At 36.1% G+C, this 143374-nt stretch overlaps 2 protein-coding genes across 3 annotated transcripts; both read left to right on the top strand.

The window, feature by feature from the left end:
* The first annotated feature begins 5280 nt into the window (after positions 1-5280).
* LOC106871909 (alpha-aminoadipic semialdehyde dehydrogenase) lies at positions 5281-35940 on the top strand. The gene is made up of 19 exons (XM_014918666.3): positions 5281-5550; positions 11850-11903; positions 12866-12931; positions 14001-14081; positions 14198-14321; positions 15130-15262; positions 17967-18011; positions 20770-20847; positions 23821-23878; positions 25480-25519; positions 25618-25659; positions 26834-26928; positions 27707-27791; positions 28425-28531; positions 29238-29354; positions 30448-30545; positions 32272-32345; positions 33849-33924; positions 35516-35940. The coding sequence occupies exons 1-19, from the start codon at positions 5326-5328 to the stop codon at positions 35568-35570; spliced, it is 1653 nt and encodes a 550-aa protein (XP_014774152.1). The 5' UTR covers positions 5281-5325; the 3' UTR covers positions 35571-35940.
* Positions 35941-56879: 20939 nt separating this feature from the next.
* On the top strand, positions 56880-139807 carry LOC106871911 (tumor protein p63-regulated gene 1-like protein). Of its 2 annotated transcripts, none has more exons than XM_014918668.3 (5): positions 56880-57165; positions 57917-58410; positions 105186-105277; positions 117152-117328; positions 138092-139807. In XM_014918668.3, the coding sequence occupies exons 2-5, from the start codon at positions 58042-58044 to the stop codon at positions 138435-138437; spliced, it is 984 nt and encodes a 327-aa protein (XP_014774154.1). In that variant the 5' UTR covers positions 56880-57165; positions 57917-58041; the 3' UTR covers positions 138438-139807. The 2 variants fall into 2 exon arrangements, with proteins under 2 accessions (XP_014774154.1, XP_014774155.1); XM_014918669.3 differs by having other exon boundaries at positions 56977-57440.
* Positions 139808-143374: the final 3567 nt, after the last annotated feature.

The raw sequence follows: 143374 nt of genomic DNA, 5'->3' as shown, positions 1-143374 counted from the left end.
AGGCACAGACGAGGGCAGCGGAATCAAACTCCCTTATACACCAAATGGACCAATAGCTGGGACAAAAGCACATACAGGAGTGGTGATGTGAAACACCCACACTGAGGAAGTCAGAAAGACCATGGTGGTGCTCCAGCATGACCATGGCTGAAATGAATAAAAGAGTAATATATACATACATATATATATATATATATATATATATATATATATATATATATATATATATAATAATATTAGGGACAAAATCCAAAATTACAGGTAAAAACTCAAATAAAATCAATTTATAAAAAATTAAAATTAAATTGAGTTTTTATAGATAAAATATATAGTTTTAGCGAAAATAACCAAGTTTCAAGAACTCATCGATGAAAATCCACTATCACATATAGAAAAATTAACAATTAAAAGCACAATAAATGAGTATAATATAAAGCAAAGTAAATATCATAAGATAAATATAATATATAATATTATATAATATTTTAATTGTTAATTTTTCTATATGTGATAGTGGATTTTCATCGATGAGTTCTTGAAACTTGGTTATTTTCCCTAAAACTATATATATATATATATATATATATATATATATATATATATATATATATATATATATATATATATATAAGGTTAGCTGAGTTAGAGGTTAAAATAACCGTCTAAGGGATAAAAATATTCAATATACTACCTATATTTAAACATAGGCAAACACATTATGCTCATAAATTGTAGGTAAAGACAAGGATTAACAGAAGTTTATCAGGAATCAAAATTTATAGAAAACAGAAAATGGAAATAAATTTGATGAACAACAATTGATGCAAGATAATAAATAATAATTGATGCAAATTAATTGTTATTCATCAATATTATATCCATTTTCTGTTTTCTGAAAAGTTCTTGGCTTTGGGTAAAAAGAAATATAGGTGGATCAGTTACTTAGGATTTTATTCAGTTTATTCTCTTCTCAGATTCACACACTTATTGCAGTGGCCCTTCAATTTTTCTAATCCCTGTAAAAGAATTTGGAAGGCTGGGACACCAACCACACTTTTCATGATACCCTTCAAGCCAGGAATTTTTCAGTATCCCTTGTGTATATATATGTGTATTCGTTTATTCTTTTATTTGTTTCAGTCATTTGACTGTGGCCATGCTGGAGTACTGCTTTTTAGTCAAACAAATCAACCCCAGGACTTATTTTTTGTAAGCCTAGTACATATTCTATCAGTTTCTTTTGCTGAACCACTAAGTTACGGCAAACGTAAACACACCAACATCAGTTATTAAGTGATGGTGGGGTGACAAATAGACACACAAACATATATATATATATATATATATATATATATATATATATATATATATATATATATATATATATATAATCATAAATATACAGGGATTAGCATTGAGTTGTTTCTCCAACATACTGAAAATTTAGAAATAGCAGTCAAAGAACTACTGATTCTAAACTACAAATTTTTCTCTAAATGGATGGCGATATTTATGGCACACATAGAACAAAAAACTAAAGACTTGTTTTGTTTATGCTTTCCCCTCCGGTTTGTTCTATGTGTGCCATAAATATCGCCATCCATTTAGAGAAAAATTTGTAGTTTAGAATCAGTAGTTCTTTGACTGCTATTTCTAAATTTTCAGTATGTTGGAGAAGCAACTTAATGCTAATCCCTGTATATTTATGATGATAAATGGTTTTACCGATAAAGGTTTTTTCATACTGAACTACTTGGCAAAATTGTTAATTATTAATTGACGATTCCCTGCCCTTATTCTTGTATATATATATATATATATATAAGGAACGACCGTGCGAACTCATAAAAGGAGAAATGGTGACGAATGGAAGAACAGAGGACTCCTTTTATTTAAACGTGTCACACGGTCGAACACATAATTATATATCAAAGATGATATACATAATATGTTATACGACGATAACATATGTGACCAGTAATGAAAGACCACAACCGTATTAGATGAATAACAGAGATATTTATTGTAGCGTTAAAGATGTATGTCTGTGTGAGAGTGTGAATGCAACATATAAGAACATAATCAAAGACAGGCCGTCATACAAAGAAAAGTGTGTATGTGAGTGATACATGTATGTGTATTATTACAGCAGATGGAAAGAGAGTCAATAACACGTGAGCAATTATACCAGTTCTTTAGTACACTATAGGAAAAGTTCTGTATGTGAAAGTGAGGAGGCTGAGTGTGGCAGAGCTGATCACTAGTTGTGATGTCGTGGCATCGATGCCGGGCCGTGATTCTTGTTATACAGATGTTCGTCGTTCGTCGTTTGGCAGAGCTGAAGTACTGACAAAATCGCGCGAATTCCACCCTTCCCCCATAAGACGGGCTTATTTCAGTTTCCGTCGACCAAATCCACTCACAAGGTTTGGGCCGTCTTGGGGCTATAGTAAAAGACACTTGACCAAGGTGTCACGCAGTGGGATTGAACCCAGAAGCAAACTTCTGACCATACAACCATACTTGGGCTTATAGCCACTCTTGTGCCTACCGGCAAAGAAATTTATAGAAACACGCTCAAACCAACTTCAATGTCCATGATTAGCGTAACTCAAACATGAAATTAATAGCAGTGATAATAATTTCTGCCGCAAAGAAACTGATCTGATCAATAATAATCCTACTTATCTACTATAATAATACTCTTGTGTTTTTCTCTATCACAACATATGAATGAGAAAGGGAGGGTTGATAGATGAATAAGGAAGGAAGAGGTGACGGCAAACTCGGTAGCGAGATGATGGAAGTTCTATGGTGAGAAAAATATCAAACAGCGTTTCAACTCTGCGTGAGTATATATGTGTGTATGTAAAAGGGAGTTATTTGAATGTTTGTATGTGTGTGCGCACTGGAAGTGGGATGGTGAACATTCAACGCTGAAAAGAAAAGTCAGACAGCGTTTCAACTCTGAGTATACGTATGTGCGTGCGTGTACAAGGGCAGTACGTGAATGTTTGTATGTATGATTATTATGTATCTTATTTATATATAATATACTACAATTAGCCGTCATTTTTGACGGCGCGTGGCCAGCTAGTATATGATTAATCCTATTTCTGTATCTCGCTTCTCTACTATTTCACTATAGTGAAAGGTAGATAATTATGGATTTACTGTCGAAGTTGGAAAATATAGTTATTTCCCTTTAACTACAAAAGCTTTTATTCCGTCTCTACTTTCATAAATACACACACACACACACACAATCCTCCCTCTTTTTCTCTCTCTCTCTCCTCTTCACTCTTCATGAATATGTTTTGTTTTTCTTATCTGAATGCTCCATGTATTTGAATAGATAACGCCTAAAAATAGTCCCATGGCAAGATAGAGTTAAAATGTTTATATTATGCGGAGGCTATCCGAATGCTCATGTGGCTAATAAATTCGCTTTGTAACCATGAGATTTCGGGTTCAGTCACACTACGCGGCATCTTGTGTGTGAATTCGATGGATGGAAACTGTGCGGAAGCCCATCATTGTGTGTTTCCTTTCCACTATTACTTGATAACCAGTGTTGGTCTGTTTACGTTCTCGTAACTGGGCGGGTAATAACGTCAACATTGACCGTATTTTATTTTTATTGCCCTCAGAAACATAGAAATATAAAGTAAAGTGTGTTAACACTGCTAACCCTTTCATGACTTCATTTCTGATAGGTAATCTGTTTCAATTAATCTTTAGTGCCACTTTAGCATACAGTATACGTGGCCATTTATACTTTAGCATGCTATCTAACCCTAATTCTAAACCATAGCTCTAACCCTAACCTAACCCATAACGAAATACAGGATATTGTCAATCTCGGTGAAAAATGAATCCCGAAATTAACACAGGTAAGTAAACAAAAATTGGTAAAAATAAATCACGAAATTAACGCAAGCAAGTAAACAAAAATAACATAGAACAGAGTGGTGAAAATAATAACAGGCGGTAAATAAAAATATCCAAATGCATTTAGTAGAGATAACCCGGAAGTTGTTGCTCTTCCGCAAACAGCAGCACATTTCTTCAGCTAAATATAATTGATTGGTTAAAATTACCCAAATATAACTTTAACACGAAATAACTTCTAAAATATGAAGTTTTGTCAAAAACGTACAGAGTAAACCGTGTTCTACGTGAGAAATTCTACCAGTATTCGAAGTTTCAAAGTGTTTAGTTAAAAAGAATTAATTTTAAAATCTGTGATTGAGATGGAATAGGATTAAAAAAGTATGAACTGTATTTTCTTAAAAAAATGAATCAAATTTAAAAAAAGAATATTCATCAGTATATATATACCAGCTAAAGGTCTAAACGTTTCTAACAGAAAGACATTGAATAGAATAATTCCCCGTTTGAACTTTTTTAATTACATATATGTATGTGTGTGTGCGTGAGAGAGAGAGGGGGAGGGAGAGAGAGAGACAGGGGGGGGGGGAGAACTAGAAATCTACAGGTGCACAAAATGGAGAAAATGAAACAAATATGGACGACTTGTTCCGAAACACCCCCGAGTGAGAAAGGGTCCTCAAAAGTAACCCCCAATTGTTTTCTTCCAAATTCTTATGTTCTCAGAATCTACATAATCCGTATTAGACTAATTTTTAAAAATTTTTGAGCTCGGGTCAAACGCTTTAGTTTGACCGAATGTTTCTGGTCTCTGACTTTAGTTTCATAAGGAAGACAGTGAACAAGGGTATTGAGTCGCTTGGACTGGATGTAAGCAACTAGATGAGGAAAATATTTTTGCTTTAAACCTAACTGGCATCACCACTTTTTTTTTTCCTTCCTTAGTCTCAGACTAAAAACAAATTCCCATTGCAAATAAATTAATTGAATGTAGTGAAATACTTTTAACTTTGAACGAAATTAGATATTGAAAGCACCGTACAGCATTTAGTCCTCTATTACTTTTGTCACTTTATCATCACAGAATAATTAAGAAAATATTGGATAGTTAAAGGTGCCCGTTTCATTGCCACCAAATACATTTGGAAGGTAGTGTATCTAGAATAGTCTCCCTTGTTGGTCATCTCTTTCATCAATTAATTAATTTGATTTTAATTAATAATAAATTACAAATTTGAATGCAATAAATTATAAAATATATATTTGTACTGATTCAGAAATGAGCTTATCCCAGTTTTGGGAAGTGTATTTAGTTTAGATCAGTCGACCAATGAATGATATTGTAATTGTTCTCTGTGTATATATTAACCGACCTCTGTCGGAGAAGACATAAAAACGAAGGTTGGCAGCAAGTTGTTACATCGCCTTCCCCAGATGGCTGCTACTATCACACGTGTGTCTCGACTGATCTGTGTTCCTCTCTTACACAGATCTATTAACCCGGCTTTCAGGAACTCCTCTCGTTTGCTGTCGTTGTCAGTTACTAGCATGGACAAATTTCTAATCAACGATTCCAAATATTCTTGGTTAAAAGAATTAGGACTTTCATCCCATAATCATGGTGTTTATTTTGGCAAATCTTGGTGTGGCAGTGGCGAGGTAAGATATTTTAAAACTTATTTCCTGCAGCAGAAAGGACATTATTTCTATCAAACAAAAGCCTCCCTCCACTATTGTTCTTTTCCTGTTCACAATTTCATGCATTTAATTCCCGCTTTCCGTTTCCATTAAATTTCAACGTATTAAATATAAATAAATGAAAACTTTATAATGTTATTTTAAAATTATTTTAAATTATAATTCTACGGATAAGTTAGGCATTCGAAAAATATCTAATATGCATGCGTGCGTGTTATGTTTGCTAAAAAAACAAAACAAAAACAACTTAGAATATTTACGTGTCAGCTAGAGAATTAGGTAAAGCATGGAGTTATTGTTTTAATAGAGTAATGAATGACAAAGAATTACCTAAATGAAAATCAAAACCAACTTTTTCCCCCAATCATTGAACTAAATAATATTTAATTTCAATATTAACAACAACAAAAAATTCTTGTCTCTGAATACAATAGATCAATTTGAATATTACAATGCGAAATTAATTAATATAAGAAATCAGTGTTAAAATCCTCTGAAGTAAAGAACTTGGTTCTTCGACGTTGCATATTTCCTTATACGTTACATATATTCCAAATAATTAGTGGTTAGCTTTCGTTATTATTATTTTATGTTGATTAATTTCAAACATATTGTAACGTTGTTAAATTCTGTTCGTGGGGAAAGGGTGTTTAAAAAAATTTTTTTTCATAATCGTATAAATTTCCGTGTGTCGAACACAAATTCGCAAAAAATTTCTGAAAATTAAAAAAAAATAATAATAAAGTTACGAGTGTGCTAAAACAAGTGGTAGAATTCTGGTTTAAACACTCCGCATAAACTCTTGATAACCTTTGTATTTTTTTTTTTTTTTTTTTTTTTTTTTTGCTTCTGATTTTCAGAAAATTTTCTTTTTTACACCCCCACTCCATAATTCCTTAAATTTCTACTCTTTTTCGATGTGTTTTAAAATCAGAGTTCAAAATACAGACAGTTATTAGCATTTCTATTATAAATTAATACATTGGTCTTTAATGTGTTAATAGTTTGGGGCCTTTGGATTCAAGCCTACGCTTCTAGTCCCTGTTGTTACAATTCTTTGACATACTCTAATAAGAGCTTAGTTGTTAACATATTCTCAATGATAACCTTTATTGCTATCTATTCTTGTTACCTCCAAGAACATCTCACATAGTTACTGTGATAGAAGGATAAAAACAGATCCTCAATAAGCACCTACGTATTTACTATAATTCATCCCTGGATTCATTGCCAGTCATAAACTTGAAGCATGATTTGAATGAATCTCACAAGCCCTTTCTCTCTATCTAGTGTTTTTCTTCTCTCTATTAGACAAATGAATGCAAAGTAGACTAGTTTATGCTAAGCCAAGAACTTATACCAAAAATATAGCCTCTGTAATTCCATGTCCTTGTACAAACTCCAAATACATGTCATCCAAGCTATACTACGTTGCATTAACTTTACCAACATTTTGAATTCTTTTTAATATTTGTTTCCATTTCAAGTCTTTATGGTTGATCCTCTTTAACTCTTTAGCATTCAGATCACTCTGTCAAATGTAAGGCTTATTTATTCAAATTGTTTGGAATTAATCATGTATTGTCTTATAGCTTTGAGATGTCGATGATGGGATTGTTTATTTTTAGGATTGTAGGGTAGGTGTGAGAGGCCAGATCTGGTTTGAGTATAAAACAGAATATCTGGGCTGGATATAGCCAGTTTAAATGCTAAAGGGTTAAAGCTCTTTGCCTTTGTGTTATATGATAATAGTGATACACCAGTAATCATTGTTCTGCTCCATCTTACTAAAATAATCTTTTCTACTCTAGGCACAAGGCCTGAAATTTCTGGGGAGGGGGCCAGTCGATTAGATCGACTCCACTATGCAACTGGTGCTTAATTTATTGACCCCGAAAGGATGAAAGGCAACCTCAGCAGAATGTAAAGACAGTCAAAATGCCACTATGCATTTTGCCTGCCCAGCATGCTAGTGTTTCTGCCAGCTTTCTGCCTTATCTTACTGACATAATATCTATGTAACTTGATAGCTTGAAACCTTCACTTTAGTAATTGTTTTTTGACAGTGTCCTTGCTGTCATTTTTTTAATTCCTTTAATGGTGCTTGTATTGACTCTACTTTAGGTAGCTTGTCACTATTCAACACAAATTCTTGCTTCTCCTCAAGAATATGTTCATTGCTTTCATTGCCACTTTTACTAAGGCAAGGTTTACTGTTGTCTAACCATTTGTTCCGTACAAACGACAGTGTAATTATGTTTATTAATAGTTAAAATTGATTTAGAACTAATACAAATATGGTTTGAACAAAATTATATTTTAATAAAATAACTACTTGAAGTATAGTAGTTGTGGCCTTATGGTCAGCTTAATAAATAAAGCTACTAATTTTTATTCTGATAGTGAAGATATGTGGAAGCAATCTATAATAGAAGACACTTAAAATGTCACAGTGGGACCTGTACTATGAAACTATTACATGGTGATGAAACAAATTTTGTAACCACAGCTGAGGCTTCTTTTTGTTTCTACTCAGTTTCTTGTTTCCATTTTTCACAGAGAAAAAGATAATTAGTAGTCAAAAGTAATATTTATCACCTTAAAAGTGGATGTTGTGTAAGAACACAGAATGCTGTAACAGTTACCATAAGAGAACCTCTCATATGGACTAGTGGTGCACTCTTGTTTATACTGCTAGTGGGAGATAATCAGCCACCACCAGGACTACCAGATCATGTCATTTTGGCCTTCCTTGGCCTTGTCAATGATAGATGCCCAACAACTGGAAATGGCACTGATTTCTCTGCTAGCAATATACATGAAATCTCAGTGCCAAATTAGGCATTGGTCTTGGTGGCATGCAATAAGCACTATTCATGCATGGGTCGTTGTCAGTGCCACCTGACTGGCTCCCTGTGCCAGTGACATGTAAAAAAACACCATCCGAACGTGGTCAATGATGAAGATGAAAAGCACTTTTAATACCAAAAGTTATATATTTATCACCATTTACGTTTATGCTTTATGTTTGGTGATCAAAGGTATAAAGAATTGGGGCACTAGTTTTGATGTTTAGGTCACTCTGTCAGGTGAGATGAGGTCTTCTATCTTGCGCACTCTTGTGTGTGTGTATCATCATCATCATCCAATGTTTTAAATCTGGGTTTCATCCCCGTTAACGAGGGTGGCTGGATCTACCTCAGTGCCATGGCAACAGAGGCAGGCAGGTGCAGCCCACCCCAACCTTTGGGCTTGCTGGTGCCCATTCTCCCTTGCTATCAAGAGGCTTTTTTGGGGGCTGGATTTTCTATGGAGAGCATGCCCTTGCTTACCCCCAACCTTAGATTGTAGAAATGAGTGATCCCAAGACTAAGGCCTCTACCATAATTTTTAAGAAATGTGGTGGGACACTACTCCCTGAGACCCCTTTTGTAGCCCCCCCCTACACACACACACGCACACGCAGACACACACACACACACATTGAAGTATAGGCAGCTTTTTAAATACATATATTCCCATTTGATAGTTTCTGATGCCCACATAATTAATCCTCTCCCATATATTATATTTCTTGATAATATATTGTGTGCAAGAGAGACGACTGCACTGGTATGGTCATGTGGCGAGAATGGATGAGGATAGCTGTGTGAAAAAGTGCCACACCCTAGCGGTTGAAGAGGTAGACCCAGCAAGACCTGGGATGAGGTGGTGAAGCACGACCTTCGAACATTAGGCCTCGCCGAGGCAATGACTAGTGACCGAGACCTTTGGAAATATGCAGCCAAATGAGACCATAACCCATGGCCTATGCCAGTGGGGTAACCAGCCCACTTATGTGTACCTTTCCTTCATTGGACACTAAATTCTGCTTGCGAAGACCTGTTGAGGCAAGTGAAATTAAAATTAAATTCGCAAATTCGATGACTGGCACCTGTGCCAGCGGAGTGCTAAGAGCACCATCCGAGTGTGATTGCTGCCAGAGCAGCTGACTGGCTTCCATGCTGGTGGCACATAAAAAGTACCATTTGAGCGTGATCGTTACCAGCATCGCCTTACTGCCACTTGTGCCGGTGGCACGTGAAAAAACATTTGAGTGAGGTTGTTGCCACTGCCGCTGCAGGTGGCACGTAAAAACACCACTTGAGCGTGGCTGTTGCTAGTACCGCCTGACTGGCCCTCGTGCCGGTGGTACGTGAAAGTACCCGCTACACTCTCAGTGTGGTTGGCGTTAAGGTCATCCAGCTGTAGAAACTCTGCCAGATCAGATTGGAGCCTGGTGCAGCCATCTGCTTTGCCAGTCCTCAGTCACATCGTCCAACCCATGCTAGCATGGAAAGCGGACATTAAACAATGATGATGATGATGATATTCTTGATATATTTTTATCTCTGTAACGTGAAACTTAAGTTCATCATTATTGTTAATATATTATAATTTATTACCAGTTGGTTTGCAGGTCACTCCTTCTCCTGCCCCTCTCACTCACCTTCAGTTCTTATCTAATTTCCTTCTGCACTGCTGTTTGTCCTTGATCTATTTAAGAAGCTGAAAAAGAAAATGGCAGTGAAAATGTGTATGTGGTTGCTTAATCTGCTAGGAATAACAGCTAGATCTTCCTCAAATCACACACTCCTGTCTGGAGAAAACAAAAAAAATAACACACTGAGGATTATACCACACCTGAAAAATAAGACAAGACAGTCATGGCTTGATTGTCTTTCATGCTCGGTTTGCCTATTTAGAATAACGCACTTTTATTCTCTGACCAGTTTCAGCCTGAGAGCTATGGTCATGCTGGATTGGCAGAATTGCTTGAAAAGACTTTATGGTATTTAGTTTATAAGTTTTGAGTTCAAATCCTGTTCAAGTCAGCCATACCTTTTTCATGCTTCTGGGGTTGATAAAAATAAAGTATACTAGCCGGGTCTTGGGGTCAGTTTAATCAACTCTAACCCTTCTGCAAAATACTGATCTCATTGAATCAGTCTTGAATCATCTCAAAGGTGATGGGTTATCTTTTACTTATCTCAGTCATTGGACCTTGGCCATGCTGGGGCACCACCTTGAAGGGATCAGTCATACAAATCGACCCCAGTACTTATTTTTTAAAAATCTGGTACTTATTCAATCAATCTCTTTTGCCAAACTGCTAAGTTACAGTGACTTAAATAAAGCTAACATTGGTTGTCAAGTGGTTGAGAAGGAGACAAACACAAAGACAATAACATGCTTTGTGAATAAGTTTGATAGGTTTCCATACAATTTCTGCCTACCAAATTCACCAAGTCTTTGGTCAGCCTGGGATTACAATAGAAGCCATGGTGTCACACAGTGGAATTGAGCTTAAAATTGCTTGGTTGCATAGAGATCCTCTTATCCACAGAGCCATGTCTGTTTTAAATTTTGTCAACGTTTTCATGTTTGCATTTTATAGTTTTAGTGACTAAGTTCAAGGCTGGCAAATCTTTTTGAAGGCAAGCCAGACTGGAAATGTTTTTTTTTTTTTTTTTTTTTTTGTTTTTTTGCCTCTTGCTAGCTGATGCAAATAAAAGTCAAATTTTGATCACACAAGGCTATAGAAACCCTTGTCTCTTTAACCCTTTAACATTTAAGATTACTTCAAATTTATGTGTATTTATTCATTCTTTTAAATTAATCATGCATTATGATGGTGAGATGAGTAACAGGAATGAATGTGGAAGGACGAAGCAGAAGATTGAGGAAGTAAGACTAGAACATCGATTCCTTTGAGGCTGTGATACTGAATTTTATTGTCCTAACAAGAGGTAGATAGAAAGAAAAGGACAATTTTAGTATGAAACACCTTACAGTCTAAAAATCCAGTGAGCCAGATAAATACAGGCTTTAAGTTACTGACCCCTGACTTAGATGACTCTAAATAATTGCTAATCTCCATTTAATCTTTGAAGATAGTGTTTGAAATCTAGAAGCGTTGATTAACATTAAAACTGGCTTACATATAAATGTTGGAGTCAGATTTCAGTTATAAATCACACTGTCATTTTATTCAGCCTTATTGACAGATCATAGGGTGGTGGCAGGAAACCAGCCACCATTGATTCGTGTGGTGGCAGGGAAATGATTTTGTTCTAAATATTTTGTATGACAATAACTTCACTTCCACTGCCATCAGTGTCATCACCTTTGCTGTCACCACTGTCATCACCATCAACCACCACCATCATCATCATCATAACATTTGAACTGAATATTATTTTTGTAATTTTCCATTTCAGGTTGTGACTTCTATGTGCCCAGCCAATAACTTACCTATTGCTCAAGTTACACAGGTATGTTTCCTTTATTTTTATGTTTTTGTTTAAGCACGATTTGTGTGTCGGTCGTTGTTGGTGGCATGCAATAAGCACCATTCATGCGTGGGTCATCGCCAGTGCCGCCTGACTGGCTACCCATGCCAGTGACACGTAAAAATCCCCATCTGAACATGATCAATGCCAGTGGCATGTAAAAAGCACCATCTGAATGTGGCCGATGCCTGTGCCACCTGACTGGCTCCTGTGCCGTTGGCACATAAAAAGTACCCACTACACTGAGTGGTTGGCGTTAGGAAGAGCATTCAGCTGTAGAAACATTGCCTGATCAGATTGGAGGCTGGTGCAGCCTCCTGGCTTGCCACATATTTCTGAAATATAGGATAGAAGAGACTTTCGTCCTATAAGAGATGACTCTATAGTGTCAGTGATAGAATGGATGTGCCTAGTCCACACCTAAGAAAGTTGGTGTTAGGAAGGCTATCCATGTCTGAAATCCATTCCATGAAAAGGAATGAAAGAACAAAAGAAGACCTGGACTGCACATGCCATGGTCCAGGAAAGCCACTTAGATCAGTTACTCTATAAAAACCGATACAGGAGAGATGAGACTTTGGACAGAATGGAACTTTGGACGAGGTGAGACTTTGGACTGTGATAAGATATGAATTAGTAAACTGCTATGTCAGCATTAATATGCAATCAGCTGTGGTTGTTGTCAGTGAGTTAAAATATAAGTTATTTTGCTGCTGGACAACTTCATTAACTTATCAGTAACTAAACTTAAACACTGTCTAAAGATCTAAGTACTCAAGGTTTTTTTTTTTTTTGGACTCGTTCTTAGATAAGATTCTGCTCACTTTTGACCATTCATTTCTTCTTTACTAAAATATTTATCTTCTGTAGGTACCCTTGAGAAGCAAGGTTATTTGTGGAACTGTAAGAAATTTCATTACCTTCAATTTTTTGGTTCTTTGTAGGGTAACCCAGCTGATTATGAACATGCTATTGCTGCAACAAAAGAGGCTTGGAATGTTTGGGTTGAGGTAAGCACTTAATCGAATTTTCTTTCTTTTTCTGTAGACTTATCAAGCATTTGTGGGTAGCTCAGTCTGTGTTATATTTCTCAATAATATGTGTAGTCTGATCAATAAGTATCCTGTAACAAAGCTGAAGCAAGGAGAGTGAAGCTGCTTGGCACAGATTGACTTTGAACACGGCTGTGCATGTGCACTAAGTTTTAATGTTCTAAATTCACTTCCGCTGTTTATAGCAGTGCTTGGAAGAAAGGTGTGTAGCGCATGATCATTGCATTGACAGTGACAGAGAAAGTTGAGCAGAGAATCTGCATCAAATTTTGTCAAAATCTTGGCGAAACCTGCTCAGAGACCTATGCAAAGTTTTCAAAAAGTTTTCATTGTTCTTGTCACAATTGAGATTTTGTGCAACTGAACCCCAAGTGTCTTTTTGGTCAACTGAAAGCAGTTTTGGGACAAACTTGGCCGACACATGTCTCATACCCAAATTTTCAGGGATAATGACTGGACTGAATCGGAACTGTAACTAATCTGCACATCTGATAACTTTGTGTAGGCCTCGGAGCAGGTATCGTCATGACAACCTTTTCTGTCATGGTCAATGCGACGATCACATGCGACACACCTTCCTTCCAAGCAGTGCTGTGGACAGCAGAAGTGAGCTAGAACGTTGAAACTTAATGTGCATGCAAGTTCAATCTGTGCCAAGCGGCTTCCTCTGCATGCTTTAGCTTTGTTACTATGGCAACAGTCCGGATACTTATTGATCAGACCGTATATATATATATATATATATATATATATTTATATAGATGCCCTCATACACACACTTTATTTGTTGGTTAACAAGGCTACCATTTGTTTCATGCTTAGAGAAATCTCTCAACAATTATCAAGCTCTCCACATGAAATCAATGGTCGCCTTGTTAACTCACAATGTTTAATCCACCAATGCAGTGTTGAGCACTTATTCTCATTGTTTGATATTAGTGTACAGAAAGGTTTAAATTAGAAAAGATAGAAAAATATGATGGAATAACTATCAACAAATATCTTTCTTCTTGTTGGTTTTTATTAGATACCAGGACCGCAGAGGGGTGAAATAGTAAGGCAGATTGGTGAAGCCCTAAGACACAAAAAACATCTCCTTGGAAAACTGGTAGGTTTGTCATTGTTGTTTTGGATTTCATTTCAATTCAGTTTTTTAAAATTCTTATTGGGAATCAGCATTCTGATTGGAATTGGATAAAATTTCATTTGTTTTTTATATTTTAGGAGTCTTTGGAAATGGGAAAAATCTTACCTGAAGGTGAAGGCGAGGTGCAGGAATTCATAGATATTGCTGACTATGCTGTGGGATTGTCTAGGATGTTTGCAGGACATGTTTTCCCTTCAGAACGTAAGTTAATATAAGTGAATAGATGTTTTTATAATCACTGCTTTCTTCCGAAATTATTACAGTTTAAGAGAGCTTCAATTTTTATCCATAAATTTATGAGGTATCCTTTGCCAGGTTACCCTAGCTAGAAATAGCAGCGGAATCTCCTGCAAATTACATGCCACTGTCTTAAAAAAAAAAAGAAAGGTTCCATTGGATAACAATATAGTCCTTGGAGAAAAATAGGGATGGTTATGGCTAGACTGCCTTTAATCTCATTTGCTCCATCAAAATTTAGTCCTATATTAATAACTAAAAGATATTGCAGCTTACTGAAACTATACTCATTATTTTTTAGCATTAAAGAATATTTCCTCCATGGACAGACAGAATACTAGTCTTTTTCCAAGAAATTCAGATTGGCTTCAAATATTTGCAAAACATTTGTGAAGTTGTAATGCCAGCTTCTTTATACATCAGTTAAACATTAAGATTGTGCAAGATGGTTTATATAACATCAGGCCAGTTATTTTTTATTCAACCTCTGTTCACATTGAGATTAACTGCTTCACATTTAAACTTCAAGTACATTTTGTGTTAAGCCTGCTATATAAGAAGTACTACAACACTGCCCCACATATCACTCCCTCCATCTCTTGATTCAGTTAATATGGTTATCTTTTCACTTCACACATTTTATTTTCTCTCACTATTTCTCTTTACTCCTTTCTTATTATCTTATACGTGTGTGTGTGTGTAAAATATTGCTGCATTTTTTTGCTTTTTTGGACTTGAGCCAAAATGTTTTATTGTCTGCTGTTTTACTCAGGTAAAGGTCATGCCTTACTCGAGCAATGGAATCCAGTAGGAACTGTTGGTATTATTACTGCCTTTAACTTTCCTGTAGCTGTCTATGGATGGAATGCTTGTATTGCTATGGTAACTGGCAACACTCTATTATGGTAAGCCAACCCTTTCTAGCAAATAAATTGTAAATTGGAATTATTTTCTGAGAATTTGTGTTGTGCTTTAGAATATCATTCTGATTTGTTACTGTCTTAATTACCACAACTGATTTTGTGTTACATAAGGAGTCAGGATGAGCTGACATCCATCAGTTGGAAAGTAAAGAGGAAGAGCAAAATTAATCTTTGTGGCATTTGTTTCTCTGGTTGGTGTCTACTGTGGTGTTAGACTAACACTGATCTCTCATACTAGCACTAGGCCCCATTGGCTAGAAATTGAGTATAACTGATTGAATTTATCTTGGTGGTATATTATTAGTATTTTGTTTATTAGTGTTAGAAAGATGAAAGGTAGTGCTCCATAACCTTTTTCCACTTGCAGTACACTTATGAAGTAGTTGTATACTGTCAACTTAACGCGACAGTTCCAATAAGGGAATTTACTACTGCTATTTAGCCCTAGGAAGCTGGACCGCTTCCTGTCGGCCTTGACACATTTCCTGTGTCCTTATGTTTGCGAGGGGGAGACAAACTCCTCCACCCAGCCTAGCCAAAATTCGGTGGCACATCTGAACTAAGAATATAACTAAAAGTATAGGGAAAAAAATTAAATTGAGGTTACACTGCAGCATATCTAACATCGTCTTGTAGCACACCAGTGTGCTGTGGCATACCAGTTGCGGTGTACTCGTTTATGGTAGGATTCAAACATAAGCAGACAGAACTAAACCGTGTGGGCTATTTAATCGAGTTCTAAACCATTCTTAACTGAGGCAACACTTACAGGGATTAATACAGATTTCTTATAGTTTACACAGTGTTACAAATTTTATGAGGATCACAATTAATTCACTCTTTAGCATTCAAATTACTCTGTTGAATGTAATGCTTGTTTATTCACATTGCTTTAAATTATGCATTATCTTGTGGCTTTGAGATTTTGATGAATTTTGATGATGTGATTGTCTGTTTTTAGAATGACATTAAAGCCCAGATCTGGTTAGTTTGAACATAAAACGGGTAGAATTTTTTGGCCTGATATTGTTGGTTTAAATGCTTAAGGTTTATGTCAATTTTGGTATTTTATTAGTACTAATTTATGGAACTGGTAAAAATGGGAGACCATGTGGACTACGATGACATTGGAACTGTAAAGACACTTTATCCAGCACTCTACTTATTCTGCTACTTCACTATTTTAGAGAAGGAGTAATATTGGTTTCAAACTTTCAAATTTGGCACAAAGCCAGCAATTTTAGGGGACAAGTAAGTTGATGACATCGACCCCATTGTTCAACAGATGCTTATTTTATTGACCCTGAAAGGATCAAAGGCCAAGTCGACCTTGGTGAAATTTGAACTCTGAACATAATTGGATGAAATGCTGCTAAGCATTTTGCCCGTTGTGCTAACGATTCTGCCAGTTCATCAACTTAAGAGCAAGATTAATATTAGCTTCAAATTTTGGCACAAGGCCAGTAATTTCTGGGTAGCAGGGAAAGTCAATTATATTGACCCCAGTTTTCAACTGCTACTTATTTTACCGATACTGAAAGGATGAAAGTAAAGTCAACATTAGCAGAATTTGAACTCAGAATGTGAAGACGGATGAAATACTGCTCAGCATTTTGCCTGGCATGCTAACAATTCTGCCAGCTTGCTACCTTAAGAGAAAAAGATTAATATTAAATGCAGTTTATAATTTACCAGAGAGTTTTAAAAGAAAACAAACTTTGATTTCAAATTTATATTTTTGTTTGTATATTGGGAGATGTATAATATCTGTCTTTAAGAGTTTTGTTCCCTCTCTATACAGAATATAAGATTTTAACATAGTTTCAGAACTGCATATAGCTAAAAGATGTTTTCTTTTTTTTTTTTTTATTTAAAGCCTAATTGTAATAAGATATAACTCAAATATGTCTCATTATTGACTAGTTCTTCTCTGGTCTGCTAGAGTGTACCTATGTTAAAAAAGAATTAAAGAAGTAGCATTGTTATTCCAAAGTATTGTATTTGTCAAATTCTTCATTTGATTAGTGTTCTCATCAAGACCATCCCGTCCCTGTTGCTATTGTAATATTTAAGATTTTAAAATACCTCCATTTTAAAGTTGAAGAGTTGTTTGCTGTAGATTTGATTTAACTTCATTGAATAGATTGATTGTGGAACATCTGCCACTGGTTCATCAGATATGACTTAATATTGGGGGGGGGGGGTCTATCAAAATGCTCTTGGAAGATAATATCAAGAAATTACGAAACTGTAACACATGTAGTGGACATGGTTGGAGAACATTTAACCAATAGTAAACTATTGCCTTGGTTTTAGCAAAAAATAGAAAATTGTTTTTCTTTTGTACTCAGCCAATAAAACTACTAAAGCAGCAAAACCTGATTGATCTTCATTTTAATAAAAAGTGTGATTATTATAGAAAATTAACATTAGTTGACTTCAGATGGGTGGAGGATTGTTTTTGTTTTTTTCTACTTCCAGTGTAAAACAATTAAAATTCATTGATTTACTGGAATTTAGTTAATATATCTCTTTTAGAAAAAATATCTGGTGTCTAACTGAAAGAAATTCGGTGACATTTGTTTTAGGTGTAATTTCCCTATAAAAGGATTAAAATTCCTAGAGTGAACTCTGTAAAGCAATAATGCATATTCTTACTCATTTAAATGTTCCTATTTATTTTCAGGAAAGGAGCTCCAAGTACTCCTCTGACCAGTATAGCTACAACAAAGTAAGTAACAATGGCTTTCCAGCTCAACTGGATCAGACAAAATATAACCCATTGCTATCTTCATTGATCATTTGGTTTATGCCATGGTCTGTGAGTATTTCATTAGAGTTCATGCTTTGTCTTAACCTTGTGCAGAAAATATATTTGTATAATCATCCTCATTTGTTCTAGGTCAATTTTTTTTTCCCATGCTGGCATGGCTTGGAGGCTGAGATTTGTTGATGCAATAGTCATTAACTGGATGTCCTTTTTATTATCAATATTTATCTGTTCTTAAACTAATGTATTTTTAGTTCCACTGGTTTTTCACATATTGGAACTGGTGAAACTACTGTGTTTTATGGGAGGTGTAAACATAACCTTACTGTTACCTTATCAGTGTCAGTGTGAGGACATGAAGAATATATGTATACACAAATGCAAACACACATTTTTGATGGGATTCTATGCAGTTTCTGCATACTAATTTCACTTGCAAGGCATTGGTCAGTTTGATGCTATTAAAGAAGGTGCTAGGCTCAATGTAATACAGTCAGGATGGTACCCAAAACCATATAGTTTGAAGCACACTCATGAAGATGTCTTGGGATCATCTTTCGTCACTTAAGTCATCCAAATGAAATTGATTATTCATTCTACTGTTTCTCAGTGTCTTTTCATTTGGTGAGAAACTCTGAAGAACAATAGAGGGAATCGTTGATGTAGGAACTCCTAAACTGAACGCCATGAGCTGTATTGAGTATATTTCTCTCATTTGTTGTGTGTGTGTGTGTGTGTGCACGTGCATATCTCGATCATCATTATCATTTAGTGTCTGTTTTTTATACTGCCATGGTTTGGATGGTTTGACTGGAGCTGGTAAGGCCAGGGGTTGCACCAATCTCCATTGTCTGTTCTGACATGGTTTCTACAACTAGATGCTATTCCCAATGCCAACCACTTTGCAGAGTTTACTGGGTGTTTTTTATGTGGCACCTTCCAGTTTGGTTAAGGAGTTTGCTTCCCAACCACATGGTTTTGGGGGGGGGGGGTTCAGTTCTATTACAGAACATCTCAGACAAGTGTCTTCTACTATAGCTGAAATCCAGGTCAATCAATGCCTTATGAGTGGATTTGGCTGAAAGAAGCCTGTTGTGGGTATATAAGAGGTGTCTCCTTGTCTTGACATCAAATGATTGTTGTTTCACCATGATACAAGTAGTGTCATTCTTTACAGCTTTCCATGAAAACTTGTCTGGTCAAAGGGCAATATTACCTTACTTGGAATTGGGTATGGGTTAACATCAGGAAGAGCATCTGACCAGTGAATTCCATTTGACCCATGCAAGCATGGAAAAATGGACATTAAAACAATGATGAGGGTGTGTGTACATGCACACACACACACACAAGCATCCATTGTTCTGAATTTTGCTCCCCATCTGTATTTCTGTTTTTTACCTTCCCTACATCTCTCAGTATTTTGTCCACACTGTCTGTTTTCCTATCCTATGTCTCAATCTCTTGTTCCTTGCCTCCCAGTTTCTCACTCTCTAGTCCACTTTCTTAGCTTGTTTGGTCTCTCTTTATTTAATTTTATTTGATCAATCAAAATCAAATTCGCTGATGTGGCCGGTGACAGCACTGCCTGAATGGCTCCCATGCCTGTGGAACGTTAAAAGCACCATCCGAGTGTGATTATTGCCAGGGCCGCTGACTGGCTCCTGTGCCGGTGTCTCATAAAAAGCACCATTCGAGCGTGATCGTTACCAGCATCACCTTACTGGCACTTATATATATGCTGATGGCATGTAAAAAGCAGTCGGTACACTCTGTAAAGTGATTGGTGTGTGATTTGTTGATGAATAGTGAAAATAAAAACCAAATTTCTAATATAGTAGTTGTGAGAATGTAATGTTTCTATTTACTGACTCCATCCTTCTCTGTGTTGCTATGTATTTAAAAATGAATTCATCCAAGTCATAGGCTAGGGGACCCAGTCACTACTTCTTCAGAGGGGAGACTGAGAGAAAACTAGTGATTGTCTATGGGGGAAAATAGTAAGAAAAAGCTCATGAAGTGACGTGATAGTTTGAAAGTAGATGGAAGGGGAGATCTACTTGATATTTCTGATCAAAATGTCAGATCTTGCTTTCCTTCTTCATAGTGAACTGATTTATGTCACTTGTGACCTTTTTGGAGCAATGCTAGTTTCAAGTTGCCTGGATTTACAAAACAGATTAACAGACCGGGATATGAATGGTGACCAAGTTGATGGAAGCTATTACTCCAATAATTTTCTGTTGCATCAAATGCAAAATGACTGCAAGCCTCAAAGGGCATTTGCAAGGAGATATTATGAATAAAAATCCTTCAGCAGAAGTGAAATAAATTTGCTTGCTGGTGGTGGTGGTGGAGGAGTCTAATGTTTATTGTTCTGCTCAACAGATAGTTATTACGATTTTAAACTGTTTACATAATATTTTCCAATAAAGATAATCCTAGTTTCCTTAGACCCTACTCTGTATAGTGATACTGATATTTCTCAATGATTTGAAAAATAAAACTAGATTTTTTAAAAATTTACTTTTTTTCATGTATTAAAAATAGATTAAAAAAATTAAATTAAAGAAAAATTATCTACATGATACAATATATATACATATATATATATATATATATATATATATTGAATTCTCTTTATGAAATATTAAAAAAAATGTACATTTGTTTCTGTAATATAGAGTTGATGTGGTTTTTTTCAAAATTTCTTTTCCAGAATTGTTCAATCTGTATTAGAAGCCAACAGTTTACCTGGTGCTATCAGTTCATTGGTCTGTGGTGGTGCCGATGTTGGGTAAATATTTTCACAGAATTTTTTTTTTTAAACGTGAAACAGTAGAGTTGCAAATTATTTGTTCAAAAAATGAGAATATTTTCTTCAATGAGAGTTTTATTGTATAATTATATTTGCTAGAATTATGGAATAAAAAAAAAAAATTTTGTTTGATTCTGTTAACTATACAAGATATAGATTATGACCTTGGTTTGGCATGAGTCATAAAACACCTTCAGTACCATAAGAAAATAATTTTATTTTCTACTCTGTTGTTGCTCAGCTTCAGATCAACAGAGATTGAGCTGATATATAGTTAAAAGCATTCCAACCATGACCTACCTGTCTTTTTAGGGATATAAATAGGAATGCATTTTAGTGGTTTTTCTTTTTCAAGTTAGTAGGAGGGTGTGACCGAGAGATTTGATTTCTATTTTCAGTAGTAATTCTCATCTAATTCATGCCAGTATGGAAAAGGTGGACATAAAACATAAATAGCTCATTGTTGTCATGTCTGTGTGGTTAAGAAGTTCAGTTTACAACCACAGGGTTTCAGGTTCAATCACACTGTGGCACTTTGGGCAAGTGTCTTCTGTAATAGCCTTGGGCTGCTAAATGCCATGTGAGTGAAATTTGGTTGATGGAATCTCTGGCAGCCTCTGTTTTTGTGTTTGTATCCAATTCTTCTCCTTGCCATTACTTTTGTACTAGTGATGTGTCTTTTGTAAACAAAATGTATGGCAGCAGTTCAATGTATGAAATCATTGAATAAAACTCTTTCTTTCTTAAAAAAACAAGTGTTGACATCTAGAAAGATATCCAGTTGTAGAACACTGCATTAAGAAGTCTCACCCAGGATGCAAAATGTGGATAAATAAAGTAAAAATAAAAACAAACCTTAGTAAGAGGTGTTGGCATCCATGTAAGCCTCCTCAGGTTGATGTTGATGTCACTATTCAGCTTGAATCTCTTTTAGTTGTTTTAGGTTTTCTTAGCTGTCTGTCATTGCCAAAAATAATCTTCTCATTGCTGTCATTTATGAATGAGTGAAAATGTTCATAGCCAATCCTATTTATGATCTACATGTGAAGCACTGTTACATGGTGGTTATGGAAGTTGCTGGTTTTTGGTTGCATGGACCAGTTTCTGCCTGTTCATTTCTTGTAGTTGTGTTTATGTGGTTGGTGAATATTGGGGAAATATGGGCAATGGGGTACCAGATGGTTGCAATTTTGAGGAGAAAAAATTGAATAAAATGTTTGAGAGACAGACAGTAGCGATAAGAGGAAGAAAGATATGTGTATTGGGACCCTTGGGTTATCAACAGCTTTCACAAGCAAGAGGAGTTGAAGCCATTGTACTTTGAGTTGGAGAGACAAGCAGGAAAAGTGTCCCTGGGTCAGTGGTTGTAATATTGGTTTCAAACTTTGATGCAAGGCCAGCAAGTTTGGGTTGGTGGTAAGTCAATTACATTGACCCTAGTGTTCAACTGGCACTTATTTTACCAATCCTGAAAGGATGAAGGACAAAGTCGACCTTGATAGAATTTGAGCTCAATGTAAAGACGAGTGGGTTGCCGCTAAGTATTTCATCTGATATGCAAGTGATTCTGCTAGCTTGCTGCCTTAAAAGTTTATTGTTTGCATCAGCTGGGAAACCAGTGGGTGTAATGTTGAAAACTGAATATTTGCCAGTCAGTCAGATGCCTTTCTTTATGCAGACTAGAATGTTTAATGTTCACTTTTCAACATTACACCCACTGGTTTCCCAACTGATGCAAATAATAAACTTTGAAGGCAGCAAGCTAGCAGAATCATTTGCACATCAGATGAAATACTTAGCGGCAACCCACTCGTCTTTACATTCTGAGTTCAAATTCTGTCGAGGTCGACTTTGTCTTTCATCCTTTCAGGATTGGTAAAATAAGTGCCAGTTGAACACTAGGGTCAATGTAATTGACTTACCACCAACTCAAACTTGCTGGCCTTGCATCAAAGTTTGAAACCAGTATTACAACCACTGAACCATGGACACTTTTCCTGCTTGTCTCTCTCATTCAAAGTACAATGGCTTCAACTCCTCTTGCTCGTGAAAGCTGTTGATAACCCAAGGGTCCCAATACACATATCTTTCCTCCTCTTATCGCTACTGTCTCTGTCCCTTGAACATTTTATTCAATTTTATCTCGTCAAAACTGCAACCATCTGGTACCCCATTGCCCATATGGGTAACAGTTGAATTGTCTGAGAGAAAATAAAACAAAACCTAACTCCACTCTAATTAACGAGTTTGCAATTTTTGTTGCTTAGTGGTTGGCCTTTAACCTTTTAGCATTCACATTGTTTTGAATTAATCATTCATCATGTGGTAGCTTAGAGATTTTGATGAGGTAACTGTTAATTTTTAGAATGACATTGTAGGATTGGTGTAAGAGGCCAAATCTGACCAATTTGAGCATAAAACTGGTATTTTGACTGGATATGGCCGGTTTAAATGCTAAATGGTTTTGCTGACCTGCCATGACCACAACTTAGTATTGTTGTATAGTGCTTCCCCCTGCTCCTTAAATCAAATTATCTTTGTGTCTACAGATGTTGTTATCATCTCCCATATAGCCTTCCATCAGATTATCAAAGGTAGCTTGAAGTTGATATCTAAGAACAGTTGATGTTCTTTTGTTTGATTAAAAAAAAATAATATTGTCTTCATATAAAAATGGTTTCAACTGTTTCTCTACCGAGTTTAAAAGTAACTTGAGTCTTTCGTGTTTCTTTAGTTTTATGTTGGCATCTTCATGTCTATAATAATCACAATAATTCATGAGAGAAGAGCAAAATATTAGAAAATGATAAAAATAAGTGTGAGGTTTTATTCTTTATGTCTGTGAAGGAAACTTATTTAAAACTAACGAGTTAGGTTTTCTTGATACCTAATTTAAAATTACATTTGTTTTGAAGCCTTCATTATCTTTTTTTCTTATCCTCCCATTTCTAGAAATCTAATGGCGACAGATGAGAGAGTTAACCTTTTGTCTTTCACAGGAAGCACTGCGGTGAGTTTTAAAAATACAGCTATGTATACTTACAAAACATACTCTCTCTTTCTCCCTCTTTCATATTGAAGCATTGTATAATGTGAAATTTCAGTTTTGAACCACCATATTTGGTAAATGTTTATAATATTAGTGTTTTAGATTAATATTTGAAGAAATTATGGCATGATGGTCATTTTAATATTCATTATTTGACCATAAAACAAAGCTATTATCTGTTTTCTTGGTGAGGCTTTGAAATCTAATTCCTTCCATCATGTTTTGTGATTTGATCAATACATGGTAAAGAATAGTGAATATCTCGAAAAAGGGGTTGTTGATTAAATATACTTTGTATATGTGTACTTGTGTGTCTTCTTGTCTTGACATCATATGATGGTTGTAAAATGAGTGTTGGTATCATGCAAGTGATATTGTTCATTTCCGATTAGCTGTGAAAAACATGTCTGGCCATAGAGAAACATTAGCTTGCTTAGAAACAGGTGAGGTTAGCAACAGGAAGGGCATCCAGCCATAGAAAAATCTGCCTCAACAAATTGGTCAATGCAAACAGGGAAATGTGGGTGTTAAATGATTATGAAAAAGAAGCTTGCCTCCCAACTACATGGTTCCAAGTTCAGTCCTATTGCATGGCACTTTGGGCAAGTTTCTTCTACTATAACCTCTGGATTTGGTAGATGAAAACTGAAAGAAGCCCATCGTGTATATATATATGTGTATGTGTATGTGCCTGTTGGTGTGTTTATGTCCCTGTTAGTTAGCAGTTTGGTAAAAGAAAACATTAAAATAAGCATCATTCTTTAAAAAATTTCAAAATATACTGGGGTTGTTTCATTTGACTAAAATTCTTCAAAGTGCCCCAGCATGGCCTTAGTCTAATGACGGAAACGAGTAATAGAATTGTGTGTGTGTGTTTCCTCCATCTTTCTCTAATTCCCTTTTTCTCCCCCTCCCTCTTTCATCGTTTTCTGTCTGTCTGTTTCTCTCTTTCTCTCTCTCTCTCTCATTGCTCACATGTGACCATCGTCCATCTTTCTTTTCCTACTCGAACATTCATAAGAGCGGGCGTTTTTTTTTTACTCTCATATTTTCTCTTTGCAAAGAAAATATTTCTCCCACTGTTCACTATTTTCCTCTCGTTCTAGTCTAATGATCCTCCATTTTTGTTTTTGTTCAGTTTCCTTGTATGTCTGCACTGTCCTGTTTTAGTTCTCAGCTTTGACCCTCCATAAATCCAAAATTTTATTTTAGAATTTATGGAAGCAATAGTCTTTGAAGACTCATATTGTCATTGAATGCTCGAATTGAGGAGTAGATAGACAACCTACAACTGACAAAGGGGCCTTTCTCTGTTTACTTGTCCTGTTTTCTGGGTTTTTTCTCGTTATTTACATATTTTACTCATTTGTTTACGTATTTCATGTTATTTGCACCGTTGGTGACGTCCTGTATCCATATATGCATGTATATGTGTGTATATGTATATATATATATAATTTATTATTACATACATTATATATATAATATGAGGGAGAGGTGGGTATCTCCATTCACTTAGTAAATTTTTAATTTGTTTTTTTTTTTTTTTCTTTTCCTTTTAGATTGGCAAACTTGTATCATTGAAGGTCCACGAAAGATTTGGTTGGTCTAACATTATTCCTTTGTTTTCCGATTTTGATTTAATTCATTCTTTTATCACATAGATTCTTAATCTTTTTTTTCTTTTTTGCTTGTTTCAGGTAAATGCCTTTTGGAATTAGGTGGCAACAATGCACTCATTGGTAAATATTCTTTACTTTTTAACTTGGTTTACAACAAAATAGCTTTAAAAACATTTAAGTAAGATTTTGAAACATATAGGCATGGGTGTGTGGTAAGAAGTTTGCTTCTCAACCGCATGGTTCCAGGTTCAATCCCACTGTATTGCATCTTGTGCAATTGTCTTCCATAGCCTTGGGCCGACCAAAGCCTTGTGAGTAGATTTGGTAGACAGAAACTGAAAGAAGCTTGTGTGTGTGTGTGTGTGTTCTCTTCCCCCATTACCACTTGAGAACTGGTGTTGGTTTGTTTATCTCCCCATAACTTAGTAGTCTGGCAAAAGAGACTGATGGAATAGATGCCAGGCTTAAAAAGGAAAACTACTACTAGGGTTGATTCGTTTGTTTAATAAACCTTCAGGGTGGTACTCTAGCATGGCTGCAGTCTAATAGCCGAAACATGTAAAAAGAAAGCATGGCTGTGTGGTTAAGAAGCTAGCTTTGCAATCGCATGGTTTTGTGTTCAGTCCCACGGTGCAGCACCTTAGGCAAATGTCTTCTTTTATTGCCTCAGGTTTACCAATGCCTTATGAGGGAATTTGGTAGACAGAAACTGTATGGAAACCTGTTGAGTTTTTATGCTTGTGTGTGTCTCTTTGTTTGTTCTTCATTGCTTGACAACTAGTGTTGGTTTGTTTATGTTCCCATAACTTAGCAGTTTGGAAAAAAGAAATAAGTACTTGACTTGAACCTTTAGCATTTAATCCGGCCATATCCAGTTAAAATATTCTACTTGTTTTATGTTAAAACTGACCAGATCCGACTTCTCGCACTTGTCCTTCAATGTCCTTCTAAAAATACATAAACACACCATTGGAATCTTGAAGCTTCAAGATAATGCATAATTGATTCAAAGCATTGTGAATAAATAAGGATTACATTTGACAAAGAATCCTGAATGCTAAAGGGTTAAGAGAAATATATATACTGGTATTGATTTGTTTCACTAAATCTTTAGAAGTGATGGCTCTGCATGGCTGCAGTCCAATGATTGGAGCAAGTAAAAGATGAAAGAAACATTTTAAGTGAAGTTTTAAAGAAACATGTATGCCAAGAAAATGAGACAATTTGAGAAATATTTGAAATATGTTGATGCTGAAGAAACTTAATAAAATATTCTTTTAACTATATTTAATAGTAAATGATGATGCTGATCTTGAAATGGTTGTGCGATCTGCTCTGTTTGCTTGTGCTGGAACTGCTGGTCAAAGATGTACAACTACAAGACGTTTGGTAAGCATCAGAAATTATTGAAGTTTTTGGTTTTTAAAGTATATTATGAAAATAAATTTCTTTTGTCTATTTTTGTTGTACCGCCTGAATGGCCGTTGCCAGTACTGCCTGACTGGCCTTCGTGCTGGTGGCACATAAAAGTACCCACTACACTCTCAGAGTGGTTGGTGATAGGAAGGGGAACCAGCTGTAGAAACTCTGCCAAATCAGATTGGAGCCTAGTGTAGCCATCTGGTTCGCCAGTCCTCAGTCAAAGTGTCCAACCCATGCTAGCATGGAAAGTGGACGTTAAACGATGATGATGATGATATCTTATGCTCACACAGTCTTTCCTCTTTCAGCCAATGATTCTCCTCTCACTTCCCTAACAGTAGTGTGTTCTTAAACTAGTGAGCCTGGTGCCTCTATTTAGCTGCTGAACATGCTAGAAACAAAAACCAAATCTTCCTCTTATCACACCTTGTTTTAGAGAGAGACACATTGAATATTGTCTCCCTGATATACAAAAAGACTTGGTGATATGATCACAGCTGAAATATCTTTAATCTCAGGCCTCCCCAGTCAGGGCTATCCTGGGACTAAACCTTAACTATATTCTTTCTCCTTTCTCTAACATAAATGTACATTCTCTTTTAGCTATACATCAATCTTGATTCTCAGAGGTGTGTAGATTGAGAAATGAGAGAAAAGTGTCCAGTTGTGTAAACCTTTTACTTTAAATCATGTCACTCTTTCATGCTGCTAAACTGTTGTTTTACATGTGTTTATTTTCCATAAGATTTTACATGAGAAAGTCCATGATGAAGTTGTGTCAAAACTAGTGAAAGCTTACGGCCAGCTGCCTATCGGTGACCCATTGGAATGTAAGTATATTCTCCTTTTGATGTAGTTTTTACTGTGATTGTTGGGTTTGTTTATCTGATTCATGCTGGAATCAAATCGCCAAAGGTGACTTAAATTTTTTTAAATGATGGACCCTCTCATCAAAGATGACATATGGACGTTCAGCTTTTGCCAACTGACCTGTACAAATGATTTATTTATAGTGATCAAATGTATATGCTGTATATTAGCTCATTCTCTCCATCAAATTGACATTGCCTGAACAGGTGCATTGTGTACCACTTGTCAGATGTTGAAGTGATCATAGAGCAACGTGAGATGAAGTGTTTTGCTCAAGATCACAACAAACCACCCCCTCTAGGAATGGAAATGACGATCTCACAATCTCATTGTATACAGTGCTCAGGTGTTTTACAACTCATCAAAAAAAGTAACCAAAACTGCATGAACAGTGCATAGAATATGCACAGGAACTGAACTGTGAATAAATCTTTTTAAAAAAAAATAATGGGGTTGGGGGTCATTAGGTGTGCTGTTAGTGAACTTGAGAAGTTACATGTCATAGAAACAATATTGTATAATTGATCACCTATTTAGCAACGAAGTTAGTTTCTTGACATTTTGTAACCACAATTTTTTTTCTTACTTTCCAGCTGGAATTCTCTATGGTCCTATGCACAGCCAACAGGGTGTGGACCTTTATTTGAAAGCAGTTACAGATGCTGTAGCCCAAGGAGGCAAAATTGAATATGGTGGAAAAGTAAGTTTCATAAATTTTCTACATGTTCTACTTTATATATGTATATAATGCCATTTTTGTAGTGGTAGCAGTATAACACCATGTTGGTGGCAAATTATTGCAGTTAAACATTGTTGTGTGCAGCGTGAATACTATATATACATATATATATATATATATATATATATATATATACATATATATATATATATATATATGTAACTCATTTCATCAATTTGCTTTGATGTTGATTGGCCTGAAGTCATCAGGAATAAATTCCAGTTTCTTCCCCTTTTTTTAGCAGTAGCGGGATTTTATTGTTACAAATTTGGGAAAGCAGATTGGCACTTTTAGCTATAATCTTCTAGTATTGCCACAGGCTGACCAAAGCCTTATGAGTGGATTTATTAGAGGGAAACTGAAAGAAGCCCATCATGTATATGTGTGTCTTTGTCTCTGTGTTTGTCTCCCACTGCTGCTTGACAAATAGTGTTGGCGTGTTTACATCTCTGTGACTTAGCAGTTCGTCAAAAAGGATTTGATAGAATAATTACCAGGTGGGGTCACTTCATTCAACTAAATCTTAAAGGTGGTGTCCCATCATGGCTATGGTCTAATGACTGAAACAAGTAAATGATAAACAATACATACACACATGAGTTAATTATGTCTGCATAATACGTTAAGGTGATCCCCTTGTTAATTTTTTTTTTTTTTTAACTTTCAGCAAATAAAGCGTACTGGAAACTTTGTTGAGCCAACCATCGTAACTGGTCTTGCCCATGATGCTGAAGTGGTGCAGAGGGAAACTTTTGCTCCTATTGTCTATGTCCTTAAAACAAAAGTGAGTGTCATTCTTTCAAATCATTTGAATTTTTTTCTTCTTATTCATGTGTTGAATTATAACCCAGTTTTGTAAAATGTGGACCTTTTAGAGTTCACATTATTCTGTAAAAAGTAATTCTTATTTATTCACATTTTTTGAATTTATCTTGCATTATCTTGAAACTTTGAGATTCTGATGACATAACTGTTAATTTTTAGAATGATGTAGAATAAGTGTGAAGCCAAATTTGGCCAGTTTGAACATAAAACCAAGTAAGATATTTGGGCCAGATTTTGGCTGTTTAAATACCAAAGGATTAAGTAAAGTTAGTTACACAGGTTTGTTTCATATTTATTTGTAAGTGATTTTAGTAAATGGAAATATAATTTTATATTCAAGTATAATAGAAAACAATACTTTTTTGTCAAACTTGTTTGATGAAAAAAAAGTAAAAGTAAAAAAAAATGAATCCTATTCTCTTGTTTGGCTGACTGAACAAAACGAGAAGAAAAAAAAATGGCTGTATTACGACATTTATTGTTAATAGTTCAGTTATTAACTTGTAGTTATTAATTGCAATTGTAGTACCATTTGTTTTGTTTCTTTTGGCAAAAAAATATTCATTTGAAGCTGATGATTTGATGAATCACTCTATTGCAACTCAGTTTCTCACTTTAGTGTGTTAGTTCATCTTTGTCCTCTAAAAGAATGCTTGAAAATAAAAAAAATTAAAATCTGTTGTAGGAATCGTCAGCTTTCAATGAATAAATGAACTCTACATCAAGTATTTTGAATTTTTCCTCTTTTATTATACTCAGCCTCTGTGTGTGTGTGTACACACATGAGTTTATATGATCATGTATAGAAAAATATATTAATCATTGAAATCCCAACTTAGTCTGATTTTTCACATTTTATTTACAATTTTACAGTATTGAAATAAACTAGTACCTACATGTGTTACATAATCGGGTTTATGTGATGAGTCATGTTCCCGAATTGACAACTAATATATATATATTTATATATATATATATATATATATATATAATTATATGTATATAGTTATATGTATGTTTGTATATTAATTTACAAAATTATTTCATTGCAGTCTGTAGATGAGGCAATAAGCTGGAACAATGAAGTGAAACAAGGGCTTACCAGCAGCTTGTTCACCAAAGATCTTGGATCCATCTTTAAGTGGATTGGGTAAAATTACATGATTTCTAATTTCTTCTTTTAATAGAATATACTTACTAAGAGTTTACTTTGTTGAGAAGCCGACAGCTGTTGATAAGAGCAGTAATGAATTTGTTGAATGAGACGAAACATGTTTAATATGCCTGAAAAACTGGAGGGTGCGAGCTGGTATTTTTAAAGTCCCTTGAGATATTTGTTCTGCGTAAAATTGCAGATGATCCCTTGTCGCTGTTGCTATCAGAAATACTGTAGACCAGTTATTATTGTATCTATGTAACAAATGATGTTAATGTTCACAAGTTTAGGTATAAAATAGTTAAAATATCAACACTCATTAGCATTTCATTGCTAGTCTCATTGTGAGATTGGAATATGAAATTATCCTAATTAACAAATTAGTGATTTTCTTTTATTACTTTACATGTCTCCAGGTTTGATAAAACATGTAGCAGTAATAAACTGAACTATTTAACCCTTTTGATACCAACCTGGCTGAACCCGCCTCTGGCTCTGTAATACAAATGTCGTGTTTTCAAAAGTTCCAAATTAAAATCTTCCACTAAACCTTAGTCACAATTTATGTTCTTAACACGAGCTTAATGATAACAAAAGTTATTTTACTAAATTCTTTGTTATATTAAAAATTAATTGAAAGAAACACATCTCAAAATAAATAAGGTAATGAAAGGGTTAGATGAACCACTTACACCTTTTGTCATGTTAAATTATATCCTTATTTTCCTTCTGAATGAGTGACTACAGTACAAGAAGATTTGCAGTTCTTTGGCTCCTTCTTTGGCGTTTAAGCCATCAATGACTTCTCTCCTCTGTTCTTAACATTGGGCTGTCTTTTCTGCTTTTCTCCAGTTAGATTCTTGCTTTTCCTTGCACCTTCCTTTCAGATTTTTCTGTAATGAAATACAGATACAAGTTTGTATACAGTTTTCCTGAAAGAAAGCCTTTCTCTCTCCGGTCTTGTTGGTTTTGAATTGTCATTAGATGCTCCTGTAACTTTGCTTTTTTTTTTTTTTTTTTTTTTTTTCTTGGCCACTGGAAAAAGTTGGTCTATATTAGTTTGGCCTCTACTCTTTGATTTGTCCAGCATAGAAGATCCTATAAGGAGCTTGTTCTCTGCTGGGATAGCCTCCCATGGTCATTGAGATATACAAGCCTCCACTCTACAACAAGGACTGGACATTGTGGTAGACTTTGTAGTTCTAAGGCAAAATATTGAACTTTGTTTTATCTCACAAACTCCTTTTTTTTTTTTCTTATTTCTTGATGGAATTACAACTTGATGAATACAATGATGCTTTATTTACATTATTTACATTTGACGGATATTCGTCCTCATCTTGTTTGTTGTTAACACAACGTTTCGGCTGATATACCCTCCAGCCTTCGTCAGGTGTCTTGGGGAAATTTCGAACCTGGGTTCTCATTCCTATCGATGTTACTATTATTATTATTATGTTATTATTATAATTATTATATTATTATTATAATTATTATTACTATTATTAATCAGGTCGCTGCCGTGAATCGAACTGTAGAATAATGCTGTTTTATAAATTATTTTATTAATTTGTTTTGTTTCTAAAAAATATTTATTTTTTGAAATTACAAACTAATGCATTTATGCAACATCTTGATATGGTCAATGAATTAAATGCTGTTTTATAAATTATCTTATTAATACTGTGTTTCTAAAAAAATATTTCGTTTTGTATTCCAGACCAAAAGGATCTGATTGTGGCATTGTCAACGTTAACATTCCGACTAGTGGTGCTGAAATTGGTGGAGCATTTGGTAAATACTCAGCAAAATGTTCTTCTTTTGTGATGGTGGGAAGAGAAATAATTTTTTTTTTTTTTTAATCAACTGTTAACTTGTGTTACACAACCAATGATTCTCCTAACTGTAGTATACTCTTGAACCAGTGAATCTCGAGCCTCTGTGTAGCTACTGAACCTGCTAGAAACAAAAACCAAATCTTCCTTTTATCACACCTTTTCATTTTAAAGAGACACATTGAACATTGTGTTTCTGATATACAAAATCACTTGATAGCATAATCATGGTTGAAATCTTTTCATGATGTTATTTAGTTCCAGCTGAAATACTTCACAGGCATTCCAGCTGTGACTGTCGTGACCTTTCTTTTGTTTCAAGACCTAGGATGTTTTTGATGTCATTATTCCATGTGATGATCTTTTAATGATAGTAGCTTGTGATATGAAGGAGATTTGGTGGTTATTTCTAGTAGATTGACTTGCAAATCGACCGGTTGTACTTATTTCTATTGAAACTAAATGTATAGTATTGAATCAAAATCTTATCAAGAGTCACAATTGGTGTGAGGTTCCTATGTTAGACTTTTAATGGTATTCATAAGATCAGATGTTACTACTGCTAATATATTTTGAAGACAATCTAACTCTGTTTGCTCCAATTTTCAGTGAACAAAAATTGGTGTTTGCTGCTCTTCAATGGTTCTGTACACGAGTATTTATTACAAGGTCAAAGTAGCCTCCTTACTGTTTGAGAGTAAAAACTGAATTGATTCTAATAGTTCACAGTAAGACTGTAGTTCTGTATATTTTAGTGAAAAGAAAGCCTAGTCTCTTTACAAAATTGACTTTAGAACTGACGATGAGAGCCTTGCATGAGTTGAGGTTTCTTGATTTGGTTGGTAAATTATGTCCCTTTTGAAATTTGTCCTGACATAGCTTCTAATCATGAACTTGCGTGCGTGCGTGCGTGCGCGTGCGCGATTGACTTCCTTCAGTTTCTGCCTACAAAATTCAGTTGTAAGGTTTTGGTCAGTCCAGGGATATAGTAGAGGACACTTACCCAAGGTGCCATGCAGTGAGACTGATCTCAGAGCCCAATGGTTGGGAAGCAAAGTTCTTAACCTTACAGCCAGTCTATAAAAAGAAAACTGAAACCAGTAAAAGAAAATGAAATAGAGAATTATTCTTCTGGAATGACAGTTGTTAGCTTTGATTTGATAATCTAATCCAATGTGTCCCATTTAAGTCACTATGAAGATATCATCAGAAACTATTTAGCCCTTCCCGCCCAAATATTCTGTCTGTTTTATGTTGAATCTGGTCACATTCAGCCTCTCATACCTGTTAATCGAAAAATAAACAATCACATTCTCGTAATCTTGAAGCTACAGGATGTTACATGATTAATTTTTTAAAATGTGAATAAACAAACATCAGTTTTGACAAAGTAATCTTAATACTAAAGGACTAAAGATGTTCTACTGTTTATAATTGTTGGTTTTGTTGTCTGTTATTTCAGGGGGAGAGAAACACACCGGAGGTGGTCGAGAATCTGGTAGTGATGCCTGGAAACAATATATGCGACGATCAACATGGTAATTCTCTTTAACTTCTACTTAAAATTTTTATTTCGATATTTTGAACACTTCTGTGGTGAGTAATAATGGGACCAGTTGGTACCATAATCAACTTTTTGGTTTCTTATTTTCAGTGATAGCCATTTCACTTGGTTTTGCTGTAAAAGGCTTGTATGCTAGAATTTCATTAATCTTCTTTCTAATTGAAGTTTGTGTTGATGATCTAATTAATCATATATGAGAAGATGAGTGTACGGGAAAGAGTTAGGATTAGTGGCAGTTAGTTTCTAACCTGATACTGCTAATCTAAGCTTTATTTATTACCAATACTGTCTTGAAGTAATAGCTTAGGCTGTTGTGTTGCACATCTCTCCAGCCCAGTCCAAGGAGAAATAGAAGTCTTATGATGATGTATGTAGAACAGGAGATCAGCAACCGTGCTGGTGTCTCAGTCCAAGGAAGATTAATAGTTCTTTTTAATGTTTGAAAATGGCAGCAAGCTGGCTGAATCGTTAGCACATCAGGCAAAATGCTTAGTGGCATTTCATCTGTCTTCACATGCTGAGCTCAAGTTCTGTTGAGGTTGATTTTACTTTCCATCCTCTCGGAGTTAATAAAATAAGTACCAGTTGAGCTATGGTGTTGATGTAATTGATTTAACTCCTCCCCTGGAATGAAATTGCTGGCCTTGTACTGAAATTTGAAACTAGTATTTGCAAAGGGAAAGGGCAATGGATTTGAAAGCCAGTCCACTTAGCTGTAAGTGCAGTTGACATTTGGAAGAAACTGAGTAACAATGATTGACATGTTGAAACTTGATTTCAGTACAAATATTCATTGATACTGTTGTTCACAAATACATACAACTAAAAAAATTTTTAAAAAACTCAAATGATTCATTAAGTTTAAGTGGTGGTGGTGCGGAGCCTAGTGATTAAGGTGGTGTACTCATGATCTTAAATTCGTGGTTTTGATTCCTGGACAGAGTAGTGCATTGTGTCCTTCATTTCGTGTTGCTCTAGTCCACTTTTCTGAGTTCCAGTTATAGCTGGGAAGTTAATCCTGTGATGGATCAGCATCCCATTCAAAGAGGAATGTTGTCATCCCGGTCCCTGTATGCCTTGGAAATGATATTAAGCTCTGGCCTTCTGAATTCTGGAACTCGAGATGGACCTAATAAGTTGAGGCTTAGGACATTTTTGCAAGTGTTCACACAGTTTATAGCTTTAAAAAAAAATTTTTTTTTTTCACTCCATGTCAATGTGGGTTTGCTATAAATAATTTTTCTTAAAATGGCCGTTATATTTCTTTGCTTACTTGCTTCTTTCATGCTTTTGCTTGATGAGGCTGAGGTCATCTCAGGTCAGTGGTCTCAGAAATGTCATCATGCGTAGAGCTAACCAGGTCCACCAGTATTCTCCATCACTGGCAGTCTCGTGCCAGCCCCTCTGCATCTTCCAAGGAAGGCTCTGAGAAAGAGGATTGATAGCAGAGCCCTATTACATTTCTTTCTACTTTCTCTTACAGTTTCTATTTCTTTATAAAAAAAATTGAACCAAACATTTTGTATTGATTTTTAACATATTTCTCTTCTTATTATATTTTCTAGCACCATCAACTACAGCAAAGAATTACCTCTTGCCCAAGGCATCAAGTTTGAATAAAATGTTGACAGGCCTGCTTCTTTAGAAACAGATTCTACCAACATTTCAAAATGATTCCATGGTGCATTTTGCATTCATTTGTTTAAGCTTGAGATTATTGATCTGGTATTTTAGACTAGATTATTGACCTGTATCAAAGTCTCTTTGGTTACTCTGATAGATGAAATCATGTCAATCAGTATTCCCTCTCTCCACTTTCAATTACATACATTCACTCATGCACACACACACACACACGATCCTTATTCCCTTTTGAAGAAAATTTAGTGAATTGATGAAGGAATTTGAGCTAGAGCAGTAATAGCTTATCAAATTTCACAAAATATTTTTGTAAAAGACAAATATGCTGAATAAAAGCTGTATAAAAATGTGTTGTACTTTACTTTTTATTTTTGTTTTTTTAGTTTTTGTGTTTTGTGAATTGAATTCACAAAATCTAAAGGAAAATATTTTCGTCTGTTTTTACATCTGCTTTTCTCTGCTAGCATGGGTTACATGAATGTTATTGAGGTATTGTTTTACAGCTGGATGTCTTTTCCGATACTGACCATTTACCTTAATTTTAATTTTTTTTTTTTCCAAGGGATTTTTTTTTGTTTTACACAGTTTTAAGATATGAAATATGCAGACTATTTATTGATGGAAGTGACAACATCCCCTTGAATACTGTGAATTTTGTACAAGTGCAGATATAAACACGCAGGCACGCGCATCGGTTACTACGGAATGGGGCTAAAACAAATCATTTGGTTGGGAACATAACTTCTTAACCACAGATGTACTTGCACCAATTTTATTAAATATAAAATAAATCGTTGGCTGAAAGAAACTGGGAGGTTCAAACATAGAGATTGTTTAGATTACATTTTTTTGAAAACTGGATAACAACCTTAATTTGTAATGTTAATGAATAGCTTTGTTATACATGTTGTTCCAGCTCTTTTACACCTACTCTCATTAAGGTGGACTGAACCGTGTCAAAGGTTAACCTTTGTCCCTAGACCTAGCAATGTACCAGGGAAATAGTTTAAATTGCCAACTTCTTAGCTGGCTGTTGTTTAGCCTTGTGTCGTCTCTGATCAAACAGATTTATGATCAAAAAAGTCTGGTGATGACCATCCCATTTTTTTCCCAAGCAAAGAAGACATTATCTCATACATTCTATTGTTTTTCCGAGATGGTTGTGTGGGATTTGGAGATTTTTTTTCTTTTTACCAGATTGATTGTAGTAGTGGAGGTGCAATGGCCCAGTGGTTAGGGCAGCAGACTCGCGGTCATAGGATTGCAGTTTCGATTCCCAGACCGGGTGTTGTGAGTGTTTATTGAGCGAAAACACCTTAGGCTCCACGAGGCTCCGGCGGTGGATGGTGGCAAACCCTGCTGTACTCTTCCACCACAACTTTCTCTCACTCTTACTTCCTGTTTCTGTTGTGCCTGTAATTCAAAGGGTCAGCCTTGTCATGCTGAATATCCCCGAGGACTACTTTAAGGGTACACGTGTCTGTGGAGTACTCGGCCACTTGCACATTAATTTCACGAGCAGGCTGTTCTGTTGATCGGGTCAACTGGAACCCTCGACGTCATAAGCGACGGAATGCCAACAACAATGATTGTAGTGGCTCTCTTCCATTGGCAATAACAGGATGGGAAACATGCTATCAAAAGATAATCAGTGGTTGTTGCTATTGATGTTTCTAGGCATAGTGTACCCTGGACTATTTTATCTAATGTATCCTTCCCTTTCTTTAACAAAAAAAAAATGTGCAGTGTGACTTGGCTGCTGTTTCTAGCAATTCAAACGATCACCTATAGGCTCCCTAGGTAATTGATACATTTAACAGTTTGATCATTGTAACTTATCATTCACTATCTAGAGTAAAGAGATAAAAATGTCTGATATATTGATTTTTTTTTTTTGAGACACTACATATATCTCTGATCAATTCCTTTAATTATCAACTAATAACACATAGTATTCTATTACATTGCCATTGAATCATAACACAAGTGTTTGTAAATTGTGCATACAAGTTTGTATCTGAGAAGGGGAGCAATCTCCTATGTACGGACATAGGAGGGTGACCGGAAGTAGCACTTTAATATATAAATGCTGCTTTACTTATAGAAGCACCCTTCCCATGTCATCATTTAATGCCAATGTTCCATGCTGGCATGGATTATCTCAGTTTGATAGGATCTGATGTGTTGCATCATGTTCCAATGTCTATTTTGATAAAGTTTCTATGGCTGGATGCCATTTCTAATGCCAACCACTTTACAGAGTGTATTGGGTGCTTTTTTTTTTTTTTTTTTTTTTTTTTCTCTCTTGCCACCTGTGCTGTTGAGGTTGCCATGCAATTTGCAGGACTATGAGCGTGGGGGAGGGGTCGACTTTATGCTAGAAGATGAGGGAATTACTGTGAGAGGTGGAGCAGAGCAGGTTCCTGCATAGGTCTCTGTATAGGTACTTAGAGTTAGCAGGGGAAAAGATGATGAGAGAAAGAAAAAATGAGTGGTAGGACCTGCAAGAGAGAAAAAATGGTGATGAGGTGCCCAGGTGACCCCACAAGGCACAAAGTGAGTTGAATTGCTTTTGCAAGATTGTATGGGTTGGAGAAGATGGGAAGGCAGATTACCAGAGGGAGGAGGGTTGAAGGGCAGATGAGCAAGAAGCTGATAAGGCAAGCAGCAGAAGTAGTAATGATGATACAGTTGTCAGTGGTGGAGGATAAGAGAGAAGGTGACATGGTTGGTAATCCATAGGAGCTAGGGGTGGCAGGCTTAATGCATGGGAGTGAGGAATCGCTGTACAATGTGTAAGCATATGCTCATACAGACTGCTCCAGTGCAGCTCATATTTATGGATAGTCTGCCAGTGATTCCACTACATTTCTTGTGTGTCCACAGCTTACATCAAGTACAGTGTAAAGAGTTTCTACCTACTCCTTTTCTGCATATTGAAAAAGGCCATCTAGTCATCTTCACTATTTATTAAAACCTGTGTCTTTAAGTTTACTTTGAGGCCTCTCAATTCCAGATTTAGCTTCCATGCCTGGAATTAATTCTCTAATTCCCCTTTGGATTCAGCTATAAGAACTAGATCATCAACATGTAAGAGTTTCCATGGACATTGTTAAACTCTTCTGTGGTAGCTTGTAGGACTATGATGAAAAGGAGAGGAGTGAGGGCTGAACCTTGATGGACTCTTATATTGATACTAAATTCATCACTGAAGTCATTGTCAACTCCCACTTTACTTGCTGCATCCTTGTACTTAGTTTGAGCTGCCCACACAAACCATTCATCTACACATGTCCTCAGAGCCTACCAGATTACTGAATGTGATCCCTTGTCAAATGCTGTCTCCAAATCAACGAAAGCCAGGAATAGCAGTTTATTTTGAGCCAGGTATTTTTCCTGCAGTTACCTGAAGATTATCAGATATTAGTTGAGCTCTGACTTCCCCTATAACCTTCATAACTCTGTCTTGGAGTTTGATTCCTCTATAGTTGCTTCTCTGTAAGGTATCGCCTTTGTCTTTGTAGCAGTTTATGATGATGCTGTTATGCCAGTCGTTGGGTATAATACCTTCCTGGGTGACTTGATTGACTGAGTGCTAATCTTGTACCTTACTTCCCCCAGATATTTTAATTATTTCTGCAACTACTTGCAATAGAGCTGCAGCTTTTCCCCTGTTCATATTCTTGGTAACTTCATCTACCACCCTGCTGTCAACTTGACTTGCTGGTCCCTCAGACCAGCATAAGTTAATCACTGTTTATCCCATATGTTCTCTGCATTCAGCAGCCTTTCATAATAGTACTTCTACATCAGTTTCTTTTGTTCCATATTGATGGTAAGTTTTCCATCATCATTCCAAAAACGCCTTGCACCAATAACATCTTGGTTCTCTCTCCCACATTACAGGACATGTAAAAATCTTTTCTTTTCTGACTCCCTTTTCGCCAAGTACACCTGACATCTAGATGTTCCACTAGTCATGAAGTAATGCTCTCTACTACCACCACCATCCTTCCAGATTTTCTAAGCCAGTCTCTTAGCCTTGACTGCCCAATCAACCTTATTAATCCACCACTATGTTACTTTTGGCTTGGCTAGCACTTTGCTCCAGCCACTTGCCAGATCTGTGGCCCTAAGCAGAATTTCCCAATTGTCTATGCTAGAGGTAGCTAAATTTCCCTTACAGTCATGAGCATCATTTAGAATTTCTCTAAATTTATTCTTGATTATTGGATCTTTTAATTTCCAAACCTGATAGCGACGAAGTGGTTGGACAGTTTCTTAAAGAGTGTATTGCAAACTGTTACACCAGTTGCATCACAGAACTCCAGAAGCTTTACTCCTCCCTCACATCCTATACATCATGAAAACCATCAATGTGATGACCAACATGACTATTGAAGATACCATTTATAATAATGAGGTTGCTATCACTCATCACTGAGGTAGCCCACAGAAGAAGTTCTTAGAAGTGGCCCTTCTGTTCTAGCAGTCCCACCTGTGAGGCATATGTGAAGATAAATGTTGCTATTGTGTTGTCTATAATTAGCCTCAACTTAATTATCCTACCACACACCCTGACTACCTCTATTACTTTATCTATTCATCTCTCAGTTAATAGCATACCTACTCCACTCTTTCCATTGCTATTACTCACTAGAAGAGTTTGAACTGCTGTCTTCAAACTAAGTAGTTTAGTTGAAGGTCCCTTCCATCTTATCTCTTGAACACAGCACACATCCACTTGTCTCCGTTCCAGCATCTCTACAATCTCACTAGACCTACCATTCATTGTACCTACATTTACAGTCACCACCTTAATGTTTCAGAACCTATGGAAGAATGGGGGCCTGTCTTCACTGGTAAGGCTGTTAGGTTCTTTGTTGTTCACAATCTGCCTGCATCTGTGACAGTGAAGAATAAGAGAAGTTAGGGCATACTTGGCCAGCAAATGGCACATTCACAAACATTATTAATTTTTCCTTTCATTAAAATTGCCATCATTCATTCATTTATTTATTCCCCAATATATGCACATGTGAATTATCATCCTCATCATTTAACAACTGTTGTTCATGCTGGCATGGTTTGGATGGTTTGACCAGGGCTGGTAAGCTGAAGGGCTGCACCAGACACCAGTCTGATTTGGTATGGTTTCTACAGCTGAATGCCCTTCCTAACATCAATCACTGAGAATGTAATGACTGCTTTTACATGCCACCAGCACAGGTGCCAGTTGCATGACACCAGTGTCTGCCATGACTATGTTTTCTCTTGGCTTGATGGGTCTTCTTTTCAAGCATAGCATATTCCCAAAAGTCTCAGTCATTTGTCATTGCCTCCATGAGGCCCAACACTTGAAACATGCTTTTTATGTGCCACTGGCATGGGTGCTAGTTACGCGACACTGGCCTCAGCCATATTGCCGCCATGAGGCCCAAGGCTTGAAAGGTGGTTTTTACATGCCACCAGTACAGGTGCCAGTTATGTAACAAAGGCATTAGCCACAACTATGATTTCACTTGGCTTGACGGGTCTTCTTAAGCACGGCATATCACCAAATACATACATGTAAATGCATGCATAAATGCACATATAAATACGCGCATGCATGAAGATAATAAAATTTCAATATGGGGCAAATATCTTAATGGAAAGTAGATTTGTAAATTTGATCCGGGTAAAATTTAAACCACAAATAATCATGACAACACTTCACCCAGTTTTAGCTATACATTACCTTTTCCCAATCAAGGAAAGAAATAATTTACTAAAATTCGAAAAAATTTATTAATTTTAATTACTTTTTAAAAATTAAGTATTTTTGACAAGTATTAATAGCAAATGGTAATCTTTATATCCAACATAACATAGATGTGCAACAAACTCTTCATGATATGTTCTTAGTGTTAAAACTATGTTGATTTCAGACAGGCAATCTTTTTCTCTAACGATATCCTGTCTCAACTGGTTGTTAATAACAGATAGTAAATATAGAATGTTAGTAGCTGTCAGTAATATTGACTCGACCCAGTAACTAACAATGATGTCACGGTTAAGGTTAGAGTTATTAATATCCTAGTTACCTGACTGAACTCAGGAAACTCTTACAAGATCTCACAACCTTCCAGAAATAGCAATCAAATCTCCCTTAAATCACAGCATATTGTCTAAAATATGGCTACTCCTAACAAAGTAGTCTTAGAAACCTTAACAAAACATGATGATCATGGTTGCAATACCTTTGATTTTTTGGGTTGGCTTGAGCATTGACCTGTGGTTAAACAACTAAAACAACAACTAAGCTAAAGATTTTACTAAGTCTCAACTTAAATATTAAAAAACTACCAAATAGTTACATGTATGTATATGTGGATATATAATCATATATACCAACTAGTTGCACGTGTGTACATGGATATAAAGGTATATATACATGGATATACAAGCATGTATATATATATATATCTGGATATAAATTATATACATATGTCTCTTTTCGAAATTGGATGATAATGAAACACCGCATGTGATTAAATGGAAAGTAGTTGAGAAATCCATTCCTCATATGAATGGATCGAATAAATGTAGACTTTGATTGAAAGATCACAGATCTAAGGTCCCTAACTCTTTATTGAACTCCAGTTCAGAAATTTTCAGTGGTTGCATGCATATGTATAAATATTGAATCATCCCATAAATAATGTGGTTTTTTCAGTTGCATGAATTAAAAGTTGGAAGGGGATGGGATAAATTACCTCTATCAACTTGTTGTAAAAGCAGGTAGTAATTTTACCTTGCCCTTATTCTTAGTGCAAGTTTTGAAGAGTGCAGTTTTTGATTTTAACAGTTATTTTTTCGAAGCTATAATGGAAGTGGCAAAGGAGCATATTCAGCATTTTTTGCTTTGTGAATATAATAAAGGTAACAATGCAATGGAAAGTGTGAGGAATATTAATACAGTATACGGGGATCAAACATTAGGCGTATGCCATTGTCAATGGTGGTTCCAGAAATTCCGAGCTGGAAACTACAGCTAGAAGACGAGCCTCATCCTAGAAGATATGTAGAACTCGACAAGGATGTCCTGCAAACCCTAGTTTAAGATAAGACGTTGCCTGACTATTGAATGACTCTCTCATTGGCTCAGTTTATTAAAAGCTGTATTTCCCAATCAAGCAGACCTGATGAAGCAGACTTATAATTAAAAGCCTTCCTGCCATAACCATCCCATTAATTTGTATAACAGGGACTACATTATCTAATATGTCCTTCCTTTTTTATAATTTGAATGAAATTTGATTACTATTTCTAATAGATTGAGTACAACATAAAGACCTCTAATATTAAAGAAGAAACTGAGACAGTTGTAATTATCAATGAAATCAATTAGTCAAGAGATAATAGCCATTAATTGCTACAAACATTAAAACATATCTGGAAAAATTAATAATTATTGTACTGAAACATTATCACGGTGCTGTTGCTATGGTAACTAAGCTACGCATTACTTACAATAATCCAATTGACTATCAGCATTCATTTCCAATTTCTTCTGAACCACAAAACCAATCAATAGATTTCATTGTTTTCCTCTTTTTTTTTCTGTCTTTCACTCAATTGATCATACAATGTACTGTTTCCATTCCGAAGGATCATACTTGCTCTCAAGTGATATCATCGATGCATTTTAATTCATTGATTAACTCAGCTCAAGGTCGTTTATTTTGAGCTTGGCAGTTCAGCCATCCATTCACTATTCAGTTATCTCTTATGAATCGGACAATACAGGCACAGATGTAGCTGTGTGGTAAGAAGATTGCTTCCCAGCTGCAGGGTTCCGGGTTCAGTCCCACTGTGTGGCACCTTGTGCAAGTATCTTCTACTATAGCCTTAGGCTGACCAAAGCCTTAGGCTGACCAAAGCCTTGTGAGTGGATTTGGTAAATGGAAACTGAAAGAAGCTCATTGTATATATACATATATATGTGTATGTGCATGTGTATATGTGTGTTTGTGCGTGTGCATGCGTGCGTGTGCGTGTGCATGTGTGTGTGTGTGTGCATATGTGTGTGTGTGTGTGTGTGTCTATGTTGGTGTAATAGGTCTGTATTTTTGTCGTGGAAATAAGAGATGTGAGTTCAATTCCCACATGTGCTAACTCTCAATTTTTCCATGCCAGTGGACGTTAAAAGCTCCCAGCACACTCTATTTAGTGGTTGGCATTAGGCCATAGAAGCCTTGCCACAACAGACAATTGGAGTCTGGACAGCTCCCTGCTTGCCAGCCCCTTGTCAAACTGTCCAACCCATGCCAGCAAGGAAACCAGGCATTAGATGATGATGATGATGATATCTGTGTGTGTGTGTGTGTGTGTGTGTGTGTGTGTGTGTTCATGTACCCCCACCATTACTTGGCAATTGGTGTTGGTGTAACTTATGTCCCTGTAGCTTAACACCAATTGCCAAGCAGTGGTAGTGGATAAATACAGACACGAAGACACACACAATAACATAAGTACCAGGGTTAACAAAAGAATAAGTACTGACTTTGATGCGTTTTGGTTTAAATTCTTCAAGGCAGTGCCCCAGCATGGCCACAGCCTAATAACTGAAGCAATTAAAAGAAAAAAGAAAAATGCAAGAAGATAAAAGTACATAACTTATGAATATGTATGAGTGGGGTGGGAGAGAAGGAACACAAGAGGCAGAAGAAGTTTTGGTAAGGTCTTTTGAGATGGAATGAGCTTAGGGAATGTTAGGGGGAGAATATGTGGGCTGAACTATGTAGAATGTTCCCTTGAGGTATTTCCCCTGAACCCCATGGTAGATATTCATAATCAATATCACTGCATCACCATTATTGCTGTGTGTATATATTATTGATTATTGATCTCTTTTATTCTTGCCAGTTAAATAGAATATACTTCGTTGAGGAAATTTAATAAGGCTGAAGTAAGTTTGTTGTTTTCTCTAGTTGGATTTAAAGACTAAACATGATATATAAATATATGTATATATATATATATATGTGTGTGTGTGGCTTGCACTAGACTGAGTATCCAGTAATGAAAGCATTGATTTGAACAAATAAACCATGGAAAATGGATGCAAAACAGCCTAAGCTACTACTACTACTACTACTACTACTACTACTACTAGTCCTTTCTACTAAAGGCACAAGGCCTGAAATTCTGGGGAAGTGGGTAATCGATTACATTAACCCCAGTACAGAACTGGTACTTATTTTATTGACCCCCAAAAGGATGAAAGGTGAAGTCGACCTTGGCGAAATATAATAACAATAATAATAACAACAATAATAATAACGATGATGATAATGATGATGATAATAATAATGATAGTAATAATAATAATAATAATAATAATAATAAATATAACAATAATGATGATGATGATGATGATGATGATAATAATAATAATGATAATACTAATAATAATGGTTTCAAATTTTGGCATAAGATCAGCAATTTTTGGGAGGATGAAGTTAATTTTATTGACCCCAGTACAGAATCCTTGTCCACTCCTGGATCATTGATGATTTTGATTTTGCCTGGAATTGGACAAATGTGTCTGTTGATATCAGGATATAATTCTTTTATAGCTCTGCTTCTTCAACTCAGATTGGGTGCATCATGACACATTTTACACCATGCAGATCGATCTAGGCAATGACTTTCTCAAGATCTCAAATCAAGTTGTATAGACTTTAGCAATTACTTCAACTTATTTTTGTGTCTGGGGATAGGTCTTCCCTTATTGTAGTGTCCCTCTGCTTATTAGTCTTACAAAAGAATTTTCGGAATGTAGTCATCTTTTGTTCAAACAACATCCTAACCATCTGCACTGAATTCTCAGCAGCATGTGTTTGATGCTGGAGATATTACATTTTTTTTTAAGATTTTGACATTTGATATCTTGTCTTGCTATTTGATATCTTATGTTACAGATATTGCACAGACAGCACATGTGAAAGGTTCCAAGTTTCTTTATATGTTTGTAGTAGGGAGTCCGTGCTTCTACCCCATACAAAAGTGTGCTCAAAATACAAGATTTGCATACACTTATTTTAGTTTTCAGACTAACACTATGTTCATCCCACAAACGATGGGTAAGTTTTCCAAAAGCACTTGTTGCCTTAGATATTCTAACATTGATTTCCTCATCACGAGTACTCTTAACGTTTATTGTTTTTCCAAGATATTTAAATGACCTGACCCATTTGAGTGGCTTGTTGTCACTCATCACATTTGACCCTTGAATATGTTCTGCCCCATGTTTTGGTTGGAATAAAACTTCAGTCTTCTTGATGCTGATAGTAAGTTCAAATGCAGAAGCTGACACAGCAAACCTGTCAATTATTTCCTGAATTCCCTCAAATGCATGAGGAATCAAAATGCAATCATCAGCAGACAGAAAGTCATATAGAATCTCTTCTTTGGTCTTTTTCTTTAATCTGAAACATTGCCCTTTTAGGTTTAGTAGACCTCCTGTGCAAAATTGAAATTTTACACTTTCATGGTAATCCCTAAAAGCATGTTGAAAATATGGAAAAAAAAAAAAAAAAAAGCACAGGGGCTAAAACATGACCCTGTTTGGTTCCAGTGGGAACAGTAAATACCTCTGAACACTGTTGCCATCATTCCTTTGTGCTGAGATACTATAACCCTTATCATTTTATCAGGATGACCAACTTTTGACAAAATTTTCCAGAGTGCCTAATGATTCACTGGTCAAGTTGACAAAGACTTGGTACAAGTCAATATTTTGATTACATGCTTTTTCTTGAACTTGCTGAAGGGCAAAAATCATGACAGCTGTGCCTATTCCAGCCTGAAATCCACATTAGGAATTAGGATATATGCTAACAACAACAACAACAACAACAACAACAACAATAATAATAATAATAATAATAATAATAATATTATTATTATTATTATTATTATTATTATTTTGTATGTGTATTTCGTGTGCAAGATTCTTGATATGGATACGTGTGTTGAAAGAAATACAATTAAACCTTGAGAGAGGCATTATGCCGGTAATAAACACATGCACTGGTTCAGTCCTTTATTAATTTATAAACAGTTAAATGATTTAACAAAAAACTATATACTGTTTATAAATTAATAAAGGACTGAACCAGTGCGTGTGTTTATTACCGGCATAATGCCTCTCCCAAGGTTTAATTGTATTATTATTATTATTATTATTATTATTATTATTATTAAACTAGCACTTTTTCTTTGAAGCCACTACGAGATAAAGTTTTCTGTGATTTTAAAGCATAAACCAAAATTTGAAATTAAATAATAGAAATACTGGAAAAGAAAAAGAAAAAACAACACTGAATGGAAATATTTCTTCTCTTATTTTCTTTAACACCAAAGAATAGAGTCTACTATATTGATGTCATTAAGTTCAAGTGTGGGATAAAGATAAGGAAGTGTAAAATATGTATCGTTTACAATGTAATGGCATTTTGTGTGTTTGAGGATGTGGTGGTGGTGGTGGTGGTGGTGGCGGTGGTGGCGGTAGTGGTGAGGGTCAGTTAGCCTGTATTTTCTATGAAGATCAGATGTTTAAATATTACTTCAAAGATTTAATTTTGATAATGAGTGTAATGATTTTTTCTTTAAAAATAGATGGCTTAGGTTTATTCAGTTGAAGGGTGCAGTAGCCATGAGCTTTGCTCAACCTCCAAGACTGCAGAGATGTATATGATGATGCTAATGATGATGATGATGAGGATGAGGATGAGGATGATGTATGTATGTATGTATGTATGTATGTATGTATGTATGTATGTGTGTATGTGTGTATGCAAGTATGTGTGTATGTCATTAGTTAAGTTTAGGTAAGAGATGAAACAATAGTCATACTATTTTAAAGCTAGTTCTCAATGATGAAAGAGAGAATTGTTGGAAAAAATAGGAAATCTTCAAAACGCAATCTGTAACTCAGAATGAATGTGTGTGTGTGTGCGAGTGTGTGTGTGTGTGTGTGTGTTGTACAATTTGCTGTTGCTAGCCTTCCATACTTATTTCTTTCTGTTAGTCTTTTATCCACTCACGTACAGTCAAATATAACCGCACAAACGTTAACTCTATGAAAATCTCGGCTCCCACTAAGTTTGGTCTTAACCAACCATTATTTATCTGTTAGATATAATTCTACAAGCCATCAGTTACAGCAGAAACTGCTAAACAACATTCAGACTGGCCAGTTTGCTTTATGTATACATTTACACCAAAGTAAAAACCAATCTAATATAGATCAAGTTTGTTTCTATTTTGATTGGTTATAACAGACCAACTAGCAACCATCCAATAGATTCTCTCCCAGAGCTTGTTTTGTAGTAGTATTTAAAAAGCTATGCTTAGAAATTAGCCCCAGAGTAAAGCTGGAACAAGCCAGTGGCTAGTTACTCAGCCTGGTTTGTATAAACACACACACACATATACACACTACCCTTTTTTAAACTTTCACTCTCTCTAAGACAACAGAAAAACACAGGCATGTATATGTACATGCATACATACATACAGTGGAGGCACAATGGCCCAGTGGTTAGGGCAGCGGACTCGCAGTCATAGGATCGCAGTTTCGATTCCCAGACCGGGCGTTGTGAGTGTTTATTGACAATGCCCACGAGACTCCGGCAGGGGATGGTGGCGAACCCTGCTGTACTCTTTCACCACAACTTTCTCTCACTCTTACTTTCTGTTTCTGTTGTGCCTGTAATTCAAAGGGTCAGCCTTGTCACACTGTGTCACGCTGAATATCCTCGAGAACTACGTTAAGGGTACACGTGTCTGTGGAGTGCTCAGCCACTTGCATGTTAATTTCACGAGCAGGCTGTTCCGTTGATCGGATCAACTGGAACTCTTGACGTCGTAAGCGACGGAGTGCCAACAACAACAACATACATATATACATACATAGCCAGGACACTGTATGATGAGATTTGTCAGAAAGATAAACCTGAAATGAAAGAAATAAGAATCCACAGTATGTTAGAGGCCATAGCCCCTCATAATAAGATATACCAGTGAAATGTCCCAGTGAAAACCTCAATAAAATGGTAAACATAATAAACCAGACATAGTGATTTGGGGCAGAAAAGAGAAATTGTGTACAGTAGTAGAAATCAGCTGCCCAGCAGATATTAACAAAAATCTGGGGTAAAACAGTCATGGAATTGCACCTAGAAAGTTTCCCTCCAAAGCAAAATGTTGGGTAAGGTTGTTTATGGAAGACCAAAAGTTGCCCATCCATACTAGTCTCCCCAATCCATGCCACTGATATTATCCAAGGGAAAGGCCGATACAGCTTGGCACCAGTGACATCATAACTTATTTCTACAGCTGAGTGAACTGGAGCAACATGAAATAAAGTGTCTTACCCAAGAACACAGCACAGCCTGGTCTGGGAATTGAACTCACTACCTCATGATTGTGAACCTGAAGCTCTAATCACTGAGCCATGTGCTTTCATAACATAAAGCTAAAGATTAGCTAAAAGGAAAATCCCTAAGCTGAACTATTGAGAAATCTGCAGTTATTCTATCCAGATTACAAGTTCAGATTTATATCTGTAATTTTTGAAGCCCTGGGATATGTAACACACTACCTAAGCACCAATTTTGAGAAATTAGGCTTCTCAAAACCAGAAAGAAGGAAGCTGGTTTAAAGACTACAGATCTCAACCATCACTGGAACTGTAAAAGTCTGTAAGACTTTCCAGAAGTTTATTATTTAAGTATGTATGAGTATGTCTAGAAATGCAACTATATGCATGAGAATACATACATAAATCAAGACATACATATCTGCACATGCACTGACTCCAAATACTGCACATATAAATACATACATACAACACTACCGCATTGATATTGTTGAAATTCCAATGAAGAACTTGGACTGAGATTAGGAATGAGCTCTTTTTCTATTGGCAATACATTTGGAAATGAAACAGAATAATGACACACATACATACATACATACATACATAGAAACATAATTGGTGGTTGTTTAGTGGTTGTCTACTCCTGTGCAGAGTTTGACCACCTCCTGTGCAGAGTTTGACCACCTCCTGTGCAGAGTTTGACCACCTCCTGTGCTTACACCTTAGAACCATCATGGCGTTTGAAGTGGCTTTTAAAACCAGGCAATGTTTTGAAAAGACACCCATGTCGATTGCATATCTGATCTGGACCACCAAGAGCTGCTGTTAAGTTCTAATATTTGTGGATCTTAAAATATCTTTTGAGGCCTCCGTTAGATTTGCTGACCTTCTGGCATACATTGCACTGAAAGGTGTGCACAGACATATAGGCAGAATAGTTGGTGGAGGTTTGTTTTCCATGGGTTCGCAAATGAGATTTAAGCCCAGCAAAAGAAAGGCATGGTCTGTCACCAACTGTGCAGACAAAAAGGTCATTGTGATTCACCTTCTTGATCATAATATTCTTCTTTAAATCTCTCTTGAGTCTTGTATGCGTTATCCTGGTCTCTTCAAATACTTTCACTCCACTTCACACATAATAATTACATACAGACATACATCCATGCATGTATGCATGCATACATACATACATACATACATACATACATACATACATACATACATGCATACATTCATACATATTAGGCTTCTCAAAACCAGAAAGGAGAAAGCTGATTTGAAGACTACAGATCCAAACCATCACTGGAACTGTAACAATCCGTAAGCCTTTCCAGAAGTTTATCATTTAAGTATATATGCTCATGTCTAGACATGCAATGATATGCATGAGAATACATACATAAATCAAAGCATACAAATCTGCACATGGGCACAGCAGCTGATCATGGATCTCATGGAGATCGAGACTGATTGGGATTCTGGTTGAGGGGTCACCTGGGAGGACCCGGATATATACCAACAAATGATAAATGCAGCAAAACTCCACAATAGTGCATGCCCCCACATCTGACCTGAATGTACAATTATGGAAAGTTGTGTGATTGTATCACTACATGAAGAGCACAATGAACAATGTAGTCCAAGATATGCATAAGACTGGATGGGTAAGGCTCGAACACATTTATTCTTTTATTCTTTTACTTGTTTCAGTCAGTTGACTGTGACCATGCTGGAGCACTGCCTTGAAGGGGTTTTTAGTTCAACAACTCAACTCCAAGACATATCTTTTTTAAAAGCCTGGTACTTATTCTATCAGTCATTTTTGCCAAACCGCTAAGTTATGGGCACGTATACACACCAACACCGGTTGTCAAGCGGTGATGGTGGGGGGGAACACAGTCACAAAGATGCACACACACATAGGTATAGACATACATACATATATATATATATATATTCCCGAGCGTCATACTAATATATACTTTTGTTATTTACACCACCTGTCCTCGTCTGTTGTTATTTTTTGTATAATCTCCCATATATATATATATACATACATATATATATATATATATATATATATATATATATATATATACATATATATATATATATATATATATATATATATATATTTCTTTATTGCCCACAAGGGGGCTAAACATAGAGGAGACAAACAAGGACAGACAAAGGGATTAAATCAATTACATCGAATCCAGTGTATAACTGGTACTTATTTAATCGACCCTGAAAGGATGAAAGACAAAGTCGACCTCAGTGGAATTTGAACTCAGAATGTAGCAGCAGATGAATTACCGCTAAGCATTTCACCCACCATGCTAATGATTCTGCCAGCTCACTGCCTTTATATTTATATACACATATATATATATATATATATATATATATGTGTGTGTGTGTGTGTGTGTGTGTGTGTGTGTGTGTGTGTGTGTGTGTGTATATATATATATATATATATATACACACACATGATTGACCGTTGACTGAACACTATTCAATTTTTTTTTTTTCTCCGTGTTTTCTCCTTGTCTCCGTATTCTTTCTGTTGAAGAGCGTAGCTCGAAACGTCAAAGACTTTCCGTATTCCCGAGCGTCATACTAATATATCCTTTTGTTATTTACACCACCTGTCCTCGTCTGTTGTTATTATTTGCATATTCTCCCATATATATATATATATATATATATAGATGACAGGCTTCTTTCAGTTTCTGTCTATCAAATCCACTCACAAGATTTTGGTTGACCTGAGGCTATAGTATAAGACACTTGCCAAAGGTGCCACGCAGTGGGATTGAATCCAGAACAGTATGGTTGGGAAGCAATCTTCTTACCACACAGCCACACTCTTGAAAATGGGGCCAAACAACAATGAAGACAATGGGACCCTCTACTTGCTTTAAGCGAAATTCTAATACACACTCAAGTTTGAAAATGCTCATTGATGATATTTAGGCTGTTATTTCAAGCAGCTCCAGTGGTCACATAAAGCCCTCCTTGTTAAATTTGAAGAGCATACCAGTAATCTAAGTAGCAAACCTCTGCTTTGTAAAATTTAAGAATAAATAAAGATTCTCAATTTCTTTGACTTATTGGTATATTTATGTTTAGCAAAAACAATGGTCAATTCATTTTTCAATGATTAATATGAACTTTTTAGTCTTAAATAATATTTTAAAAAATTTGAAATGTGTTTGGGATACCATTGTCATAAGCTGATACCTTGAAGTGCATTGTTTAAAAATTGCTATGAAGAGAATTTGGCTGCTATTTCTTGCAAGGCGATTGACTGCTTAGATGTGCCTAAGTTTTCTTTTTGTTTGTCCAGTAACTAGAAACTAGACATAAGTTTATTAAATGTCATAACAAAATATTTCGATTACATTTATACTTGCACAGCCACCATTCACACACACACACACACACACACACACACACACACACACACACACACGCACACACACACACACACACACACACACACACACACACACCATTATTACGATTACTTTTGTGTAACAATGGTTGATATGTGAAAAAGGTTTTCAGATGATCTTTATCATAAGAATAACTGATGTCAAAACAACATCATTTTCTTCTGTTGAAAGCAAAATAAACCCAAACATTTTCATAAAGAACTTGAACATTTTTCATTGTTGTTTAGTCTCAGGTCAGCTTTAATTAAACAAACCCATGATCAAAAGCATTCCAGCTGTAACCATCTTATTTCTCTTCTTGGTGGGTGGGGGCAATGCAATTCTATATGTCCATTCCTTATCTAAAATGTTAGGATTGTAATTAGAGGGCAACTTTACTAATATGTCTCCATACAGATGTACTTTTACTGATTCTATGTACTTGCAATTTTCTCCAAATAATAAAAAGGTTTCTTATTTCTCCTACAAAGTTGTATGGGCTTTGTGGTTAGGGTGTTGCACTCAAAATTTCAAGATCATAGTTTTGATTCCTGAACCAATCAATGTATTGTGTTCTTGAGCAAAACACTCTATTTTATGTTGCTCTGTTTGGTTCAGCTGTGAATGAGTAACCCTATGGTGGACTGATATTCTGTTGAGGAGGCAATGTTGTAATCTTTGTCACTTATACTTCATGGAAACCAGGTGACTGGCCCTATTTATCCTAGGACATGAGATTGTACTTGATTTTATTACCTCTTCTAAACAATTGCTTATCATCATCATCATCATCATTTAACTTCTGTTGTCCATGCTGGCATGAGTTGGAGAGTTTGACCAAGGCTGGTAAGCTGAGGGACTGCTCCAGACTCCAGTCTTAATCTGCTTAATCTATTAGAAATGCTACCCAGATTTCCCTTAAGTCAAACTAGATGTTTTTTTTAAAGGAAGGACATATTTGATAGCCTGGTCTTAATACACTATGCCTGAAAGAACGACAACAGGTATGTTGTATGGTCAAGGCAAGGATGATTTTGATGAGAGATCAGGAGCTATGAGAGAAAATGTAGGCAGTGCAGCAGGATCACAGATTCATAATAGAAGGAAGTAGAATGCAAAACAAACTTTGTGTCTCTTTGACAAACTCCTCTCAGCTAAAACACCATAATGTTATCTAGAAAAAAAAAAAGCAAAGAAAAAGAAAAAAACTTGGTATAACTGAAAATTCACAAAATGAAAAGAAAATACGTCCACCTTTCAATTTATCCTTATCCTTTTCATCTCATCTTCTTTTTTTATGCTGGAATGGGCTGAATAATTTTTTATAACTTGAGTCACTTTATATTTTGAGTTACAACCATTTCCCCACTTCCATATGAATTGTGGACAATGTCTCACTTGTATTATATTATATTATGACCTGATTTCTATCACTGGCTGCTCTTCCTAGCACCATCCACTTTACAAAGTGTATTCAGCTTATTTTATCACAGCACCAGCACTAAAGAGGTTGCCTTGTCTCTTACAACACTAAAGAATCCTCTCTTCTCAATGTTGTCTCATCTCTGTGAGTTCAAGGGAAGCATGACCAAAATGATGAATAAAGGAATGAAAATGGTGACAGATAATAATTTCCTTATTCTCTTCAACTTTTTACCTTAATTTTGATATATTTATCATGTTTGATTTTTTTAATTTTTAAACGTTTGAAAATAAAATGTTTACTCCAACTCAATGTGATCAGCTCCTTATTTCACTGAATGTTTAATGTAGATACCAACAGTTAAGGTTACAAGGGTATTTGAGGTTTTAAAACTACAAGTTGGGCCTCTTAAGTTTGATAACTTTGGGACTTGGCCTTTGTTGAATCACGGAAGAATACTGGAAAACAGAAATTGATTCCTAACAAGATTCCCTATGTGAATATAGTCCTGCTATTTCGCTCTAAGTATATACTAATTTCAAATTTTGACACAAGGCCAGCAATTTCAAGGGAGGGGATAGATGAATTACATCAACGCCAGTGCTCAACTGGTACTTATTTTATTGACCCTGAAGGGGATGAAAAGTAAAGCTGACCTCAGCAGAATTTGAACTCAGAATGTAAAGATGGACAAAATGCTGCTAAGCATTTTGTCCCACGTGCTAATGATTCTGCCAGCTCATCACATTTTGCTCTAAATATATATTGATGTCTTATAGCAAAAAAAAAAAAAAAAGATTCATGCAGGAAATAAGACTAACAATACTTCAAAAAAAAGATTTTGCTTCATGGAATATATAATCTAAAACCAAACACAATAGAACAAGGTACAGATTTAAATTATGCTGGGCAATGGAGTGCTGGGTTTAAAAGGCCAAACCTGTATGTGTTCAAGATACATGCAAGCAACTAGTCTTATGAACAGCGTGTTGAAGTAGCAGCCATCACACAAAGCTTGGCCAAATCTTCAAATCATTTCCTACCATGTCAAAAAAGAAAGAAAAAAAGGGGGAAAAAAAGCATATTGTATTAGGCAACTCATGCCAGTAAGAACATGGATGCTGCTAATGAGGCTGATGATAGACATAGATTATGTGAGAACAATATAAGAGAATGAAGTACCATCATTACCAGCAGCAGCAGCAGCAGCAGCAGCAGCAGCAGCAGCGGCAGCAGCAGCAGCACCACCACCACCATTTAATGTCCATTTTCTATGCTGGCATGGGTTGGAGGGTTTGGCAGTAACTGGTGAGGACAAGGGCTGTACCAGATTCCATAGTCTGATTTGGCTTGGTCTCTATACCTGGATGCCCTTCCTAACACCAACCACTTTCACCAGTGTACTGGAGCTTTTTTATGTGGCACCATCACCTATGCTTCTTAAATGGCACCGGCTCCCACACCAATGCTTTTTATGTGGCATCTTTGATCATAAATCTGTTCAGGGTTGCCAAATTAAAACTTATTCTTTCCTGACCAACAAAGACACATCTACATGGTCACTTGACCTTGCTGGAAATAGCTGCTAAATTTCACTCAAATTACAAGCTGTCATAAGAGAATGAGACACATTGGATAATACAATCTTAGATGTACTGTGTCAGAAAAAAAATTAGAAGAGTTGCGACTGGAATGTCTTTGACTAGAGAGATTTGCTTGATTAAATCTGACCTGGGCCCAAACCCAACATCTGTACAAGTTTAACATTTGGATGAAATTTGTCAAGCTTAAAAGAATAAAAAGATTTAACAATGCATCTCAAGCAGTGAACTGGAAGAATCAGGAGATCATCTGTTACATTTCCTTGTGGAATTAAGTTATGGAGATTGGTGGAGTTTTGCATCAACTGTCCATTGAAGTCCCTATGGAAATTAAAATTCTGAAAAAAAATTTTTTCCAAAAATTTCAATTTGTTTTGCGTTTTTGCTGTTACTCTTTTTTTCCCCTATGAGGTATGTGCCTTTGATCGACAGTTATTCCAAAACTCAGCCCAACTATTTACGTTTCGAGTTCAAATCCCTCCAGGGTTTCAGAGTCATTAAAACAAAATACCAGTCAGTACTGAGGACGATTTGATAGTCCTACATGCAAGCTGGGAATGGAATTATAATTATTTCGAAACAAATTGTTCAGAATAATAATGGTAGGAATAATAATAATAATAATAATAATAATAATAATAATAATAATAATAATAATAATTTCGTCTGAAGATGAAAACAATACCTATTGTCATAGGTGCCCTGGGAATGACAGCGAAACGGGCTGATTACTACCTAGCTCAGATACCAGGAAACCCCAAAATGGTTGAAGTTCAAAAGATAGTGCTCATGGGAACTGCCCATATCCTACGTAAAATACTGCCTATGTGATCTCAAATTTTAAAACAAACACATAATTTTCTTATGGTTTCTTAAACATTCACTAGAACAAAACTGTACAAATCCAAATATATGGTACCCTAGGCATAACACCTACATGAACTTCTAACTTGTTGTCTCTTGAGGTCTCTGGGTGAGACTTGTACAAATGCAAAACAAAAGTCAAACATAAAATAATAATAATAATAATAATTCGATGCCCTAGTATGGCAATAGTTCAATCACTGAAATGAGTAAAAAAAAAAAATAGTTATGCGAATTTTTTTTAATTCAAAGAAACAAATGTTCAGAAAAAATTCCTTGTCAATGTCCAATTATTTAGTTGAGTTTATTTTGGGAGGAAATAAAGGAAGACTTTGTGAAAAAAAAAGTGGGGAAACAAAAGAAAAGAAAACAAAGAGAAAATGAAAATAAAACAAGGAGAAATTGAAAATAAAACAAAGAGAATACTGTAAAACAATAAAACAAAAGGCGTTGTCAAGTTTATGTAATTAACAGAACAACGGAATTATAGAATTATAGAATGATAGTTCGGTGAAACCACATGGGAATAAAGAACGATTAGTGAGAGATATTCCAGAATGTGACATCACCTGTCATCAGCAGCAGCAGCACTAGCAGGAGAGGGCAGAGGAATTTGTATTTATTTCTTGTATTTTCTGCCTCACCGCCACCCACAGTAGACAAGTTATTTTCACTTTACTTAGATACTAGGTTGTCGTTTCATTATATCTCATTTATTGAACACCCAACTCTATTTTACTACTATGTGAGGACAAGAAGGAACTACTAGTAGTTAAAATAATATTATTAACTAGTAACTATCAATAAAGACGACGAGGTAAGAAGTCTGCTTTGTTGATTTACGCATGTTTGTTTGTACATGGCGAGAACTCTCTCTCTCTCTCTCTCGCTAACTTAGGTGCACCTACAACTTAGCAAGCAGTGGCAACTAAACTAAGTTTTATCTAGAAACGAAAGCTAAGTAAATTATTATTCGTCGTGATGAGGCACACATTATTTCTCTCTTCTTATCACACATAAACTGAAACAATAGAATTAACATTTTGACAAACATTACATTATATAGGCCTATAGAAAATAGAGTTTCTTTTGGTAAGATTATTTAATTTATTTAAATAAACTTCATGTTTACTAGATCTTTCTCTCTCCGTATATGTGTGTGTGTATATACATATATATGTGGGGAGTGTTATTGGCATAGAAAATGTTACCATCCTTCGGACACTTAAGACTCAAGCCATTTTACCAATTCCAAACGCAATTCGCTACGTCTGTATACTAGTGTACATTCATCTCTCTCTCTCTCTCTCACTCTCTCTGTATATAAATTTCAACCATATATATATATATATTTATATATATATATATATATATATATATATATATACACATGTATTTCTTCGTAATTCGTATCGATCAGTTGAACACGTGATCGAACCAATATAGTAAACAATATGTTGACTTTTTCTTTCAGAAATGTGAATGTATATAATAATGTATATTAATTCCGTAATGTCAATTTAGTTGTCATTTCCCAATTAATACTTTCTTCTTTGTTATCTCTACAGCTCTACTTATATATATATATATATATACACACGCGACACTATACACACCCTCGAACAACAGTGTAGTGATCGTTGGTAGGTGACATTATAAAAAGAAGTCAGTGCACAACAGAATCGTGTTCAAAATGATGACCGATGATAAATTCGTATCTGAATACCTAAGTGACGAACATCTGTCATCGGCAGATGAAAAGGAAGGTGAGTTTGTCGGTGCCACCCTAAGTTTGAAACCAACAAGTTCTGGTTATATCGGAGTACACACCTACCATGGCAGCAGCAATGATATTACAGATGGTCATCCGTTTATTAGAAATGAACAACATGCATCGACCCCCATCGACAATCAAGCTATGGCCACGGATCCCAACCTCAACAGAAGTCGACCAGGAAGTACATACAGTCGAAGGAGTACTTTGAGTACAAGTAGTAGAACATCCAAGAAACAGAACATTGTCCGGACGGATGAAGCATGCGATTTATTTTTTAGTTACAAGGTAAGAGGATTTACCATACTTGTCCACTACTCTTATGTTGTATTTCACATTGATCTTATCTCTATGCCGCTCACATTCACTCACCTTATTTATCACAGCATAATTATCCCACTTTTAAACGATTCATATAACAATACATTTACCCTTGTTTCCTTTCTATCTCATTTTTTTTCTTCTCTCATCTCTCCACCAATAGTTATTTTTGCACACCTACACATCTGCTTTTTTTTTCCAGTTACCTTTTCGTTATATTATAGAAGTGGTTACGTATTTATCAATATATCGATCCGTTCAAAAGGGGGTCATCTGTTCGATAATAGGCATGAAACCAAATATCTTAAGGATAGGGTAGCTGAAATGAGATGTGGCATTAATGGTTTCCCTCAAGTGTATAAACGATGTAAATACTATGAAAAGTCATAACCAGAAAAATACATATTTAAAAAAAAGCTGGTGCGGGTCCCTCGATCCGTCCTAAGTTTATTTTTACTGAACATTACTGTTAATATATTATGATATAATGGTCTGAAATATTGCCATTGTAGCGAAAGGTAAACAGAGATGCTGAGGTATGCACTATATCAGTCTTAGAACTTAGTTCCATTGATTGTATAACGAACAACCAGGAAGTAAAACATAAAGGGGGAAATACTTTCCTTTTTTACACAGCAAACTGAGTACTGAAGTTTCTAGTTGCACTTAGCTAGGTCTGCATTTATTTACATAGAAGAAGTTGTTCGCATGTGTTTTTGTAGTTAGTTTACTTCATAGAATTTTCGAACGAGGATAACTTGTTCTCTGTGACTCATCTATGACCACTACTACAACTGCCTTTGCTCATCTCAACTTGCCAGTCATAACATCACTTCCACCCAAGCATCTCGTTGCATTCGCATTCCACATTACTTTTTACGTCACTTCAGTCGTGACTCACCTGCCAGACCCGATGTCAAACATTGCTCGTTTGGCCAATCTTCTGTTACTGGGGCCACCAGCTGAACGAGCATACCAGACCACCATGTGTTACATCAGTGTCATAGGTAATTGGTTTCTACAATAAATCAATACTGGAACTTCAGAAAGTAAAACGCAAAAACCCAAATCCTACGTTGAAATTATTTCTAATCAAATGTTTCGTAAATGAATGAAATAAGGTGAAGGCGAGCCAATGAAGGATCATCTTAGTGGTCGTTCTATATGCTAGAAATCGCAGCCAAATTGCCTACAAACCACACCCTGCTATCTTAAATAATGTAGTCTTAAATAAGACTACGTTAGGTAATGTAGTCTTACAATACTACTAAAACTACAGGTTGTCATGGTTAGTATGATTTCGATTATAGATCTGTTCAATCAGGCTGACCTGATTAATCAACTACAACAAGCAGAATGCCAGATACTGTCATGTGAACATTATTACTTAGTAATATTGACGCATGGATTGACAAAATCGTTTGAACATTTGACTTTAGTGTTGTGGTCTTTAGTTTATAGACCATTACATTCTTATTTCAAATCCTGCCAAAATTAATTTTACTTTTCATCCCTCTGAGTTTCCATTTTATTAACTCAGTACCAGTTAAATACTGAGGGTTTGTATAATATTTCTATAAAGCATCCTAGATGTGAATGGAATTATAATGAGCAGACATTGTATATAGGGCCATACAGTATTTAATTATGGTCTGGGTACAAATTCCATTAGGGTGAATTTTTACCTTTCGTTCGTTTGAGATCATAAAGTATCATTCATATTTTAGATGATTCAAAGGACTATCTGTCTTCTAGAAGTTTGACCTTGTACACCAAGGTGTGTGAAATCATTTATTTTATCTGTATTTAGTTTCACTGTATAAAACCTGACTACGACTAACATAAGTCCACACTATAATATGGTTGGTGACAGGAAGGGCAACCAGCCGTTAAAACCATAGGAAAAAAAAGGACAAACATGTATGCACACTCTGTCACTATATAAAGAAATACAGGCCTAGGTGAAGGTAGATACTTTGCTACACAATTAACTGTGTGAAAAGAATTGCTGAACAAGATTTATTGATCATTTGTATGCAATGTACCTGAACATTGCATACAATAGACTCATTATTATTATTATGTTTTTGCTTCCGGTTGTTAATGATAAAGATAATGATAATACCATTATACATAATAGAAGCAGTATTAAATTAAAATAGCCATCTATGCATCATACTTAATGTATATGCATTGTTAACAGCAGGGCTGATGCTAGGAATTGCAGGGCCCATTAGAGAATTGTCAGTGGGGCCCTCCTCTCTACAAAAGCTGAAGATTGATGTTCATGCTTCATGTAATACGCCAGTCCCAACCAAAAGACATTGAGGGCTTGAGGTTTCAACATCTTAGCCACAATGATATACCAAAAAGTCATCATAGCATCATCTGCTTGAGCATGAGCATGGAGCCCTCTCTTGGCATGGGACTCAATTTGAATATATCTAGGTTAAAACTGGCCCTTGGTTAACAGGCAAGTTACAGTGGTATTTGTTTGAGGTAACATCTCCTCTTATGGATGTACTGTGTTTTAAAATATTACATATATTGGAAGATGATGATAAATCATCCCTGCATCAGCTAGGAAGGACATCAGATGCAGGTAGATGTGGGATGAAGTGAATGTTGAACCCCCTAGAGGAAATGGCAAAGAACCAAGATGAATGGCAATAAGCTGTGCTTGAGAAGACTTGTTCATCTCAGCAAAATTGAGGTCCTGTCAAACACTCTCCCACAACTCCCCATCTAACATCCATCCCTCCATCAATCTCCTAACTGTGGTACTATGCACTCAGGTTCTGTAATTTATCCTCTTCATATTGTATCCCTATTACTGTCCCTTATTACATCCTTTTCCTCTCTGACCCACTCCTAATTCTTTCCCCCTTCCCTCAAACTAATATTCATTGCATTGGCATCAATCTCCCCTCCAATCAGCTGTCACACTCTTTTCCCACTCTAGTGTACTTACCTACCCATGCAGCCTTTCTGTTCTTCTATTTTTATTCTCTCATTCATATTCACCCTGCACCTTCAGGGTATACCTTCACCATCTCTTTCTTTCTGGCTGGAGTAGCCATAAATTCTTCTCTTCAGCAAGACACCTATTTTTACTCCTCTACCATACTTTCGCTTCCTTCAATGTGAAACCCCTCTTGGTTGAGGGGTTTGTCTTATGAATATTTGATGACCTCATTAACGCTGGTGCCATGAAAAAAAGCTTGACATTAGGAAGGGCATCCAGCTTGGTGAAGGGGGCATTAAATGATGTTGATGGCATACATCATCATCATCATTATTTAATGCCCGCCTCCCATGCTGGCATGGCTTGAACGGATCGATAGAAGGCAAGCCAGAGGACTGCACCTAGCCCTACTGCTTGTTGTCCGGTGTGTTTTTTATAGTTGGCTGCCCTCCCTAATGACAGAGAGAGAGTGGAACCAGATGTGAAACTGCACTGGTTTGGGAATGTGAAGTGTATAGATGAAGGCCGCTGTATATAGGATTCCTGATCACTCACAGTAGATAGGACCTGAGGAAGAAGGAGACTCAAGAAAATGTGAAATGAGGTGGGGAAAGCTGATTGAGACTTGTGGAAGAGATGAAAAAGACTGTGATGATTGGTGATATGCAGTACTTGAGAAGAATCACCAAGTCAAGCTAGCACACCATGACTAACGCTCTCAAAGCATAATGTATCTGTGTATCTGTACTCTAGGAACAAAACAATTCCCTTCTTCCACCTACACAACTGATTCTCCTTGCACCCACCCACACAACTGAGCCCCTCTCCCCCAACTGTTTCCCATTGACATCCATTCCTCATTCATAGCATCAGCGACCCCAACCCCATACTTGTTGGTATCTATTTCGCCACTCTTTCTCCAGTTGCAGCCTCTAACATGCATTCCTATATCACTTTCCTGTCTACTGTATTATTCTGCTGCTGCATAAAATGAAAACCGGGCCTGTTACTATATACCATATCATATCTCCATCTCTGTGTTGCTAGCCACCACTTACTATCCTTTGTACTACTACTCCCAGTCATCGTTCTTATTGTACCCAATCATAGAGACCATTTCACCTCTGTTCATCTCTTTTATATATCTGACTTTTTTCATCCCATTTTCATATTCACTCCCTCTTCTTTCATACAACTTTGCCCACCACTCTCTCTGATATTTTTGTGTCTACATTCTCTTCTACACCTATCTTGGACATGTTACCATGAGGGTGCATTCTAATACTTCGTTATTACTGTATTTACCTTTGTTTGTGCCCCACTCCAGCTCCTCCTGTCCACCCAACTAAAATATGAAGTAGTCATGAATCTACTCGACAAATAGTAAACCTGTTCCTCCCATCATTCTTTAACCTTTTAACACTTTAAAAATTCTAACCTATATCTTAACCTTCTTCTCATTTGAGGGGCTCTTTGGTCTTGCAAGTTACAAGGCATCCTTATTAGTGCTGGTGTTATGAAAAAAGTACCCAGTACACTTTATAAAGTAGCTGGCATTAGGGAGGGCATCTAACTATAGAAATCATGTCAAAAGTATAACACTGGGGCCATATGCTGGCTTCTGTCAAACCACCAGGAAAGTGGACATAAAAATCATGATGATAATGTGTGTGTGTTTGTGTGCTTATGTATCTTTGTTTTCATATCACATACTGGTTGTGAAGAATGTCACTGTCATACAAATGATGTCATTTGTCTGCCATCTTCCAGCCCTTGTGCCTCTAGTGTTTGAAGGACGAGAGGAGATATTACCTTGCTTGGGAACTGGTGAGAGTTGGTGACAGGAAGAGCATCCAGCTGTTGAAAACCTGCCTCAGCAAATTCCATCTGATACATGCAACCATGAAAAAGTCAGTCTTAAATGATGATGATGTGTGTGTGTGTGTGTGTGTGTGTGTGCATGTTTGTATGTGTGCATGTGTAAAATTTTTTTTATATTTTGGCTTCAAATATTCCTTAGTGTTAAACAAGCTAAAAAAAGATCAATAGATTATTTTTTTCTTTAGAGTGATAATTTAGGTGCTAATGGGTTAATGAAAGCATAATGTGTATTATAAATCATTTAATACTTGGTGAACAGCAAGAATCAAAACGATGATTTGTATGTTTATTCTTAATACATTCTGGCAGATTCAAGCCTAAATATGCTAATCACTATTTTGTTTCATCAAAGAACAACTCCTCTCAACAAAGGTGTGCTCATAACACAATTGATTCATTATCACAAGGGGACTCTGGGACACTTGGTGTTTTAATTTTGTTGTACCTCATCAGCCAAAGGCACCCTGGACTGATGATTCTAACAAGAGTTTGTGGCTGTGTGTTCAGGACTTATTCAAAAGATATTAGCAGTGTAACTGAGTGAGAGAGTTTTAACTAGGAGTTGAAACCACGTTGTACTTTTTATCTTATCTGTTACTCTACAAGACTTGGGGATTAAATTTTTGCTTTTAGATGCCCTTTGAAACTGTAGCTGCATTGGAGAAAGATATCTTCATTGTAGTAAGTTCAATCTCTATCTCTGTGAACCATTGAAATGACATTCAGTAATCAATAAGTAAATATTGAATGTCATCCATTTAAGTTGTACAATAACATTGATGTAAAATATCCTAAAACTTTTCAGAAATTCAATTTAACCAGATCTCAGTGACATTTAGTATTTAAGAGTTGATGTTAGAACCATCTAGAATATAAATCATAATGATTGGCCGACTTAATTTTTTAACATACAAATGTCAGTAAAAGGGAATATCTAGGTGTACATATTAACCCATTAGCATTTAAAGTGACCATATCTGGCCAAAATATTCCAGGTGTTTTATGTTCAAATTGGCCAGATCTGACCTCACACACCAACCCTACAATATAATTCTAAAAATTAACAGTTACTTCATCAAAATTTCAAAGCTACAAGATAATGCATAATTAATTCAAAACAATGTGAATAGCCAGTACCGCCTGACTGGCCTTCGTGCCGGTGGCACGTAAAAGCACCCACTACACTCTCTGAGTGGTTAGCGTTAGGAAGGGCATCCAGCTGTACAAACTCTGCCAAATCAGATTGGAGCCTGGTGTAGCCATCTGGTTTGACCAGTCCTCAGTCAAATTGTCTAACCCATGCTAGCATGGAAAGCGGACGTTAAACGATGATGATGATGATGAACATTTGACAGAGTAACCTGAATGCTGAAGGGTTAAAGGTGACATTTGTGAAAAAGTACCTTTACACAAAGTTGAAGGAATTTCTTTAGCACGTCTTCAAACTCTGACTCACAAATGCATGGGTTTTTCTCTCTGTCCATCCATTCATCCATCTATCCACCTGTCGGTCTGTCTGCCTGTAAACCTGTCTGTCTGTCTGTCTGTCTGTCTGTCTGTCTGTCTGTCTGTCTGTCTGTCTGTCTGTCTGTCTGTTTTCATGTCTGTCTGTCTTATCTAATGCTACTACAATGGTCTTTGATCTTTTTGTACTAATTTACTGCTGCATACCCTCTCCATATCCCTTCCCACCCCTTATTCTCTCTGACCCCCCTCCCCCACCATTAACCCCCACATAAAATATTTTAGCAGTCATTCCTTCCCTGGCCTGCAGCCCTCAAACCCTGTAGAGTTCTAACCCTGACAAGTATTTTCCTGCTGACATTGACCTTCAGTTCTCTAAGCTGTCCATCAAAATCATCAAACCAACCAATTAGAGACGAGAGTCTTCAAAGTTCAAGGTCATGAGCATCACCCCCCCCCCTTCTCCTCCCACCCACCTTTTACTGTCTTCAACCCATTTCTTACCATATTTCTGTTGAAATACATTACCTTTATCTTAATTTTAAATGATTTTGAAAATAATGAAAAATTTTTAAAACTAACTTTGTCATTACTCAGGTGGTGTTTGGTACATTCTTTATCCCTTTAGCATTTAAATCAGCTATATTCAGCCAAATTATTCTGCCTGTTTTATGTTCAAACTGGCCAGATTTGGCCTCTCATACCTACTCTGCAATGTTATTCTAAAAATATACAGTCACGTCGTCAGAATCTTGAAGCTGCAAGATAATGCATGATTCATTGAAAACAATGTGAATAAGTAAGGATTACATTTGACAGAGTTATCTGAATGCTAAAGGGTTAACATGAGATTTTGAAGGATGGTTACCATTTAGATTACTTTAAAAGAAGTTTGTATCATAGAATTGGAGGCAGTTTTGAGTGGGTTAGTATCAAAAGGGTTTAAAAGCAACGAAAAGACAAAAAGCAGATGGATATCTAATGACTATGTTATCGTTTGTCCTTGGTTAGCCCTGACTGATGTGGAGGCGCAATGGCCCAGTGGTTAGGGCAGCGGACTCGCAGTCATAGAATCGCGGTTTTGATTCCCAGACCGGGCGTTGTGAGTGTTTATTGAGTGAAAACACCTAAAGCTCCACGAGGCTCCGGCAGCGGATGGTGGCGAACTCTGCTGTACTCTTCCACCACAACTTTCTCTCACTCTTACTTCCTGTTTCTGTTGTGCCTGTAATTCAAAGGGTCAGCCTTGTCACACTGTGTCATGCTGAATATCCCTGAGAACTACGTTAAGGGTACACGTGTCTGTGGAATGCTCAGCCACTTGCACGTTAATTTCACGAGCAGGCTGTTCCGTTGTTCGGATCAACTGGAACCCTCGATGTCGTAAGCAACAGAGTGCCAACAGCCCTGACTGAAGTGAACCAATCTTTCATGCTTTTAGTGAAGACTCTAGTTCTAGGAATTAGGCCAAGTCTTGGTTCAAGGATACATTCCTCCCTCCCCCCACCAGTCTTATAGGACTCTATAAAGAGTCATGGAAACTGACCTCCCCTCAAGATTAAGTAACTTAAAAAAACATTAATTTAAAATTTAATACATTATTAAGTTTTCTTAGATCACAGTAACTCAACCTGTTGTTATATGTTTGTATGTGTATTTTTTATCTTGTTTCAGTTATTTGAGTGTGGCCATGCTAGGGCACTACTTTGAGGAATTTTAGTTGAACAAATTGACCCCAGGACTTATTACATATTTTTTTATTTGTAAAGCCTGGTACTTATTCTATTGGACTCTTTTGCCAAACAGCTAAGTTATGGGGACATAAACATACTAATAACTGTTGTCAAGCAGTAGTGGGGGACAAACACAGACACAAAGATGCACGCACTCATAGATATATATAAATGTATATAGGACAGGCTTTTTTTTAGTTTCCATCTACCAAATCCACTCACAAGGCTTTGGTCAGCTTGAAGGTGCTGTGTAGTGGGACCGAAGCCAGAATCATGTGGTTGGGAAGCAAACTTCTTACCACACAGCCACACACACACATGCACATACACGTACACACACACACACACACACACACACACACACACTGTATGTAGAAGATTTTGATTCTTGAAGCTATTCCTTACTGCTCAAAAATCTTGAGAGTTACTTGGTGATCACTCTGGTGCCTGTGCCATGCAAAGCAATCCAGTATACTCTGCAAAGTGGTTGGTGTTTGGAAAGGTATCCAGCCATAGAAACTTTGTCAGAGCAGGTATTGCAGCTTGGAACAGTCCTCTGGCTTGCCAACTATTTTTGAATCATCCAACCCATACCAGCATGGAAAAGGAACGTTAAATGGTGATGATATATATATATATATATATATATATATATATATAAATATATAAATTCAAAAAAGGATCAAAATCTTTTACAAGAATTTTATCAGGAAGCCAGTGTGTAAAAAAATTCATAGGGGAAATTTCTATTCCCAAGAATATAATTATTTGTTTATATTTATATAAGGGCATTGTGGCATTATTCTGTAGTAATGCCCTTATATATATATATATATATATATATATATATATTCATCTTAAATAAACATATTGATACGACCAAGTTGATTTTGACTCAATAGCTTCCAAAATCAAACCTATTCCAACCATGACCATCCCAACTTTGTTTTCAGCCATACTATATTCAGGACAACATTGTTCAATGTGTTCTTTCTTTTTTTTAAAGTGATAGGATATGATGTTAGGAGATTTGGTTGCTATTTCTAACAAGTTGACCAAATATGTAGAGGTTTCCTATTGTCCTGCTGCATTCTTGATCATAGAAAACATTTAGATTATTGCAGGAGGAATTTGACTTCCGGTTAAATCATTCATTTATCATATGCAGTATTTAGGTTTATCCCATAGGTTATCTAACATGTTTTATGGCTTTAAACCATTAATAACTTTTAAGTTGAGTAGCAATTCAAAGATTTATGATCTAAATCTAGTAAATCAATTAGTTTTGGCTTGTTTAAGTTGTCTAAAATCCATGGTCACCATTTAAGGTTATCAGACATAGGTCCTGTTTTTTATATGGAGTGTAATGAATTTAGTTGTGTATTGTTCATGAATAGTGAAGATAGTATTGTGTGTGTTTGTCTGCTCAAAGTATACTATGTAGTATTTAGTTTGGTGCTGAAGGGATAAATGAGTTGTTGAGTACACTTTATAGACAAACAGTAAGGATGTATGACAGATGTGCTGCTAATATAGTGTGGTAAGTAGCTTGCTTACCAACCACATGGTTCCGGGTTCAGTCCCACTGCATGGCATCTTGGGCAAGTATCTTCTACTGTAGCCTCGGGCCAACCAAAGCCTTGTGAGTGGATTTGGTAGACGGAAACTGAAAGAAGCGTCGTATATATGTATATATATATATATATATATGTGTGTGTTTGTGTGTGTGTGTGTGTTTGTCCTCCTTGCATTGCTTGACAACCAATGCTGGTGTGTTTACGTCCCAGCCACTTAGCGGTTCGGCAAAAGAGACTGATAGAATAAGTACTAGGCTTACAAAGAATAATTCCCAAGGTTGATTTGCTCAACTAAAGGTGGTGCTCCAGTATGGCTGCAGTCAAATGACTGAAACAAGTAAAAGAAAAAAAAAAAGAGAGCAAAATGGTTAGCTGTATTTTGTCTGTCTTTACATTCTGAGTTCAAATTCCGCTGGGGTCGACTTTGCCTTTTATCCCTTCGGGGTCGATAAGTTAACTACCAGTTGCATACTGTAGTCAATCTAATCAATTGGTCACCTTCCCCAAAATTTCAGGCCTTGTGCCTAGAGTAGAAAAGATTAAAGGCAGCGAGCTGGCAGAAATGTTAGTATGCTGGGTGAAACGTTTAGCGATATTTCGTCTGTCTTTACGTTCTGAGTTCAAATTCCACCAAGGTCAACTTTGCCTTTCATCCTTTCAGGGTCGATAAATTAAGTACCAGTTGCATACTAGGGTTGATCTAATTGACTGGTCCCCTCCCCCAAAATTTCGGGCCTTGTACCTAGAGTAGAGAAGAATATGTTTCTACTCTATTAAGGCAGTGGGCTGGCAGAATTGTAAGCACACTGGGAAAAATGCTTAGTAGCTTTTCATTCATCTTTACATTCTGAGTTCAAATTCTGCTGAGGTCGACTTCACCTTTCATCTTTTCAGGGTCGATAAAATAAATACCTGTTGTGCACTGGGATTAATGCAATTAGCTTACTCACTCCTCAGAAATTGCTGGCCTGGTGTCAAAATTTGGAACCAGTATATTTCTATATTATTTATATTTATTTGCAATGGGAGCTCCTCTATGCTGATGACCTTGCTCTAATTGCTGAGTCACTATCAGAACCAGATGAAAAGTTTCAGGTGTGGAAGCAAGGATTAGAATCGAAGAGCCTTAGAGTCAACTTAGCTAAAACCAAAGTCCTAATAAGTAGAAAGGCAAACAAACCACAAACCCCTTCATGTAGATGGCCCTGCTCGATCTGTAGAAAAGGCGTAGGTAGAAACTCTATAAGATGTACCCAGTGTAAGCTATGGACACATAAGAGGTGCAGCAATATCAAAGGAAGGCTAAATAGGAAGATAGTTTTTGTATGTGCCAGATGCTCAGGAGCAATAAACACTGAAAATGTGTAGAGAACAACTTCTACCACATTCCAGGGAGAAAAAACTACAAGTAGTTGATAGCTTCCATTACCTAGGTGACCAAGTTAGTAGTGGGGGTGGGTGCTCTGAAAGTGTAGCTGCTAGAATAAGAATACTCTGGGCAAAGTTCAGAGAGCTCCTACCTCTACTGGTGACAAAAGGCCTCTTGCTCAGAGTAAAAGGCAGACTGTATGATGCATGTGTACAAACAGCCGTGCTACATGGCAGTGAAACATGGGCCGTGACCACTGAAGACATGCGTAAGCTTGCAAGGAACAAAGCCAGTATGCTCTGCTGGATGTGTAATGTTAGTGTGCATACTAGACAGAGTATAAGTACCTTGAGAGAAAAGTTGGACCTAAGAAGCATCAGTTGTGGTGTGTAAGATAGACGACTGCGCTGGTATGGTCATGTGGTACGAATGGATAAGGATAGCTGTGAAAAAGTGTCACACCTTAGCGGTTGAGGGAAACTGTGAAAGAGGTAGACCTAGGAAGACCTGGGATGAGGTGGTGAAGCATGACCTTCGAACATTAGGCCTCACCAAGGCAATGACTAGTGACCGAGACCTTTGGAAATATGCTGTGCTTGAGAAGACCCGGCAAGCTAAGTGTGACCATAACCTGTGGCCTATGCCAGTGGTGTAACCAGCCCACTTAGGCATACCTTTCTTTCATTGGACACTAAACTCTGCTTGTGAAGACCTGTTGAGGCAAGTGAAATCGAAATCAAAATCAAATTCGATGACAGCACTGCATGACAGGCATCTGTGCTAGTGGAGTGCTAAGAGCACCATCTGAGCGTGATTGTCGCCAGCGCCGCTGACTGGCCCCCGTGCTGGTGGCACGTAAAAAGCACCGCTTTATTGGCACTTGTGTTGGTGGTACATGGAAAACAACATTTGAGCGAGGGCGTTGCCGGTGCCACTGGACTGGCTCTTGTGCAGGTGACACGTAAAAACACCATTTGAGCATGGCCATTGCCAATACCACCTGACTGGCCCTCGTGCTGGTGGCATGTAAAAGCACCCACTACACTCTCGGAGTGGTTGGCGTTGGGAAGGGCATCTAGCTGTAGAAACTCTGCCAGATCAGATTGGAGCCTGGTGCAGCCATCTGGCTCACCAGTCCTCAGTCAAACCGTCCAACCCATGCCAGCATGGAAAGCGGACGTTAAACGATGGTGATGATGATGATGGCTAGAGTGCTACACTACATCCTTTATGATAAACTTACTGCATATCACAATGTGTTGTGTTGTCCTCAATTATAGACACAATAGTTCAGGAGTTTAGAATCTGTTGATTGAAATTAGTTGTTCGACCAACTGCCACAGGACTCTTTAATTGAGGTCTGATCAGGACTACATAACTGCAACAACAAACACAACTACCTATTTTCTACACTTGCTTATCCATAGTGTGCATAATTGTCTGGAGCATGACATTAATGTGATAAAAATATGTGACCACGTTTAAACTTTTATTACATTTTTTAAGCAACTTCTGTCTTTGTAGCTACACTGCACTGTAGAACAGAGACAGGGTTGTCAGTTGAGGGTGGGGGGGGGGGGAGATATCTCGATGATTACATGTTGTTATTATTATTTAGCCCATGGTCATCTCTGACCAAATAAAATCTATTTTTAAGCATCTTTCTCACCACAGTATATCCCAGATCAAATCACCCATTGTGTCCTTTCCTGCTTTAACCTTTTCGTTACCAACCTGGCTGGAACTGGCTCTGGCTCTGGTTACAAATGTCTTGTTTCCATAAGTTTTGAATTAAAATCTTCCACCAAACCTTAGTCACAATTTATATTCCTAACACTTGCTGAATGATAACTAAGTTATTTTACTAAATTCTTTGTTATATTTAAAGTAACTGAAAGAAACACAGAGCATCTCAAAATAAATACAGTAACGAAAGGGTTAAGACTGTAGGGCAATGGTTCTCAACCATTTTTCACATGTGGACCCCTTTTGATACCTATTTTGCTCTACTGGATTCCCATGTTAAAAAAAAAAATCTTGTTCTATTTTTGTAATTAAATAATTATTAGGAATTGTATAAAGAAATTAAGCTATTTTGCGTATTGTAGAAATATAAGTGATTTATTGCACATAAACTTTAACAACAAAATCTTATATGGACCCTAGTTATATGGACCCAGGGTTATATAGACCCTAGTTGAGAAGTACTGCTGTTGGGTGCAATCAGAGGGAGATTTGGATGCTATATCATGCTTCTCTAATGACTACTTAAAGGCTTCTTTGTTGGTTTGGTTTGGTGATGTTTCATGAAGAATGGTGTGAATATGAGTAAAGGTGAAGGAAGTAGAAAGGAGATCACTGAGCTAAGAAAGGCAGAAAGTAAGAGAAATGCTCCATTATGAGTGCTTTCATAGGAAATACTTTAGCTTACCAGTTTACTAGAAGATAGAACAGAAGCTAAACCAGTGAGAGGGGAACCTGGCTAAGTTTTTGTTAGGGGTTAAGGTTAGTTTCAATCTTTATCTTTCGAAACCATAGTGATTGGTGCTACTCAGAGGGATCACTAGACTCAAGTGCAACAATAGATATTTTATTTGGATATCGTGTATATTCGAAATCGTACTAAATTCGATGACTGGCACCCATGCCAATGTCGTCTCCTTCATTGGACACGAAACTCAGCTTGCGAAGACCTGTTGGGGCAAGCGCAAGCGAAATTGTGATGGCACCTGTGCCCAGTGTCGCCTTTCTGGCACTTGTGCCCGCGGCATGTGTAAGGACTTTCGAGCAAGATCATTGCCAGTGCCCCTGGACTGGCTCTTGTGTGGGTGGCACGTAAAATACACCATTTTGAGCATGGCCGTTGCCAGTACCGCCTGACTGGCCTTCGTGCAGGTGACACGTAAAAGCACCCACTACACTCTCTGAGTGGTTGGCGTTAGGAAGGGCATCCAGCTGTAGAAACTCTGCCAATTCAGATTGGAGCCTGGTGTAGCCATCTGGTTTCACCAGTCCTCAGTCAAGTCGTCCAATCCATGCTAGCATGGAAAGCGGACATTAAACGATGATGATGATGTGTATTAATGTATATCATCATTGTCATCGTCTTTGTCATTGCTGCTATCATCATCATCATGTCTGATTTCCCATGATTGGGTTGGCTAGATCTGCAACAGCATATGGCTAAACCTCACACTCAAGACTTTTGGTAATATTCTGTGATGGGTGTTCTTGTCAGTAAGATCAGGAATTATCATGGAAAATGTCAGCTTAGTTTGCTCATATCTGATCTCGCTTTCCCAATTCATTATAGGTCTCTTTGAGCTGCTTCTACTACAAATATATCAACAGATGCTATTGCAATATTTGTTTAGCTGTAAACCTTTTGTTAACTATAAGTTTATTCAACGAGAGCAGATAAAAGTAGTGTTTACTGTCGGATGTATTATCAGATTGTATTAGTTACTCTGAAGCTGAGAGAGCTAATACTAACTATAGTATAAATATTGGAACTCTGCCTAATGCTAATGCCTAATGCTAATGTAATTTTGTAGTTGTTAATGCAACTAATATCACCAATGAAATATTTCATGGATAGTGGTAATTGTAACAGCTAATATTTTCTTTTAATTTATACAGGTGCAATGTAGTAAGTAGGAAGGGAAGGAGCAAGAAAGCAAAGGGAGCTGATGTGGTTAGCTGGGAAGGAGAGAGGTGACTCAGTTGAAGGATGTTTAGTCAAGTAACATGTCAATCAAAATGGCAGTGAGGAATTCTGAAGAACAATAAACAAAGGTGATAAAAATAGATGATGTAAAGGAAGATACAGATTGATAATTGTCATAAATCTCAAGACTCTTAGATTTATAATATGAAATAAACTAGATTTATTATTTGGCTGAAATCAAAGAATTTATTCAGCAACAGTGATGACATCATCATAGACAGAAGTAAAATTCTACATGTGAATATTTTCTTTAAAGTGTTAAAAATTACTCACTGCTCAATGTTTATTAATTATATTTTCAAGCAGATATGATGGAAGAATAATTAAACTACTGGATTGTTTATCCGAATCCATGACAACATAATCCAAACAATACCACTGTGTTAATTCTCAAAGCAAGTTCAACGACTTCAGTCAGTTTCTGTGATTAATGACTAAAGGTATTAATGTGTAGCCTGTTGTCACATCACCATCTGGGTTTTGAGTGTCTTTAGTGGAGTCTTGTCTGTTGGAATCATTCAGACATGGTTTCCAACCTCAGTATAAACCCATGAATCATGTGGTTTCTTGCTTCCTTTCCTCTGCCAAACCCAGAAGCCATTCTTTAGTTGAGACTAAATCATTCCACTGAGTTGGTGTTCATCTCCAGTTTCTATAATATGAATCGATTGAGAGGTAACTTCTGCTGCTGGATAGAATATGAGTCTGTTGCAAGTGAATTTTCCTGCAAGCAGAATAGCATACTGCATTGCAATATTAAGGCAAGACACAGGAGATTTTACAGAGCTGCTGCTGCTGTTAATGGTTATGAGTTGTTGCTACCTACTTACAGCTCAGTAGACTGGGGCATTTGGATGTTAAATGTTTTGGACATGAACACAGTTCAGTGTCAGTGACAAGAGATAAATTAGCAACCACTTTGTTGATTGTTTGGTACTTTTTTAACTTAATTTTTTTTGTTTCATTTATGAGGTAAGAATTTAACACTAGGATGGAAATCTAGCTATTAAAAACTTACTCTGAATTAAAATACTTAACCAAAGCTGATACTTCGCAAAAAGGAAAAAAAGAAGTTTTAAGTTTGGACTTCTTGTTAGCAATGGGAAAATATTCTGTGATGTGTTTCAAATTTACTTCTGGTGTATGGGTTGTGCTTAAGGCAATATTGTAAATTAAGCAAACTTTTGATCAATTTAACCCTTTTGTCACTATATTTATTTTGAGATATTCTGTATTTCTTTCAATTAATTGTAAATATAACAAAGAATTTAGTAAAATAACTTAGTTATCATTAAGCTAGGTGTTAGGAAAATAAATTGTGATTAAGGTTTGGTGGAAAATTTTAATTTAAAACTTATGTAAACAAGACATTTGTACTACAGAGCCAGAGCTGGTTTCAGAGGGTTAAAGCAGTTTGCTATGGAGAAAAATTCTTGATTTTGGCAAAAGGTGTTAAAAACACCAAATTCACTTCAGAACATCCCTTTATGGACTTAACATCTTTGACCTAAAGCAAACATTTTTTTTTCCCATGGCAACCACAGTGAAAATGCTTCTTTACCGATCAAATATATCCCAAGCATATTTGAACTGAGAAAAGTTTGCTTACTTCAGGTATTTTGATGTGTTTCTGGTACCTTTTATTACTTCAGCCCTTTTCATCATCATCATCATCATCATCATCATCAACATCATCATCGTTTAACGTCCGCTTTCCATGCTGGCATGGGTTCGACGATTTAACTGAGGACTGGTGAACCAGATGGTTATACCAGGCTCCAATCTGATTTGGCAGAGTTTCTACAGCTGGATGCCCTTCCTAACATCAACCACTCCGAGAGTGTAGTGGGTGCTTTTACGTGAACTCTTGAAAATAGTGTACCCCATTATCATCATCATTTTCTGCACTAATCTTACAATAGACTCTGAGAGGTGATTATTTTCTCTTGTTTGCTCAGTGCTTTGAAGTCAGAGCTAAGTCCTTCTCCTTAAAATGCACAGGGGGTTAAAGTATCCGTTTTGGTAGACCAGTTCTATAAATTGGTCACCATTATCAGGTATATCTGTAAGAATGAGATCATTCTTTTGTTCATCATGTGTTCTTCCATGTTAGCATGGGTTGGACACAGAATCATTTGAGGCAGTATTTGATAGCCAGGTGCTCTTCCTGTAGCCAACCCTTACCTGGCTTTTTAAGTAAGGAATTTCTTTTTCATATTCCACTGGTTTCTGAAAGTGCAGAATCACCAGTTGTGATGGCAACAAGCAGCGTAACCATCTTATCAGTGTTTTACTTAGATAACAAGGACATGGAATGTTAACACGCACGCACACACACACACATACACACAAGGTGCTTCCATACACTTTTCATCTACCAATAACGTTTTGTCCATTCTACACACGCACACAGGCGGACACACATATCTTGTATCCCTTACTTTGTGTCAGTCATTGGACTGTGACCATGCTGGAGCACTGCCTTGAAGGGTTTAGTTGGACAAATTGGCCCTAGTACTTATTTATTCTTTTAAGTCTTTCTTTTCTTTTACTTTTTTACTAGTTTCAGCTCAAGAGCTGGGGTACTGCCAATTCTATTGATCTCTTTTGCTGAAGCACTGAGTCACAGAGATATAAACAAACCAACACCAGTTGTCAAATAGCAGGCAGAAGTGACATACACAGACACAAAAACACACACACATACACACATGCACATAGACATGCACATGATAAGTTTCTACACAATTTCCATTTACCAATTTCACTGATGAAGCATTGGTTGGTCTGAAGCTACTGTAGAAGACACTTGTTCAAGATACTGTACAGTGGTACTGAACCTGAAACCACATGCTTGCAAAACTAGCTTCTTAACCACACATCCATGAGTGGATATTTATGTCAAACAATTATGATAGCAGTGAAAACAATTTCAATGAAGGAGCTCTACTTGGTTGCTTGATGTGTTTGAAACAGCTGTCAAGTCTCCCTCAAAGCATACCCTATGATTTGCAATAATTTGTTAACATTTACATTTGCACTTTTACATATATACAGGGTGTGGTGAATAAACTGTTGTCTAAATTACGTAAAAATGAAAATAACACTGACATCTCATTTTAACAGTTATATTTACCTACATAAAAATATCTTGAAATACTAAAGAGTAAATTTATTGAACAAAATTGCCATTGGCTTCAACCATGACCTCTAGACAACTTTGAAATCTCCTGTAACTCTTCTGAACGATCTCCTTATTTAAGTTGGTGAATGCTGCCATAATCCTTGAAGTTCATCTTTGGTGTTACAAGGCACATTGTGCTCAGAGTGGGAATTTATCATCTTTAGAAGTTTCCCTCCAGATGTTTAAAATACATATTTTCTAGTTCTCTAAACTTAAGAGATTACAAAGCAAAAAAACCTGAGTTTAAAATAATGTATGGTTCAATTTTTATAGCTCTTTAAAGTCGGCCATTTTAACGAAATTTACATTTTTTTTAGTATTATATGATTGAACATATTTTCTTTCACAGAAAAGATTTTTAACCTGTTTGAACTTATTTAGAAGAATTTTTATTGTCTTTCAGTCAAGCAACAGCTTTGAGTACATAGGCCAACATAAATTTGAGAAAATAGGGGATGCATGAAAAATATCCAAATTTTTTGTAAAACCCCCTCAAACTTGATAATTTACAAAAAAAATGACAAATTTTGACATATTAAGGGCTAACATATTTGACATCCTCGTAAACTGTGGAAAAAAAATCAGTTCAAAGGGGTTAAAAGGCCAAACAGAAAGTAAAATTCCAATTTGGGTATCAAACATCAAAACCAACCAAAATTGGGTAAAATCGGTAGTTATTGACCCCCAATGTGATTAAACAGGTATAAAAAGAGGAAACATAAAATAGACCTAAAACCTAATAAATTTCTTGAAATAATTGATCTTAAATACCCTTTTTTTGGTATTTAGCCTATTTTATGGGTAAAAATCTGATTAGGAAGATCAGATTCCGGTTTGGAGGATTTTGCCTTGCTAACGCTGAAATTGAAGAAGAGCCAAAACACGAGATAACAAAAAGAAAATATTCCCAACAAATCCCTGGATTGAAACATTACCATAGTCTCCCACCCCACAAGGAAAAATACAACGAACCACCCTCCCCCTTGATTCACAAAGAAAATCAGAATCATTTGCATTAAATTGTGAAAACTGGTCGCTTATTATTCACAACAAATATTGAAACAACAATGCCAAACAATAAATATGCGTAACATGGACCAGTCAGTAATATAGGGATTTGATTCTTGATTGTTCTGTCAAAGCAGACACCTTATGTTTTAAAGAACAAGCTGTGTGACCAACTTCACCACAAACAGGACAACGTGGGCTGGGATGTTTTGAAGCAATTGCTGGATGCGACATGATGAACATTCTTCTAAAAGTGTCATGGATGTTATCCTTGATTGAAAGCTGGTGAAATCTTGCAGATAATCATTGTTAACCACAATGCACCAAAAAGGCAATTTTGGTTGATATGCCCTGATTTGGTTATTTGGACCCAGACCCCCATAAACAAAGAAAAAAACAAATAATTTTGGTTCCAGCTGTTAGTCCTTAAAATTGTGGTTCAAACGAGCCCTCAACCATTATCAGGTGATTATTTTAACCCAAGATATGATTTTTTCCCTGAATTAGCTAGCCTGGGCACAATGTGCAAGGAGTTTTGTTGGTCTCTTGCTCCACTGCACTCCACACATAATAATCAAGAGGGTTGCAGTCTGGGGAATTAGGTGGCCAGATGTTAGGGGTGGTGTGGTCACAGAAATTGTCTGACAGCCATGACTGGGTTCTCCTGCTTGTGTGGCATGGTGCAGATCTCTGTTGCCAGATACGGGATCTTCCAGCAGCCACCCTCTTGACCCAGGGCAGAACTACCTCCTCCAGGTACTTCACTAGTGATCACTCCAAACACCATGATGTTGACTGGATGTTTGATTTTTATCATTCTCGGTACATGTCCTCAGGTTGCACTGTCCTTAGATCGACACCCAAACACTCTGAAATGTTCGTATTGGAGTTTCCGATGTGAATGCAGCATGTCGTTTCCAAATTTCTGGCAGAGTGAACTGCGTCATGGTACTGTTTTTCTCACAGACAGTGCCCAACTGACCCTACTGTATTGTGTAGTCAACAAAATCAAAAACAAACAATGTGCATGCGTAAAATTTAAAATATAAAATGGTGGCAATTTACCTATCGCACCCTGTATATATAGGGTAAAGGCTCCCTTTGGTCATGAATGACCATGGGATTGCACCTATAAAGTTACCCTCCTAGGCACAAGTCTGGGTAAGGTTGTTCATGGAAGACCAGCAGTTGCCCATCCATACCAGCTTCTCCTCTCCACACCACAAATGTTATCTAAGGGAAAGGGAAAGGCTGATACAGCTTGGCATCAATGACGTTGCAACTCATTTCTACAGCTGAGTGAACTGGAGTAACGTGAAATAAAGTGTCTTGCTCAAGAACACAACACAACCTGGTCCAGAAATCAAACTCACTACCTCATGATTGTGAGCCTGACGCTGTAACCACTGAGCCATGTGTGTGTGTGTGTGTGTGTGTGTGTGTGTGATATGTTGCACCTGTATTAGTGTGTGTGTCTTTGTTGACAAATATCTTCCTAGAATAAATATTGGTTTCAAATTTTGGCACAAAGCCAGTAATTTCAGGGGAGGTTTATATTGACTCTAGAGCTAAAGTGGTACTTATTTTATCGACCTCGAAAAGATAAAAAGCAAAGTCAACCTTAACAAGATTTGAACTCAGCATGAAATGACAGATGGAATGCCACTAACATTTTGCCTGGTGTGTTAACAATTCTGCAAGTTCACCATCTTCTTTCCAAACAAATACCAGGAAATCAAAAATTACTGCCATTTGTAGAGACAGGGTGAGGTAGGTGGAGAAAAAGAACAAAAAATGAAATTTCTCGTAATAATTTTCGTAATTCATAATCTCTGATGTTTTAAGCATATAAATCTTCATTTATATTCAATCAAAGCTCTCATTTCATTAATCTTTAGTCAAAGCCCTATATTATCTTTACTGTTTTTCTGACCCTTGCCAATTCTGTAAATTAAAAAAAATAATGAGTTGTTAATTTTTCAAGAATTAGTCAATTATGAAGGCTAGTGAAAAAAGAAATTCTGGTTTAGTAATATATGATATAATATGTTGAGTTTTAACTATAACTTCTATATTAACCAAATTCTAATTGATAACTGAAAATGTAATTAGGTGACTTAAATCTTTTCTGAGATTCATTATCACCTTGGCAACAGTTGTCCAGTGCATTCTGTTTACACACGTTGGTATTAACAGATAGCATTATGTAGAGCAAAGGCATGACAATGTAATCAATATTATCACACACAGTGTACACACGTACACACACACACACACACTCTATGTATGTATGCATGCACATAGTATGAAGAACACAAAATTACTTAACAGTCTTGTACAGTAGAAAATAGAAATGTGATTAAATATAAAAAGATTATGAAGCATTGTCATTTGTCACTCCCATATATTCATTAACAATAACCACCTACGTAGACAGACAGACACACACACGTGTGTGTGTCTGTATATACAAACACATGCAAGTGAGTATGTGTGTATTCATACACACACACACATACACACACACACAACAAAGGAAATCTATATATAAAGCAGATGTTTTAAAAGGCTGTGTTTAGAATATTTTATTTTTGAAATAAATATATTGCCTATACTTAAGGTTTAGTTTTAGGTATTTGTTTTGGAGTAATGTATATTGTTTCTGCAATATATATCGTCTTTTTTTTTTTCTAGTTAAGTGGAACTTTTGTAGAGTTTTTGGGATTGTAGATGCTCTTCATTTAACTTCATTTTTCCCTGCTGGCATAGTTTGGATAATTTGACAGGATTTGGCAAGCTGTAGGGCTGTGATGAGGTCCAATGTCAGTTTTGGTATGGTTTGTATGGCTGGATGCCCTTCTCAATGTCACTTGCTTCAAAGAGTGTAAATGGTCCTAGAAATCTTGTTCCAAGTGAGACTTTTGTATTTTCTAAGACAGTTAATCGTTAAGCTTATCTCTAAAAGTAATTTTCCCTAAAATTTTGGTTAATTTTAATGAATATATATAAAAGAATGTGTAAGGAGTTTGATAGTGCATAGTGCATGATCATGAAGCCTGGCTACTTATTGTGAAAGATATGAAATAGGCTGAAGAGAAATACATCAAGAAAGGCAGAAAACAAATAAACAGAGAGGTCTTCACTGGTGTATGGACATCATTTAATGCTGATTACACTGAGTATTAAATGAAAAAGTATATTGTAGTAGCAGTGAAGATTGCTATAAAGACCAGAGCTAAGCTTATCTTCTTAAAAATAAAGTCTCGTTGGAGATGGAGAAACTTCTAGATTTCTATTATAGAAAGTGAGCTAAGGGAAATAATTCAAATGAGCCAATGACATGATTTTAGATAATTGAGGTATGTGGTAATGTGCAGAACTTTGCCTCTTAGTCAAAGAAGGAAAATAAATGTGTTAGCAGCTCTTCAAAAGGAAGGGGAGATAATTTCAAGAAATTAAGGATCAATTTCACAAAAAATGTAATACTCGTGATGACTTGGAGACTTTATTTTTAATATATTCCAGCATATTTGAATAGAAATATGCTAAGCACTGTTGTGTTTCTTCACTGGAGAACAACTACTCCTTTAAGACAAATATGTGTCCATAACACACTTGATTCATTGGTGTTAGTGGACTCTGACACCCAGTGTTTCAGCATCATTGTATCTCATCAGGCAATGGCAACCCAAACTAATAAATTGAACAAGAGTTTGTGACTCTTGTTTATAAAATTCAGCAAAGAAATTATTTACTGATGTATGCTTACATAATGATTTAAAAATTCATGCTATGGAGACAAAAATCTAATATTTGTTAAAAAACCAGGTGACAACTAAGGATATGTTTATTAATTATAAATATTCAACACTCTTTAAATAGGTAACTAACCAGTATTTTCATTGGATCTTATTATCCTTTATTGAAGTTTGTAACCTTTATTTGAACTTATATATATATATATATATATATATATATATATATATATATAAAAGAATACCAAAAATTGGACAAGAATGCAAAACATCCAGACAGCTAGATGATACAAAAAAGGGACAAGAAAACATCCAGACAGACGTTACAAAAAAACACGGATGGGTCATTTGGAGTTTTCTTTTTTCAGTCGAGTTCCAGATTATTTTTGCAATTTCGGCTGGTTATACTTGAGATTGCTCCAATCTGCCAGCCCCAAGGAAAAACTAAGCTAAGAGCACGAGATTCCTTGGAAGAAAGCATGTCTGTGTTTGTTCCTCACTACTATTTGATAATTGGTGATGGGGTATTTAAGTCTCTGTAACTTGATGGTGGCCATGCTAGGGCACTATCTTCAAGAATTTTAGTGGAACAAATTGACACAAGTACTTTTTTTTAAAGCCTGGTATTTATTCCATCAGTCTCTTTTGCCAAACTGCTAAGTCATGGGGAGGCAAAACACCAGTTGTTAAGTGGTTGTGGGGGAACAAACACATACACAAAGACACACACATATATATGGGCCAACCAAAGCCTTGTGAGTGGATATAGTAGACGGAAACTGAAAGAAGCCCATCGTATATATATATATATATATATATATATATATATATATATATATATATATACATATATATATATATATATATATATATACGATGGGCTTTTTTCAGTTTCCATCTACCATATCCACTCACAAGGCTTTGGTTGGCCCAAGGCTATAGTAAAAGACACCTGCTCAAAGTGTCATGCAGTGGGACTGAACTGGGAACCATATGGTTGGAACGCAAGTTTTTTACCACACAGCCATGCCTATAAATATAATAAATTTTTGTTTGATTGACTTGTGTTTTACTTTTTTTGATGCAGGCCCCTAAAAAAAATCCAGGTTTTGGATCTAGTCCAGATATTAAAGGGGTTGAGAAACACTGCTCTGTGGAGTCACTCAGCCTGCTAGAAATAACTGTCAAACTTTTCTCAAATCATATTCCACTATCTTAGAAAAAAAAAAAAAATGTAAAATGAGAAGAATATTGACCATGTAGTCTCTGAAGTAAAAGGAAACAGATGGTTGAATAGTTGTAGCTGTCATCATAAGTTTATTCAGGTTGATCTGGGGGTTAAACAATAATACACACACACATGCATACACACAAGTTGTTTTAAGTGTAAACAACTGTTGTCTGCAGTCTGGTACACATCTGTTCTGGGTGATGACGTCATTACAGCTGTCACTCTCAAAGTGATCAATCATCCACAAACTCATTTCAACATTATTACTATTATTATTATTATTATTATTATCATTTTTATTCCCTGTACTCCCCGCCACTAGTACCTTAATATTTGGGTTTTTATTTTTTAGCCATTTGGTCAACTGTTCAACTACAGTCGGTATCCATTATATCTTTCTGTATGATTTTTGAAAGAAGTGTTTGTGGCACTCATATTTTATTTAAAGCAAACAAATGTTAATATGAAATAAATGAAATAAAAAAATTGGGAAATGAAATTTGTTCTTAAATAAACAGTAAGGTGCAAACTTTAGAGCTGAAATTACTAATTAGGGGCATTAGGGTAAAATTTGAAGATATAAGCACCAGTTTTGAAAGAAGAGAAACAGACCTATTTGCAAGACTCCAGTAGCATGCCGATCATTTGCCAGGGATGTTATGTTCAATAACAATTGTATTTAAATCTAAGGCAGTGAGCTTACAGAATCATTAGCAGACCAAGCAAAATGCTTAGTGGCATTTCATCAGTCTTTATGTTCTGAGTTCTGAGTTCTGGTCAACTGAGTTTGAAGGTTGACCTTGCTTTTCATCCTCTTGAGGTTGATAAAATAATTAACCTTTTCTACTTTAGGCACAAGGCTCGAAATTTTTCAGGAGAGGGCCAGTCAATTAGATCAACCCCAGTACACAACTGGTACTTAATTTATCGACCCCCGAAAGGATGAAAGGCAAAGTCGACCTCAGAGGAATTTGAACTCAGAATGTAAAGACAGACAAAATACCACTAACCATTTCACCCGGCATGCTAACGTTTCTACCTGCTTGCACTGGGGTTGATGTAATCAACTTACTCACATCCCAAAATTACTGGCCTTACTCCGAAATTTGGAACCAATTACATTAAGTCCAAATTAAGGACTGTCAGTGACTTTGTTTAGCAACTCTTTAAACCATCCCTAAACACATCATTAATTATATCCTGTCTGTCCTTCATAATAGATAATGTTAATACTATCACCATATCACAAAATATGATAAAGGTTCTCTAAAAAGGAACCTTTTGTCATTAATCATGTCAAGGTGTTTCAACATTGTCTGCTTGGGTGAGCTTGGATTTGCTCATCTCAATTTCGCCATCCATCATGTAAGAGCATTTGGGAGGTATTGTTATTAGTAGACTTGGTTGAAGAGAATCAAGTGCTTTTGGCCCTAAATTCAAAATCATGCTATCAGGTTAACTGGCATTCCTTCTTGCAATTTTGCAGAGGTAAGACGCAATCCTTATTCACTTAGTTTTTTTCCAACCATGCTGTAAAAATCTAGTGTTAATTCTTGTGGCTTTGGAGTATTTTTGACTCCTATTTTTAGCAAAGCTGGTGCTTCTTAGTGCCCTTGTTATATATAATTCTTATATCTATCTATCTATCTATCTATCTATCTATCTATCTATCTATCTATCTATCTACATATCTCTGTCTGTCTGTATGTATGTATGTATGTATAATACATATTCTGATTATATGTCTGTGCACACGTTTGAATGTGGTGTGTGCCAGAAGGCTTGCTAATCCAATGGGGGTCTTAAAAGACACGTTAGGATCCACAATGAGCAGAACTTACCTGCAGGTATTGGTAGTACAAATCAGAGGTGCAATCTGTGTGGGTGTTTTTTCAAAACATTGTCTGGTTTAAAAAGCCACATCAGACACCATGAAAGGGCTAAGGTGTAGGTGCAGGAGGTGGTCAAACTCTGTGTAAGGAGTAGACAACCACCATGTATGTATGTATGTATGTATTTATTTATTTATTTGAGGCGACTCCAGGTCATCAACGTCACTTGGGCTCATCACAGATTTCATCACTCGGGCCCATCACAGATTTCACATAAGACACATGTTTGCTTGAAGAATTTCACATTTTTCCACTATATTTCTTGCTCTAAATGGCTTATTTTTTATATCTAGCCCTATGTTAAGGGTAAAAATAAAGCAACTCTGCAAAACACAACTGATCTTTATACACACAGAGGCACAGAGTAACAGCAATCAAATAATGATGGCAAAGTGCACAACAAACATCAGCGACCTAGCTGTCACCTGTACTCTTTACAAGAGATGTCAGTCCTTTACACTTTAGCAGGCTCAGTCGTATTAGCCCAAGTTGCTGGATAATTTTTTGTTCCTTTAAGAATATTGTAGAATGGAAACTTTTCATAGATTGGAATTTAAATCCTAATTTCTATAGAAATTTATTGTTTCAAGACAACATTAGGATCTTTTTGGTTTGACGGGCAACATTTCTCATTTATGTTTTATGTAGTGTTTTTGGTACCGAAACACTTTCAAACTTCGTATACTTGTATATTTTGTGTTATAGAACAGATAAAAATTTTTGTATTCGAAGTTATTGCATGTAAAAAGTTGTCGTATTTCGGTAATTTCAACCAATCACTGACGTCTATCAAGGTGAAAACAATTACTGCCATAGAATCTAAACAACATATTCTAACAGTGTTATGGGATCTTTTCCCCTGAATAAAATTAGTGCTGTTGTTTGTCAACAACAACTATTGGCAGTACTGTTATTTATAACATCGTTTGTGCGTTTGTACTGGTTTTAGCTTTAGGGTTTTAGGGTTAGGGTTCCGGTTTTAGAGTTAAAGTTAGTTTTAGGGTTACGGTTAGGGTTATGATTATTTTTGCCATAACCTCACTCATAATCCTAACCCTAACCCTAAAACCCTATAACTCATAACCATAACCCTAACCCTAACCCCAACTCAAACCCTAACCCTAACTCTAAAACCCGAACCCTAACCCAAACGCACGAACGATGTTATAAATAACTACCACCGATAGTTGTTGTTGACAAACAATGGCACTAATTTTATTCAAGGGAAAAGATCCCATAACACTGTTAGAATATGTTGTTTACATTCTACAGCAGTAATTGTTTTCACCTCAATAGACGTCGGTGATTGGTTGAAATTACACAAATACGAAAACTTTAACATGAAATAACTTAAGAACTAATTTTTGTTAAGAAGGCTAAGAGAAAAAGATGTTTTATATGACACATTCTACCAGTATCCCAAGTTTGAAAGTGTTTCGTTAAGAAAACAAGTGTTGCCCGTCAAACCAAAAAGATCCAAACGTTGAATTTGAATTACTTTTAATTTTTACGATTATAGATAACAACTCGAGCTGTAACTTTTGAGACCGAGTCAGGCATGTGTGATTGATGTCGAGAGAACGTCTGGTACAAATGATATTTTTTGACACAGGGCACCTCTAAGACAACTGCCAAACACTGAATGAAAATAAATGAACTGCAACCAGGCTCAATAAAAGGAGCTCAAGTTATTGGCTGCAATTACATATCTCAAGTCAGTGTTGGCAGAAATTAAATCAGCTTGCAAATACATGTTCACTTTACTAAAATTTATATCCGGGCTAAGCCCAAACAGCCCAAGTGCTGGAGCTGTCACTGATATATATATATATATATATATATATATATATATATATATATATATATATATATATATATATATATATATGTCATCATCATCATCCAGTATTTTAAATCTGGGTTTTGTCCCCGTTAATGGGGGTGACCGGATCTACCTCAATGCCATTGCAACCAAGGTAGGCAGGTGCAGCCCACCCCAACCTTTGGGCTGGCTGGCTGTTGCCCATTCTCCTTTGCTATCATGAGGCTTTATATATATATGTATGTATGTATGTATGTTTTTTTATATAATGTGTGTGTGTGTGTGTCTTTGTGTCTGTGTTTGTCCCCCACTGCTACTTGGCAACCTGTGTTGTGTTTATGTCTCTGTAACTAAGCAGTTTGGCAAAGCAACTGATAGAATAAGTACCAAGCTCCTTTCAAAAGTAATAAGTGCTTAGGTCAATTCGTTCAGCTAAAAGTTCTTCAAGGCGGTGCCCCAGCATGGCCACAGTCTAATGACTGAAACAAGTAAAAGATAAAAGGACAAAAGATTTCACTTTGTTTCATTTGAAAATACACATTGGAAAGTCAGCTGACCTACAATAAATTTTATCTACACATACGTCACACACAAAACATACATATGTGTATATACACAAACACTACACCTATGTGTGTAGTCTCGCACACATATGCACACGTTGGTTGACATATTCAAATACTTTAAAGTAGAACCCGATGTCAGTGGTTGTAGGATTTCTTCATGTAGGTCACCTTGGGGACACTGCTTCACTCTCCACCACCCACCTCACTTCACATGAGATAAAAGAGATGGGGGTGGGGGACAAAAGAGTTTTAGTAACTTGAGATAATGTTTTTTAGTTATCTAAAACTTGGTCTGATTAAGTTACTAGTATGCTCGTTAATGTAACGAGTATCTTCTCTATCCAATATTATTTAATTAAAATTTCACCAAGTGTGAAGAGGAAAAAAAAAAATCATTAACTTTAATAATTAATTCTTGTCACAACAGACAAGGGAGACAACTATGACAGTATATAGAGGGAGTGGGGAGTGAGTCAGATCTTTGGTAACTATGGCAACAACTGCAGACATGTTTTGGTTTTATTGTTTTTTATTGCTTTTAATTGATGTATATGAAGAAGCTGTGACTATCACCCATTAATGGACCTCCAGGACCAGAGACAGCTGTAGGAAAAGCATGAGCAGGAAGTGCATTCCAGAGGGCCAATGATTTAGGGAAGAAGGATTGTAGATAAAGGGTTGGGGGGAAGAGTTACCTTTTATATTTTTTTCATGTGAGCATTTAATATATCTGTACGTGTAGCTGTAACAGCAGCACTATCCCAGGGATGGGAGTGAGCAGTGCTACTTTGTGGGTCTCATTTGAACTTTGTTGTGTTAGTTTATTGGCTGTGTGTGGGTGGGTGCTTTTTCTGGCCTTAAAAGGGGGGCCAGTCATTGTGATGTCTTCTTTATAAAGTTGTACATTTATAAAGATGTACATTTAGAAAAGAGAGATCCTTAATGTGAATGAGGCCTAAAATGGGAATATTATTTTCATGATATAATGAGTGGTTGTGGTTTTTAGATGTTGACGGAATTAAGATTGGCAAAGTCCCCCTTTTGCAGGATGTTTTTGGGGTCTCTGTACATGGAATTAATGTGAATATGTCATGGGGATGGTGCATGGGTATGAAAAAATTAGGGATGAATGAGAGGTGGTGTCATCTGGATATGAGTGTTGTTTGAGTTGATGGAGGTTAGAAGGAGGAGTGTAGAAGACAAAGACAAAACTTGGGGTACTCCCAGAATTGACAGTGTAGGGGTCAGAGAGTGCTCCATACATGCAGGCTACGATAGTGCAGTCTAAGTGGTAACTCACTCAAAAGAGAGCTGAACAGCTGAATATCTTCAGAGAAGAAACCCTCCTCAGGCAACTGTCTCAGCCCTTCTTACACTCTAAGGGGGCTGGGTCGCATCCAGGTTATGACTCCTAGGTGCCCTTCTGCCAACACTCTTTATCCTCTTGGATATTGGAAACTTGTGCATTTAAACTACTTGGAGATTTCATCCAGTTGTAACTCCTCTCTGTTGGCTCAGCATTCAAATTTTCTAACCCAAGAAATGAGGACTCACTTAGTGTCAATAACCATGCAATGTTGCTGATGGTCTCTTCTTCACTCTGAAATATAGTTCAGAAGTGGTAGGAGTGTTCTCCAGGGTGTCGATGACTGATTCAGCTTTCATTGGTCACTTTTAAAGGAGCATTCCACCACAGTATACCTAGGGTTACATTACTCAATGTATCCTTTTTCTTTTCTTCTTCAAAGACAGTTGAGTGTGATTTTAAGGAAATTTGGTTGCTACTTCTAGTAGGCCAAGTGACCACATAAAGGCTCCTTCATTGAGACAGTGGATGGAAGTCAAAAGAAAACAAAGTGTTCACAAAACAAAAGAAGCAACCCTGATTAATAATCAATCACTAATGTTGTGTTAGTGCGATGGCGGTGGTAGTAGAGGAGGAGGGGAAGAGGAAGTCGCTGAGTGTTGGTTTTTGAAATAAGGAAGTTTCAGTTTAGTTCGGTGTTTTTAATTAACAATGTTATTGAATTGGAGAGATGTTTTTTTTTTTCTTTTCCTTTTGATATTTGGAGAACTTCAAACACACACATACACACACACGCACACAGGCACACTTAATCATAGTCTTACATACTCTTGTATTTTTTTTTATCCATAATATATATTACTAACTTGTTAATGTCCTTTTCTGTTTTTTCTTTTTTTCCTTTTTTTTCCTTTTTAAAGAAAAGAATAATTAGAGCGGGTTTTGTTGATCCAAGATGTTTGACACACTGGTCAGGGCACTCCGTGATAGCTTTGTATTTCCTGTTGCAATAATAAGGGTGTGTGTTTGTGTGTGGGTGTGTGTAGAAACACATTGTGTTATAGAAGGTGATAGCAATGTAGAGGGAACATTACATATTATACATGTAAAAAATATATTACATTAGAAATGTTTAAGTAATCTTGATCTATGTATGTAAGGATGAATATTTTCTTTTGTTTTTAATTGTTTGAAATCTTCCTGTAAGGAACAGTCAGGTTTCTATCAAAGATACAAAGCTTCATCATCATCATCATCATCGTCGTTTAACGTCCGCTTTCCATGCTAGCATGGGTTGGACGATTTGACTGAGGACTGGTGAAACCGGATGGCAACACCAGGCTCCAATCTGATTTGGCAGAGTTTCTACAGCTGGATGCCCTTCCTAACGCCAACCACTCAGAGAGTGTAGTGGGTGCTTTTACGTGTCACCCGCACGAAGGCCAGTCAGGTGGTACTGGCAACGGCCATGCTCAAAATGGTGCATTTTATGTGCCACCCGCACAAGAGCCAGTCCAGGGGCACTGGCAACGATCTCGCTCGAAAATCCTACGAAAGCCAGTCAGGCGGTACTGGCAACGGCCACGCTCAAACTGGTGTATTTTATGTGCCACCTGCACAAGAGCCAGTCCAGGGGCACTGGCAACGATCTCGCTCGAAAATCCTACGAAGGCCAGTCAGGCGGTACTGGCAACGGCCACACTCATTGTTGGAATGTAGATAATATATGTACATATGCATGCATGCATGTATGTGTGTATCCTTATTCTATAAAAGCATTCGGGAAATAAATTTTCTCAAATGTCTAGAAGGCTTCCTAGTTGTGGCTGATAGCTTTTGTTACCTAGGTAACCTAAGCATTATTGGTGGGACGATCTGAAAGGATAGTGGCCAGAATAAACATGGGCTGGAAGAAGCTGAGGGTGTTGTTATGTCTGCTGGTAATGAAGAGCTTCTTTTTTCAGAGTGAAATTAAGATTACACGAGGCTTAAGTATGAAAGGAAATGCTGCAAGGCAGTGAGACGTGAGCTTTGGATGCAGAGGATTTTTGAAGACTAGAAAGAAATGAAGTGAACATGCTCTGCTGGATGTGTCATGTTAGTATGCATGAGCAATGAAGTACAGATGACCTGAGAGTGAAATGAAGTGTAGTGTACAAGAGAGGAAACAAACTACTGGACAGGCGTATAATGTGTATGGAGGGTGATAAGCAGTCAAAAGTGAATGGAATCTGGGGTAGAAGGAGACTGAAGGTAACTTAGGACAGAATGGTGTAGACTCTTGCAAAGGAGATGACAAAGGATTGTGACAATGACATAATGCAGTGCTAGAGAAGACTCAAGCATTTGTGCAAGCATAGCAAAACATGCATTAAAACGGAATGAGTGGTGAATCTATGTAAACATATATAATCGACAGAAACATGTCAAATTTATCCATTAAATGAAAAAAATGATGAACAACCTCAATCGATTTTTGACCCTTATTGGGGTATCATTAGAGGTGTCTATATTACTTGACCAATCCTAGAGAATCAAGTAGCCAGTCCATTTATAGACACCTCTGAGCCTTTTACCCACCTTATACCTCTTAGTCTCTTTCTGCTGACTCTCTTGCCTAACACACACCCTCTCATCTCTCTGTAGTCCACTCTCCTAATCACTGCTACCCATGCCATGATGGAAAACATTAGATCTGGGCATACTTATTCCCCTCCACCATTCATATCTCTCTCCTTCTCCTATTACAATGCATAAGTTATGAGGATCTGAAGGGTATATCTGATATACCCTTCTATTTACCCTGCTATCAGGCCAACTATTACTCTCTCTTCTTAGCTCATTCTTATTGATATCTGTCACACTATTTTCATCTTTATCATGTCTGTTCATCCCTTATGCTTTTTTTTTTTACTCACTAATATCATCTTTCTATACTGCAGCCAACCATCCCCATGTCCAAGGGACTTTTTAATAACATCCAGCACACTCTCTTACTTCTGGTTATTTCTATGACTGACCACCACACACACACACTCTCTCTCTTTCTTTCTCTCTCTCCTTTTACTGTCTTTCTTTCATCACTCCTAACACTGTCTCTCATTCCTTCTCCTTCAACCCTCTTACCCTACTCACTTCATTCTCTTCATTATACTCTAGCTTCTTTTTCCTTCTCACTCCTTCACCTGCTGCAGTTTACTTCTCTGTGACCCTTTCTGTAGTTCTTGTTGCCCTGAATGAACAAAGACAACATAGAATTGGAGGAATATTTTGCATTGTGAATTACAAAGCGACCAAAGTAGTGCTGATGTTGTGATAAAATGCATCAAGTACACTCTGTAGAGTGATTGCCAAATAAGGTTGAGAGGACTTGTTAGTCATGTCTAGGACATGACAATCTCACTAGGGCTGGTGCCATGATAAGAAGCACCCAGTAAAGAGGTTGATGTTAGACAGATCATCCAACTATAGAAACCATGTAAAAAATAAAATCTATAAGCAAGACATGGTCCCTAACCTTCCTTGGAGTATAGTAGCTCTGAATAAGAACTAACTTGGACCATAACAACTAGTCCAACCCATACCACCATGGAAAGCTGACAGCAACTGTTGATGATTTTGTGTGTATATGTTTGTTTGTTTTATTTTTCCATGCTAGCATGGGTTGGATAAGTACATATTATGTGCATTATTTTGCTACCAAATGCTCTTTCTATCAATATTTTTCAAGTAAGGGATTTTTTTTACTTATCTTCAAAAAGCTAGAGGCATTTAGTATCAGGATAGGTAATGTCAACAAGCATTACTGTTTTAGTTCAACATTTTTTTAAACAAGGAATATAATCATTCACACAAGCATGTACAATCACATGTGCACATAAACATACACATTTAATATTATCTGGATAACAACTTCATAAAGCGCATTTCAAAGTTTCTATATGGTTATCATTTACCATATGCCAGCAGCAGGATTACTGCTTTTATTGGATATCTACAGTGTATGCAGAATTGATGTAAAAATTTATGAAACTGGAAGATAGAATAAGCAGGCTTTAATCACAAATCACAACATTTGTTTCTGTGATTTGTGATTAAAGCCTACTTTTTCTATCTTTCAGTTTTATAAATATATATATATATATATATATATATATATATATATATATATATATATAGGCACAGGCATGGCTTTGTGATAAGAAGCTTGCTTCCCAATCACATGGTTCTGGGTTCAGTCCCACTGCATGGCACCTTGGGCAAGTGTCTTCTACTTGGGCTGACCAAAGCCTTATGAGTAGATTTGGTGGATGGAAACTGGAAGAAGCCTGTCATGTATATATATATATATATATATATATATATATATATAAATTCAAAAAGGGATAAAACTCTTTTACAAGAATTTTATCAAGAAGCCAGTGTGCAAAAAAATTCATAAGGGAAATTTCTATTCCCAAGAATATAATTATTCGTTTATATTTATATAATGGGCATTATTACAGAAAAATAATAACGCCACACAGTGGACTTCTCAAAATAACCACATTTAGTACCGAATGTGGTTATTTTGAAAAGTCCAGTGTGTGGCATTATTTTTCTGAGGTAATGCCCATTATATATATATATATATATATATATATATATATATATATATATGTGTATATTTGTGTGTCTGTGTTTGTCCTCCTGCCATCACTGTCAAGCGATCGCAGAGATCGATAGAATAAGAGATCAAAAAAAGATCGATAGAATAAGTACTAGGCTTACAAAGAAGAAGACCTGGGGTTGATTTCTTTAACTAACACCCCACCCCTTAAGGTGGTGCTCCACCATGGCTGCAGTCAAATGACTGAAACAAGTAAAAGAATATATGATATATATATATATATATGTATATATATGATATATATATATGTATATATATGATATATATATATATATATATATATATATATATATATATATATATATATATATACGCACACACACACACACACACACATGATGGGTTTCCATGCAGCTTGTCAATTTCACTTACATAGAATTGCTTGGCCCTAGGCAACTGAAGGAAACACTTGTTCAAGGTGCTGTACTGTGAGATAGAATTCAAGACTATATGGTAATAAAGTGAACTCTGTAAGGATGGAGGAGAGAGAGAGAGAGAGAGAGATATTACTGATATATGTAAAATTTGGATGCAATTTTGCAAAAAACAAATTGTTAATGTATTGATAATAAAATATTTCAGATCCCTGTTATTGTAATTGTCAGATTTGCATGTTCCAACCTCTTACCATTTTGACAACTTAGTAATCAGGAACTAAAGGGAAGGCCTATATTAGCAAATTCATCTCTAAAAGTATTGGTATCCATTCCTTAATAATAGGAACAATGTGGAGCACAGCAACATGTAACATTGGTGGCAAAGCTGTCTTTTAATTCTCCACCAAAATCTTCTGTTGACTGTAGTGAAGGTTTACAGGTTAAAATCCCAAATGATAAAGAATTCTTTTTCAGTTGAAACATACCTAAAAATACAGAGGCGTCTCAAGTTTCATAATTGTTTACTGTATTTCGTGGCATGTAAGACATTTCTTTCCAAAAATATGTCTCAAAAAAAAAAAAATCATTCTGAGTCCTATATGCAAATTTGTGCCTATAATACATGTTTTAATGCACTAAAAAAATTTTTTTTCCTAGGTATATACTGCTGAAAGTGGGTTGAATCTAATATGTTTATGTCTCTTTTATGCTATCGAACACTGTAATTTAATAGATATGTTTACTGCTGGAATCCGGTAATGATCGATCAACTTCTCTTTTATCAAGAAATACATAGTAATGGCATGCTGCCACAGTCACTGTATATTGATTTAATAAATCACATGAATCCGCTCACTAAAAACTGACTGGGTCTACCCAGAACTTCCCTGCAAAATCTCCATTGTTGAAAGTGGTGAGGGTCATATAGTTTTAATAAAAAATGCTGTACACTTCAGCTAATTTTCTAATTAAAAGTAAATGAACATTTTAAGTATTTTTATTTATAATTATCAGTCATGTGGAAAAAAAAAAAGCATAAAAAAAAGTGAACTTCACTCTGAGTTTTGATTTGTCAATTTTTATTGTTTTGTATTAATTTTTGCGTGTTTACATGTATTGGGGTATTTTTTGTTTGTTAAAGCAGTTGTTATTTAACCCCAGGTTAGCATTGAATGAAGGAATCCTCAAAGGCATTTTAAGCATGGCTTGCTGATCTTTTTTTTTATATTGCCCAGTGTCACTTTCGTTTTCTACAATGTTAAAATGTGATTTGTGAGAGATCTGGCTGCTGTTTCTAGCGTATCTAACGACCACATTAACACTCGTCGCTTATCTTTTCGAAAAGTTGTATTTACAGTTAGGTATTCTTTCCACTATCAACTTTTCAACTGTGAAGACAGTGAAATTAGAGTAAACAGAGTTATGTACCTTACATAGAGACACTACTGTTGGTCGTTCGTGGTAAGGTGTTGGACTCGTCTATGTGGTCCAACACCAACTTCCCTTTAATTGTGTTAATTCTCATCAACAGGATTTCTTCCTTTTCAGTGTTGCTCCTTCATCAATATTTATTGCCACTTCAATCGGCAGAATCGTTTCAATTGTCTTTCTGTGAGGGTGGCATAATTTGGAACAGGATTTCAGTATCGCATATTCTTTTACGCGCTTCGTTCATTTGACTGCGGCCATGCTGGAGCACCGCCTTTTAGTCGAACAAATTGACCCCAGGACTTATTCTTTGTAAGCCTAGTACTTATTCTATATGGTGTCTTTTTGCCGAACCGGTAAGTGACGGGGACGTAAACACACCAACACCGGTTGTCAAGTGATGGTGGAGGTGACAAACACAGATAACAAATACATACATACATACATATATATGGCAAGCTACTTCATGCTGATGACGAGCAAAGACTCAGAAACATGTCCCTGAATGCTGGCTAGGCTGGGTGGAGGAGCTTGTCTCCCCCTCGCAAACTTAAGGACACAGTAATTGTGTCAAGGCCGACAGGAAGCGGTCCAGCTTCCTAGGGCTAAACGGCAGTAGTGTGTTCCCTTATTGGGATTGTCACATTAAGTTGACAATACACTACAACTTTATATATATATATATATATATATACTACGGGCTTCTTTCAGTTTTCGTCTACCAAATCCACTCACAAGGCTCTGGTCGGCCCGAAGCTATAGTAGCAGACACTTGTCCAAGATGCCACGCTGTGGGACTGAACAACACAGCCGCTCCTATCAAGTTTCTTCATCTAAACCTTGTGAAGGAAATTGCTTACGTGGAAACTGTGTGGAAGTTTATCAAATAGATTACACCTGTAATTCACAGGCCCAACCTTGTCACATATTATGTTACGCGAATTCAAGCTGAGAATTATGATCAAGGATTGATACGGTAACTAACCAGCTTAATTTAACGAGTGAGTAGATATTTTGGATGATCAAACAACCAGATGCTCATCGTCGAAACCATTATATTTAATGTAGCGCGCATTAAAATATTTATATAAATATAGAACCCGTAAACTAGGAAACAGACCAGAAGCAGACTTGGAGCAGAGAAGGAATGTCATTGATGGGGTCGCTATTAGTAACGAAAGGATTTTGATAAAGCTGATTGATTGACCGAACGAGTAATCAAACAATCAGTTAGTTAAATGGTATAAATAGTTAATAGACAAAAAAAAAGGAAGAAGTGAAATAGGACCTGTGCGTGTGTTTATTATTGGCAGTAATGACCCTCCCGAGATATAACGAGCATTAAAAAAAAGTTAATTAGGAATAATGCATGGAAGAAAAGACAATAGCTATTATTTTCAATATTCCAGTAAGTGATACAAACCCGGATATGATTCGGTACTGTTGGACCACTTCAAAGAAGGACAAACTTAACCGAACTGGCCAAAATAGTTACGAAAGAATAGCAACTGTGTAAATCCAAGCACAAAATTTTTTCCCTTCATCATCAAACTTGAAATCAGCTTTGCCCCATGTATAAGTAGCGCCGCAGTTTTTTCAGTTAAGATCAAGTATAAAATAGTGCGACGTGCACACGAGTAAATTCGGTAAATAAACGTGCAATGTTTCGTGTGTTAATAAGTGGAGAAAATTAGATTTTTACATAATATAATTTAACCCGCTTCTTTTTGTTTTGAATATAAAAGTAGAGGTTGGATTATGTAATCTTCAAGTATTTTTTAAAGGCCATAACAATGCAAAAGAAATGAGACTGCAGCTGGCCATTAAAACGAAGATTCAAGTTCCTTATACTTTTACTTTTGTTTTAAAAAAAATGAGACTTTCAATAACAATTTATGCCTTTTCTTGATAAATGACTTTTTTTAAAAATTTAAACTAGGTTGGCTACATATTATTAGTTTTATATTGTATAATTACTGATAAGTATTCTATAATTTTCCGTAACACAGAAATTAATTTACTAAAACAGTTTTATTGCCATTTAATAATGGGAAACTACTGTTGTTGCTAGTTATCTCCCTTGAAGTTGTAAATTATATGAAACGAATATTGGTATTAAATCATTAAAGATTCAGAGAAATATTAAAGAAAAAAAAATCCCAAAACAACCCACTCCTATCCCCTTGACAGATTTAAAATAGATTTTGCTTCAGAGAGGGTAATTTCTTAAAATAATTAAGTTTTCTAACATTTGAAATGCAGCAATTTACTAGAAATCAATTATGAATTATAGTTTTATCTTATTCCAGTTGTCTGTCCTTATAACGATTACTTCTTAAATCCCTTCTATACTACTCCTACTTTCAAGTTTTGGCACAAGTCTAGCAATGTTAGGGAACAAGTGAGTCAATTACGAAGAATGATAGGCAAACTCGACCTGGGCGGAATTTGAACACAGACGAAATGACGCTAAGCATTTTGTCCGGTGTGCTAATGATTCTGCCAGCTCGCCGCCTTATTGATAATGATAATGATTTCTTTTATGACAACAATAATCCTTTCTGCTATAGTCACAAGACCACAAAATTTTTTTATGGAGGTGGAGCTAGTCAGTTACATCAACTCCAGCACTCAACTAATACTTATTTTATGAACTGCAGAAAGTTGGCCTCTACGAAATTCTTTTCTAATATAATAATAGCAGTATCAGGCAGTGGCTCTCATGGCTTCTGATCTTAACTGATCGGAAGTGTTATCATGTACGTTGTTTTGTCTTGGGATAAAAGGTAGGCTACAGCAAATATTCTGCTAAATACCACAGATTTGCTTGTCATTTGTTTGACTTTAATCAGTTGAGCATGTCCCTTAGTGGCTGACGATATGTGCATCTCTGATCATGAGCAGAAGTAGTGGGGGAGCGTCATAGCCATGTGTTGAGAGGAATTCTTTGGGGTTTGGATAATTCACCTCTGGAAACATGGATGTTTCGTTCAACATCCTTAAACAACCCTTATTCAGGGACCTTTTGAGCGGGTTTGGCTACCTGACCTGAAGAAAATTCTAATAGGTCGTCACCTGCAAGGTCATGTGCTGTTTATCTTGATAGGAAATCATCATGTCACACACATATGGTTGCGATGCATGTGACTGGTGTACCCTTATCAGACGAGTAATCATGATGGGTATACTGGGCTTCGTATATTTTACCCCAGTGTCACTTTGATGGCATGCACTACTCTCTCACTCAATAATAATAATAATGCTTTCTACTATAAATGCAAGGCCGAAATTTTGGGGAAGGTGGGAACTAATCGATTACACCAATTCCCAGTGTTTCACTGGTACTTAATCTATCGACACTGAAAGGATGAAAGGTGACCTCGGTGGAATTTGAACTCAGAACGAAATACTGCTTAGCATTTCGCTTGGTGTGCTAATGATTCTGCCAGCTTACCACCTTAGTAGTAGTAGTAGTAGTAGTAGTAGTAGTAGTAGTAGTAATCATCATCAATGAGGGAGCCATACAAACTAAACAAGGAGCCTCTATGCAGTCACTCAATTGCTTGAAATAACAGCCAAATATTCCCAAAATCCCATTCTGCTTGGCCTCAAAAAGGAAGGACGTTTCTTGATGCACTATGAATGCCAGAATAAAAGGTCAAGAGATGAATGGTCATAAGTTTGTTCAACCAGATCTCAGAATAAGAATAAGCAAACAACATCAGCAACAATAGCAAAATTATAATTATTTCTATGAAAGTTTTTACCTGTAGAAGTGTGTTTTGGTGGGAAGTCCCTCTCTACTTTCTATTAAAATTCATCTTTATTTTCAATTAAAGATCTCCTATTTATAATAAAAAACTGGAAGGAACTACTTATGGCTTTTAACAAGAATGAGTACCAAATTATCTCGTAGGTAGTAAATTAACAGAATCACTAAAACATTGGACAAAGTGCTTGCAAATATTTAGTTCAGTGGTTCTCAACCATTTTTTGTCTATGGACCCCTTTGATTACTATTTTATTCTGGTGAACATGTCACAGTCATTCAATGTTTAACCCATTCATGCTGATTGTCTGTTTAAACTGACACTTAATTTATAAGGGTATGAAACAAATACTTGATACAAATCATGACTTGTGTATGGTCTGTATCAAAGAATGAAACATGTTCTTAATGTGTATGCAGGCTGTGTGGTAAGTAGCTTGCTTACCAGCCACATGGTTCTCGGTTCAGTCCCACTGCGTGGCACCTTGAGCAAGTGTCTTCTACTATAGCCTCGGGCCAACCAAAGCCTTGTGAGTGGATTTGGTAGATGGAAACTGAAAGAAGCCCGTCATATATATGTATATATATATGTATGTGTGTGTATGTTTGTGTGTCTGTATTTGTCCCCCCAACTTCGCTTGACAACCGATGCTGGTGTGTTTACGTCCCCCGTAACTTAGCGGTTCGGCAAAAGAGACCGATAGAATAAGTACTAGGCTTCCAAAGAATAAGTCCAGGGGTCGATTTGCTCGACTAAAGGTGGTGCCCCAGCATGGCCGCAGTCAAATGACTGAAACAAGTAAAAGAGTAAAGAGAGTCTGTATCAAATGGATTTCAATGAAATTTTTTTCAGTTGTCATTTAGGCCAAAATAATAGTATCTGTGAATTTTCAGGCAATTTCATTCACCAGAACAATTTCGGCATGAGTGGGTTAAAAATTAGGTTTATAGAAATTTCTTTAAAAATTTCTGTTTTGTTCTTCACTCCTTAACTTGTGTAGGTTGAGCTATGTAAAATGTCAAAGAAAGAAACTGAGCTGATTCTTGCAATAAATACATCTAAAGCAAAATTTATTCATGAACCCTTAAGATACTTCTGTGGATGTGTGATTTACTATGCTTGTGTGAACCCCCTCAAATGTCTTATATGGACTCCTAGAGGTCCTATGAACCCTGGTTGAGAACTACTGATTTGGTTGCAACCATTTATATTCTGTTCTCATATCCTACCAAAATCAGTGTTTAATCATCTGGATGGTGTGGGCTGAGGAATTGGTAAAATAAAGAAACCCGTAAGTTATGTGAGTTGATGTAATATTCTTATAAAACATTCTAGAGATGAATGAAATTATAACAGATGGCTTAGGGAATCTTTACATTCAGAGAACAAGAGATGGATAGTGATAAAGATAAGGTAATGGTCAGAGTGGTGGTATAGAGGGGAGAAAGAATTATAACTGGCAATAAAGAAGAGTTGGTAGAAGTTACTGGATATGGACAGATTCAGTGACATTGTTCATACAAGAGGCATCATAATAGAACAGAGGCAGAATGAGTGAGGGTAGGAAAAAGATAAAGTGAAGGGTAGTGATGGCAGGATTCAGTATTGACAGAGAAATGCCATTCCTTGTTACACATGGGACAATAGAATGATAAGAGAGAAGGTTAGAGATAGATGAGAGGTTAACAAACAAGGAAGTAAATGGTGTTTTAATGCAAATAAACAATGCAAGAGATCCAATGTAGACATCTTAACTGCCATCTGCACCATCTTTTCAACAACTCTTTTTGCCATGTTTTGTATCACTGGTTAAGCCTTCTGTAACACTGCTTGTTGCCAATTTTCACAGTTTTTTGTCATTTTTAGCATGAGGTTCAACTTGTTGAGATCAGTCTTCACTACTTTATTCCACGTCTTTTTAAGTCTCTCTCTTCCATAGATACCAGTCACTTTGAGCACTTAGCTCTTATTTATACAACTGACATCCTTCATACACATCATATGTATCTATATCAACACAGTCTTCTCTTTAGTACACTACATATGATTCCTCTTATATCTAGTTTTCCTCTCAGCTCATTTTGTGCTCTGTTATTCATGTGCACAAACATTACATGTCCAGTGGAGCATGTTTGCTTCATTTCTTTTGTACCATCACTAATCTTTTGCATTGAAGGCCACATCTGCTACCATGCAGCGTTGCACTTTGTATGCAAACACCATACAATTTGCACTTAATATTAATTATTCAAAGCTGAGTCTGTGTAAGTAAGAGCTTCTCATTTCTAGCCTTATATAATAGTGTTTATCAGTGCCAAAACTGTTATGATTGCAGATAACAAGGCTGACAACGGTTTCCATTCCATAGCTATCTATTGTCCTTTCCATTAATTTGTTGTCCATGTACTTCGTTCATCATCATCATCCTCTTCTCATTTTAATGTCTGCTTTTCCATGCTTGCCAACTTTTACTTGTTTCCAAGCAAGTTACTCCCTCTGGTCCTGTCCAACACAAACAGCACAATGGCTGGACATATTTTTGTGGGAGATTGCAAATGAACAACACTGCTTATATGATGGTACCATTTGTTTACGATTATTGTGTAGTGTGTCTCTAGATGTGTGTGATTGTTGTATCCCCGCCTAGAGAAACAGGCATACAAATACACACACATGCAATAGACTTCTTTCAGTTCCCACCTACCAAGCATGCTCACAAAGCTCCCGTTGGCCCTGGGCTACAGTAGAAGATATTTGCCCAAGCTGCAACACCGACCCTGAAACTACATGGTTGTGAAGTCAATGCCCTAACAAAACAGCTGTGCTTGAACACACACACACACACACACACACACACACACACACACACACACACACACACACACACACACACACACACACACACACACACAGAGGGAGAGAGGGTGCGGTGCATGCACAATTGTGTAGCTGAGCAGTTTACTTTGCAACCATGTAGTTTTGAGTTCAGTTCCACTGTGTGATACCCTGGACAAATGTCTTCTGCAATCACTCCAGGCTGACCAAAGCTCTGAGAGTGGATTTGATAGATGGAAACAGAAAGAAGCCTGGTATTTATGTATGTGTGTGTGTGTGAATCTGTTGACATTTGCACTACTTTGAAAATTGCAAGCTAAAAATGGTGTTGTTGTCATTTCTTCTGTCAACAATTCATCCATTGGCTTTGTATCTTTAGAAACATGTGAAATAAGGGATCCCTTACTTGAGAAACAGTTACGGGTTAATACTAAGACGGGCAGCTGAATGTAAAAACAATGCCCTCAACAATATATTCATCTAACCCATGCTTGCATGGAAAAAGAGACATAAAAGTGAACACTCTCTCTTTTCCTCCCTATATATATATATATATATATATATATATATATATATATGTATATGTATGTGTGTGTGTACATATATATATATATATATATAGTACACACACACACATCTGTCTGTTTCTGCTTGTATGTCTGCCTGTGTCTCTCATATATGTATTTATGTATGTGTGTGTGTGTATATATATATATATATATATATATAGTACACACACACACATCTGTCTGTTTTTGCTTGTATGTCTGTCTGTGTCTCTCATATATGTATTTATGTATGTATGTGTATATATATATATATATATACATATATAAATATATGTATGTATGTATGTGTGTGTGTGTGTGTGTATATATATATATATATATATATATATATATATATATATATATATTGCTAATTTTGGCTATATATTTTATCTACTCATATCTAATTTGATACACACACACACACGCATGCACATTCACTGTGATTGGTTAACATAGTTTATACTAAAAACCTCAACCTCTGCCAGACTTCTTTCCTACAGCCTTCTCCTAAACTTACAGTCTGCCTGTGCTTAATTGCTAGAATCTTTGTGGAAGGCTTTCTTTGTGTTATTGCCAGTTATTAATGTCACCATATTCCCATTTTATATTTTCATAGTGTGATCTTACTGCTGAAAGGGACTAACATATCTTGTATTCTCATCTGTCACTGTTGTTATTACAGTATTAGCACCATGCACTGTGTTGCTTTGGCTCTTTACATTTTCTTTTCTTTAGTTTTTTATTTATTATTATTATTATTATTATTATTATTATTATTTTTTTTTTTTTGTCGTCTGGTAATTAGACAAACACTCCATCATTAAGTCGGCTGTCCAGAAATTTCAGAAACAATTACCAACGACAATAAGCAAAACGATATTTGTGGAGCAAGCAAGGCACATTTTTAAAAGCGATTCAAACTTCAAGGAAAAGATGTAATGTTTAATTGAGTTTGAACATTTGCAGACATAATCCCTGAGAAAAAACAAAAAAAACCCCCAAAAAACAACGTTCTGTGGAACCTAAGAATAAAAAAAAAAAAAACGGAAAACGAAAGCAGAATATACAAAACATACAAGTTATCGTTATTGTGGTTGTTTTTTAGATGGATACATATATATTTATATACATACATACATACATATATTTATGTATGTATATACATAAATAAATATATATATATGTATATACATAAATATACATATATGTATGTAAAACAACCATGATAGCACTAACTTTTATGTTTTATATACTTTGTTTTTGCTATCTTTTGTAATGCTTGTCTTGAGTTCTATAGAACTTTATATATATATATATATATATATATATATATATATATATATATATATATATATATATATACAGACAGACAGACAAACATGTGTGTGTATATATGAAATCGTCCAACCCATGCTAGCATGGAAAGCGGACGTTAAACGACGACGACAACGATATAAATATATACACACACAGACAGATATACATATGTGTATATACACACACATACATATATATATATATGTGTGTGTGTGTATGTATATATGTATATATATATATATATATATATATATATATACACGTGCGTAAGTGGCAGTATGGTAAGAAGTTTGCTTCCCAACCACATGGTTCCAGGTTCAGTCCCACTGTATGACACCTTGGGCAAGTGCCTTCTACTATAGCCTCAGGCCGAACAAAACTTGTAAGTGGATTTGGAAGACAGAAACTGAAAAAAGCCTGTCATGTATATATGTATATATATATATATATATATATATATATATATATATATATATATATACACATATATATATATATGTATATATATAAAACTTACTTGGAAAAGGGTGTGTGGCATTTGATCATGCATATATACATACATATATGTACATACCTACATATGTATATATACATGCATATATGAGTACAGGACATCAAAAAAACTTAGACAGAATGTGAAACGAGAACATAAAAAACAAAAACATAAAAAATGAAATTTTTTTTGAACATCGAAAAAACAAACAGAGAAGCGAGACATGCAGTTGTCCCCTGTTTTATCTACTCTGCGTTTTGAAGGTAAGGACAAGACGCGATTTCATCAAAACAGTCCTTCCTGCAATGCAAATTATATAAAATTTGGGATTTTTTGCATAGGTAGAAAGTGGTAACAAAAACAGGACAGTGGTGCTTGTCTCCTCACCTGGTGTGTTTATATCCCCATAACTTAGAGGTTCAACAAAAGACATCGATAGAATAAGTACTAGGCTTACAAAGAATAAGTCCTGGGGCTGATTTTTTTTTACTAAAGGCAGTGTTCCAACATGGCCTCAGTCAAATGCCTGAAACAAGTAAAGGAATAAAAGAACACGCACGCACGCACGCACGCACGCACGCACGCACGCACGCACGCACATATATTTATTATATATATAGGTATGTTCTGCTGTTTCCCTTTAGGTCAACTCAACATATTTATCAGACTACAGTTTGAAACCCATATCTAATCATTATTCAAAATAGAACTGTTTGATGACATATGGCCAGCTGGTTGCCTGTGGCCCATTGCGACACCCTATGCAGTCAGTGATGTATTTGGAAATAATATTTATTTATAAGCTAGGTACGAGACAGCCTGTCAAAAGAGAAAAAAAAAAAGAGAAAAAGAAAAAAGTAAAAAAAAGAGGCCATTATGCAAACAAGAAAACAGAAAGACCTTTAAAACCATTCTCTCTTCCTCTGTAGCAATGATTCATAATTAAAAACATACATATTGATTTGTTGTAGATTTGCACAATGCCACAATTCTTAAGAGTGGAGGGCAGGAGGTGGGTAGAGTTGGGGATTGATTGATGATGTGATTGATACTTTTATCAACCCCTAGAGAGATGAAAGACAAAGTTGACTCCTGTGGGATTTGAAATTAGAAAATAATGAGATGTAAGAGATACTGCGAACCCCTTTGTTTGGTGTTTGCTCATTTCTGACTATCTGTTGCCTTTAAGACTATTAAGATATTTAATATTTTAATTTGCTTCTTTAGAAAAACTAAGAAATCTGTAGTTCACAGTTTTTTTAAAAATCCTATAAAAACTGTCTTGTGTCTTTGTAGAACAAAAATAGTTAATAAGGCATTGGACTACTAATTACCAGTTAGTGAGATCAAATCCACCTCAAGTATTCTATGCAGTTTCTGGAGAAGGTATTTCAACGTCCACTTGAATGCTTGGCATGACAGATTGTCACAGCAAATGAGACCAACCATAGTACCATAAAAAAAAGAATGGTCTAATTAATCTATATTGATGATAGACTGCATCACACTTGTGACTCCTGGTAAATTAACTGCAAAATGTACTCACTCATGTTCAATAATATACATTTATTTAGTGTTTCTCTCTTCACTACTTTAACAATCACTGTTTTCTATAGTTCTCTGAAGAGGTCTTATAAGGCCGAAACATATTTGGAGTTATCTCCTATAATTACCAAAATTGTTGAAATAGAAATATCAGTCAATGAGTTAATACTGTCTTTTCTTCACCACATAAATATTTCTTATTAGTTTATTTTTCAATGCTCATTAAATTAAATATGTTGACACTAACCTAATTACTTGATATTTGATTTGTTTGCAGGAAAATTCCTTTGATGCTGCTGTAAGAAAGTGTAGTGAACATATCCAACGTGAAGCAGATGGCCAGTTCCAAGGGGCATGGATCCTTACTGAGTGAGTTGAGTTTCTTTTCTTTCTGAAAATGGTTTCTTTAATATTCACTTGAAACGAGGAATTTTAGAGGAGATGAAACAGGGGGTAAAAGGTTACAACTATTGCTCATCATCATCATCATTAGCAGCAGCAGCAGCAGCAGCAGCAGCACCACCACCACCACCACCACCACCACCACTACCACCACCATCATTGTCCACCAACTAGTCCATCATTGTTTTAGCAAATAACATCTGGTCAAGATTGACTTGTTGACTTTTGACTTCAAGGTTTGCAGGGCTTCAGTTCTATATTTAAGAGATGAGGAATTATGTACATTATTTACATTATTTACATTTGACGGACATTTGTCCTCATTTGTTTGTTGTTAACACAACATTTCAGCTGATATACCCTCCAGCCTTCATGAAGTGTCTTGGGGAAATTTTGAACCTGGGTTCTCATTCCTAAGGTGTTTTTCGATGTTATTATTTTTATTATTATTATTATTATTCAGGTCACTGCTTGGAAGCGAACTCGGAATCTTGGGGTTAGTAGCCCACGCTCTTAACCACTACACCATATGCCCGTAAATAGTTAGAGCAGTTATTTAGAAAGATGACTGTTTGGGAGGTCACATGAAAGAACAAGTTGGTGTACAAACCATCAAAGAAACACAACTACGTATCAAAACACAGCTTAATGTGTGATCCACAGTCAAAATTTAAATTAGCATCATTTGAAACACTCCTTGATTCCGTATTTTGGTTGTATTCCTTTGTGTGTCATTGGCTTGTTCAGACGGAACTAACCTGAGCCTACAAAGGAGATTCTAATTGGTTATTTGATTGGCAAGAATTAGCAGATATATTTCCTTCAAATTATCTCACATTGTTTAAAAAAAACCCCCCCAAAACGAATGATACATTGAATGATGTAGTTCTATCTATATCGTGCTTGAAAAAAAAAGACAAGATGATTGAGGGTGGAACACCTTTGATCACATGTCAACTTGATCAAGACTGACCTAGGGCTAAACAACAACAAAAACAAAAACAGATTTAACCAGCAACATTCCAATGCCAGCAACATTAACAGTACATGAATAGATAAATATTCAAAAGTCCATAAATGTGTTCTTTCAACCACACCTGCATGTCATAAAGAACAGATCTTTGTCAGAATGAGCAGCTTGATAAAGTGAAAAAAAAAGGGGAAGGGGCGGGGTGTTAAAAAAAAAACCCCTGTAATAAAACATGAGATCAGAATGTGTGTGTGTGTGTGTGTGATTGTTATTTTATGTCTATTTCAATACTGGTGTGGACAGGACAGCTCAGCTAGATCCAATGCCTCATGTCTGGCAAAGCTCTTTTCTGCATGGCTGGATACTTTTCCTGGCACCAACCATTTTACAGAAGGTATTGGGTGCATTTTTCATGGCACCAACACATACACACATACACAAAACATTAACTTAAACTGATACCCCCCCCCCCCCAATGTTTTTAGAATTGGCAGAAAAGACTATCATAAATACATACAATTCATGTCATTTGTTATATTTTTAACATTCTTATACTCTTTATTTAATACTAGCATGAGTTCAGATATTTTTCCAATGCATTATTTTCTATAAATTTGGTCAGACAAAATGATTCTACACTTGGATGCCTTTTGAATCACTCAACCACAACGTGCAACTGGTTACCTTGTTTAGTATTTTTTAGATAGAAGTAAGTAGTATTGCCTTTTTTTGCCTAAAGAATAAAGTGGAATTGGCCATTGGTTGAAGTTTAATGTTTTGGTATATAAACATAGTGATGCCCGTTGGATCACACTAATAAATAATGGGATTAATTTGTTTTAATGAATGAAGTTAATGCTGTGGCATAAGCCATTCAAAACGAGCAGGCGTAGGAGTGGCTGTATGGTAAGTGGCTTGCTTACCAACCACATGGTTCCGGGTTCAGTCCCACTGCGTGGTACCTTGGGCAAGTGTCTTCTACTATAGCCTCAGGCTGACCAAAGCCTTGTGAGTGGATTTGGTAGACAGAAACTGAAAGAAGCCCGTCGTATATATGTATATATATGTGTATGTTTGTGTGTCTGTGTTTGTCCTCCCCAACATCGCTTGACAACCGATGCTGGTGTGTTTACGTCCCCGTAACTTAGCAGTTCAGCAAAAGAGACCGATAGAATAAGTACTAAGCGTCCAAAGAATAAGTCCTGTGGTCGATTTGCTCGACTAAAGGCGGTGCTCCAGCATGGCCACAGTCAAATGACTGAAACAAGTAAAAGCGTAAAAGAGTTTTGTTCAAGTAACCTTTGTGTTTTCTTTCTTGCTTGTTTGAGAAAGAATGTGTTTATAAATATTGATTTCAAACTTTGGCACAAGGGTAGTAAGTTCAGGGAAGGGGTAAGTCGATTACATTGACCCCAATGAACAACCGGTCCTTATTTTATCAACCCCGAAGGATGAAAGGCAAAGTCAGCTTTTGCAGAATTTGAACTCAGATTGTTGAGATGGGTGAAATACCACTAAGCATTTTGCCCAGTGTTTTAACAATTCTGCCAGCTCACTGCCTTAAGCCTTTTCATTACCATATCTATTTTGAGATGCTCTGTCGTTGTCGTCGTCGTTTAACGTCCGCTTTCCATGCTAGCATGGGTTGGACGATTTGACTGAGGACTGGTGAAACCAGATGACTACACCAGGCTCCAATCTGATTTGGCAGTGTTTCTACAGCTGGATGCCCTTCCTAACACCAACCACTCAGAGAGTGTAGTGGGTGCTTTTACGTGTCACCTGCACGAAGGCCAGTCAGGCGGTACTGGCAACGGCCACGTTCATCTCGCTCGAGAAACCTCATGTGTCACCTGCACAAGAGCCAGTCCAGGGGCACCAGCAACGATCCCGCTCGAAAATCCCACAACAACCCCACACAAGAGCCAGTTCAGGGGCACCGGTAATGATCTCGCTCGAAGAAATTTCATGTGTCACCAGCACAAGAGCCAGTCCAGGGGCACTGGCAACGATTTCGCTCAAAAAACCTCATGTGTCACCCGCACAAGAGCCAGCCCAGGGGCACCGGCAACGATCCCGCTCGGAAGATTTCATGTGTCACCAGCACAAGAGCCAGTCCAGGGGCACTGGCAACGATTTCGCTCAAAAAACCTCATGTGTCACCCGCACAAGAGCCAGCCCAGGGGCACCGGCAACGATCCCGCTCGGAAGATTTCATATGTCGCCCGCACATGAGCCAATCCAGGGGCACTGGCAACGATCCCGCTCGAAAGACTTCATGTGTCGCCCGCACATGAGCCAGTCCAGGGGCACTGGCAACAATCCCGTCCCGCTCAAAACATTTCATGTGTCACCTGCACAAGAGCCAGTCCAGGGGCACTGGCAATGATCTCGCTCGAAAGATTTCATGTGTCGCCCGCACATGAGCCAGTCCAGGGGCACCGGCAACGATCTCGCTCGAAAAACCTCATGTGTCACCCGCACAAGAGCCGGCCCAGGGGTACTGGCAACGATCTCGCTCGAAAGATTTCATGTGTCGTGTCGCCCGCACATGAGCCAGTCCACTTAATTTTAAATATAACAAAGAATTTTGTGAAATAACTTACTTATCATTAGGCTAGTGTTAGGAACATAAATTGTGACTAAGGTTTGGTGGAAGATTTTAATTCAAAACTTATGAAAACAAGACATTTGTACTACAGAGCCAGAAGCAGTTTCAGCCGGGTTGGTAACGAAAGGGTTAAACACACCTCTAAATTTGGGCTGATGCACATTAGAAGCAGTTGAAAGGGTGTGGATTGAAGGAAATTTAGGCTATTATTTCTAGCATATAGAGTGACCACATTGAGGTCTTCTTTCATGTCTTCTGTTGATTATTTTTCTTCTTAACCCTTTCGTTACTGCATTTCTGTTGAGATAATATTGAAATATAATAGTCATTAGTTTAATTGCTAGACTTTGAAGCAGATTAGCATAGATTTAATTATGGTTTTAATCAAGGCAAATAACTGTCATAACTGTACTTGTCTGTGATTGCTTGGTTTCGAAAACAGATTCCACTTCTACATTATTACCAAGTGGCTAGCAGAATCAGGTTGACCATAAACAAAACAAGTAAGTGCTCATGGCTCTTAGGGATGGGAGCTCAACAGAATTTTTGCCAGTCTCAGATTTACCAGGATACAGATTTTTTTGCTTTTTTAAAATGAATAATAAAGTGTTGAAAATTGCCACTTGCCACTGCCAGTTGGCAGACTGATGCTTAAGGGTCACATCAAGTGGCTTCTAGTGGCAGAAGCCTGAAATACAACAGGCTTGTCCCACAGAGAACATTTCCAGTTACTTTTGGGTCCCCACTTGAATACACATCAAGTATTTGAATGAGGAAGATGGTTTAGTATCTTCAGTGAATACTGGTTAAGATATATAGCTCCAGATGTTAGTATTGTTCTATTTATTGAAGGAAAATACTTTTTTTTTGTTTTTAATTTTATTTTCATCAGGAAAATAGGAAAAGAACTACATTCCTTGCTGTTATATACCTTTAATCGAAAATATAAAAATGAAGTTTTGTTTTGTGAATTTAAAATTTATTGAATATACTTTTATTTTTATTTGTTATATACTTAATTTTCTTTTTAATAATAAATCTTTTTAAAACAGATTTGTCAGCCGTGGTGTTTTAAAAAGAAGTAAACAGAATAGGGGGAAGATATAAGAGGAGAGAATGACAATGAAGGGCTCTGTTTCACATACTAACTACTTTTCAGCTGAGAGAAACCAGGAATTTAAGAGTATATAGTTAGAAGTTTATTTGAGGAATGTATTAAGAATTAACCTTTAGTGAATGAAATAATAAGTAGAAAGGATTATTGGATTTAAGTTAGGATCTCACACAGGTACAATGAAATGAAATGAAATTTCATTGAAGGAATGTTATTTCAGTTTTCCATTCTTTTATTCTTTTGTGACAAATGGCTGAGTGTCTGATAAATCTATCTCTGGGATATTATAATATTCTTTTATTCTTTTCAGTCATTGAAATGCGGCCATGCTGGGGCACTGTCTTGAAGAGTTTAGTCAGACAAATTGACTACAGTACTTTTTTTAAAGCCTGGGACTTATGTTATCAGTGTCTTTTTGCTGAACAGCTAAGTTCTGGTAATTTAAGCAAACCAGTGCCAGTTGTTAAGCAGTGGTGGGGGACAAGCGTACACCCACCCACACACTCACACATTATATATATATATATATATATATATATATATATATATATATATATATATATATACTCTTTACTCTTTTACTCTTTTACTTGTTTCAGTCATTTGACTGTGGCCATGCCGGGGCACCACCTTTAGTCGAGTAAATCGACCCCAGGACTTATTCTTTGGAAGCCTAGTACTTATTCTATAGTAGAAGACACTTGCCCAAGATGTCATGCAGTGGAAATGAACCCAGAACCATGTGGTTGGTAAGCAAGTTACTTACCACACAGCCACTCCTGCGCCTATATATATATATGACTGTTAAAGGGGGCAATAAACATTAAGGCAAGGCAAACATCTCAAATCATATACAATATCATTATTGGAAAAAATTTGTAGTTTAATGTTTGATGTCCTGTTTAACAATTATATATCCGCTGCATTGGAAATCTGCAATGGCTCCATGACTACCATCTCGGCTATAGCCTTGGAGCCCTAGTAATCTGTTACAGCACTTACCTACCGTACCTAATCGTTTAGATCACCTGAGAACTAAACCCCCATACTTTGTGTATGTATATATATATATATATATATATATATATATATATATATATATATATATATATATAATCATCATCCTTTAACATCTGTTTTCCATACTGGCATGATATATATATATATATATATACATACATATATATATATGATGTGCTTCCACACAGTTTCCATCTACCAAATCCTCTCACAAGATATTGGTTGGCCTATGGATATAGTAGAAGGTGCTATACAGTGGGACAGAACCTGGAACCATGTGGTTGATAAGCTAACTTCTTACCACACAGCCATGGCTGCACCTATCTATATATATATTTTTGGCTGGGGTACAGGAGTTATGTATGTATGTATCATGTATATATATATGTGTGTGTGTGTGTCTGTGTGTTATTAGCTAAGAAGCAACTGTGACTTTTCATCCTCAAGTTACTTCAGCTTTTATATATAAAATAATATTCAAAGTGAATTTAGGAAGATTGTATTAAAAATACATAAAAACAAAAGTTTTAGCAAAATAAAAAAACAAAACTAAAAATTTTATATATTCTTTTTATTCTTTTATTTGTTCCTGTCATTTGACTGCGGCCATGCTGGAGCACCGCCTTTAGTAGAACAAATCGACTCCAGGACTTATTCTTCGTAAGCTTAGTACTTATTCTGTCGGTCACTTTTGCCGAACTGCTAGGTTAGGGGATGTAAACACACCAGAATCAGTTGTCAAGCACTGGTTGGTGGGGACAAACATATATGCACAAATTCATACATACAGACATACATATGTATATATATATATATATATATATATATCATCATTATCATCATTGTTTTATGTCCGCTTTCCATGCTGGCATGGGTTGGACAGTTTGATTGAGGACTGGTGAGCCAGAGGCTGCACCAGGCTCAATCTGATCTGGCAAAGTTTCTACAGCTGGATGCCCTTCCTAACACCAACCACTCCGAGAGTGTAGTGGGTGCTTTTACGTGCCACCGGCTCAAGGGCCAGTTAGGTGGTACTGGCAATAGCTTTGCTCAAGATGTTTTTTTATGTGCTACCTGCACAGGAGCCAGTCTGGTTTCACTGGCAATGCTCGATTGTTGTTTTTCACGTGCCACCTGCACATGTGCCAGTAAAGCGACGCTGGCAACGATCACTCTTGAATGGTGCTTTTCACGTGTTACCAGCATGGGAGCCAATCTGTGGCCCTGGCAACGATCATGCTCGGATGTGCTTTTAACATTCCACTGTCATCGGCCACGTCAGTGATTTTGATTTGTTTACACTTGCCTCAATAGGTCTTCGCAAGCAAAGTTCATTGTCCAATGAATGAGGGGTACTCTTAAGTGGGCCGGTTACACCCCAGGTTCGGATGTGCTTTTAACATTCCACTGGCACAAGTGCCAATCAGGTGGTACTGTCATCGGACATGTCAGCAATTTTGATTTTGATTTCACTTGCCTCAATGTCTTCACAAGCAAGGTTTATTGTCCAATGAATGAGGGGTATTCATAAATGGGCTGCCAAAGGTCATGAGCTATGGTCTCACTTGGCATGTCGGGTCTTCTCAAACACAACATATTTCCAAAGGTTCCAGTCACTAGTCATTGCCTCTGTAAGGCCCAATGTTCAAAGGTCGTGCTTCACCACCTTATCCCAGATTTTCCTGGGTCTACCTCTTCCACAGGTTCCCTCAACTGTTAGGGTGTGACACTTTTTCACACAGCTGTCCTCATTCTTTCACAACACATGACCATACCAGCACAGACATCTCTCTTGTACACCACATCTGATGCTTCTTAAATCCAACTTTTCTCTCAGGGTACTTACACTCTGTCGTGTATGCACACTGACATTACACATCCAACGGAGCATACTGGCTCCATTCCTTGCAAGCTTATGCATGTCCTCATGTAGCATGGCTGTTCGCACACATGTGCCATACAATCTACCTTTTACTTTGAGCGAGAGGCTCTTTGTCACCAGCAGAGTTAGGAGCTCTCTGAACTTTGCCCAGGCTATTCTTATTCTAGCAGCTACACTTTCAGAGCATCCACCCCTGCTACTGACTTGGTCCCCTAGGTAATGGAAGCTATCAACTACTTCTAGTTTTTCTCCCTGGAATGTGACAGAAGGTGTTCTCTTCACATTTTCAGTGTTTATAACACCTGAGCATTTGCCACACACAAAAACTATCTTCCCATTTAGCCTCCCTTTAATATTGCTACATCTCTTATGTGTCCATAGCTTACACTGGGTACATTTTATGGAGTTTCTACCTACGCCTTTTCTACAGATCGAACAGGGCCATCTACCTGAAGGGATTTGTGGTTTGTCTGCCTTCCTACTTATTAAGACTTTGGTTTTAGCTAGGTTGACTCTAAAGCCCTTCAAGACCTATGTAACGCTTTATCTCGTAGCTCTTATTATTGGTTGAAATTGGCTCAGTAAACAATACTTTTTCTGAAGGCATGTATTCTTGTTGAAACAATTGTACTGAGATGAGGAATCATTTTTAGGAGAAGGAGTTAATTTCTTTCTATTAATTCTAACTTAAGAAAAGGTGAAATTATCCATGCATTCATTACTTACTTTAAGACTATACCTGTTAAAAAATTTTGTGGAATTTATGGTTGCTAGGGAAGTGTTTATTGACTAAATTTAGGAAGGATCTGGTAATATTTTTTCTACTGTTCAAGCTGAAAGTGGGGTTGTACCACATAGTTTTTCTTTTTCTTGTGTTTCTACCATTAGGGGATTCTTGTGGCAGAATATATTTTCTGTAATTAAAGCTACTTCTGCTCAGGGTCTCATTATAAAATATAGCAACATGAATAAAAGTGTCTTCAATAGATATCTTTGAAACTTTTGTACACATGTTTCTGGATGGGTTTTTCAGAATGTTAAACAGGTGCTTACAGTTTTTGTGAGTGTACCATATGACCACATTAGGTCTTATATAAGAATTTGTAAGTGCTTAAAGTTGCATTCCATAAGAGCTGTAAGTGCCTAAAGTTGCATATGGAAAGTTTACTACATTAGTATAAGTACTCGCAGGAATCTTGAGGTCAGAGCTTCTAAAAGCATTAATTAAATATTTTTAAGCTGGCTTAATTGGTGAACATTTTTATTGCATCTAAATATTAGACTGTCAACTTCATACGATCTTAATTCTGTAAAGTTAAATTATTCACATGACACACACACGCACACGCACACGCACACACACACACACACACACACACACACACACACACACACACACACACACACACACACACTAATAATAATTATAATTTTAGTGTCCTATATGGGCTAGAGTTCATTGTGGCAGAATTTCTATAGCTGGAGGCTCTTCTTGTTGCTGATCTCAAGGCAATATTTTCTCATGGACAGCTATGCTTTTGTGGAAGATTGGAAACGGATGGTGCCATTTGTATGAGAATATAAAGACACACACACACACATTAGATTTCTTTCAGTTTTCGTCTACCAAATCCACTCATGAGGCATTGATTGGCCTGGGGTTATAGTAGAAGACACTTGCCCAAGGTATCATACAGTGGGATTGAATCTGAAATCATATGGTTGGGAAGCAAACTTCTTAACTACCAGCTCTGCTTTTACACACATGTACACACTCATACCACATGTACACACTCATACCACATGTACACAAACCTTTGAATTAAGTGGTTCAGCTGCTTCAGTTCAGTTACTGAAACCAGTAAAATAATTTGTGTGCTTGTGTGTATGTGTGTGTTAGATTATGATATCTTTATTTGCTTTGTGTAATCAAAGAGAGTTTTTAACATTCTGATAGTCAGTGGTGGCTCATAGATAAAATTAGTGGGGGTGCGACCTCAGAAAATTTTTCGCCATTGTTTTAATATTGTGTTAAAGGAAAGAAACATATAAAAAGAAAATTTATACATAAACTTGATCAGTTTGTGTTTTAGCCACTGCCGGGTAGTGTGTTTAATCTGTTCACTGAACACCGCCGTGAATTATGCCTTGTTTTTCAAAAATCCTCTCCGAATCACAAAATAAGGGGCAGAGGTGGAAATCTGCCCTATTTTTCAAATCCTGGCAGCAACACTGTAGCTGGAAGCAGGATAATAATCTAATTCTACACTTTATCACATTCAAGAATATAAACACATTTTTAAGCACAACACATGAGGAGTTAAAAAGAAACACTATCTTTCGCCTGCACACCAGGGTCGGTACTGTGTGGATAACAGTGCTCTCTCTCTCCCTAGTGTACAGCTTCCTATCTCGGACATGTGTGCATGTGCACAACAGCTAAATACTGCGTCACTGGAACTGTGAAGTGCACAGTTCTATACAGGGATTTTTGTATTTTTTTCATAAACTAGGGGATGGCTAGTAACATTAAGCTTAAGGATTATATAATGTACAAATATAAAGAAAGAATTAAAGGAAAAAAGGACTCATTATATTGAATGTTATTGATAATATCGAGTGGAAATAGGGAGATACTGCAGTTCCACAGTGCTTATACGCAAGCCGTGACTGCTGGTAGTAGAATGTATTGGAGTTCATGAAGTTCACATTCTGTTGTCGCTGTTGTTGGAATTAATGTTCAAGTTAAGACTTAACCTGTTACTTTAGTATGTTAAGTTCAATTTCTTAAAGTTGAAACTATTTTTTTACTATTTAGATTAAACCACTGCGAACTTGATAGCTAGGTCATTAACATGCTTAGCATATGATGAGCATGTACTGAGAATGGGTTTTAAAAGCTACAAACATATATAAGCATAACAACCTCTTGCTGTCTGCTGTAAAAAAAAAAATTCATTTCTAAATAGGGCAGGCTATTGGTGTCGACTGGTATTATTACCAAGTCTGAAAGGTAAAAGCTAAAATCTGTCAGAAGTGTGTTTATCTTGTGAAAAATGACAACTTTCATTAAATCTCATCTAAGTCACTAAGAAACCTTATAACTTTGAAATTCCTTGTAATTTGTCCAGACTATGTAAACCAACATTTATGTGTTTTCATTTGGTATTAGATTAATATTTAATTAGTACCTACATCATGAGAATTCATAAGCAGTTTAATAAGGACCTAACAAATGCACTGAACTATGGGGATGGCTTAGGATTGAGGGAATTCAGAAGGAAGGTTAAAATTGTGAAGTTCATGTAAACAGATGAAGAAATGTCAGAAGCCTTGTATAACAAGGTAGTTAGGGTTAGTCTAAAGACTTTGCCTCATTGAAAAAAGTAGGTTGATGTGAACTTCTGGAATCTTTAGGAAATGTGTGGAAAATAAAAGCAAGCTAGTGAGAGAGAAAAAGAAAAACAGACTACTAGAGGAACATCTCTGTAGTTATTATGACCTGTGCTCTCGCAACAAACTCTTGGCAGGCTGAATATTTTGAGTTGTAACTCTAAGCATGTTTTACTATAAGGAAAAACATTGTATCTATATTAATATGTCAATAATGTGATCAGGTTGGTTCTGAGTCTACATGTAAAGCATATCTTCATCCATGAGATTAATGAGCCAACGAGGGCACCTTTATGTGGTTGCTCAACCTGCTAGAGATATCAACTAGATATCCCTCAAATCATACCCTATTGTCTTAAAAGTAGAAAGGACACATTGGACAATGTAGTTTTGGATTACAAAGAAAGGATGGTCATGGTTGGAACATCTTTGCTCATAAGTCTATTCAATCATTGTTGACCTTGATTAAGTGACAACAATGATTACAGTTATCTCATTCTGATAGTAATACCCACAGCTGAGGAAGGCTTCAAAAGGCTAAGTGTATTACCTCTTCTCAGAACAATTGATAACAGTAAAAGTTTGACTTGTTTCTGATAACCCAGCCAAGTGGATTGCTGACTCATAAGAGATTTCTCATCTGATTAATGCCACAGACACTGAAAATGAGTATTGCTCCTCAGGGTGGTTCTGGTTTGTGTTGTGCTTAGGATTTGAACTCAGTAGCATTCAAGAGTGAAATATCATAGTTAGATTGAACATGAATGTTTGTCTTCTTTAATATGGTTGTGCCTATGTAAATGTGTGTTTAAAGACAATTAATAATAATATTTCATTATTAATGTTTTCAGAATTGACCATTGGAATAATGAATTGGAAAAACTGGTGATTCTTACTGATGATTCTCTGCTGATTTTCAAGTACAACTTCATCACTCAGAAAGTACTCTTGTATAAAAGGATTTTTCTACATTGTATTGACACAGTGAAAATGGGAGATTTTGTTTATCCAAATTTCTCCGTGATGCCGTAAGTATCTAAGAGATGTTTTTCTTGTTTAACGATTTAAGTTTGAGAGGAAGAGCTGTGTCCATAACCTTTTGCAGCTCACCCCCTCGAGACTAGTTAGGGAAAGGAAGAAAATCCTCTTCAATATTCATAAAACAGGAGACTTGGTCCAAATACATGCAACAGAAGAGGATTCTTTATGGACCCAGGAGATGGGTTAAGTTGACTTCCTAAGAATAAAGGACTTCCTAAGAATAAAGAACAGTGTTAACTTGGGGTTAAACAACAGTAATAACAGCAACAACTGTCAAACTTGTAGATAATTGCTAGTTTAATGAATCACTGTGACACGAAAAAATGTTTATATTACATTTTATGTTTTTATGTAGATTTTATTGGAAAATGGCACCAACATTGGCTAGTTATAACATTTAATTACAGCCGAGAAAGAAAGCAAGTTCAAGCAGTTTTCTGTTTAAATTTCCAATTATTCATTGTTTCATTTATAAAATTGTTGTTGTTGCTTTTGTTGTTTAATGTGAGGTCAATTCTGATTGAACAGATCTATTACAGATGTCACCCGGGATCTCAGCTGTAACTACCTCTTCTTTTTACAGTTATCTAATGCTATGTTAGCTAATTTGTTCTTGCCTTACTAGTCGTGTGTGAGTTGACAGAGATTTGACTGCTATTTCTATTGTAGAGAGTCCATCATTAGGGTGTAAGACGTTATAAATACAATTTACTCCTTCATTATTAAGTTTACAGATTGAGCTGATATTGGTTGTTTGAAGATCATTGTTTTGAGTATAGATTTCCATTGTCAACCATTGCAACGATTGAACCTATCTTAATCTGAATTAAACTGAACTTGAAGTGTTGCTACTGAGTGATAGAATTGTTAGCATGTCAGACAAAATGCTGAGTGGCATTTCATCTGTCTTTATGTTCTGAGTTCAAATTCTGCTGAGGTCAACTTTGCCATTCATTCTTTCAGGATGGATAAAATAAGTACCAGTTGAACACCTGGGTTGATGTAATCGACTTACACCCGCTCCCGAAATTGCTGGCCTTGTGCCAAAATTTGAAATCAATATTATTATAAGTGGCTTTTGTAAAGTGGTGAGCTGGCAGAATTGTTGGCACATTGGGCAAAATGCTTAGCAGCATTTCATCAGTCTTCATGTTCTGAGTTCAAATTCTGTCACGGTCGACTTTGCCTTTCATCCTTTTGGAGAACGATATAATAAGGGTCCATGTAATCAACTTACATCCCCATAAGTGAGGTAAGATGGGTGAAAAAATTACGGTGTGTGGGATGCTGGTGATAATCAACCTGGGCAAAGATGAATTGAGAGTTGTTTAGGTAAAAAGTAATTGGAAGTCAAACTGTTCCCTCTCTCAATATTCTGATTCCCACTGTGGTCAACTTTGCATTTCACCCTTCCTGGCTCAATAAATAAAATATTGGTCATGTGCTGAGGTTGATTCTTTCTTTTTCTCTCATTTTTGTTTTCAACTCTGTCAAATAGCTGAAGGTCCAAGACAAGGCATTAGAAAGTTACACCTGAAAAGGATTAGTGCTTCTAGAGAAAGGTTGAGTTGTAGGTCATTGCAGATTCACACATTTTAAAACTATATTTTACATGAAATAAGCAGCATAAAATAATGAAATAATGATGGCTGTGTATGTTAACTAATAAAACAACTGAGAGGTTTCTTCAGAAGTGGCCTAGGAAGAAGTTGCTGCAAAAGACAAGAGATAGATGACAAATACATCATCATCATTTAGCTTCTGTATTCCATGAAAGCATGGATTGGACAGTTTGAGAGGATTCAGCACGTCAAATGTCTGTTTTGGCATGGTTTCTATGGCTAGATGCATTATCCTAATGCCAACCACTTTATAGACTGTACTGGGTCCTTTTTTTCATGTTACCAGCACTAGTGAGGTCACCATGTCGTTCAGAAGACAAGATTCCTTGACTGAGGAGGGTTTGTATTGAGGAAGGTGGCTTGGTTTGAAGGTGTTGAAAGTGTCTTACTGTTAATGAAATACATGACTACCCCTGCTGGACAAAGAGAGAAGAAGAAAGTGGTGATGAGGTGTAAGGGTGTACCCTAAAGTTGCAAGAGGGTGATTTTAGTGAGGAATATGGGGACAGAGGAATAGATGAAGGGAATAGGGGTAGAGAATCAGTTAAGTTTGTGAAAGTGTGAGGTGAGTGAGAGATGGTTAGAGATAGGGATATAGGTGATGCAGTGTAGGGTAAATAAGATAGGGTGGTCATGGTTACTGATGAATACCTCTGGGCTTTATCTGTGTATTGCCACTTTGGTATTGTACAGTGCTTATTGCCTTTAAAAAATCCAGTTCTTTTCCACTGAAAATTAAACTTGTATCAACACTTGTCTGAAGGATGTTTGAGTGTGTCATGACAAAAACTGCACATATAATAAAACTGAAAGGACAAAAAACAAAAAAAAAAAGCAAAGAAAAACAAAATGAAAATCAGGTGAGATATAAACAATAAATATTTCTGCTGTTGACTTGGTTAGAAATTCTTTTAGTGTAACAACATATCCACCCCATTTCAGTTTGTTGTGTGTCATTCTGTGTCCATTTAGTGGTGGCTGTGTGGTAAATAGGTTGCTTACCAACCACATAGTTCTGGGTTCAGTCCCACTGTGTGGTACCTTGGGCAAGTGTCTTCTACTATAGTCTTCTACTATATCCTCACAACCAAAGCCTTGTGAGTGGATTTGGTAGATAGAAACTGAAAGCAGCCTGCCATATGTGTATATATATATATATATATATATATATATATATATATATATATATATATATATGTATTTGTGTGTCTGTGTTTGCACCTCCACCATTGCTTGACAACTGATGTTGGTGTGTTTACATCTCCATAACTTAGCAGTTTGGCAAAAGAGACAGATAGAATAAGTATTAGGCTTATAAAGATTAAGTCTAGGGGTCGATTTGTTCGACTAAAGGCAGTGCTCCAGCATGGCCACAGTCACATGGCTGAGACAAGTATCTTATTCTGAGTTATTGACCTTATAGATGGATCAGTGGACCACATCATGTTCATACACTCCATTCTGGCATGGTTTCTACTGTTGGGTGCCCCTTTCTAACACCAACCACTTTACAGAGTGTACTGGGTGTATTTTCTCTTGGCACCATATTGGTGAGATCGCCTTGTTCTCAATAAGGCTTAGGGAGTCCTCACAACTCTTTAATGTGTTCATTTGCTCAAAGCAACATGACTGAGAAGGTGTGTGGAAGAGAGAGTGGTAGAAGAAGGTGTGTGTATATATATATATATACACACACACACACACACACACACACACACACACACACACACACACACACACACACACACACACACACACACACACACACACACACACAAACACACAGATACACATATTATTTATGGCATTTTAATTTAGAAACTGACATTTTTGTCTCCAAGTGTTTATTTTAACCCAATATTTACATATTATTTAGAGTTTTCTATGCTTCGTATTCCACTGTAAATAAAAAAACAAAACAAAAAGACGTGTATATATACATGTGTGTGTGTGTGTGTGTGTGTGTGTGTGTGTATATATCAGCTGGTCTTTGAAATGCTTCCAGTGGGGTTCCTCTGTCTCTTTTGTCCTGGCTGAGTTTGCTATAAAATATGGCCTTTGCTATTCTAGAATTGTTCATATATGAGACATGGCCTGTCCATCTCATCTGTCTGAGCAGCATCATGGTATCAACACCTCAAGTTGTTGCTGGAGGACTTCATTGTTGATGATGTGTTGCTTCAACGAGATATCCCTGATGGAGTGAAGTGCATCTTTGGTGGAAGTGCCCCAGCAGATTGACCTGCTTCCTGTACAGCCCTCAAGCTTCTGACCCATAGAGGAGAATAATGATGACAACTGCCTTGTAGACTTTGATCCAGGTGCAGTACATGGTTCTGCCATACTCCCTTCTATAGATGTCTAGAGGAGGTGTTGGCTTTGGCAATGTGGTTGTCAATGTTATTTTCACAGTTTGTGTCATTAGAAATGACACCACTTCCTCGGGCAGGTTAAGTGTTTGACTGTGTTAAGAGTGTGTCCTTTCATGCTGATTTACAGTGATCCATATGTGGTGTAGTGGAGGCGCAATGGCCCAGTGGTTAGGGCAGCGGACTCGTGGTCATAGGATCACAGTTTCGATTCCCAGACCAGGCGTTGTGAGTGTTTATTGAGCAAAAACACCTAAAGCTCCACAAGGCTCCGGCAGGGGATGGTGGCAAACCTTGCTGTACTCTTTCACCACAACTTTCTCTCACTCTTTCTTCCTGTTTCTGTTGTGCCTGTAATTCAAAGGGTCAGCTTTGTCACACTGTGTCACGCTGAATATCCCCGAGAACTACATTAAGGGTACACGTGTCTGTGGAGTGCTCAGCCACTTGCACATTAATTTCACGAGCAGGCTGTTCTGTTGATTGGATCAACTGGAACCCTCGACGTCGAAAGCGACGGAGTGCCAACAACAAATATGTGGTGTAAGGCAAGGATAGAACCCCACTCGGTGGGAAGAAGTTACAGCATAGGGAGAATGTGGCAAGATTACTTCCTGACTGCTGCAAGTAATTTTGAGGCCAAGCAACTGTGGCAGATGAGAAATGGCAAAGAAGAAAAAGAGTCATCTTCATGACCCATCTGACCAAATCTTATGTATTTGCCCTAAGTGTATCAGAGCCTGTCATTCAAAAACCAGTTTACAAAACCACTTAAGGGATTGCCACTCTTCCTCATGCTCTTCAGACACTGTTGCCAGTACCACCTGACTGGCCTTCGTGCAGGTGACACATAAAAGCACCCACTACACTCTCTGAGTGGTTGGCGTTAGGAAGGGCATCCAGCTGTAGAAACTCTGCCAAATCAGATTGGAGCCTGGTGTTGCCATCCAGTTTCACCAGTCCTCAGTCAAATCGTCCAACCCATGCTAGCATGGAAAGTGGACGTTAAATGATGATGATGATGATGATGATGATGATGATATATACACAGAGACAGAGAGATAGTGAAGTGGCACTTATGTTTGTTTCGTAATCATAAGGTGCTGGGTTTCATTTCAATATTACACCTTTGACGATCTTCTGATGACCACTTGTCACACCTGTTGATTCTTCCTGAACATTATTTGAAGGATACAAAGTGTCTGGAATACTCCATCACTGGTACTTCATATAATAATTCAATGATTAGATGTTTAATTGATCGCTCATAAATCAATATCAACATGAAAGTCCATCAATTACAACACACACACACACACACACACACACACACACACACACACACACACACACACACATTGATGTTTGTTTTTATGTCAAGTTATAAAAAACTTGACACCAAAGAGAAGAATTATATTTTTTGTAGAGTACATTATACTTTTACAAGAAGAGTGTTGACAGTGACTTCAAAGTCTTGGCCTCCTAGCATGTAGAAACTTCGAAGTCACTGTCACCCGTCTTCTTATAAAGTATTATAAATATATATATGTGTGTGGGAAGTTTATTATTTTGTTGCATGCCTGTGTGTGAATTGAGTAAGCACTTCCTTATTAATAATGTTTTATGTCATATTAAAGTATAGAAACGAAACTGCATACACATTGTCTTCTATCACATTATATCCAGACATGAAATATGTTATGTATATATGAGAGACAAAACTTGATGATGAGGATGATGACAACTACAATGATTATGATGATGATGACAACTACAATGATTATGATGATGATGATAATAATAATAATGATTTCATTTATTTGCCACAAGGGCGAAGGATGAGGGGGGACTTTTATAGGTATATTAGAGAAGGAAATAGCTATTCTCAGCTGGTAGATGTTTTATCTATATCACTGTGCTAGCTTTTCAATTAATAATTTACACAAGTTCTTCAACAGGAACAGATATTACCACAAACCTGATATCCGTCATTGTGTTGTTTCCTGGTCAAGTTTGAAATTACTCAGTCAGGTTGTGATGCTGATATGATGCCACGATGCCTTCAATGTTGTTAACTCTCTCTCCTTCCCCCTGTCTGTCTGTCTGTCTGTCTGTCTCTAGTGTTTATCTGTTTGTTTAGTTAGTCAAGACACTCTACTTCATCTATTATTTATTTCTTCTGACCGAGCAACAATTGCTGGAAAATAAAGCAGCTAATTCCCCATGCCTAATAGTTTCTTTACAAAATGAGTAAAAAGTTGTTGTTGATATTGTTTACCCCCAGAGCAACCAACACCAAGAAAACCTTCATGGCTTATTTTGTAATTTATGCTGCAGAACCAGGTTGCTTTATAAAGGTGTGTGTATGTGTATATTGTGTGTGGGATCAGTAAAAGGACAAGCCACAGTTGTGAATAAATAATGATTGTGATGAGGTTAATAATTCTGTCTAATTTTGGGACAAGGCCTTAGTAGTAGTAGTAGTAGTAATTTTAATAATAATAATGATGATCCTTTCTACTGGAAGGCACAAGGGACTAGTTGATTACATTGACCCCAGTATTTTACTGGTACTTAATTTATCGACCTCGAAAGGATGAAAAGCGAAGTCGACCTCGGCGGAATTTGAACACAGAACATAGCAATGGGTTAAATACCGCTAAGTATCTCGCCCAGCATGCTAACTATTTGCTACCTTAATAATAATAATAATAATTATAATAATAGTAATAATAATAATGATAATATTAATAAATGATAATAATAATCCTTTCCACTGTAGGCACAAGGCCTGAAATTTTAGGAGAGGGATTTTAGGAGTCAGTTACATTGACCTCAGTGTTCAACTGGTGCTTTTTTCATTGACCCCAAAAGGATGAAAGGTGAAGTTGTTCATAGTAGAATTTGGACTTGGAATATAGAGATAGATGAAATTCTGCTCAGCATTTTGTTTAGCATGCTGACAATTCTGCCAGCTTGCCACAATAATAATAATAATAATAATAATAATAATAATAATGATAATAATGATCCTCTCTACTATAGGCACAAGGCCTGAAATTTAGTGGTGGGGGATAGTCAATTACATTGACCCCAATACTCATCTGATATTCATTTTATCGACCCTGAAAAAGATGAAAGGTAAAGTCGACCTTGGCAGAATTTGAACCCAGAACGTGAAGACAGCTGTAATACTGCTAAGCATTTCACTCGGCATACTAACAATTCTGCCCGCTCACCACCTTGATGATGATAATAACGTTGCTTGTGATGGCAATGATGACTTTTCCTACCATAGGTACAAAGGCCTGAAATTTTGAGGGAGGGGACCAGTCAATTACATTGATGCCTGTACCTAAGTGGTACAGTTTTTTTTCTTGTTTAGATTTCCTACTCTTCTTGGTAGGTTGGGGACCACACTTCCTTTGCATGTTCCATACTTTGCCTCTTCCATCACAGTGCTTGTATCATGAGGGACGACACTGCACTTCTTTGTATTTCACCCTTCTTATTTTCACTGTATTGCTCTCTCTTTTCCCTGTTAATCATTATTCACATCCGTCACTCTCATTCTCATTCCATAGCAATTTATCACTCTTTCCTATCATTCTCTCCCTCTATCACCTTTTCACTCCACTTGATGTTTCTCTTGCTTTGATCCCTTTTATCATTTTCTCATCTCCTGATAGGAATAGGGCATCAAATAAATGGAGATAGGGTAGGGTTGTAAAGATTCTTTAGTCTTACCACAGACCAGACAACCTCTCTATTGCTTGTGACTTGATAGAATACAATCACTAGATTTTGTAAAATGTTTGTCAAATGACAACTCTTAATGGTGTTACTGCAGTCAAGGTAATCTCTATAGTATTGGTGTAATGATAAAACACTCCCAGTACAATTTGTAAAGTGGTCAGTGAATGTATGGAGACTATGGTGGGTTTAGAAAACTCTTTACATTGACCAAGATATGACAACATCCTTTAGTTTTGGTGTTGGGATAAAATGCATGAAGGACACCATATAAAGTGGCTGGCAATAGGAAAGGCTGTAGAAAATATGCCATACATGGAATTTGAAAGCCAGAAGTAACCTCAACTAACCCTTGTCCAAGGTCAGTAACTCTGAATAACTCGGACTCATACCATGACAGACTGCCCAATCCGTTCTAGCATCAAAAACAGACATAAAACCACGATGATGATGGTGATGTCTTATGAGACTAGGATCTGTCCTTGGAAAGTCTTCCTGCCCAAAGTGAGCCAACACTGGGAGTGTCCTCAGAAGAGTGCAACCTGTGCTAGAGTGCATAGAAAAACCACAGTTGCCCATGTAGCTGTTCTCTGCTCTCTTTGGTGCTGATGTTGTAGGCTATAGAATGTTATAAACATAACTATGTTGATCTTGATGTTTCAGTGCCTTTCCTCACACTACTTCCAGCCTGGTGCAGCAGTCTTACACCTCTTCAGAGTCTAACGAAAATACCCGGTTAAATGAGAACATAATTATCAATTATATTGTGCTTTCTCCCAATCTAAAAACTCTCAAGTCTTTCCACTGTCCTTGTTGTACTAGTTATAATAGCACTTCTCCATGAAGCTCTTGAGGGGTCTAATCAAAATAGTTGTAGTGTCATAGCAACACTAAAGGAGAAATAGATATATAGATAGATAGAGAGAGAGAGAGAGAGAGAGAAAGTATGTTATGCCTAGTTTGTTTATTTATGTTGGTTTGCAAGTGCAAAACAAGTGCTTTCACCTATATTTGCTACAAGGTTTACCTGAGTGACCTTATCAGGGATGAGCACTGAGTGCTTCAGTTTAAACAGTGCTAGTAAGTAACCATGTAGAAATAAAGGAGACGAAGACAGAATGTATATCTGAAGGTCATCAAAATTGATATTAATTACTGGGATAATTAAAGGGCTGGATTTGCTGTAGTGAGAGTAGAATTGATAACAAGCATCAGTTATAATTTTACTTTTACCACTATTGTCCTTGTCAGCGTTCAGTTTCTCATCTCTTTTGTAGTCTGTCTTATGGTATGGGTTGGACAGATTTTTAAATTTACAATATTTCATTCCTCAAAAGTGCATAAATATAACCATTTGAATTACAGGCACAACAGAAACAGGAAGTAAGAGTGAGAGAAAGTTGTGGTGAAAGAGTACAGCAGGGTTCGCCACCATCCCCTGCTGGAGCCTCGTGGAGCTTTAGGTGTTTTCGCTCAATAAACACTCACAACGCCCGGTCTGGGAATCGAAACCGTGATCCTATGACCGCGAGTCCACTGCCCTAACCACTGGGCCATTGTGTCTCCACTTGTGAACATAAACAGAGAGGCATTTACTTTTACTGTTTTTACTGTTTTGAAAAGGGAAGGACACATTAGATGATGTAATCTTAGATAAACAATGCTTGAATGATGGATGGAATGGTCATCACTGGAATGCCTTTCATCATATGTCTGTTCAGTCAAAGCTGAGCTAAGGCTAAACAACAACAATTCTGTAAATAGTGCAAATTAAAGTTTCATAATATTTGGTTATCCCTGTTTATCAGCTGAGAGAATCCTATGACATGGAAGCAATTAATGAAAGCAATTGATTGATGTTCATAGCAGTGGTCGTTCCATTTTCATAAGTTGACCATATTGATATTATGGACTACTGACTCACCAATTGTTTGAGTACAGTTTCATTGTTTATTTGAACTATACACTTAATTGCATATGTCTTACTTCCCTTAAATGTCAGGGGTAGTTATCAGATCTGTGAATGTTGATCCTCTCCATGGGGAGATCTTCCCCTCATCCAGTTAATGCCATGAAACTGGAGTTATAAAGTATAGATTAAAAATCCCTTGATGGAGCTTAGGAAACAGTCAGTCATTTATCTTTATTGTAAGGTATGTTATAAGATTAAGTATTTAAAACATGTGGTATCCATTTTGAAGATGTTAGGATATTTGTGGCAGGAGAAACAACAATCTAAGTAAATGATTATGTGGACACTCACATATTGACTTGAATTTAATATAATAATATTATATAAAGTGTTGACATCCTTTATTGTCATCGATATTATAGTGATACTCATAATCAATATCTGTGGCTGGAACACTGATGTCAATCAAATTCAATAATTGTCTGCTTTGACCATGAACAGAGCATTCATTGAAGTTGTTACAGTGATGGCTTAGTTTTGTGTCATATTTATATGAATATATGTGGTATGTAGAAGTGGTGGGGGAGCATCTCTGAGAAATGAACACTTACTTTTTAACCTGTTTCACACAATCTCAAAAGTGAACTGATTACTGAATGCAAGAAATACTAAATTGTTATTGAATTAAAAATAACACATCAAACTTCCCTTCAAGGAGAAGTAATGCAATTTATCTATGTTTGGTGCAACAAATGATAGGAAAAAAAATATAGATAATGTAGGATTGGCTTTTTATGGTTATTGATTGCATGAAGATAATCAAATGTTTAATATACACTTAGTCTGAATCAATATGATTAATATTAATACGGAATATTGTGAAGCTGGATACTAATTATTCCCTCAAGGGTTCTTCTACATAGCAACATAATTTACTGTGAATGTACTTTGGGTGTTTGCACTGGAGAAAGAAAGACTAGTTTAGAGAGATGTCGGTAAACATCACTAACAGTCCCTTGAGTGCCGTTAGTAGTGTTCACTCAGTTGCAAGGATTCAGATCAGGTGTGTAGTCTGAAGATAATTTATTCCTTTCCTCCATTTGTCATAAAGACCCTGGAAATGGCCAGAAGTACTTCTCTGCCTGCTCTGACTATTGTCGTTGTCATGTATCATACATTTTACAGCGCATTGATGACACTACATTCAAAGACTTCCTGATTAAGCAAGACTTCTCTCATTGGATCAAACCATAGCATTACTTCATTCTGACTTTCTCGTAGTGTTTTTCTGGCAGAGATATTATGGTGGTTTGTCATTGCCTTCTCCAGTTAGCGAGCCATTGGCCCACAAGGGGACCATCCGTCCTTCGACAGGTCTTGTTTTTATTCCTGCTAAGTGTCCAGACACCCTATTCACAAGAGCAGCAAGCTACTTAAGTGGGGGAACTGGTTTAGTTGCCAATCGCTCGATCATGGAACAGGTAGTACTGGCTTACATGGTACCAGTAGCAGGTCTCATCAACAAAATATATTTATTAATTTTTTTGTATGTGTCAGTGTTATTAAGTAACATGCTCTTATGAGGATTGATTGAAAGCATTTTCACCTCATCTTTTTTACTTTACCTTTTATATATTATTTAATAAAAGCAAGATGTTTTGAATCATAGTTTAGTATTAAGAAAATTATGCAAGGAGTAACAAGAAATTAATAAGGAAAAATTACATGGTGTTGAAAAGACTAATATTATTTTGATCATTTCAGTATGTATGGGATACAATTCCAAATATGTTTTGGTCTTATTTGTCTTCTTCAGTGAAATATAGACTTCCTTATACTTACTGAAGTATACGTGGTCTGATCAATTAGTATCTGGATTATTGCCATAATAACGAAGTTAAAGCATACAGAGTGAAGCCACTTGGCACAGATTGACCTTGAACTCTGCTGTGCATGTGCACTAAGTTTTAACGTTCTAGCTCACTTCTGCTGTTTGACATAATGTGTGTAGTGTGCATTTGTCACATTTACCATGACAGAGAAAGTACCTGCTCAGAGGCCTACACAAAGTTTTCAAAAAGTTCTCATTGTTCGCAACACAGTCGAAGAGATTTTGTGCTACTGAAACCCGAGCGTCTTTTTGGTCAGCTGAAAGCAGTTTTGGCACAAACTTTGCAAATACATGTTACATATCCAAATCATCAGTGATGATGGACTGACTAATCTGCACATCCTCTAATAACTCACAGATGGTGATTCGATGATTTCCCCTCACAGCTGCACACACATCTGCGATGTCTTTCTCAGTTCTGCTGGTTGCAGGCTTCCCAGAATGTTTGTCAATATCAACGTTTTTTTGGCCATCTTGAAAATGTCTGAACCATTTGTACACTTGTTTGTGGCTCATACATTCCTCTCCGTACGTTTTCTGCAACTTTGTGTTGGCCTCTGAGCAGGTATTGCCATGACAACTGTCTCCGTCATGGTCAATGCGATGATCACACGTTACATACGTTACTTCGAAGCACTGCTGTAAACAGTGGAAGTGATCTAGAATATTAAAATTTAGTGCACATGCATAGCAGACATCAATGTCAATCTGTGCCAAGTGACTTCACTCTGTGTGCATCAGCTTCATTACTATGGCAACAATCCTGATACTTATTGATCAGACCTTGTACAGTAATTGTATATGAATTTCTTTCACTATTACTGGAAAATAAAAATCTACAGAGAATAAATAGTTAAGCCTCAGTTTATCATTAGGTGCTCTCTGTCTAGTGTTTGTGATGAGTTCAAATCTCATAAAACTTGACTATCCTTTATCCCTTCAAACTGTTGTTTAAACTCAAGGTCAGTACTGCCTGAGCAGAACTATGAGGAAAAGGAGTTCAGCCTAAACCATTATATATGTAATACTATGGCACGTAAAAACACCCACTACACTCTCGGAGTGGTTGGTGTTAGGAAGGGCATCCAGCTGTAGAAACTCTGCCAGATCAGATTGGACCCTGGTGCAGCCTGCTGGCTTGCCAGTTCATGTTGAACCATCCAATCCATGCCAGCATCAGAAAAGGAATGTTAAATAATGATGATGGTGATGACGATGAGATAACAAGTGCTCAGATTGTACCAGATATATAAAATTCAATGTTAAACAAAATGAGACGGAATCCGGGCAAACATAAGTTGACGATAGGCAGTGTACTGGTTGAGCTAATGTAAGTACACTAAACAAAGAGATGGGCAGGTAGTTGTTAATGACATCAAAGCATTTATAAAATAGTATAAATATATGTTTATGTATTTGTTTTTCTAGATTCTTGATGTGAAAACATTTGTTGAAACAGATATTGTTATACTTGGGAGTGGTTATCTTTTGCCAATTAAGTACATGCACCACATCATTTATTGATCTTCACTTTAGCTTTATTATCATTATTATTATTATTTTCAGTTTATTTGTCTGTCAAAGTTCTTTTGTTACACATTTTGTGACCTCTTCAGCAACTTTCTGTCCCTGTGCATCCTCTTGTCCTGCTTATTCTGTTTTGTCTCTCTGTGGTATGTATCTCTACCTGCACATGCATTTATGTTTGCATTCGTGTACACAGATACAGGCAGGATAAGAGGAGACATATGGGTCAGAAAGTCACTGAAGAGGTCACAAAGCGTGTGATGAAAGAATTTTGACAGATGACTAAACTAAAAATAATAATAATAATGAAACTAAAGTGAAGATCAAATAGATAGTGTGTGTGTGTTGAATTGACAAAAGATAACCCTCCCTGAGTATCACAATAGTATAAAAATACACAGACATGACAGGAGTAAATAGACACCCCATAAAATATTGTTTTATGTTTAACTTGAAAAGGTTTATATTTTTTAATAATGGACATTTTTATGTTTCAGGTTCAGTATGTGATTGTTTAATCATGCCACATACAAAAGAAGCCTTGGAACTGTCCAAATTTCAAAGAGGCTGTATTGTGGGTCAATGTGAAGGTGGACTTAGCATAAAATCACAGAAAACCTTGGGATCCTGCTTTCTGCAGTTAATAAATAGGGCGATTGGGTAATTCACCAGAGAGGGGAAGGAGTCCACATCACCTTGCCCAGGTTGACCAGGGCCTTATGGCAGGACCCTTTGCTTTGTTAAGTGAAGTGTGGAAGATAATCCTCATTGCAAGGCCTCTGACATAGCAGAACAAGTTGATGTCAGTCCTGGAACAGCTGTCAGATATCTTCACAAACTTGGCTACTATGACAGAACAGCAAGAAGGTAGTCACTTATTCAACCATCCAGTATCAAGTGGAGAAAAGATTGTACCAGTGAGATGAAAGAGTGGCCACTAGCATTTTGGGACACTATCATATTCTCTGATGAGTCCAGATTTGCTGTATTTTCTTACAGTAGTTGTGTGGGTCTGGAGACTCTGTGATCAAGAGTTTGACATGAAAAGATTGCTGCCAACAATGAAACAAGGCAGCCAACTTGTGATGGTCTGGAAAGCAATTTGGAGCAATGGTCAATCAGAGCTGGTGGAGTGTGATGGAAACATAAACTCAGATAAATATATGTCCATATTGCAGAAGGGCCTCCTTCCAATCTTCTCCAATGGTGAAATGATTAAAGAAGACTCTTTATTTATGAAAGATGAGGCTCCTTGTTACATGGCTAAAAAGATCCAAAATAGGTTGGAAAAGAATGGTATTAAAAAACCTCCATGGCCAAGCCAGTCACCAGATATGAACCTTATTGAACATCTCTGGGACATAATGGACAGGACATTTTGTAAAAAAGAAACAAGAAAGCATCCTCAAAGCCAGATCTTTTGAGATTACTGCATAAAACTTGGCAAGAAATTCCCCAAGAGAATATTTGTCATCTGATCAGTAGCATTCCCTATAGGATCCTTGCATTGAAAAATGCAAGGGGCATGTCTACTAAATATTAGATATTCACATTATAATAATTGATAAATAATTTGAATGTATAATTTCAGATTTAAATAAATTTTAACAATTATAAAGATGTCTGTTTACTTATGTTTGTGTAGTTAAGTAGAAAAACAGGAAAATTGGAGTTCATAGTTGTTCTTCATAGATAGATAGATATTCTGAAAATTCATATTCTAATATTACAAATGTAAGAAAGAAAGAAAGATCAGAAGGTCGCTTCGCAGTAGTTCTTCAAATTTATGTAGGTAGATATCTGAAGAGTTCATATTCAAACCTCTGACTGCAAAATTATTTTTGGTTGACTATCCCCCTCCCTTCTTTTTGTTTTGTCTGGAACTACATTACCCAGTGTCTTCTTTCATTTCTGAACATAGTGGGGGTTTAATTTGGGAGAGATTTAGCAGCTATTGTTAGTAGATCAAACAACCACATAGAAAGTTTTTGTTGACTTGTTAGACATTAGTAGTAAGTATTGATGGATAATCTAGCACCAACCAACCAACCAACCACTCCAATACTTAGTTATAGATAAGTAGACAAAAGGAAATGATGTTTACCTATCTAGGTGTTGATAGGTAAATTACAAGAGCAGTATTTCACTTAATTTACACTTCTTCATTGTGTTGTGTTTCTGATTTATGCTCTTTATAACCGACTGGATTTTCTAATTTTTCTTGTAAATACTTTCTGGGATATTTTTAACTAACAGTTGTCATATTCAGCAATATATCACCTTTGTCATTGGCAGTGGCAGTAGTATTTTTATGTTTGCTTTTCTGTACTGGCATGGGTTGGATAGGACTTTTTGAATCAGTATTTTACAACCGGATATTCTTCTTAGTGCCAAACCTTTTAGTTGTCTCTTATTACATGCATGGATACAGCCTACCGTTTCTCAAAATCAGGATAGGTGCAGGCATGGCTGTCATTAAGAAATTCACTTAATGACCTCGTGGTTTTAGGTTTAATTCTACTGTGTGGCACATTGGGTAAATGTCTTCTACTATAACCCCAGGTTGACGAAAGCCTTGCAAGTGAATTTGATAGACAGAGACTGAAAGAAGCCTGTTAATGAATGTAGGTGTGAGGCCAAGTAAGAGTTGGAGTGAAAGTAAATATTCAAGACAACAGAGTTAAGAGGGTGAATATGATATGGAGATGAAAGAAGAGAAGGAATGATATGAAACAACAAAGCTTGTGATGTCACTGTATCTTTAGTTTTCTCATTCTCTCAGTCTCTTCACGTGTATATATATATATATATATATATATATATATATATATATATATATATATATATATATATAATAATAATAATAATTAGAATATATTCAGTGCTGAATATTATTCTGTATAAGCACATGTTACTGAGATGCAACCGGATAAATTCAAATCTCTTTCACGGATATATAATTATGAACAGAAGTCATCGTACTGTGTTGGGTACATCGTGGTATGTTGATTCTTGTTTATTTTTATGTGTCTCGACCATACGTGTACTGAAGAACAAAAGATGCAGGTTACTTCACAGTTATTCTGTATTGATTGAGAAACCAGTGGTTTACCGTTAAGTTAAATATTTTTAAGAGATTAATTTTGAAAGCTGCATTTCCTCGCTTTCGGTAAATATGTTGCTTATTTTGGGGTAGTTTTTGACTTATTTAGTCTCTCTGAGCATGAGGCATTACTATATAGTTACTATGTAGTTACTGCCCTTATATAAATTATATATATATATATATATATATATATATATATATATATATATATATACATACACACACACCACACACACACACTTAAGGGCCCTCTATAAATTTTTAATCATCGTACAGTTTTTAAAATAACAATGTAATTTCCATGGCCACCATTAGTTATTTATTATTGAGAATATAGGAAATTTGGAATCTAGAAACTTTCAGAGAAGCCACATGGCTTGCTCTGAGTCAGTGACAGCTGTATGGCATTTATTGCCAATAAAGGTATGAAATGCTTTGTATCTTTATGTAACTATTGAATGTTGTCAAATATTGAGTGCTATAATCTATAGTTTGTTGCTGTAGCAAAATACAGGTAACATTGATCATCATAAAGCAGCTAGAAAACCTGAACCATATTTATAAACATTTATCCCCATTCTTATATGCATGTCATTTTGTTAGCTTTTTGTGTTTTGGTTACTCTTAGATTTCTCATTAAATAAATTAACTTTATATCAAGAAAAGGAAGAGCTATTTTAACTATGTAAACATATCGTATAAGTAAACGAAAGGGAAATGAAAATTAGTTAAAAAAAACATAGGTACAAATGTGAGTTCGACAATGTCACCTGGTCCTTGTGTACCTGTAGTAGAGTCCACTTTGTTGTAAGCTTTTTAGCCAGGTAACTGGTTTGCGGATATCTTCCTCTCCCCTTATCATCCTAGTCTCTGAGACTCTGTAAAGGACCATAGGTACACTACTATTTCTTGATAAAGTAATAAAACTTGCTGTTACAATAAATGAAAACAGTCTAATTTATTTTATCAGGTGAAAAATTTGTGTGAAATTAGTTAACTGAAGTTTTCAAAATATAGGAGTCAGCCCTAATATACTGATAATATATCTGGACATTATAAAGAGATGCTGCAAAAATTTCTTTGGCACATTTGTGGCCTCTGCATGCCATTCACTGGTAGGTCAAAATGCTGTTGACTGTTGACATAACAGTGTCATTGCTCTTTCTCTCTTGATATTTTTGTCAGTCTCTAAAGTGGAAAATTCTTAATGTTTGCTTTAGAAATGGAAGTGAATTAAAATCCCTCTAAGATAATGGATGGGAGGAACATTGCGGCCACAGTTGCAATTCTGAAGTCTTTCTTTAAGATTTTGAAGGTCTGATTGAAGTCAAAACAAAGACATTGGAAGAGAAGCAAACACTGTTGCAAAAAGCTGCAAGAACATAATTTCTTTTTACACTGGATTTGAGACAAGATTTTGTAATAGTTTCATGAAAAATGTCAAGTTTTGCAAAGTGTAGATGTGAATTTGTGCAAATCAAATGTTTTATTCTTTAACCTTCTGACAGTAATCCCTTCCCTTTCCCCTCTTCTTCAGACCCTTAGTCTTGCATGTTGCTAAGTGATCTCACTTGTACTGGTACCATGAAAAAAAGCACCCAGTACACTCAGTAAAGTGATTGGTGTAAGGAAAGCATCCAACCACAGAAACCATTCCAAAGCAGAAATTGGTGTATGACACACTCTTCCAATTTATCAGTACTTATTGAATCATCCAACCCATGTCAGCATACAATATAGATGTTAAATGATTGATTACATAGATTTACAGAAACATAGTGGTTCTATAACTTGATGTAAGTTTCAGCCAATCCATTAAGGTTCTTCCCTTGTTTGAATCATTTTTTTTTGTTGAACAACTTGGTTAATTATCATTGATAGAACAACAGCTTTTCGCTATTCCTGGATAAAATAAGTACCAGTAATAAACTACAACCAATCTAATCAATTACAACTACTTCTCTAGCAAATAAATGGAAGCTCTAATCTATGCCAATATTAGAAATTATTAATATTATCAGCATTGCCATAGACCTGAATACTATGTCTTGGGATTTGCTTGTGTTACATATTACACCAGATGACCAAAACAATGTATATAACATTTTCAATTGACCAACAGGTTGTTTATGTATTCTATAAAAGTGATATTAAAAATTAAAAAAACTGGATTTTATGGATGAATTCCCTTAAAAAAAAAAATTTTCTAAACAAATCTATTTCAGAAATTTAAAATTGGGAGGAGATGAAGATGGGGAAAAAAGGACCTCTCAAAAATCTCTCACCAATTTTTAAAATAATAGTCTTCAAGTTGTTAAAGTATAAAAAGTAATATCTAAAATGTTCACCTTAATTGCTGTTATCTCATGTTTTACAGTTGGTATCACACTTTGTTGAACAACTAATGTTTGATGATGTTTTTACCTCATCATGAAAACCAGTAGCACTTTAGTTCCTTATTAAATATTAATATTCTAATGATTTTCTTTTGTCTGTGTGATTGAGGGAAAAATGCTTTTGGGGCAGAATTTCATTAAGAGCTAATGAAATATTTATTGCAAAGGTAAAGAACATTATGTTGTTGAACATTATGTCTTAGTGGTTGAATAAATCTTTTATTTTATGGACAGATTATTGAAATGTCTTTATAGTGTTTGATGTAACTGGAACATTGGAAAATATATTCATTAGATACAAATAAAATATGATAAATTAAATAGAATTTCTGTGAATTCTTTTATAGTTTGATGTATATTTATTGATGGCATATTCAGTGAGAAACAAGAACAAAGAATTTAATTAAGAAGTGTTACTTGTACACTTTTACAGTGTTTCTATTTCACATACTGTACTGCAATGTTGATAATTGTGCTATTCCTCACATTACACCCAGTTATTAGTGTCTTACTTAATCAGTCCTCTTGCACTGTCTCTTCAATATCTCTCTTCTTCTCTTCTACACTGTTACTTCAATCACTGTTTCTCCCATCATGCTCTCTCTCCCTTCTCAGTTTATCTTCCACATCTAGTTTATTTTCTGTTTTACCCATTCTACTGATCATGTTGTCCTAAACAGAAACAACATGGGTGCTACAATAAATCACACTGTTTGCATTCTGTGAAGTGGTTCATGAGAAAATAAAAGCAACATAGGCTCTAGAGGATCTTTATTCTTGTCCTGTCATACACATAACACCTTTCTAGTGCTGGTACAATTACAAAATGCACCCATTACACTCAGTAAAGTAGTTGGTATCAAAAAAGGCTTCCAGCCCAAGATTTTAAAGTGTGATTTTGATGCAGATTTAGCTGCTATTTCTAGCAGTTTGAATTACCATGTAAAGGTTTTTTTCATTAGAATGTTTCTTCCTTGATTCTCTTCTTCATCAGTTCATTCCCTTGCTTCTTCATTTCCTTGTTGGTGCCCCTTCTTGTTTCAAATAATTTAATCCTTCTTTCTATATTTTCTGCCACTCCAAACATTCTTTGTATATAAAATGGGTAGAAATAAAGAAATCAGGATAAATTGGGGTTTGCTATATGAAGATGTTGTTGGGGTTTTCCCTACAACTGAAGGTACTGAGGGCACAGCAAGGTTAAAGGCTTAAGTGGTTTACTTCACAATGATGAGGTCATTTGACACCTTAGGTAAATATCATTCATCATAACCTTGGCTCAACCCAAGCCTTGTGAGTGAACTAGTATTTATGGAAACTGTGTGGAAGCCTGTTAAATTGTACCTGTAATTGAAAGATTTTGTCACATGCTGATTCTGCCTACATTAACCCTTTAACATTTGAACCAGCCATATCTGGCCCACATATTCTACCTGTTTTATGCTCAAACTGGCCGGATCTGGCCTTCCACACCTATCCTACAATGGCATTCAAAAAATAAACAATCACATCATTAAAATCTTGAAGCAACTTGATAATGTATGATTAATTCAAAACAGTGTGAATAAGCATTACATTTGACCAAGTAATCTGAATGCTAAAGAGTTAAAGATACATGTGTCTGTGGAATACTCAGCCACTTACTAATTCAATGAGTCCAGCTGAGCAAATAACAGATTACTCATTAATAGTGATCCTTTTATTGAAAGCAACATGTATCAATAATACCAGGTATTACTGGTTTAAAATATTCAGCTCCTTTTGTAATGAACGAATTCTAACTCTTTGAATGTTAGAGGGTTAAATATATAAAAAATATTTTATGAAACGGTGTTCAGATTTATTTTATCATCATATAATTTATTGCCCTTTAATCACCAAACTAATGAAGGAGTCTCTATGTGTTCACTCAACCTGTCAGAAATAGCAGTTTAAATTCCCCTAAATCATAACCATCTTAAAAACAGGAAAGAAACATTACACAATTTAATCTTAGATATTCTGTCTGTATGAAAAATGGAATGGTCAGGATTAGAATGTCTTTAATCATAGGTCTGCTGGATATGAGCTAATCTGCACTAAGATAACATTTATTTATTTTTTCAATACACCATTACATTTTTATCTGAAATTTAATCATTTTCTTTTGTTTATTTTTCTCTCTTTTTTTTCAGTAATCGGTCCCATGGAGGTGTCCAAGTCTGTTGGAATAAAGGCCAAATTCCACTCATTTCTCAAGTTTGGAACCCATTTTCAAATGATATTCCATGGGCAATATTTTGTCACCATCCTCTTATCTATAATCCTAAAGAATCTGAAACAGCATACTTCAATGTTGATGATTTTATGGACACCTTAATGGACAGCCTTAACAAATGTTACAACCGGAAACGACCCAACGAAAATGCAACAATTGTTGAAGGGGCCATTTTATTGAAGAATTATGTAAATTTGCCATCAGTATTCTTCAATTCAAATTCTCTGGGTTTTAGCCGTGATCGGAATGGGTTCTGTTTCTGATAGAGAACAAGTAGAAGGCAGAAGAGATGATAATGCCGGGCAATACAGTTAAAACTGTTGTATGATATACTGGAAGATGGTTGTATCATCACTAGCTTTAACATGAGAGGATGAAAGTAGAAAAATGCCTACATGGTGCAGAAAAACAAAAAGTGAAACTGCTAAAGAAATGTAATATAAAAAGAAAAAAAAATTGTGTTCTCTTTTATGATGGAAATATTTTTCAATTTTATTATCAATGTTTTACCATTTTCTTCGGTTTCTTTTTGGAGTTACATGAGAAAATGTCCAAATGTGGGAATATATTAAAATATCAAGAAATATATGTATATTTAGATTATTTTTTTGTTATTTTATAGAACATTTTTGTTATTCTATGCACCATTGTCATTTTCCTTCTTCAATGGCAATGTGATTAAGATAATTTAAAGTGAATATTGTTCAAGTAATTTCTACTTTGGTTATACAAATTTAGATGTAAAATAAAGGATTTTTTTTTTTCTAATAAGGACTGAAAATTATGTGTGTAATACACACACATACATGCATACACTGTATATGAGTGTATGTATATGTATGTAGTTGCCAGTGGCGACAACCCCCCCCCCCCCCCCCCCAATCCCATGCCATATTATTCCTTTTAGCCTAGGAATTTCTGATGATTGCCAAACTGATCTCAATTCCTGGTATGAAACTGATTATAATATAATATTGCTTTATAATATTGCTTTATAATATTGCTTTATAATATTGCTTTATTATTAAAAGTAGTCATCCATACATATATATAACTTTGTGCACACATACACCTGTTAAGAGATGTATCACCCATGTGCTAGCAAAGATCAGTGGTTCTCAGTCTTTTGGACCCTATGGTGCAATGGAGATCACTGGTGCAGTTAAAAGGAAAGTTAAAAATATAGAAAACTGTTGTTTACCTTGTGTTATTAATTACACATGTGCTCATTTTAGCAAGATGTTCAGCCTTTAATAATTAATTTTAAGTTATATATTTAAAATTCTGTGGCACACTGTAGAAGAATGAATAGGAAAGAAAATGAAATGGAGGGTGTGCAATAAAAAATGCCTATGAATTTATTTGAATGTGAGGAATATCCCAGATTGCTAGTCATAGACTATAGTTGTTTATTTACTAATATTTGCAAACTAAATTCAAAATAGATGATAAATCTTTAACACCAGAACCTTCCTTAGTTAAATTTATCAAATTTTCAAAACAGTTTATTCTGAAATATTTTCTCTTTATCACATTTTGTATTCTAATTTTTGTTTGATACTTTTTTTTTGTCTTGGTGGTTTAATTAAAGAAACAGAATATTAATTTTTATACTCTGATATATTTAGACCCATCTTGGTTGTTATAATTACAATGTTTCGCTGGTGTTCATTCTGGCTTTCTTCTATGGTGCTAGTTTGTTCTTCTGTTGTTTATATAAGGGACATTCTCTTTAATAGACTAAACATAGACATGAACACTCGGAATCTTTAATTAGCATCATAGCTATAAAATAAACTAGGTTTAAAGCTCCTAATTTCAATTACCTAATTATCTTATAGGAGAATGGGATAGTGAATATAAGCATTGATTAATTGTGAAGTGTAGTAGGTTAGTGTTAACTAGCGATGGTTGTGAGTTCGACTCCTGGCTTAATCATAAATATATGACAACAAACTAAAGAAAAGAATTCCTTCAAAGGGGTGTATAATTGTCAATTGTATCTCACTATTTAATCTATTGTTTATATATATATATATATATATAAGGAGAATTCACAAAAAAAAACAACAGACGAAGACAGGTGGTGTTGAAAACAAATAGATGTATTAGTATAATGCTCTGGAATTGAGAAAGTCTTTAACGTTTCGAGCCTATGCTCTTCTACAGAAAGGAACACGGAAAGAAACAAGGAGAGAGAAAATTATCTCCCCACCCTACTCTACCCTAGATTTAATAATGAGTTTAGTTCCAAATTCTGTGAACATTTCTGAATATGACAGACACCTGAAAAAGGCTGGAGATTACAATGGCTGAAATGTTGTGATTATAACAACCAAGATGAGGACAGTAGTTCAAATATATCAGTATATGATGATGATGATAATTCTTCCTCTCAGAAATATGAAGAAAATAGTATTTGTTCCTTTAACTATGTTGCTGGATTAGTTAATATTGTGATAAAGGAATAAAAATTATCTTTAGCACAAAAATCTATACAATACACTTTATGTAAATATTCCTTGTTCTTATTCATAATTCAAAGTTATGAATACACATTTCTAAAGAAAGGAACATGAATAAGTACTTTGTGAAACTTTGGTGCTGATGGAAATCTTAGCATATGGAAGAGTTGTGTAATGACATGATTGAGGAAAGGAGTTGCTAAACTGAGTTGTTATTTGTAGATTTGTATGAACAACTTATATGAAAGTTATATTACAAATGGTAGTTATAACATCTTGGTCGACCTGTGATATTGTCTTACATTCAATGATTTTATTCATATTAGTAAAGGAGCTTAGAAAAGGGAAATATGTTATAATCTCAATGTTTTCTTTGACAGATCTGAGATTTCATATCAATTTACAAAACTTATTAATAAGATAGCATGACAAAACTATTATCATAATTATATAATGGCTACATTAGCAAGTTTTCATAACTTTATACTTCTCCACTGTCAAAAACCATAATAATATATTTAATTTGTTAATATTAAATGGAATACTAAGCTAAAAGTTAGCTGAAACCTGATGTATTTTATATCAAATCATTAATAAAATAAATATCAATCAAGGATTGAGGTTAATTTAATCAACTGCTCAATGAAATGTGTAGAGTTGTATCTAAGTAAAAAAGTGTTGTTTGGATATGATTTCATGTGTGAAAGAACAAACAAGAAATTGATCTTGTGAATCTCTATGTTGACAGCATTTTGATACTATTAAAAGAGAGAATTTTTGAAAATATTTCTTATATGTCCCTTGAATTGTTAATATATAATAATAATTTTTTTGAAATTTTAGAATAATTCTTTTTGAAAAGAAAATTGTTTTATTTTAGTCAGGAATGAGAAATTAGATTCAGGACTTTTTCACTCATTTAAAAAATTTTTGATTTGTCAAATTTTAGTTTTTAAAATTTCAAAGTGTAGTTAGAAGAGTCAAACTAACATTTTTAAAACAAAAGAATGGAATTCAAATTCAGTTTTGAATTTAATTTAAATAAAAACAACCTTAATTATATTTTTTGTTGATTTGAATTTGAAATCCAAATGTATTTTTTAATTAAATTTTGATGTATTTAAAATTACAAAATTTAAAAAAAATATATATCACTCATTCTTTTTGAATTTCAAATTTCGAAGATGAAAAACTAGACAAAAATATCAAAAACAACAAGTACTTCTCGATTTTATCATTCAACATGGATGTGTTGTTAAGAATCTTATTTTGTAGCCACATGGTTTTGGGTTTGGTGGCACTTTAACATTCAGGTTTACCAATATCATGTGAGTGAAATATTTGGTAGAAAGAAGATGTGTGGAATGCTGTATGCATATATATATGTGCACACACACACACACACACACACACACACACACACACACACACACACACACACACACACACACATGCACACACACACAAACATGCACATGCGCACACGCACACATAATGTGCCTGTGTATATGTTTTTTTCATGTGCGGATGTGTATATATGTATGAATATATAACTGTATGTATACATATGTATGTTTGAGTGTGTATGTGTGTGTATCTTCTGCTAATTTATATAAACATTGTCAAGAAAACCAAAAACTGAAAAGCATTGCTTGTTGTGTGGATTTCCTTGCAATATTTGTTCTGTAACATATTACTGACACTCCCTTACCACTGTCCCTATCATAATTGCAGTGACCAGTGCTTGTCCATTGGAAACATGTAACCAAAAATGCTATTGAACCCCAATTGCGATATAAAATCAATAAGACAAAAACTGCTCACCATTTTCTCAAAAATAAAAAAAACGAAAATAAGTGTCTTGCCGAAACAACATTTTTGTAATAGAGTTACACCTCAAATATATTTGTATAAGTCCTCAAAAAAATAAAAAAAAAGCAAAACATCTAAACCAAAAGATTATTGATTAACTTAATAAGGATTCTTACAACATTTCCTCCAGCTAGTTATGAAAATGTTTAGAAAATACACATAAATATAGAATAAACTAAACAAATATGAAGTACTGAAACTTTGCTGTGTTAATTCTATCTAAAATATGAGTATAATTTTTCTGAAAGTAATTAGAGATGAATTGTTTTTTTTTTTTAATATTTACATCTGAAATATACTTGGACAGTTTGATATACGAGTGTCATCAAATGTCTTCTTCCTGGCTGTCTACATTGTACTGGGTTGGAGTTGAACAAGCAACTTTTATCCTTTATCCCTTTAGCATTCACATTATTCTGTCAAATGTAAGACTTATTTATTCACATTGTTTTGAATCAATCATGAATTATATCATAACTTTGAGATTTCAATGATATGATTGTTTATTTTTAGAATGACAATGTAAGGTAGGTGTGAAAGGTTGGACCTGGCAGTTTGAACAAAGAAATCAGAATATTTGGACTAGATATGGCCGGTTTGAATGCTAAATGGTTAAACTATGGATAGTGATGCTTTTATGCCACTGTTTATAAATAAAAGTTCCTAGTTTGAATTTAGTCCAGTACTATAGTCCAGACACCCAAAGATTGGAGATCAAATCCAGCAAAATGTAGTGGAGATAAAAAAATATTCCATCTTTAAAGATGAGTTTAATAATCTGAAACTTTATAATCATATTGAATAATTGTATTCATCTCAGGCATTTAATTAAGTATTTAATTTGTCTAAAATATTTTGAAATT

Source organism: Octopus bimaculoides, chromosome 12 (assembly GCF_046866305.1).
Source record: "Octopus bimaculoides isolate indiv1 chromosome 12, ASM4686630v1, whole genome shotgun sequence".
Classification (NCBI taxonomy): domain Eukaryota; kingdom Metazoa; phylum Mollusca; class Cephalopoda; order Octopoda; family Octopodidae; genus Octopus; species Octopus bimaculoides.
This window is presented reverse-complemented; position numbering and strand designations above follow the sequence as displayed.

Bases quoted from the DNA above. Each gene is read 5' to 3' on its own strand.
- LOC106871909 (XM_014918666.3), top strand. From the start codon at position 5,326: ATGGCTGCTACTATCACACGTGTGTCTCGACTGATCTGTGTTCCTCTC. The intron at 5,551-11,849 runs GTAAGATATTTT...TTTCCATTTCAG, and splicing joins CTTGGTGTGGCAGTGGCGAG to GTTGTGACTTCTATGTGCCC. The intron at 12,932-14,000 runs GTAAGCACTTAA...GGTTTTTATTAG, and splicing joins CTTGGAATGTTTGGGTTGAG to ATACCAGGACCGCAGAGGGG.
- LOC106871911 (XM_014918668.3), top strand. From the start codon at position 58,042: ATGATGACCGATGATAAATTCGTATCTGAATACCTAAGTGACGAACAT. The intron at 58,411-105,185 runs GTAAGAGGATTT...ATTTGTTTGCAG, and splicing joins ATTTATTTTTTAGTTACAAG to GAAAATTCCTTTGATGCTGC. The intron at 105,278-117,151 runs GTGAGTTGAGTT...TAATGTTTTCAG, and splicing joins GGGGCATGGATCCTTACTGA to AATTGACCATTGGAATAATG.